At 36.4% G+C, this 144,179-nt stretch overlaps 1 protein-coding gene across 1 annotated transcript; it reads right to left on the reverse strand.

The window, feature by feature from the left end:
* Positions 1–50,501: 50,501 nt before the first annotated feature.
* LOC149214003 (transcription factor MYB86-like) lies at positions 50,502–103,484 on the reverse strand. The gene is made up of 3 exons (XM_089390834.1): positions 103,413–103,484; positions 50,959–51,088; positions 50,502–50,691 (listed from the first exon to the last, which is right to left on the reverse strand). The coding sequence occupies exons 1-3, from the start codon at positions 103,423–103,425 to the stop codon at positions 50,511–50,513; spliced, it is 324 nt and encodes a 107-aa protein (XP_089246960.1). The 5' UTR covers positions 103,426–103,484; the 3' UTR covers positions 50,502–50,510.
* Between the last annotated feature and the right edge of the window lie 40,695 nt (positions 103,485–144,179).

The following is a 144,179-nucleotide window of genomic DNA, read 5'->3' on the forward strand; positions in this document are numbered from 1 at the left end:
GGAGACTAAATATTGACCTGTTGTGTGTTAGGCATTAGGTCGACATATTGATTCTATGGCTCTGTTTCCACCTTCGTATCATCAATCTCTATCAATTCTTCAATCTGTTGAGCAAGCTCTTGATCCTACATTTTTCTTCCCTCCTCCTATGTTGGTTGTTGGTTATGTTCTTACTCTTCAACTTGTTTCCGTGTTGTTGTTTATGCTATTGTGCTTTGCCTTTCTTCTTCTTCCTGCTTCTTATTATCTTCTTCTTCTTTCTTCTTCTTTTCTCCCTCCAATCTCCTCTGCTCTTCCCTCTTCCTCCTTTCTACTCTCTACATATTTTGTTTCCTCTTTTCCTCTATTGCTAAAGCCGCTTTCATAATAGTTGGATCCGCTTTCATCTTGCAGCTTTTTTCTCCCCCTCGACTATAAGCATACTTCCTCTTTCCCTTATCCTACGCGGGGTTTATCCCTTATGTTGGCACTACTTCTGTAGTAGCTTCCTTCTGTGGAGTCACCTATGAAGTTCTTGCAAAACTTACCGACATTAGAGGAAATTTCAACCTAAGAGTTCCCATGAATTTTTCATGTCATTTCCTCGTCATAATATGAAAAATCAAAATACTTTAAATTTAAAAAGAGGTACATGTAAATATTTTGGAGGGAAAAGAATATATATATTTGTATTTGTATTTTTGGCTTATCTCATTATAGGTTCACTGAAATTTCAAGTGTAGACACTCATTGGATGCGGAATTAAATTCCACATCCAACAACTACTCATTATGCATACTTTTGAGATTACCCACATTGATAAAAAAATGAAGATACATTAAAAAAATGTGTGGAAGATGATTTTTTAATGTATCTTCGATTTTTATCAATGTGGGTATTCTCAAAAGTATGCATAATGGATACTCATTGGATGTGGAATTTAGTTCCTCGGCCAACGAGTGTCTACACTTAAAATTTGAGTAAAACTATAAGGATATAAGCCAAAAATACAATTAAAAAAAGTAGTTTTTTTATTTTCCTTCCAAAATTCATAACTCTTATTTTATTGTTTTAACTATTATTTTATTAATTTTCCTTAGGAGGCCACTTTTAGGGTGAAATTTCCTCTAATGTTCGCGGGTCTTGGAGGCATTATAGAAATTCTTCCATGGATCCTCCTCTTGCCAATGAAATTTCATGCTGAGCCACTAAACGTGAATTCTCGCACAATGGTATTTGCAAATACCATGGAGATCGTATGGATTAAAGTTTTGAGTACCGAATGAAAACTTCTCTATCTCCTTTCCTTCGATATTCATAACTTTCAAGTGCTTGATATCGTAAAACCAATTTTCATAGGAAGAGTTGGACAAGGTGCTTTCTTCTTCTTGTGCAAAGCTACTAAAAACCCTATGGTGAGATGATATGAAACTTCTTACATGACAATATTGTCAGTGGAATACCTTGGCAAAATATGCGGCTACTTCTCTCTGTCGAAAACTCTAAGGAAGGTGTCATCTGGTGAGGTGAACCAATCTATGATCTCTGATATTGCCTCCATTTCCCCAAGTGACATGCAAGGTGGTTCTTCCTCAAAGATCATATTATACGGAGGAATGAGGAAGTGGTCAGTTACATTTTCCATAACTCCTCGATGGCTACAATTCGAGAGAATCTTGTAGTGGATGTACACGGCAGGGTTTCTAGGTGTCCAAGCCCAGTTCACGTCAGGGAATGCATTATGTGCATAGATTGCATCTAATAAATATGCAGACATATAAAATATTGCTTTCCCACCCTTGGGAGGATTCTAGGCATTCTCTACATGGATACTTAACTATCGAGCCAACAAGTCTAATCAGTTGAATGGCTTCCCTTTGTTCACAACTTGGTTCAATAATATTTCCCACCCTTCCGAAAAGTTATATGTGCTCTGTTGACCATAGATTCTGCAAGCTAAGATGATCAACAATTGATAGGCCTTCCTGAGAGACCTTGTCTTATATGTGTTGGTGAGTGTCTATTGAAACTTTGATGACTCCTTCACCCAGCTCTTAACAACATATTTCGTGCCCAAATAGTTGTTGGTGGCATAGAAGAGTGAATCCATGAGTGTTTCTAGCTCAAGAAAATGGTACATACGTCGGTAATCTACTGCGAGAAAAGTAGCAAGCCTCCATCCACTGGTACTGCTCAAATTCATGGTCTTCACATCAATATGTGAGATAGTCCAGCTAATGACATCTGCACATGGGAAGGTTGGATATCTACATGCAACCCTGTGTAGCCCTGATCTCTAGACATTAATGTATACATGTCGGTCCTCTAGAACTGCTGCAAATTCCTTTGCTAAAAAATCTTCGTTCACTTTCTTCCATGTAAGATTTGACTCCTTTTCCACATACAATTGAGTGTATGAATATACTGGAAAGTTTATTGGCATTTTCTCAACTGCTTCCCCGATACTTCTTTTAGTGGTATCTTTTGAAACAACTCTCTTAGGTTCCATCATCATAGTGACTGCTGGAGAGAAGCACTCAATAACTGTGGTACATGTGGGATAGAAAAGGCACTCATGGCAAGCAAACATTAGCTTTTTCAAATGTACCTTCAAAGCAAGATCAGGAAGAAAACTAGAAAACTAGTGAGAGATATTGCACAATTTTCATGAGTAAGTGAGGGAGACTAGCTATGGGAATTGCATATTGCATAGTCCCATCCACCAAGGGTGAAACCAGAGGCTTGAGACTACGCAATGCATAGTTTATCCTCGAGAGTGACTGGGAGAGACTGTGCATTGTGCAGTCTCAGTGGCCAAAGTGGGAGACTGAGCCCTCAAACTATGCAATACGCAGTTGGTCCAGCCTGTACTATGCATTGCACAGTCTCAAAGGCCAAGCCTCAGCTTGAGCTTCTAAATTGTGCAATGCCCAACTAGGCAAGGTGAAAACTGGTTAAGGGAAAGTGCAGATTTGCCCAATGAAAGTGTTGGAGACAAGAAGATCTAAAAGATAATGCAAGTTAAAACGTGGATATGACTAAGTATGGATAGATTAATGTGAATTAAGTGCAGAAACTAAACGAATGGAAGCAAAAACGAATATGTGAGGAGAGTCACCGAAATAGCGATCACTAGTGTGCAAAAAACAAGAAAATTGATGTGACACTTATGAAAGGTGAACAAAAAACTGAAACAGCCCTTCTACAATCTAAAACAAGTTAAAATTCCAACAACCATGAAGAGAAACGAGAAAAACAATGTTGACGGAAGAGAAATGATAAAAAGCGACAGAAAAAGTGGCAAAAGATAACAAAAGCAAAAATCACCTAGAAAAGTGACGCGAACTCCACCAAAAGCTCCTTCATCTCCTTGGGAATGCTATATCTCCAATATTGAATGTACAAAGGAGCTCTAGAGGCATCTATTAAATATATTTTGGTGGATTGGGGTTTATGATTCTCATGCCTAAAATCAAGGAAAAAGTGACACTTGTCATAAATTTCTAAAAATAGGGATTGTGCCTCCTTCGGGAAACTAATGATGAATCCCTATCTCTAGGGATTGATTTTTCACTTTATTTATTTATTTATTTTTTCTTTTTCGGGAAACTTTCCATGCACACTGCCAAGGAAGATTGCGTGGTTCTGGGGATCTGGGCAACTTCTCGATTCATTGCATTTCGCAGTTTCTGGGCTCAAGGAGTGGATTGTGCATTTTCTAAGCTTAGTGTTGGGCTGCCATCCATGACTGCACACTTCTCAAGCTCAAGGCTAAGCTACTTGTTAGGATTGTGCAATTTCCATCATCAAGGCTAACTTTCCCTCATGGATTGCACAATTTCTAGAGGCAAGCCCATAACTTCTACAAGATCAAGTCAGAAGGTTGCTTATGACTCAAAAAGATCAGTTAAGTATGAAAACAAGCAAACAAAAGCACAACATAAAACTATAAGTCTTGACCAAATCATAAATACTTGATGACAGTCAAAGGTATACTCATGTAATCATAAAGAAAGGCTCCAAACTAAAATCATAGGCAAAATTTTGGATGGTGGTTATAGCCTCTACAATAGAACCAAAGGTAAATATTTCATAATTTTGGCCACTTCCTTGTTGTGTTCCTTCATATACCATAGTGACATCCCTAAGGCACATACTTGTTATGGAAAAATTTATCATGAGATGCATATTACAATCTTGGTTCATAGCATACTACACAAGTGTACCAATATAATCATGATCTCCCTACCATATTTAATATCACATACATATATTAGGGTTTATGATGTAGGTCTCAATCTCAAAACCATAAGAAGGCCTTAGTTCCCATTCATGTTGTTTAACACGTTGTAATTATGTCCATATTGCAATTTTGGGAAAAACATTATACACATATATTACACTTTTGTAAGAAATATTCCATTTATAAGGCATTCTTTCCAATTCTAGACCTTATGCATGGTCCATTGAACAAAAAATCTTAGATCTTAATATGAAAACCACAAGAAGAGCTTGATACATATTTCTATTCTACAAAAAATTATAATGACATTTATATTACACCGCATTGGCTCTAGCATGCTACACACATATCCAAAAAAAGGGTTACAGGTATATGAAAAGAACCATAATAATTAGGTAGAAAGGTGCTTCAAGGTTATATTCTCATGTGCATTTTTAGAATTTTTGGCTTGGACATTGATTTTGTCAATTTGTCATAATAATTGTATGAATCCACTTCAATAAACATTGAATGACATTGCAAATTTTGAGTTATAGGCTTTACATTTATAACTAAAACTTTATCCTCATGTTATTAAATCTTGGGATAATTTGAGCCATCCTCTATTGTCTTATTTTCTATCCATAGTAACACATTAACAAATGTTGGGTTCATTTGAAAAAATTGTATAGCAAGAGCCATGATAGCTTAGTTATCCATGTCTTCTAAAACAAAAATCATTGTATCCCTAATCATCTTCATATCATGTTATTCTATATGGTTTAAATTCTTAGTAAGATGCAATGAAATTTTTGCATTAAAGGTTTAATTTTTGAAAACTATGGATAGTAAGGGTGTGGAAATATGCTCATGTAACCTTTTTTCTAAAAATATTACACCATTGAATTATATGCCCTAGATAGAAATTCATCATGTGTCCCTGAATGTCTTTAGGAAGAAAATTGCAACTCTCCATAAAATGATAAGTGGGATTTGGATAGATGAATTATCGATTCTATTGGACTCATGACATTTAGTTATAGCTAGGGATCTTCCTCTCCCATATTTCCATGGCCTAGAGCTTGTTTTATTCTATGACTTCTGAAATTAGGGTTCCGTTGAGTTAACGTTTTAAATATCTAGATAATGGGGATGTGGACATTGCGCTTATGTCAACCTTTACTAAATACAATTTTAGGATTTGAGGCCACCCAATTGTGTTGTTTGAATTGGATTTTATGCCCCCAACATATATTCATCATGTGTTCCTAGATGGCTTCTAGAAGTGAATTGCAACTTGCCATAAAATGATAACTAGGACTTATACCAACAAATTGTGTATTCCATTGGACTTATGGAATTATGTTATAGCTATGGGAAGCCCTCTCCCATAAGTCCATGGCTCAAATTTTGTTTTTGATGATTTTTGGAATTCCGATTTTCCTTAAGAACATGCAATGCGATTTTTATTTTAAAGGCTAAACTATTGAAAAACAAGACAACTTTTCCAAAACACGTTTACATAAACTTATACTACTAGATTTAAATATTATATTTGTTTTTTATGGCCTTAAGACAACCTCACCATGTCCCTAAATGGATTTAGGAGCTACTTAGCACCACGAATTGATCTATAGGCCTTGATAATGTTCATGGAATGAAAGCAAGTGACTTAGTACCTAAATGAAGCTTCTTTGGCTCAAAAACCATGAGCACAACCTCAAATAATCACACATGACATATGTAGCAAGTATTTGAACCTCCACATAAACTACATGAGCACCACTAGGAGGTATTGAAAACTGTAGATAGTTATTGATGCCTTCATATTGAAAGATGTTTTAAATCACTACACATGATCTCTACAAAGGAATTTTTGCCTCATTAACAATACGAGTGCCATTGAAATAAATCACCCACCATATACAAATTTTGGGGCCTTGAAATTGGTTGGGAATGAAATCAAGGGAACCCAAAATAATGCTCCTCGAGCTCAAGGGCAATTGATGATTCCTTAAACCACCACACATTACCTTTGTGGGGTCCTTTTAGCTCCCATTAATAATATAAGCCTCATTATGGGTGATTACACACCCTTTACTTTCCTTAGAACCTTAATAATGGCCATGAAACAAGTGATTTAGGACCTTGTAACCATGAAAAAGGCCTCAAACCAATACAAAGGACATTTCTATAGGATATTTGACCTTTGATAAAAATACATGAGCACTATTAGGAGGTATTGCACACCATGGATAGATATCAAGGACTTCATAATATTAGGGGATGAAATTAAAGTCCTTAATTCATGAATGATATATATAGTTCAATATCCATGGAAGAGACCTCAAACCACCACACATAAACAATGTAGTGGATATATGGAATTTAACTAAAAATGTGAGTGTTGTTAAAAGGTATTTACCACCACAAACTAATACTAGGGACTTCACATTGTTAAGGACTTAAATCTAGGGCATTGAGCCCTTAACATTGAGGACTTGTGAGTATAAATCACACAAGGGCAATGTGGGGCAAGGACGGATTTAAGGTTATTTAAGTGTTCCAAATAACAACACATTCTTTGTCATTTTGATTTATTTTCTTAGGTTTGACTCGCAATAAATTATAAGTCCTAATATCTTCCTTATGCATATTGAGGTGTCTATAGAGATCACATCCTTTTTACTAAAGTAGTAGTTGAATATATTTTAAAATGAGTAATTTAAATAGTTTGAATATACTGGCAAGTTTCTTGTAGATGGATGTCTCTATGATACAAAGGAAAATCACACCACACAAATTACATTGTAGAAATTCAATTGGGGATGACTGTGATAATTTGTTTGATGGTTTTCATGTGATGGTGGGAAAGGAAGCTAGAGACATCCATAATTCTTTATCGATTGTCTCTTTGTAGGAACACCACCATCCCTCCAATTCCCTTTGTGGATATAAGTTACACATTTAATGGCTTACCCCATCCATCGTCTATCTTGTATGCAAGAAATTTAGGAGAACATATTAATTCAACATAGTAGAAACATAATAAATTTGGAAGATGATCTTTACCACTGCCAAGCAGAGATTTAAGCCACTCTATGTTATTACTTATGTTTCCCCTTGTAGTGAAGAGTTGATGGAATCTTGTATTAGAATAGTAGCAAAGTAGATATCATCATTAGGGGATTTTCGAGGCTAAAATGGGCCTCAAAATGAAATATGTACTAACAAAATCAATTTTAAAAGACTCAATAGGATTTAAGGTGATGACATCATCCCTGGGGGTAAATATTTTTGGAGGGAAAAGAGAAAAACTATATTTTTAATCATAGTTTTAACTTATCTATTAATTCAACATAGTAGAAGCATAATAAATTGGGAAGATAACCTTTACCATTTCCAAGCATAGATTCAAGCCACACTATTCTATTACTTATGTTTTCCTCTATAATACATGAGTTGATGAAATCTTGTAGTAGAATAGTAGCGAATTAGATATAATCATTAGGGGATTTTTGAGGCTAAAACTAACCTCAAAATGAAATATGTATTGACAAAATCAATTTTAAAAGAACCAGTAGGATTCAAGATGTGATGTCATCCCCAAGGGTAAATATTTTTGGATGGAAAAAAAAAAAACTATATTTTTAATCATAGTTTTGACTTATCTTCTTATAGGTTTGTAACTCTAATTTGATGTGTCAGAACTTGTTGGATGCAGAATTAGATTATGCATACAACGCGTACCTGGTCTGGAACTTTTGAGCAGAATACCCCACAAAAAATAAAAATACATGAAAAAACATGTTTCTTGAAGTATGCAAAGATTCTATGTCCAATGAGTGCCCACACATGAAATTTGACTAAACCTATAAGGAGATAAGTCAAAAATACAATAAAAAAATACTTTTCTTTTGAATTTTCCCTTTTAAAATTCATAAATCTTATTTTATTATTTTTATTATTTTCCTTAAGAGGCCCACTTTAGACCTTAAAATTTCCCTTAATGACTCTAATAGTTTTTTTTTGCTGAAGTAAGTGTCAGACCTTCTATTCAAAATAATAAAAAACCATATTACAAAATTTACAAATAAGAAGTGGGCCACGTAAAGCCTAGGAAACCGAGCCTATGTCCCACTATCCGGGCCCCAGGCCCACAAAACCATGACGTCGGAACCAAAAGGATACTCGAGCGCCCAGACCATTCGATCTATTATCAGAGATCTAACAGTCAAGAACAATATCGGACCCGTAACAAGCATACCCTTTATCTCTTAAATTGGACCCGATAAGCCTTTAGAGACCGCTCTATAAAAATTTCGGGTCCGTTTTGGCTGATAACCCTCTCGCATGTAGTCCGCCCAAAATCCACTAGATGCCAGCGATTCACCTCTGTCTGAATGACTTGCTCGATGTTTAACCCTGCTTTCGAACCCGAAGCCTAATAAAGCTATTTTTAAAGTTGATTTTGGGTCCGTTTGTCTTGGTAACCACCTTGCTATTTGCCACGCAGAATTGATAACATTGCTGCTATTTCTCCTATCTGCTCGCCCTTTAACCAAGCTTCCTGCAAAGCCAGTGAAAGGTTGATCTGTAGTATATTTCAAATTCATATAACTATTTGAGATGTCAATTGAAACCCACCCGAGAACCTTGGGTTTTTAGATTTCTGGGCCCATATTCCGGCCTAAGGGTCATCCCTTCTTTACGTATATATCCCTAAAGTGTTGCTTCATGTGGATTAAAATCAACTATTTCCAGAAGTCTCCAACCTGCTAGTGTCCCCTGCTCTAATAGAGCTCCCTGTCCACGTTCGCCTGTCTGAGACACTCTTCCCTCAATCTCCCTTGGGGAATCTCTATCCACTTATATTTATTGTTGCTTTTAGCACAGAGTACTCCTTCATTAGCTAAGATGTCCGCTAATTTGTTGGTTGTTCGGTGCACATGAGTGAAACTCAGGGTTCTCATATTCTGCAGGTGGGATTGAATCCTTTGATAGACTTGCAGAAGCCTCCAATGTCTCGAAACTTTTTCCGGAGCTGAGCCATAGAAAATTTTCTTGACCAAATTGATAATCAATTCGGAATCAGCTTCAATTATAATGTTATGAAGATTTGAGTCCCTCAGGATTTCTAAGCATTGCTCAAGGGCCATGAGCTCTGCCATATTGTTTGTGGCTTTCCCCAAATTACTATGAAAGATGATTTCTATACAACCCTTTTCATCCCTTATCACTCCTCCATAACCAGCCATGCCCGGGTTTCCTTTTGAGGCCCCATCTATATTGCATTTCATAAAACCTTGAGGGGGAGGTTGCCAGAAATCCTTATCAGCCATTATGTGATTTGCACTTTTGTTTTTTCCCTTTGGGATAAGCCCCTGCAGACCCAACTATATTAGTATTTGCACATCAGTATCTTTAGGTTGGTTCTCAGGGGGGTTTTTAATGAGGGTTCCTATCGTCTCATTGAGTTGTCTTAAAATCTTTTCCTTGATGCTTTGGGAGGAACTCTTCCTGTTTTTGAATATTCTGTTGTTACGTTCTTTCCAAACATCCCAGATTAGAAAGCTTGGAGCTAAAGCCCAAGCTTTGTTGACTGATTCATTATCAGAGAGATGTTTCCTCCACCTCTTCAAGGTGTTGGTAATGGTACCCATGTCCATGTCTGTTTGTCTGAATATTGAAGCAATCCAATCCCACAATGTGGATGTGAATGGGCAGAGGTTGAGAAGATGCTCCACAGTTTCTTCTTGTAATTCACATAGCTGGCATTTAGATGGACCAACTACCCCTCTTTTCCTAAGGTTTTCCTAGGTTAGCTAACCACATGAACAGTTTGAACTTCATCCAGCTTTGGTTCTGCCATAGGTCCTTCCATACCCAATGAGGGTTTGGAAAGTCAAGCCCAAGGGCTATGTGCTTGGCCTCTTTGAGGTTAAAGGTTCCTTCATTGTTATTGCCCCATCTCAATTGGTCTAAATTTTTTGATACCAGAATCTTCCTCTGTTCCAGGATGGCTATTAGAGCTTTTTCCTGTGCCTTCAATGGTGAGTCATCACTGTATCCCAGGTGTTTCCATATCTTCCATTTTCCCTCACTTTTTCCTAATCCTAGAAGTCATTTACTCTGAGCAACCTTTTGTTTTCAGTGTCGTTCTTAAGATTTTCAAATTCTTCTCTTACCAATTTAGGTTCCTGTTGCCACATATCCTCCCAAAACCAAGCAAGGTTTCCAGCTATAATTTCCCACAAGCTGTGTTTCTGAACAATGGTTCTATTCTCCCAAGATTTGTTCCAAATGTGGGAGCCTTTGATGGTCCCAGACATTCTAATGTGATCCCTGTCTTGCCAATTATTTGCATATTTCTGTTTCCAAATTTGGGCCCAAGGGGAAGCTAAAGCTTTTAGCCATCTCCACCATAGTTTTGCCCCCAAAACTTTGTTAAGCACTTTAGGATCATCCAGTCCCAAACCTCCATGTGTCTTAGGTTTACAATTTTTTTCCCAGGCTACCAATGCCCATTTCTTTTTCTCTTCCCCTTTGCCCCAAAGAAAATATCTTTGGATATTTCTGAATAGTTGCATAACTCCTTTAGGAGCTGGAAGTGCTGAAAACATAAAGATGGGGACAGTTTGTAGGACAACTTTTGTGAGCACTAGTCGTCCTGCTAAGTTCAAAGACCTACTTGTCCATTTCCGTATTTTGTCTTGTAGCTTATTAATCACAGGCTCCCAAACTGTCTTGCTCAGAGGTTTGTCTGTTAGCAGTACTCCCAAATATTTGGAGGGTATCATATCCCTTTGGAAGCATAGAAGTCTAGATATATTTCTCTGAATAACAGTGTTAGTATTAAAGAAGAAAATCTTTGATTTGGTAAGGCTTACCTCTGTGCCCGCAGCCATTGCAAAATCTTTCAAAATTTGTTTGTAGGTTAGAGCTTCCCTAACCATAGGTATGCCCTGTAGCATAGTATCATCCAAAAATTGTTGATGAGTCAAAGCAACTCCGTTCATGGTGAGTTTGAGACCCTATATTTTTCCTTCTGCTTTGCCAAATTTGATATCTTTGCCTAGCCCTTCCATCATGAGAATAAAGAGGAAGGGTGAGAGGGGATTTCCTTGTTTGAGACCTCTCATAGGATTAAAGGGCTTGGATGGTGAACCATTTAACAGGATTGAAAAACTAGAGGTTGTTACAAGGGCCATTACCCATCTTACCCAATTATGGTCAAATCCATATGTTATATGAACTCCCCTTATGTAAGCCCAACTTAGCTTATCATAAGCCTTTTCTATGCCAAGTTGCATAATCATTCCCGCCTTCCTATTGCTTATAAGTGAGTGAACCACCTCATGTGCTTGATTGATATTGTCGAGAATTTGTCTACGTTCCAAATACCCTGTTTGTTCCTCAGATACGAGAGTTGGAAGAAGGGGCTTAAGCCTATTGGAAATTATTTTGGAAATTATCTTATACACCACATTGCATAATGCTATTGGTATAAATCTGTCTAGTGTCATAGCATTATCATGTTTTGGAATTAAGGATATGAAAGAGGTATTGAGTGCCTTCAAAACAGTTCTATTTTTCCTAGAGTCCTCCACCACATCGAGGATATCCTGCTTGATAATCCCCAACATGCCTTAAAGAAGTCAACATTAAAACCATCCGGTCCTGGTGCCTTCCCATTTTGCATTTCTTTGATGACTTCGCTAACCTCCTCTTCATTCACAGGCCTATTAAGATTATAATTGTCTTCTCTTGTCACAAGCTTAGGAATATGCTTTGTAAAGTCCTTGATGAATTGTGATCTGTCTAAGAGAGGTTCCTCTGCTATGCCTTGGAAATGTTGAACCAATGCAACTTCTATTTCTTTGTGGGTATTGAGTTGATTTCCTTGAGCATCTTTGATTTTTGAGATCCTGTTGTGAGACCTATGATCCATGGTAGATTTGTGAAAAAACCTTGTGTTCCTTTCTCCTTCTTTTAACCATTGTACCCTTGATTTCTATTTCCAGAATATTTCCTCTTTTTTGCATAATTCTTCCCATTCCTGTTGATGGTGGTCAGCTTATTCCTTTCTTCCACTACTGAAGCCATCTATAATGAGTATCTGGTTAATGTCATGTAGCTTCCAATCAACCACTTTTTTTTCTTCAAAAATGTTTCCAAACTCATTCTTATTCCAATATTTAAGCCTGATTTTAATATGTTTCAATATTCTATGTAGGAGGAACATTTTAGTGCCCTGAACATGCATATCCTTTGTCCACCATTTTTTAATATTGCTGATAAAGTCCGGATGGGTGAGCTAAATGTTTTCAAACCTGAAAGGTCTGTTTCTTAGAGTTCCTATAAAAGACACTTCAACTGGAATGGGCCGATGATCCGAGCCACCAAAAGGAGTATCATCGCTAACAAGTCAAGGCCTATTAGTATAAGGTCCTCCGAGATAATAAATCTGTCTAGTTTTGAGGCCACCTGAGACTCTCCTCCCCTTTTGTTATTCCAAGTAAAGATGCCATTACTTGTCTCTGTGTCTACTAGCCTCATATTGTTTATAAAATTCTGAAATGCTATGGAGTCTCTGCCTAGTGATCTGGTTCCACCTTTTTTCTCTGACAGGGATCTGATCATATTAAAGTCCCCTCCCAAAATCTAGGGGATGCTTGAATGTCTGTCTCTTAGATCCTCCAGTGAAGTAAGAAGCCTTAGTTTGTCTTCAGGCTTCTGTGGACCATAAACATTTGTGATTAAATAAACTTCCTTGTCCCCCAAAGGTTGAATAACCACTGATAAGTAGTTCCTAGATGCTTCCGCATCTAGGATTCCTAGTTTCTGAGGGTTCCAAAGTGTGAGAATCCCTCCTGTTGTTTTATCTGCTTTAACTTCTAGATATTCATATTTAGTCAGCCATTTTCTATGTATTTCTCTTGTTTTTTCTACTGAACATTTTGTTTCCTAGATGAAAATCATATTATGTTTTTCTTCTTTCATTCTATTGCTAAGATTCCTTTGTTTCCTTTTACTCCCTAGACCCCTAATATTCCATGTTGTGAGCTTCATTAAGAAAGATTTGTAAATGAGTAACTGGTTAGGTCTTTCATCTTACCTAAATCAATCATGAGTTTTCCACACTCTATCAGCAGCTCGTTCTATTTTTTCCTACCTCTTTTTCGGCCTGGGTTTCTAGGTGCTAGTCCTGATGTTTCCTTCATTGTTTTCACCCCTTCGTTGTCCTGACTATCATGGTTTCTTTTAACTCCCAAACCTTTTGTCTGAGTTCTCCATAGGAATAGCTATTGCACTCTAGTGAACTCCTCTTGTGGTAGCGAATCCATTCCTTTAGTGGTTCCCTGCTCCATGAACTTTTCCAAATCTAGATGCTCCCTATCAAGAATTTCCTGCAGTTCATGATCCTTTGTTTCGACCTCACTCAGGGTCATCTCTTGGTCCCTATCAAGTTCCATAGTGATCAGCAGATCCTCTTTTTGTTGGTTGTTGTCATGTGTGTCCTCTATACTCTCCTCCTTTTCCTTCTCCACAGGGCTATCCTCCAGAGTCTGATTTACTTTATCGTGCTCCTCTTCATCTTCCAGTACCTTGTACCTATTCTGACTTGGCTGCTTTTCCTCATTGATTTTATTTTGGTGCTTTCTCCCTCCTTTACCTCTATTTCCCACTTTGTTAAAGCTTTCAGTTTCTTTCCCTGAGGTAGCTTTAGTTCTGCTTTCCATTTTGTTTAAGGGGCAATCCCTGAATAGATTCCCATGTTCATGGCATTTGCGGCATCTGAAAGGAACATGCTCATAGTCCACTGCTTGTACCCATTCTTCATCAAAAACTTCCAGAATTACTTCATTCGGTAGAGCTCTAGAGAGGTCCATCTCTACGCATATACAGGCAAAGGAGGTATACTTTCCCTGCCTACTGGCCTCATATATTTTTACAAAATGCCCTAGTTTATTTCGTATTGCTTTTAATGATTCTGGTTGCCAATAATCTAGTGGTAAGGAGTAGAGACTTGCCCAAACCAGGACCGAAGTGAATGTCTCGCGCTCTGGGACAAAATTCATTACCCAAGGCCGCATATAGAGGCCTGCAGCGACGTAGAAGTAGGGCCCTCCTTCAAACACCCTGTCTTTATCCTCACTGTTAGTAAAAACTACAGTGAAGAAACCCTTTGATCCTAGGTGCAGATCTATATCCCCCTTAGGTTTGCAATGATACTTTATCCATACCTATAAAGCCTTCTCCGTTGGCCATAACCCTATGAATTTACAAATCACTGCGTAAGTCACTATATGTTCCCAATGTGCTTGTAGCGCTGGATCACTTAACACCACTCTGGGTGTGATGGTCGCCCTAGGCTTACACGGTCCAGTTCGATTTTGTTGTTCGCATTCTGATTTTCTCCTTCTGTTCGTGTTTCTCTCCTGATTTCTTCCTACGTATTTTCCTACCCCTGTGAACCTCTGTTGTTCTGTTTCCTCCTCCTAAAATTCCTATTTCAGCCTCTAGAGGTTTCTTGAATTGATTGGAAACTGCCTGACTATAGGAGGGAGTGGAACTCCCCCCCTCTCGCCTCTCCATGGTACCCAATGCTTAACTTCTTCTGAAAACCCTAGCTCTCTCAGAGTACTCAAGGGACACATTGCTTCTTCATCTGGCTCTTGTATTCCATTTTTTTCTTGTGAAGTCTCGCAATAAATGCTCTCAACTTCTCGACAATTCCCTCACTGAATAGATTATCCCAAGAGCTAGTTGCCATAATATCTACATAACTTTCCCTGTTGTCTTTCCCTTAATGACTCTAATAGTTGCTTAGTTGTAGTCTGGGAAATACCGATACAAAATTAATTCCCAAAATAAGTTGAAAGTAAGAACTATTTTACTCAATTGTTTTTTTCAACAAACATAATAAAATCAATGAGCTCTTTTATGGGGATCTATTAAGCTTTCATCATGCATCTTCATAAATGTGAAGCTAATACACAAATGAACATATTTCCATGGCGCATTCCTTTAAATTTCAGATCATTTATTTGTTAAAATGAAAAGTAAAAATTTCTATTTCATTGTTAAATGCCACATTTTCCTTCTCAATCTTCATCATTGCATCTATCAAAATGTACAAAAATGAACCATCGCATCTCATGAAAACTTGAAAAACATGTACTTCACCTATAACCCAATTTGTAACTACTTCTACCCCTTAAAAATATATATGGTTACAATCCTTTTTTAAGCTTCATCCATGCATCCATCAGAGTGTACAAAAGTAAACCATCTCATCAAGAAAACTTGAAAAACATGTGCTTCACCTTCAACCCAATTTGTAACTACTTCTACACCCTTGAAAGATATACTATTGCCATCCTTTTTTGAGCTTGAATATTGGTCTCATGTGTTTCAATATCTCTAAAATACCAAACCCTAGCCTACTATATTCCCTAACACTTCATAGAAAAAACCTAGAAGAAAATCTCGTCTTTAATGATTTGCTGAATGTCAATTTTGATACATATAGATGTAATGGAAAAATTCAAATACTTCTTCATGCGTGTAAATTATAATTTTATTCACAATAGTAATAAAGTAGATTTCATTTATTCCAATTTTATTATTTTAAATTTAATAATTTGAATAATTTAAAAAAAAATGGTCGGATGGTGTATTAATGTTAAGGTTTATATTTGAATTTTTTTCCTCACGGTGATCCATTTTAAGGTTTGTAGTTTGAGCTTCTTCGTGTCTCGCGATGGATGGATTAATGTTTATAACAATCACACGAAACAAATTAAAATTAAAGGTAACCTTCAGCAAAATATATATATATATATATATAGACATTAAAATACATTTGTATGGGTGATATGAATTAATATCTATATAATATGAATATTTAATATATTTTTTCCTTATATAATTATTTTTAATAATCTTGGAATTTTTTTGGTTTATTTTGTTATTTTATAGATATAAATTCTATAATGTGAATGTATTAATATAAAATAAATTTATCAATATTGTTTATTTGGAATAGGTCAAACATGGTTTATTATTATATTTATCAATATTATTTATTTGGAATAGGCTAAATATGGTTTATTATTATATTTATCAATATTACTTATTTGGAATAGGTGAAACATGGTTTATTATTATTTAACATCATTATATTGTATTGAATTGACATAGAAAATCGTTTTACAATATTTTGTGAAGTTAGAAGATCATAAAATAATGAATATTTGTAAAAAAAAATTGCCTATCAATTTGGCATGAAACATTTTAGCAATGTTGTTGACTAAGTTATGGATGATTTGGTTGAATAATGAGTAACAGTAAGTAATCTAAGTTTTTGTTTGTAGATACAAAGCAAAAATATGTGTTTAAAGAAATTTAAAGACTCTTTCAATGACATAAGTTGAAGCTTTACATTAAAATGTAATGTCCTTGGCACATATATGTGATAATGTAGTCAGGCTTTAAGCTTCACCTATGTAGTTGACCTCAATTGGAGCTTTAGATTATAATGTAATTTCCTTAGCACATATGTGTGATAATGCACTTAGGATTTAAGCTTTACTCGAGTGATTGGAATTAAATCATGATCAATACAGCGTAATTTTCTATAAGGGAATCTAAACAATATTGACATTATTATTTACTAACAACAATAAAAACTAACTGCATAACAACTTATACTTGGTTTCTATGAAAATATTCTCCTATACAACTATGAACATACAAGAAATTCCACAAAAGGTACCTCCTATGACAAGTTCTTGTAAATTCTAGGTTGTCTCAAACCTTTGTTAGAGGACACATGACTTGTAAGATTAATCAACTCTGCAAGGTCAATGAACTCGATGTATGGAATTTCACTTATGGTAAGGTAAGGAAGCAATGTGCTACATGCAATTCGTGTCATTGAATAAAAGAAATGGGTTTTCATAAGTAAAGCTTAACATTATGCAGATAATGAGTGTCACTTAGAATAATTTTTTAACAACTTCACTTCCCTAAAAACAAAAATAGATTTATGTTAGAGTAATTTTGAAAGGAAAGATAGATATTTTCATACTTGTATTAATAAAATGTTGAAAATATGTAGCCATGATCGATTTTCCCTCAAAAAAAATAAAAGAAAGAAATTGTAAAATCTATAATTTGAATTTTCCCTACAAAATTTACAAGTCGGCCTCATGGTTTTTCAAGTTGGTTGACCTCCAATAAAACACCCATTTCAAGTCTATAAATAGGAGACATCTTGTCCTCATTTGATTACATCCATCTATCTATATTTGAGCTCTGATCCAACGAAATTGGGAGCAGAAGGAGGAGGATGAAATTTGAAGGAAGGACGCCTTGGTACTTTCTTGGGATCTCTCTTATTCTTGGGTATTGGTTTGGTTATTTTCTTGATGATGTCTCTGATATACTGATGAGTCTTGAACTCTTTCTCTCTCTCATAAGGAATAATTTTTTGTTTTTCCCCTTGTGGGTTTTTCCCTTGCCTCGTGCCTAATTTATGTGTCTCTTGTCTCATGGTTTATTGGTTATTTCTTTCGTTTCTATTGTGGTTTACTATTGCACTTTCATGCTTATGAATGAATTTTCTTATAACTAATTAATGATGTGAAATTTTGATGTTAATAATAATTGTTTAAATTTTTTTATATGTGTAAAGAAATTTTCTCTAACATTACCCTAGTAAATCAACATAAAAAATATATATGCTAATATTTTTATTTTTTTTTTATATTTTTTTTTAAATATAGAATATATAAAAAATAAATAAAAATTGAGAAACTATTGTTATAACATTGTCTTTGTAGGATAGTGAAAATAAATACTTTTATTGTAAATAATTATTTCATGATTCTTTAAACAATTATATATAAATTATTTCTGTGTTTAAAAACATTATTGCAACCTAGAATGGGGAAATTATATAATTCTTTTTTGTCTTCAATATAGGGCTCACATGTGGTATTTAAAAGTTCCTTATTTTTTCAATGCATATTGTTTATGTTTTATAATGAAGATGTGTAATTCTTTTGCTACTTAACAAGAACTTGATACATAGAAAATTTTAATAATAATAAAAATATTTTAATAATGACTAAAAATTAAAATGCACACAAAAAACACACTTTCACATGTGGTAATTTAAAACCTATTTATTTATTTATTTTTGTTTATTATTAGGTTGGGCCTAGGTCAAGGCTAGCCCCAACCCCAATATTGGATGGAAGAATGATCTTCTCAACATTGGGATATATATACATATATAGCCACATCATCAACATTCACCCATCCATCTAAAGTTAAAACATAGTTTGTTGTGGCATCATTGCATGTGTGTATTGTGTTGCATTGTCCTTCCCATTATGTGAGTTATTCTTGTGCCAACGTTCAACCATATTTCCATTGTTGATGTCTTTGGGTTGAAGGGGATGGTTATTATAAGGATAGAGCCACTCCCTACTACGAATGATCAAAATTGATCTATTCATGGGTTCCAAACCTATTCTAGAAGGGTAATTCAAAAAACACCATTAACAAAGAATGTAAAATTTTGAAATCATTTGTAATTTATGAAGGAAAAGAAATACCATAAAATGTCAAAAATGTTAGATTTTCGATAATCCATCAATGTCCTCACGATTAATGCATGCAAAATATTAGGGGATGGATCTAATCTATTCTATAATATGGTGTACCCTTCCACAATATTAAATCCATCATATTATCTTTGCCTTTGACACTTGCATTAGGGAAATTTTGTATTAAAAATGGCCTCAAAACAAAAATGTACAATTGAAATCAGTGAACCAATAGGACTCAAGATGAAGATATCAATTGTAAGGGTAAATATTTATGGAGGAAAAGGAACATATATATATTCCTGGTAGGTTTATTCAAATTTCAAGTGTAGGCACACATTAGATGTGGAACTAAATTTTGCATCTAATAACTACCCACTTTACATAATTTTGATATACTTATAGTGAGATAATCTCAGAATACATGAACAAAACATGTTTCTTTTCTTTCACTTTGAAAAATCATAATTGTTATTTTATTATTTTAGCTATTGTTTTATATTTTCCTTAGCATACCCATTTTAGACCTCAAATTTCACCTAGTGACTTTCTAAAAAACTAAAACAATTAGTAATGACATGGGGAACTTATTAATAAGATTGATTATAATGAGTTGTTGAATGTCAATTTGAAAAGCACAAAATAGATATTGAGTCAGCCCAAGCAAATAAAGTCAACTCTCGCTTTTCATGTTTAAATATTCAACTAATTGATAATATCAAAATTTATAGTTATTTATTGCATTCATAATGCTATGAGTTTGGTTGTTAAAATTCTTGACATGGTTATAGCTTTGGGGACTAAGATGATTATTATTTTAGCACATTAGCACCATATCTCAACCATTTAGTATGTAATTCATGGAATCACCCATAATATAATAGATAATGGGAACAAAACACATAAGTTATAATGTTCCAAATTGAAATTTACAGAAGATAATAGATGCATGAACTAAGCTATGGCAATCAATTTTTTCCACATAGGCATCAATCAATAAAACACAGGAAATAGGGTGAATAATTGAGCCATTTTATTGATGTGGAGACTGAGTACATCAAATAATAAGAAAGATAGAACTCGGGTTTGCAACAAGCAAGGAAAGATCCCGGGTGAATATGATGGTACCCAAATGTTGGAAATGGCTCTGCTACCAAATATGCGTCCACCCAAAAAGCTATTGCTGCCGCTCTAGAGAGAATGTTGATTTAGCCATCCAAATTGTTCCAAAATTTCTGAGAAATTAGCCATGGACTCTACTCCACTCGCTCAACAAAAACCCAGAAATATCTCACAACCCCAAGTGGTAGAAATGGTCTCAAACTTCACTGTGTCTTCCTCCAACCATTTCTATTGTTGAATTTCGAATGGAACTAGAAATTCTTCCCTCATTAGTGCTCAATTTCTTTTTTCAAAATTAATCATAGCCTCCTCTCATAAAAACCACAAAAACCTAGAAAGGGTTTAGGTTGAATCCAACATGCCCCAGTGACCCAAATTTGTGTGTGGATCTCTAACTAACTAGAAAAATTGGATGTAGATTAAATCCGCTACAAAATGCTCCAAATCTCTCCTAGAAAATCTCCTTTCCATTAGGTTTCTTCCTCCCAGATTTTCCCTTATTATTCCGTAGCCACACTATAGATTCTCCTTACCCAAGTGATTGTTCAACAAAGTCAAGTGAGACCCTATGCAGACCAAGAATTGGGGTAGCTCAACTCTCCCAAACGTCTCACCAACAGACCTGCAATTTAACAAGAAATTCCAACCCTCTTGTGGAATAATTCTATGCTAATTAAATGGTTCAAATTCCCATTTCTGCTGGTCCTTCCAAGAACCTCAATTTTCTCTCCTGCTCCCAAGGGAAACTCGCTCCAACTGCAGGAAATGTATGTAAATATGCCCAATGGAAACTCTGAATTTAGCTCCCCAAATTTCCACAATATAGAGACACTCGTAGTCCTCTGAAATGAGGTGGAATTCCCACTCAGAAAATCCTTTTGCTAAATAGAATGGGTTGTCTTAGGTTAGCATCTCAAGAGAACTATTGATTAGAGTTAAAATCATCCAATATGTCCAAATGAGAGCCTTCATGCTCTATTTATAATTATTGGCCTTCTCCTCCTTGGTGACCCACAATCTCCACTAGTTTTCCCATTTTTTCTCTCTCTCCTCTAGGAAGTGTGAATTGCTCCATTGGGTCGAATTTACTTGTCGTATGGCCCCCACATTCTACTAGAGTTTTATTTTTATATTTCTCCTAACTCACATATGCCAAAAATGTCTTCAATGCCCATATTACAAAATTGTGCTATGCTTAGCACCACCCCAAGGATCTTGCTGACTTCCTCAAGTGAAAAATCAAAATTGGGGACATTACAGTCCTCCCCGCCAAAAATTGCTTGTCCTCAAGCAATGCATTAATTAGTGCCCCGACTATTTGTTGGCCCAAATGATCACTACAAATAATATTGAGGTCCCATATGTGCCCCTAAGTCATCCTCGATGTCTACAATATCCTGTAATGAATGAATCTCTCGATCCCAGGATCCCAAGCCACCCTGATCAATGTGAAGCACCCCTTTCTCCACTCACTGTCTTATCAGGTATAGGTACTAGAATCCCATTACATATTATCCATAAGTATAGCATCATTATAATGTAGGATTCTTTCCAACTCCCCATGAAGTTTCCCTACCGAGTAGTCCATCTCATGCAATCCAAGAGTAAACTCCTGAAAATACAACCTAATCCATGTGGGGATGAAGTCTCTCTCGCATGAGCTTCCCCAAATATCATCTTGCTGACCAACCTGCCATGCTAATGAAGTCCCCCATGCCATCAGTGACTCACTAAATCCCAATGGAATATCTGAATGATATTGCCCTGCAGTAGCCATCTCATCCCTAAAGGTCATTGATTTGTGAAGTATTGTGATGCCCAAGTCCCCTTCTAGTTTCAGAAGGGTGCCACCTTGTTGACATTGTGCCACTCCGACTATGACAAACTACCCATTGTGCGCATATTGTATCCTCTTCTCCTGGAACCTGGTGGAAAAAACTATGTGAAGGCCAAGCTCATCTTGCCCAGGCATCTCCATGATGCCAATATCTACCCATCCACTGTCAATCTCAATCCTAAGAAACAACAAGATAAATCTACCTCGCCATACAATGGAGGTCTTGGTGATCCCCCATGTATTAAAACCAAGGTGAACTAGATCACCCTCTGCCATGCTCCTTCTCATCATGGAATGGAGTGTCCTTTCATCCAACTGAATCCTTAGATCCCATAGCCAGATCTATTGTGGTTGAGTTATAACTGCTGATGGAATCCATTTGTGCCTCATCTTTGGTCCCTGCATGTAACCAATACATAGACTCGACATGTCATGAACCAGTCTGATGCATGAAAAACTTCCCTGTGCCTGCCATACCAACCCATGAAATCTGTTATCCTATCTCTTGAGGGCGCACCCTGACACTGTCTGGAGTCTAAATATTTTCCTATGAGAAAGGTCCTCCACCCGCTCCTGGGACACCCCAAAATGTCTCGTCTGAAACGTTAATACATCTCCCTAAGTGTGCGCTCAAGGGTGGTGCAAATGTTACCTCTGTAGAAGCTCAGACTACCCCTAAGCTTTCATCCACCAACTCACACCCTCACCATATGCCACAGCTGAAAAGCCTCTCCCCCGATACACCATGTCCCATCCAAATGTTTGATATGAATCTCCTAGGTCATGTTTCTCGTGATGAGATCATCAAGAAATGATATCCAAGTCCCCTATGTCAGTGTGCAATGATGGAGAGTGATAAATGGAAGCTCACGATCGGCCCTGTGATCAACTCACTCTCCAAATTTGAGTGTGACAAACCCAATGGTGTGTTTGATGCCCTCGTCTGGAGATCTCTCTGGCGTCAACACTCCAACAACCTATTGTGCATCATCATTCTCTAATACTACACACAAATACGTACCCCTACACTCCCTTGCATAACACTGAACTCCATGCACCATTGGATACCAACGCTCAGTGCCATGCCACCATGTACTATAGGGAATCCCATATGTGCCCATGCATCCACCACTCTACTAGTACACCCACCACAATGTGATATACACCTCCTCATATTCCTAGGTACACCTGAGTGGTCAAACTCCTCACATGCAATCAGGAATAATGCTATTGTATCAAACCTCAATAGCTCTGGTGCGCAATACATCAATGAGAGAGTACCCTCTCCATATAATTCCATGTCTGGTCACCTTCTAATGCCACCTCCTCCTACCAACCCCTTCTAGAGTAAGATAATCACCCTGTGATTCCATGCTCGATTAATATGATAATATAACTCATGAAATCTACCTACTCTCTTATCAAACCATCATGTCACTAGTGTTGACGTAGATCTAAAAAAGTGTGTGTACCCAATCATCGAATCCATCACACAACTACTACTCTCAGCTACTAGCTCTATGATGTGATGGGAAACCCCACCCAGATCCCAACAACAGTCTAGCCCTCGAGCCCCTCGGAAGCCTAGTAATATTACTGGGCACCATGGAAGCCTAGTAAGATGACATGGATGCCACGTAAGGAGTCCATGAGGATGTTGTTTAGATGATGTAGCTAAACTGCTGATGTGACACTATATAATTGGTGAAATTTGAAAGGGGGATAACTCTCAATCTGGATATAAGGTTGGGTTAGCATTTATATCACCAAAAATCTCTAGACAAGTTTAATGCGATGGTGTTTTCCAAAGCTAATTCCACAAGTTTTGGAGAAGAATGATTTTTGTAACCCTGTTGGGTGTAGTATATGGTATATTAATGGACCAATAATTAGTGTCAATTTGGTGTCTGTGGAATTCGAGATGAAGAATTGGAAATGCTAGAGAAAAACTTTAGCAACCAACAAAACAAAACCCTTGTTTGTCTAGAAACTGCTCACACCTTGAGTTCCTGCACTAGTTAATCCTTGTTCTAATCATGCACTCAAAACCAATATTTAGAAATGAAACCATAAACACTAATCCTATAAATAACCAGCAATTTGTAAGAAAACCATAATTATTAGTAATTAAGGAACAAACCATAACTATTGAGAATAAAAGAGAAAAACCCTAACTACTAATTAATTGTAGAAAATGATCATTAAATTCCTGACTTACTGAGCTATTCATAAAAATAAAGTCAATTATCTAAATCACACAAGCATATGAAACCATTATTCAATCCAAATACTTCCAATGCCAACATGATACTCAAACCAGAAAGGAAGACTCTCTCAATGTTCTTTCACTGAGTTTACTCAATCCAATATGTAGTCTAAAGATTGAAATACACTCCACTATATGTATGCAATCAAAATTTAAAGGTGTGGATTTAATTCATCTCTAGTGTATTAATCAAGTGAATATAATCAAATGTTGCAAGAATCTAAATATTCAAACTATGTCTTATCACTCCTTTAAACTTGGAAAGACACTCAAACAATATATTTGAAAAACTCTACTTTTAATGCAAGAAACATACAGGAAAGAAGAAGTTCTAAGAATGTCAAATAGCGCTTAGTAAACAATAATATAAGAAAATTTTCACGTGGAACAAACTTCTCTCCAACAAGCCTTCCTACACTCAGCAACTTCTAACATCACAAGTACTTACTCTTCACATATACAAATTACTTGTCCAAATATATAAACTTTGGGAATCAAATCAAGAAATGAGCAAGATTCTGATTTAGATTAATCAACAATGCTCAACACTAGATATACTCGCTCTGAATGATATCAATACAGATCCACAATACTCCAGTACTTATATTATGCAAAAAGAGGTTCCAATATAATTTTACAGCTCAACAAGAAAACAAAGGTTATTTCCATAAACGCACTTCAGATCTAACCAATAAAGTTCAAGATCCAACTTTTGTAAATCGATGAGATTAAAAACTTTTCATTTACACGTTGAAGTTGTCATACAAAAGATGCATAACATAGTTTATTAGTGAAGCAATCTAAGGTTTTGGTATCCACGGGCCTGATGTGTTCACATAGAGACATAGGATCTTAAAGAAAGATCAATGTACCTTCAAACCTTGAGTTTATAATGACTCGAGAGCTTTAGATTTAGATCCTATTTGTAAATAATAAATAACCATTGTATCATCTAAAACATATTAGATTTATGGTCTACCAACACCCAAAAGAGAGTCTCACATTAAGTCCCAATAACCTTTGATTATATACAAGATAAAGTTTTACCAAAGATCTAATTTATGCAACACATGTTAGATGAAAACAGCCAAATATATTACATGTAATTATGATGATGCTCCTTCAGATTTAAGTGTTAAATAACCACAAGCCAAGATGTGAGATAAATATTTTAAAAAGACAGAGCAGAAAATAAAGTTTCATAAAGGATTCCAAGCACATATGAATAAGACACACAATTCATATGAATATAGTGCAAAGAAACCAACACTAGTTTTGAAATAGACAAACCACACAATACTAGTGCAATGGAGGTGTGTCGAGCTAGGTTGGTTGGGCCCTAACCAACTAGCTCACACCTTCTTAAAACAAAACTAAATCACAGAATGAAATAAATCATTAAAATAAAGCAAAAAATTTGAGAAAGAACCTAACATTTAGATTATATTAATAAAGTTATGTTCTTCAATACATTTTGAGCTCATTAATTCAGATCCAGTTTATCAGCGGAAGGGGGAAAAACCCCCTAGAATTTAATCCAACACCATGAGGACATGGACTAGCTTTCTTTTCCTTGTTTCCATAACTTTGTTTTTATAACTTTTACTTTACAAAGTTGGCTTTAGACAAGTCAATCCTTTTCAGTTAATATGAAAACTAAGATTCCAATGGTTTTCCATTAATGGATACCTAGTATAACCATAATATAATCAAGGAAATTCAAATCTGATACTTAATTTTACATTTTTTGCAAATCTCGGCATAATTTTATATTTCTGGAAAATTTATGTTTTTACAAATTTTCCTTAGAGAACCCTTTGGATCCCCCAAACCACGGAGAATTTTGGAAAATTTCTTGTGTTTTACTCATTTTCCAATATTGGGATAAAAACCCATGCCCCAAAATTTTGATATTTTCTTCATCTACACGAAAATTGAGGAGTCAATTGGTAGTTTGAAAATTGTGTCAATTTCAGGGCTGATTTGTCAATTTTCTTCCATAAATCACACATGTGACCTCGGTTCATTCTAACTCATGTGGAGGTGTTATAGCATCATTTTGCAAATAACCATCTTCGATTTTCCTCAAATAGTTGACAATGTATCAAAGCCCCAAATTGGTGCAGGAATGCTAGTGTAAGATTGTTGGTGCAAGAACTAAAATGAGTGCAAGAACAAACCAAAATAATTTGTTACACATGGGAGTTGGTTTCCCTAAGAACATTGACATATGAAATATTTACAAAGTGTTGAAGACAACATGTTGGGTGTGGAGCATGATTATTTAGAGGTCTTTGTTTCAGCCGAATGTATACCCCAGGAAGTTTGTACACCGCTCCATGCGGGGGGGACTTTTCCCCCCCATAGGGATTTGGGAGGGCCGATCCCCTCCGGCTGGGGGGTCCGGGGGCCAACGGTCCCCCGGCGGGGGTTTCGGGGGTAGTGCCCCCAAAGCTAAAAACAGATGTAAAATTGCCTTGTAAAAGTATAGTAGTTTCTGGTCAATCTGGGCCGTTCATTAGGCAGATGATCTGACGGTAGAACTTATGTTTAGTTTAGGGTTTTCTGTCCTAGAAGGAAACCCCTCTCTTTGTATGAGGGCATTGTATTGAGGCTGTGTAATAGATGTGTATTCTTTGAGCAAGAAATAGAGAGGCGAGACTGTGAGAGAAAACAGAGGATATTACAGTGGATCTGTTGTAGGTTGTGTCTCTTCATTTTGCTAGATAATAAAATGGAAGGACTGGCTGTTCGGGGTGGACGTAGCCCAAACCGGGTGAACCACGTATATCTGTGTCTCTCTGGTTTTATGTGCTTTTTGTGTTTATATTTCTGCAATATTCTATGTGTTCCATTGCTCTGTAATATATAATTTTCTAACACAACATGCTCAATATTTCCTTAGTTCGGGAATCCTCAAGAGTGCAGGATGATGGTACAAAATTATGGTTGAAAGATCATGTTGCATAGAAAAGAAGAAAACATCCATAATTAGTGATGATATTATATAAATACTCTTAAAATAATGAAAAAAAAGGAAATTTATTAATTTACCTCTTCATGCTTATGTTTAAGAAAATTAGCCCCAAAATGTGCAAAATGACGATAATAACTATGAGAACTAAGTAAAAACATGTGGGAAAAATATGTATTAAATATGAAAAAATGGAGGCCTGAAATCCCCCAATTCTGATCATCTTGCATGTCCTCATGTAACAAAAATGTCTTACATAGACCAATGTTAATCAAAACTGAAGGGTTGTGTTTTCTCTATTATAATCACGCTGCATAGACCAAAATATTCTTAAATTATATGGGTAATTGAGCGAGAGCATGTAAGTAAGTGTCATCTGATGTGAACTTCCTTTGCATCAATAAGATAGGAAAGAGTTGTGACCAGGAATTCAGCAAATTCAAGATTGGCCTTCATTGTTTTCTAACTAATTCTATAATTTCCATAGGAATGCTAACAATGTTGTTACTGCAAGAATAGTATTATCATTAATTAAAATAGCCAGACATCAAAATTTCCATATGCATCTCAGGAGTAACCATAGTCAATAGTTCTTCACCTCAATATCCTCATTACAAATAAAAGTGACATAATTTGAAAGCCATGGCGTTAAATATGGATGGAAATAGGGAAAAATAAATATGACAAAATGATGTCTCCCGAGGATGACCATCTTACCATTACCCTAGCATATAGTTGAATCTCCTCTTGTTCGAGAAAATTGAATCACCTTCACTAAGGGTCCCACATCCATGAAAACCTTCATATTTCTAAAAGATATAACTCCAAAGAACATTACTGAAAGGATCTTAAAGCCATTCTCAGAGAGATATGATAATGAGTTCAGGAAAGACAAAAATTACCAAGTAAATCATAGTGTAAAATTAACTTTAATACCACAGGAATGGACCTGCTGCCAGAAGGCATCTATAGCCTTGACATGGATTCCTTTTAACTTAATGAAATTATTGTGTCCCATATATTAGATATAGATTTAGAAATGAAACCATAAACATTAATTCTTGTCAATTAAGGAACAAAAACTAACTATTGAGAATAAAAGAGAAAACCCTAACTACTGATCAACTAGAAAAAATGATCATTAAATTCTTGTCTCGTTGAGAAATTCAAAAAAATAATTATTCTTTTTATTATCTCAAGCACAAAAGCATAGAAAACCAATTTTCAATCCAAATACTTCCAATGCCAACAGGATACTCAAACCATAAAGGAAGACTCTCTCAAAGTTCCTGCATTGAGTTTACTCAATCCAATGTGTAGTCTAAAGATTGAAATCCACTCCACTCTGTGTATGCAATATAAAATTAAAGGTGTGGCTTCAATTCATCTCTAGTGTCTTAATCAAGTAAATATAATCAATTGTTGCAAGCATCTAAAAATTCACACTATGTCTTATCACTCCTTTAAACTTGGAAAGACACTCAAATAATAAATCTAAAAAAATCTTCTTTTAACGCAAGAAATATATAGGAAAGAAGGAGTTATAAGAATGTCAAATAGTGCTTGCTAAACAATAATATAAGAAAAGTTTCAGGTGGAACACACTTCTCTCTAACAAGCCATCGTACACTCAACAACTTCCAACATCACAAGTACTTCCTCTTCACATATACAAATTACTTGTCCAAATATACAAACTTTGGGAATCAAATCAAGCAATGAGCAACCTTATGATTTAGATCAATCAACAATTTTCAACACTAGATATACTCACTCTAAATTATATCAATATAAATCTACAATACTCTAGTACTTATATTATGCAAACAGAGGTTCCAATATACTTTTACAACTCAACAAGAAAACAAGGGTTATTTCCATAAACGTACTTAAAATCTAACCAAGGAAGTTCAAGATCCAACTATTGCAAGTCAATGAGATAAAAAACTTTTCATTTACACGTTGAAGTTGTTATACAAAAGCGACATAACCCAGTTTATTTGTGAAGCAATCTAAGGTTTTGGTACCCACAGACCTGATACATTCATATAGAGACAAAGGATCATAAATAAAAATCAATGTACCTTCAACCCTTGAGTCTATAATGACTTGAGAGCTTTATATTCAGATCCTATTTGGAAATAATAAAGAACCATTGTATCATCTAAAACATCTTAGATCTGTGGTCTACCAACACCCAAAAGAGAGTCTCACATAATATAATTTTACCAGAGATCTAATTTATGCAACACATGTTAGATGAAAGAAGCCAAATATATTGCATGTGCTTATGATGATGCTCCTTTAGATTTAAGCATTGAATAACCACAAGACAATATGTGAGATAAATATTTTAAAAAGACTAAGTAGAAAATAAAGTTTCATAAAGGATTCAAAGCACATAATATGAATAAGGTACACATTTGATATAAATATACTGCAAAGAAACCAACACTAGTTTTGAAATAAATAAACCACACAATACTAATACCGGTGGTGTGTCAACCTGGGTTTTTTGGGCCCTAGCCAACCAACTCCCACCCTCTTAAAACAAAACTAAATCACAGAATGAAATAAATCATTAAAATAAAGCAACAAATTTGAGAAAGAACATAACATTCAAATTATATTAATAAAGTTCAGTCCTTCAGTACATCTTGAGCTCAGTAATTCAAATCCAGTTTATCATAGGAAGGTGGCAGAACCCCCTAGAATTCAATCCAACAACATGAGGACAAGGAATGACTTTCTTTTCCTTGCTTCCATAACTTTGTTTTTATAACTTTTACATTACAAATTTGGCTTTAGACAAGCCAATCCTTTGCAATCAAGATGGAAACTTAGATCCCAATGGTTTTCCATCAATGGATACCCAGTAAAACCATAATCTGATAAAGGAAATTTAGGTCTGATACATAATTTTACATTTTTTGCAAATATGGGCATAATTTTATAATTCTTGAAAAGTTGTGTTTTTGCACAAATCTGCCTCAGAGAACCCTTCGAATCTCCCAAATTGTGGCAAATTTTATAAATTCACTTGCAATTTACTCACTTCCTATACTGGGATAAAAACCCATGTCTCGAATTTTGATATTTTCCTTCATATGCATGCAAATTGAGGAGGCAGTTGGCAGTTTGAAAATTGTGCGAATTTTGGGGCTAATTTGTCGATTTTCTTCTAGAAACTCACACGTGTGACCTGGGTGCATTCTAACTCATGTGGAGGTGTTAAAAAATCATTTTGGATAAAAACCATCTTCAATTTTCCTTGAAAGGTTTCCAATGTATCAAAGCCCCAAATTGGTGCAGGAATGTTTGTGTAGGAATGTTGGTGTAAGAACTAAACTGAGTGCAGAAACAAGCTAGAAATTTGTTACACATAGGATTTGGTTGACCTAAAAACTTGACATATGAAATATGTGAAAAGTGTTGAAGAAAACATGCACAATATTTCCTTAGTGCGGGAATCCTCAAGAGTGTAGGATCATGGTACAAAATTATGGTTGAAAGATCATGTTGCATAGAGAAGAAGAAAACATAAATAATTAGTGATGATATTATATAAATACTCTTAAATTACTAGAAAAAAGGAAATTTATTAATTTACCTCTTCATGCTTATGTTTAAGAGAATTAGCCCCAAAATGTCCAAAATGACGACAATAACTATGAGAACTAAGTAAAAACATGAGGGGAAAATATGTACTAAATATGAAAAAATGGAGGCCTTACAAACTCCATCTTCATAGTGAGACCATGGAGGTTGGGTTAGTTAAAAATAACACCACCTATAACTTGGAAGGACCAAGTGGGAGGGAGGGAGCATTACAACAGGAGGCGAACATGGTTTGGTGGGTGGCTCTCGAGCCCATTTTCGAGTCGAATCCTTGGATCGCAATTATCAAGCTCAAACTCTAGCTGAAGTATAAGTTGAAATTCTTGAAGCCCAAAAGAAAGACATGTAAGAGTGTCAACAAATTCTGGATTCAAAGGATTTAAAGGGTGTAGTTGCATGGATTCTTGATACTAACAATGCAAGGGCATGACACAATCATTATCTATACATTGTTGACCTTTATTAGCACATTAAACTTCTCATGGGAAAGGTTATTTCTAATTGAAGATAGGTACAAGATAACCTCCTACATAGATTATAGGAACTAAATTTTCTTATGATGGACGTGGAAGGCTGCCTAGCATGCCTGAGGATTTCCTCTAAGATCTTCAGTGCCATCTCACAGCAAGGGAGGGGATTAGCCCATCAATTTGGATACCTCCCTATCATCCCAACGCTCAAGTTTTCATTCATGGTTATATTATTATTGTATTTTATCCTTTACATGCTAGCTTTTTCAAGGATAGTAGCTCTAGTACATGGATGATCTAGTTTTACTTTTGGTTTTTTTTATTATCTCGGATCGACTTGCTCCCTTAAAAGTCTAATTTTCATTATGGTTTTGGTTGTTGGTTCCCCTTTGGTTGGGTAGCACTTCTTCTCAATTTCTATGTATATCAAATTTGATCATGTGAAATTTTAAATTTTTTTGCAGTTAATTGGTTATTATTCACCTATCAATTTAGATTATTTTCCTTCTACAAAATTCTTGTAGAAAATACTAAATAAAACACTATTGCAGCATCACTAAAAAATAATTAACCATGGGAACTGATAAAATAATGCAAACACAATTAATGAACACCAGTATTTTTGGACAAATTTCCTTAGAATAACCCCAAACGGAAAACAAGTTTGCAGATGAGGGTTTTAATTATTAATTCTTCAACAAAAATATTACAATTGGTTGGACCGTAAGATGGAAAACCTTCATAAAATTATTTGGTCACTTCTCCAAGCCTCCCTATCCTCCTAGAAGTTATTTGACCCACTAGAACAAATTCGACCTCCCTCTGAAGTTGGTTCTAGCTCACAAGTGTGGCCTGGAAGAACAACTCGGCCCTCCTGGCAACCCTCACTAGCTGGGAAAATTAACTCGACCTCCACTGGAAAATCTCGACTTCAATTGGAAAATTTATCCTCTTGTGCATATCTCTTAAAATTTTTCCTTCCTCTAGAATTTCTCCCTCTCTGAGCAATTCACATTACCTGCTAGGGTAATTTGCACCCCCTACTAGAGCAACTCACACCACTAGAAAATTGGCTTCTTTTTGCAGAAAAAATAATCTCCAATTCTCCTTGGAAATCGTTGTGAATAATCTCTCTAGTAATCTCTGCTAAAATCCTTGTTTTTGATGTCCTTGTGCTGCCTCTGCACCCTTGTTATCATTGCAACCATGTATCTCAATGTGTTCTCCAAATGCCCTTCGATTTCCTCTTATAATCTATTTTTGATTAATCAACGGTCATGATCTAATAACAATCGATGGCTAAGATCATATTGAAACCATCAAGTGACTTTTCTGGAAGTATTTAAAGGAAAATCAATTTACTCCAATTAATATTGATTAATTAAGCTTATTTCCCTAAGTTAGACTTAGGAAAATTAATTAATGGCTTAATTAAATCTAATCAAGGCCTTTTCTCACGAAACCTTTTCTTGATATTGGAGAAAATATGTTCCCTAGCCCCATAGACACAAATTGAGATTAGAACACCTATCTAAGCTACACCAACTAACACTCCCTCTTAGCGAGGAAAGTGTTCTACATAACACCCAACTTGTCTTTGAAGAAGATGAACCTTGCCTTCCCCAAAGCCTTCATCAAAATATATGCTATATGTTCATCCGTGGGTATATACTATAGCTGGAAAATCTTGCGCTACACACAATCCCTGATGAAGTGGTATCTAATTTTTATATGCTTGGACCTATCATGAAACACCAAATTCTCTGACACCCTGATGCAACTTGGATTATCATGATGTATCACAGTCACCTCTATCCTCTTACCAAACAAGGTTACCAACAGCTTCCAAAGGCATATGGCCTTGCACATATCCATGCTCGATGTTATGTAATCTACCTCTACAAAACTTGGCACCATATAATTTTACTTCCTACTTTACCAAGAAACAACTCTTGATCCCATGCTAAAGCAGCACCCTAAATTTATTTTTTGATCCACTATGTTTCTTTCCCAGTGTACATTAGTATATCCCACCAAACTAACACCATTACCTCAAGCATATATGACCCAATACTCGATTGTGCCATGTAAAAACCTCAACACATGTTTTACCACTATCCAATGTACTCCCCTTTGTTCCACCATCAACTAAATGAGAGAGTTTACTGCATAGTATATGTCTAGCCTAGTGTTGGTCAGATACATGATGGAGCCTATCAACTGTCTGTACAAAGTGGGATCAACCTTTATTTTCTTTGATGCATCTATCTTCCTCCAATTTGTGATCATGGGAGTAGACATGGCTCTGCAATTCTCCATTCCAAATCTCCTTAGGATCTCTATACAACATTTCCCTTAACCAAGGAAAACCTATCCATCTATCTACCACACCTCCATGCATAAAAAATAGTGCACGAGTCCCAAATCCTTCATCTCGAACTCTGATTCAAGGCCCCTCTTGCACTCCTCGATGAGCGCTAATGAACCTGCGAAGAAAAACTCATCCATATATAGGGAAAGAATGAGTACATCAACCCCAACCACCAAGTAGTACAAGTTCACATCTTCCTCACTCTTCACAAATCCCATTCCTTACAAGTATTTGTCGCTGAACTCATACCATGCTCTGGGAGATTTCTTTAGCCTGTACAAATCTCTCTTCAACCTGATCACGTCTCTTTCTATGTTATATGCCAAAAATCCCTCTAGGTGTTCTATATGCACCTCCTCCAATTCACCATTTTAGAAACATTTCCTTGACATCCATCTGATGGATTTTTCATCCAATTTATGTTTCTAATACGATCATGACTCATATAGAAGTGTACCTAACCATAGGAGAAAATGTCTCCTCATAATCTATTCCCTCCTTCTAAAAGAACCCCTTGGCCACCAACCTAGCTTTACATTTTCCAATGACGCTATCTACTCCATGTTTGATCATATAGATCCAACATGATCCAACCACAACCCTATTTTTCAGTTTCAGTTCAACCTCTCATGCATCGTTATGCATGATCAAGGAGTACTCCTTAACTATCGCATCTCGCCACACCTTCTCCTATGCAGCTTCCTCATAGCTGGAAGGCTCGCTATCTACCAACTAACTAACTAGTTCCATGTCACCAGTGTACCTCTATATTTCCCTCTTCTCTCTCGTGCATGTCATAGACATCCCCACAAACTCTTGAGCATATTTGAGTGTAGCTTGAACCTCACAGTTCTTCCTGCCAACAGTGGAGTTAGGAATATCCACCTCCATGTCCTATTGATGCATCTCCCTGATCTGCTGCTCCATACTCTGTGAAGCCTCAGTAGCACTCACACCTAAGCTCATGCTTGTAATGGTCACTGTACTCGTGCTCTATTGTTGCCCCTGATTATGCTTCTTTACTCTAGGAGCTTCTGTTGGTTGCTCACTCTGATCTTGAGTTGTTGATAACTCTTTAGACCTTTTGAATGCCTTATCCTCCATGAACTTGACATCCCACCTAACTATAATCCTCATGGCTCCTAAGATGAAGATCTTGTATGCCTTTGATGTTTCGTTGTAGCCAACAAAGTAACCTTGCTCTGCAGTCTAATCTAGCTTAGAATGTGTCTCCCTTGGAATGTGACAGTATGTTAGGCAACCAAATATTCTGAAGTGACTTACATCTATCTTTTTCCTGGTGAATACCACCTCGAGAGTCATCTTTCCAAGCGCTCTATGTGGGACCCTATTCTGAATATAAATTTTTTTAATGCATGCATCGTACCACAAATAGTGTGGGAGATCCTAGTTATACAACATCGTTCTCACTGCCTCTGAAATAGACTAGTTCTTTCTCTCAAAAACCCTATTATGTTGTGGGTTGTAAGGAACTTTCCACTCTCTCTTTATTCCTACTCTGGTATAGAATTCATGGAAGTCCTTGTTGGTGTACTCACCTCCATTATTTGCCCAAAGAGTTTGGAACTTTCTACTTTATGCATTCTACGGCACTAGAGACTTAAACTCCTGAAACAGACTAAACACCTCATCCTTGGTCTTCAAGAAATATATTCATGTCTTACTGGAGAAATCATTGATAAGAGTACAAAAGTACTCATACCCCCAAAAGATTTCATCAACATGGACCCACATATGTTTGAATGTATAAGGTCAAGTATCCCCTATGATCTACTGGCACTCTTTGGAATAATATTTTTAGAAAACTTCCCCAACGCACATCCTCAAAACACATCTTCATGATTTGTGCTCACCTCAAGAACACTTGTCACAGACTCATAAAAAAATCTAAGTGCTACATGATAAATATGGCCCATCCTCCTATGCTATTTCTCCCCTTTCTCTCTGAGACTATTGCTGCTAACTAGTGCCTTGGGCGTGTCCATCTGCAACCGGTCTAATTGGCTTCTCCTCACCTCAAAAGTTATAGATGACTTCAAATCCTTGTGTTGTAACAACATTATGTCCCCTCTAAATATGCCATCGTAACATTTGTCCCGAGGGATTGATACAGAGATAAAATCCATCCCCAATATTGGCACATGTAACACATCATGGATATGTATATGCTTTTCATTTTCCCTCTGAAATGGAACAAACCCTTTGACAACTGGGTTGTACTTGGACGTGTTCCCCATTTTAATTTGGAACCTGATATCCTCCTCCTTGTATTGGGCGAAGTACTCTCTAACTCCTGTCATATGAAATGATGCTCCATTGTTTATGTAACATATGCCCTCTAAAGTCGAGCTAGACAGATAAGCTATTAAAGTGGACTCTTGATCCAGCCTAGTAGACAGCTCATCTACATTTGTTGATGTTGCAACTAGATTCTTTCCATTCTTCTTCCTCTATGGGAAATCATTGACATAGTGGCCAAATCCATGACAGCCATAGTACTTTACCTTTGATAGGTCCTTCTTCATATTCTCTCCCATTGAGTTTGGTCCCTTATTGGAACCATTATTCGATTTCTCTCTTCATGCTAGGACAACTTATTCCAACTCCTTCTCAACCATCAGTGTCTTTCTGCTATTGCTAATCCTACTAACCAAGCTGATCCTAAGCTCTTCTTGAGTGAATTTGATCCAAAGGCATTCCCAATCTAGAAGTTTATCTCACCCACTGATCACTTGGACAAAATCAATCCACTCCTTAGAAAATCCATTTGGTGTTATTCACACCTCCTTCTCATCATTAGGCTTATCACCTCCCTCAGTTAGCTCATCTCTAGAAATTCGAAGTCTAGTGAGGTAGAAAATAACGTCTTCTCCCATATTCTGCTTGATGGCCCTGAGCCTCTCTCTAAGGATCAAATTTCTATTTTTTGTAAGATCCTGGCACAATTTTATGATGAAATCCCACATTTCCTTTATTATCCCTGTCTCTGGGATATGTGGAACAATATGATCCTTGACTCCATCAAGAATCATTATATTTGCTTTGGCATTCTCCTTCTTATAGGTAGTCAGTTATTGTGGATATGTCGGTATTGAAAACAATGTTCTCCTCAAACTCCTTCAGACCATACTTGTCCAATAAGAACGACATTCTGGCCTTCCAAACACCAAAGTTAGAGACTCTATCCAACCTATCCTGATCTCTCAATCTTGTTGCAACCATCTCTGGAAAATTTGGAAATTCAACAAACTCAAATAAACTTGAGAATAATTGAAGAACTTCGAACTGTGTTAAAACCTTCAGCTTTATTTTTCTGTGTTTTGTACAGATCCTCCTTCTACCCTAAGATCCTCTCTGATGCCATGTGAAATTTTAAATTTTTTTGTAGTTGACTACTTATTATTCACCTATCAATTTAGATTATTTGTCTTCTGCGAAATTCTGGTGACAAATATTGAATAACACACTACTACAACTTCACTGAAACATAATTAACCAGAGGAACTGAGGAAATAATGCAGACACAAATAATGAACACCATTATTTTCAGACAAATTTCCTTGGAGAAATCCCGGAAAGAAAACTAGTCTACATATGAGGGTTTTAATGATTAAATTCTTCAGCAAAAATATTACAATTGGTTTCCATAAGATGGAAAACCTTTAGAAAATTATTATGATCACTTCTAGAAGTCTCCTTAGCCTCCTGGAATCCATTCAACCTACTAGAAAAAATTTGGCCTCCCGCTGAAGTTGATTTTGGCTCACACGTGCAACCCGGAAGAAAAACTCGTCCCTCCTGCCAACTCGCACTGGCTGGGAAAATTAACTCAGCCTCCACTAGAAAATCTCGAGTTCAATTGGCAAATCGATCCTCTTGTGCAGATATATCTCTCTTTCAAAGTTACCTTGCTATGAAATTTCTCCCTCTTAGATTAATTCGCACTGCCTGCTAGGGTAACTCGCACCCCTTACTAGAGCAACTTACACCACTATAAAATCAACCTCTTTCTGCAGAAAAATCAATCTCCAATTCTCCCTAGAAATCACTGGGAAGAATATCTATGGTAATCTCTTCTACCTATTGTTGATGTCCATTTGTTAACTCTATGCCCTTGCTATCTCTACAACTATGTGTTTTGATGTGTTTTCCAAATGTCGTTTGATTTCCTCTTATAATCTCTCGTTGACGAATCAACATCCATGATCAAATCATAATTGATGGCTAAGATCATCTTAACCCCATCAAGTGACTTTTCCTGATGTCTTTAGAGGAAAATTGATTTACCCCAATTATTGTTGTGTAATTAAGCTTATTTCCCTAAGTTAGTCTTAGGAAAATTATTAACTGCTTAATTAAATCTAATCAAGGCCTTTTCTCATGAAATCCTTTTTGGGTATCCGAGAAAGTGTGTTCCCTCACATCATAGACACATTTGAGAATAGAACACTTGTGAGAGCTACATCAACTCATAGGTCAAACATAGTTATTTTTTAGAAAAATAGCTTACAATATATGTTGTCTCTTGTTTGGTTTCCCTTATGGAAAGCTGAAAACAACTAACATCTTTAGAATGATGTAAATCTCCATGTTATCAATGGAATTTCCAAATTTACTAAAAAGGAATGTTAAAATAAAATGTATAGCTCTTGTAAATTAATAAAAGAAACTTTATGAATTAAAAAGTATTGTATATAGTTGTCTTTTTTTAAACAAAATTATTAATAAAAAATATCTTATTTGAAGAAAAATAAAATTATTAATAAAAATGTTATAGTTTTTATTTAAAGAAAATATTAAATTATAAATAAAAAAAATATTATTGTAGTTTTAGTTTAAAGAAAAAATATGTTTTCATGATGTGTTGGACACTTCTTCATCCATAGATATCAACCCTTCAATAAGAGTTCCCATCCATCAGATATCAACCCTTCAATAAGAGTTCCCAAACACACATGGGCCTTTTAATACCTTATTGTTATGACTGTCAACACCACTATATCTACCTTGACACTATAGGTATTACCATATTGCATTCCCTTTGCATGCTCGTGCTATTTAAAATGTCACATCACACTCTCTCCAACAACAACAATCAACTTTCCTTTACTTTGGTTTACTCTCAAGGAAACTTTTGGCTACTAATGCCCACCTAATGCGACCCACATTATGATGTTAAACATGATGTGGGAAGTCGAGGTAATTAATAAGTCTATCTCTTGTACAAGGTGATGTTATTGATGTCTAGGATGGAAAATGTCCCTGATTTTGCTTGCATTAAGCCATTATAACTTTGTAGACCCAACTTATTCATTCCTCCATTCGAACAAGCTCACTTCATCCCCCACCTCCCTCCTACTTTACACTAGAAGAATTGTCCATGCATGCATTTGAACTTTTGCTCCACTTTGAAAATGTCCAAAAGATTTTGCTTAGTGTTTCTTTGCTCTAGTTGTTTCATCCATTTTTCTTAACTAATATCCATTATCGTATAAAAAGTCTGAGGATAAGGCCTACTCCACTCTATTATCATGTAAAAGTTCACAGGCTCCACTTTATTATTATTTAAATGGAAAAGGTTAATGCAAGTTTCATTTTGGTATTGTTTAAAATATTGAACATTAAGAGAGCTTTGCTTTGTTAGCGTTAGCATGTACAAGATCAAGAATAAGCAGGATTCACTCTGCTATGCTATGCTCCCCATTTGACATTCCACACATAATTGCTAGTCTCCCTCACACTCCACACATTTACCCATGCTCCAATATATTTAGAAGTTTTGGACCCTACTTAACTATTCCAAAATTTGTTTTGAACCAATTTTCTTATAACATTATTTAATTTATACTTATCTTCAATAAAATTGTTAAAAAAAAAAATTAAAAATAAGTTGAGATATTAGTTTTTTAAACAAAATGTTGATATATATATATATATATATATATATATATATATATATATATATATATATAATAATTTTTTTAATAACATTATTACATTGTATCTTTGTTTCACCAAATTATTATTATAACTTTTCATTTTGTTTTTTTTTAAATCATAAATGGCTTAATGATAATGTCATAGAAATATGACACACAGTAAAACGGTACTCTCAAATGACAAACGACCACTATATGTGGTATATAAGCTTGTGTTGAGATCCCTTCACCAATGCATGATTTAGTCTTACAATGGAACCTATCACCCAAACAACTAATCAAACTGCGTGATGTAACTTTTGAAAGTACACAAAATTACCGCTACCCAACTAACATGGTGAGGGGAAAGGAGTCCTAATAATTCAACTAGGTTCGAAAGAATTTTGGAGGACCCTATTATCCTACAATTTTGGAAAACCCTAGATTAATCTACAATTCAGCAGAAGTTTCAGGTGCAGTTTCTAGAATTCATTGACAAATGGGCAAGCTTCCTGGAGAAGCCACCGCCCCATCAAATTCCATAAATTTCTCTGTCATATATAAATACCTGTTCAATCATCGAATGAAGGCAAGTGTTCAAAGTTCTGTGTTTATGTGATCAGCTGTGTGCTCTCTGATTTGGTATCGGAGCCATGTTCCACTAAGCCCGGTGGATTAAAGGACTGGAGGGCTCCCTACTGTAGAGGTTGCAGTCCTGATAAGTGTGAAGAGTGAGGTTGTGTGAAGCCTGAGTGAGACCTGCTTGGTTGCTTTTGTGAAAGGTTCGTCGAATAATGTGTGGTGAAGGTCTGTGATAGAGCATGTGAAAGAAGCCTTCAGTGTTCAGTTGCTGGAGTTGTGAGCCTGTGGTGAAGGGATAGAGTGATTTTTTTTTTAGCAGCGTTGTGGGGCTGCGAATATTGGAGCACTGTTGTTGCCTATGTGTTTAACATTGTGAGCAAGTGTTGTTGAGTTTGCAGTGTCAGTTTTGTTGTGCTTTGAAGTAACGTGGAACTGAACTCTGTAGAAATATTGTTGACCTTGCTGGTACAGAGAAGCCATAGAGAGTCAGGATATACGCTGACTGACTGGTGTGGCGTTAGAGCCTGTAGCTAGGTTTTGCTACCTGAATCGGCTGACGCTGGAGAGCCATTGCCGATCTGCCACTAGAGCTGATCTATGAATTACTGTGTAAAGATCGATTATTGTTGGGGTCGTTGCGTGACAAAATTTGTTGAGGAGGAGGCATAGTTCTCATGTCTATGATTGTGGTAGTGAAGTTGTTGAATGTTGCTGCATTTATTGTCTTTTGACTGCTGCGTGGTGTGGCTGCTCGTGAATCCCTGTAAAGGTGTGGCTGAGTTGAGGATCTTTGGAGCCTGTGAGAGTGAGTTATGATTTGAATGCTTTATTGAAAATATAATTTCAACTAAGCAACAGTTGAGCCATGCAGCAGCATGAAGTATATCGGCATATCGGCAAAGTCAAAGTGAAGGAATCATAAAGAAGCTTTTGTGCTTCCGACAAGCGATCGCCGATATCGCATCGGCAAAATGAAGTGAAGGCATTATAAAGGAGCCTTTGTGTTTGCGATAAGCGAACGCCGATATCGCATCGGCAAAGTTGAAGTGAAGGAATTATAAAGTAGCTTTTGTGTCTCCGATAAGCGATCGCCGATATCGCATCGGCACATCGCTATCGGCAATGTCATAGAGTTGGGGTCTTTGACATGAGAAAAGTTGCGATGCGATGAAGCGGACCCGATGGCTTCCCAAAACCCAATTGTGTTGCGGCCAAATGCAATTTCTGCGATGCAAACAAAGTCAATGGTTAAAGTACAAGTCTGCAGCAAATAAATTTGACGTGAAGTAAAAGTTCCTTTACCGCCAGTAAATGTCAGTAAAACAGTAAATGCAATTTACTGTGGGTTGGTAAGTTTTGGTGAAGTTTTTAATTTTTCTTTTACGGAAGTATGGGAAAAATTAAAGAATGGTATGGGCAGGTCATCGCCCTATCTTTAATGTTCCTGGTATATGTTTCTAGTGTGTGCTCATTTTTTGTAGACGAGTGCAGATGAGTGAATTGCACATGTAATTAGAAATGTGAATGATAACACACAGCAGTGTGTAAAAAGAAAGAACCAGGTGATGTAATTTTTGGTGTAAGGAAAAACCTTGTGTGGTTTTGCACAGCAGTGCATAAAGGAAATGGTGGAGCATTGTAAAATGAAGGTGCAGTAAAAGCGAAAAACCATGTGTGGTTTTGCACAGTAGTGCATGAAGAAAAGAAACGAAGTGGAGCGCATGTGTTTTGAGTAAGTTTTTTTTATAGGTTGGATTTGCATTGAAATGCAAATGAAAAGAGCGCTCAGGTATTTTTTTGAGATTGTGAATGTAATGTAAAGATTACTGTATGTGTAAAATATTTTTACAGCAGTATGTGTAAAAATAGTTTTACACCAGCAAATGTAAAAATGGGTTTTACTGCAGTAAACCCAGCACAGTAATTTCTCAGGTGAAAACAGAGTTTTGATGGGTGAAAGTAATTTTGGTGAATCCCTCTCAGCAAAGAGGATGAATGTTGTTTCAGGCTTTATATTTTAATCAATATAAATATTTTTATGGCTGTGTAATACTCTGTTATGAGTAGATTTGTTTTAAAAGCTTCCCTGTGCACAAAGATCCTGGAACAGTGGAAACAGAGCATTGGCTCTGTGGTGTTAGAATGTCTGGTTTTGGTATTTCCCATTTAAAAATACCAAACAGTGGTATCAGAGCTAGTCCAGGCTCTTTGATGGTGACAGAGCAGGTTCATGCTCTTTGAAGACTCAAAGAAGCTGAAGGAAGGTGTGGTTGCAGCAGAGAAAGCTTCTCCAGCAGTGTGAAGTTTCAGCCAAAGGGATTCAGGTATTTTCCAAGTTTCTGAGTTATTATTAAAGACAGTCAGTTGTTTTAAAAAAAAACATAGTCAAGTATTTGAAGCCCAGATAAGAATGGCAAAGTCAAAGAAGAAAGCCTCCAAGCCTGCTAAAAATGTGTCTCCCTCCTCTACTAAACTAGAAGGCAATCCATTAGAATACATTCTATTTGAAGCCCCAAAGCTTGATGGAAACTTTGATGTATGGGAAATAAAGATGAGGGCTTTCCTAGTGTTTGAGGGGATTGAAGTTTGGGAGTCAGTGATTGATGACAGCAAGATGGATAAAGAATCCATGGAGTATGATGCACAAGCAGTAAAACTAATTTTGGATGGACTCCCTGATTCTGTGAAGAAGAATATAGGAAAATATACATCAGCAAAGGTTATATGGGACAGACTGCATGACCTTCATGCAAAGGGAGCACTGACCATGAAAATGAGTCAAGAAGAACCCATCATAGAAGCTAAGACTGAAAAGCTTGACCTCATCAAGCTTCAAGTAAAGGAAAGGGATGAAGAGCTTGCCAAGCTCAAGAAGGAGCTTGACCAATGCAAGAAGAAACATCATGAAGAAGTCATATCCATGACAAATCAGCTTAATAGTGCAAAGAAGCAGGCAGATGCCTTGACAAGTCAACTTGAACAAAGGCACATGAGGGTGAACAAACTTGTAGAGGAGATTGGACAGTACAAGGTAGAGGTCTCCTCCCTTAAGTCTGATCTACAAGAAGCCAGGAAGCAGGCAAAAGGAGCTGAAAAGAAAATGAAGAGCAGTCAAGCAAAAGATGAAGAAATCTCCAAAATGAAGACAGATATTATCTCCTTCAAAATAGTAGCAGCTGAAGCTACTCGTAGCAAGGAAGAAACTGAGGAACAGCTTGCAAAGAAGAATAATGAGTGTGAAAAGTTAGAAGAAGAGATTGTCCTCCTCAGGAAGAAGGTTGAAGGGATGAACAAGATCATGAAGAGCTCTCAAGCTCTGGATGACATACTCAGCTATCATAGATCTCCATCTGATAAATCAGGACTTGGGTATGTAGCTGAACCCTCAAACAAGGATGAGGATGCTTTAAGCAAAGGAGATGTGAAGAAGCCAGAAAGAGATGGTGATGCTCCTAGTTCCAGCAAAGGAAAGGAGAAAAATGAAGGCTGCAATAGAAGGAATCCCGCTCCAAGTAGAAAATCAGCTCCAAGAGGAAATGTAGCTGATGGCAAAGAGGCAAGAGGCAATGGTGATCATCAAAGGATCTCAAGGCAGCAAGGCTTCAGAAGTACATCAAGGAAACCTCCATCTCCCAGGTACCAAAGTTCATTTTATGGTTATTGTTATGCTTTCTCAAACTTTCGTCATATGGCAAAAGACTGTAGAGCATTTAATGGAGATAGATGTTGTGGTCCCCGACAATCTCCAAGAAATAATTTCACAAGAAGAAATCATGAATCTTTATTCATGAAGAATGTTGAATGCTTCAAGTGTCATAACATTGGGCATATGGCACGTGACTGTAACTTGACATGGGCTCCTATGCAAGCTAGACCCATGCAAAAGAAGAAAGTTACACAAGTATGGAGAAGAAAAGAAATACAGTGTGAAAGCCCCTTAAGCAACGCAACTGATCTAAATTTGTTTTGAGAAGAGTCTGCCAAAAGAAGACAAGCACACATTAAAGGGGAGCTTGTAATTTTTGTTGTTGGACTGTATTAACAGTCATTTGTTGATGGAGGATGTATTGCAGCGCAGCAGTTGCAAATGAAATCGTTGTTAATCCCTCTAAAAGGTAATATGCATCAGTGATGAAATCAACAATGTTTTTGCTTTGTGTTTATGCAATATGCACAGAAATGCATAAAGAAGAAAAGATGGCAGCGCCGAAGTGTAAAGAGCAGCAGCGAGATAATAGAAAAATGCAAAGTATAGAGACCCTCACAGCAGTGGGAAGATAGAACACAAAACATCAGTTTGAATTTTTTTTGTGGTGCACATGCATTGAAATGCATAGCATGAGTGTAATGCACAGCAGATGAAATGTTTTGTATTGGGAATGAAAATGCAAAGCAGTGATAAGAAAATAAGGAGAAGGAAAAACGCAGCAGAGCGTAAATGCCCAGTGGCTGAGAATGCAATGAAATTTCTCACACAGCAAAAAAAATGTAATGTTTTTTCTTCATATGCAATGCAGCATGCAAAGAAATGCGTAAAGAAAAACACGGACAACAGATTTTTAATGCACACTGGATGTATAAGAATGTGTGTGGCAGCAGAAAGCCAAAGGAATTGCACAGTAGTGCATTGTGTAAAAAAATGAAGACTAAGATTGTGTGAAGCAAGGGTGCATGAGAAAAGGCAGCATCCTGTGTTATTTTTTTGTGGAGAATGAAGTGCCAAGAGTATGGGCACAGCAGTATGATGAAACAAAAGGCAGCGACAGTGTAAATTGCAGAGGCAACGCAGCAGCAAATAAAAAACCCAGGGATGACAGTCTATGGTTATGGGTATGAACAGCAGTGAATATGAAAAATGCAGCAGCAAGAAGTTATGGACAGCAGCACATGCAAAAGAAATTTTCCTTACAGCAGTAAAGGTAAATGTAATGAATTTGTTGTTCATTGAATTGAAATGCAATATATGCAACAGCAGTGAGTGTAAGAAATGTTTACACACAGCAGTGTAAATTTGTAAGGTGGGACATAGTAATTGTTCCAGAAAAGACAGAGTATTTTGTCTTTGAAAAATGCACAAGAAGTGCAAGTGTAGGCACAACAGTGTGGGATAGACACAGTAAAGAAGATGGCACAACAGTGCAGCACAGAGTATGCAGCAACATAAAAGAACATTGTAATGAGTTTGCACACACAACAGTGCAATGGTTGTTTGTTTTGGAACTGCATTTGAAGCAGTCATTTGGTGAAACCCTCTATTGAAGAGGAAGGTGCTTTTCAGCACATTGACATTAGTGAATCCCTCAGTTGAGAGGAAGATTCTTTTTAGCATACGCATGGTAAACCCCTCTATCAAGAGGATGATGCTTTTCAGCATAGTCATTCGTGAATCCCTCTGATCAGAAGAAGATGCTCCCTAGCATAGTTTGGTAGATCCCTCTGTCATGAGGAAGGTGCTCTTAAGCACAGTTTCAGGTTAATCCCTCTGTTAAGAGGAAGACAACTTTATTGTTTGTGGAACTGATTCAGAAGCAGTTGGTGAATCCCTCTATGTGAGGAAGTGTTTGGGTATGATTGAATGCCTGACAGTTGAAATTAAAGGGGAGTATTGAAAATATAATTTCAACTAAGCAACAGTTGAGCCATGCAGCAGCATGAAGTATATCGGCATATCGGCAAAGTCAAAGTGAAGGAATCATAAAGAAGCTTTTGTGCTTCCGACAAGCGATCGCCGATATCGCATCGGCAAAATGAAGTGAAGACATTATAAAGGAGCCTTTGTGTTTGCGATAAGAAAACGCCGATATCGCATCGGCAAAGTTGAAGTGAAGGAATTATAAAGGAGATTTTGTGTCTCCGATAAGCGATCGCCGATATCGCATCGACACATCGCTATCGGCAATGTCATAGAGTTGGGGTCTTTGACATGAGAAAAGTTGCGATGCGATGAAGCGGACCCGATGGCTTCCCAAAACCCAATTGTGTTGCGGCCAAATGCAATTTCTGCGATGCAAACAAAGTCAATGGTTAAAGTACAAGTCTGCAGCAAATAAATTTGACGTGAAGTAAAAGTTCCTTTACCGCCAGTAAATGTCAGTAAAACAGTAAATGCAATTTACTGTGGGTTGGTAAGTTTTGGTGAAGTTTTTAATTTTTCTTTTACGGAAGTATGGGCAAAATTAAAGAATGGTATGGGCAGGTCATCGCCCTATCTTTAATGTTCCTGGTATATGTTTCTAGTGTGTGCTCATTTTTTGTAGACGAGTGCAGATGAGTGAATTGCACATGTAATTAGAAATGTGAATGATAACACACAACAGTGTGTAAAAAGAAAAAGAACCAGGTGATGTAATTTGTGGTGTAAGGAAAAACCTTGTCTGGTTTTGCACAGCAGTGCATAAAGGAAATGGTGGAGCATTGTAAAACGAGGGTGCAGTAAAAGCGAAAAACCATGTGTGGTTTTGCACAGTAGTGCATGAAGAAAAGAAACGAAGTGGAGCGCATGTGTTTTGAGTAAGTTTTTTTATAGGTTGGATTTGCATTGAAATGCAAATGAAAAGAGCGCTCAGGTATTTTTTTGAGATTGTGAATGTAATGTAAATATTACTGTATGTGTAAAATATTTTTACAGCAGTATGTGTAAAAATAGTTTTACACCAGCAAATGTAAAAATGGGTTTTACTGCAGTAAACCCAGCACAGTAATTTCTCAGGTGAAAACAGAGTTTTGATGGGTGAAAGTAATTTTGGTGAATCCCTCTCAGCAAAGAGGATGAATGTTGTTTCAGGCTTTATATTTTAATCAATAGAAATATTTTTATGGCTGTGTAATACTCTGTTATGAGTAGATTTGTTTTAAAAGCTTCCCTGTGCACAAAGATCCTGGAACAGTGGAAACAGAGCATTGGCTCTGTGGTGTTAGAATGTCTGGTTTTGGTATTTCCCATTTAAAAATACCAAACATGCTTGAGAAGCAGTAGAGTTCGACGCATGTGTAATTATCTGTGTGTGGTGGAGCATTGTGGTGCCCACCGTGGGGCAAGTTTGCTTGTTGTTAGTGCTGTTTAGAGCGATGCTCGGGTGAACCCGAGCATAGGAGCTCAGAGCTCAGAGCTCGATGCTCTTTATGCGTGGGAGTCGAGGACTCAGAGAAAGCCGGTGTGAGTGTGTGTTGACTGTATGAAATCCAAAGTTGTGGGTTTCGAATCTATTTGCCTCCAGTTCTGGTTTGGTTCCTATGTAAGTGGTGCGGTCTGTTCACAAGAGATCTTGGTCGGAGGAGATAGTGACCTGAGCTGCGAGTGATATTGTTGCTTGCCAAAGTTGGTGTGACTGAGTGCTAAGTAGGCGATGTTATGCTGTCAGTCGAAAGGGCCAGCCAGGGGCATTGGATTGTGAAGTGCGGTGAGCCTTGTGTTGTTTGATGTTAATTCTGGAGATTTTGTTATTTATGCCGAGTGGTGTGAAAAGCCTTTGAAAAGTTAGTCCTCTGTTTTTGAGTTTGTTGTGTATTTGGAGATGCTGTGAAGGTGGGGTTCAGGCCGAGGAGTGGAGACACCTGTGAAGGTCTCAGGAAACGATATGTTTGTGGACCCCTAGTGTGCTGTCTATATCGAGCATGCGGTAGCTGTGTTCTTGGGTGAAAGAGCAAGAGCATGAAATTGTTGTCAAGTGGAGTCATTGGAAGAGGCATAGAAGAGAAAAGGAGTTGTCAGCTAGCATAGAGTGTGAGAAGTAGAGCCTTGTTGGAGTCTTGTGTTGAATGCGTGAGTGTGTTAGCCTAGGTTTGAGAGCTTGAGAGCCGATTGAGAAGCTTCACAAGGCGTCGTTAGTGAATCGCTGTGTGAAGAGCTTGTTGTGCAATAGAGCGCTGCAAGTAGGGCCGATTTGCCAAGTTGAATGGTGCAAGTGGGTCTTGTTCAAGGTGAATCTTTGCTTGGTTCATGTCAATATTTATGTATGCTTAGTTTGTGAAGTGTCACTGAGTGTGGAAGGCAAATTTAATGCACTATTCAATCCACAGAGAGTGTTGTTAGTGAGCACTATGTGTGGAGAGCCCTTTTAGAAGGTCACTGGTCTAATTGGAGGGAGTACAATGAGTGGGATAATATTGGATGCTGATCTTTTTGATGATGTTTTGGAAAGCCTATTTGGAAGTATTGTTGGGCCTGATAATATATTTTATTCCGGTAGTATTTTTGAGTCACAAGAACTATTAGATCAACACAATGATTTTATTGATGACCATAAATATTCAGAGGTGGAGTCCATTCCACAGGAGAGCAAAACTTGTTTGTCCTTAAACCCAATTGCTAGTAATGTGATTGGCTCTGTTTCTAAGATTTCTGCAACAGTGGAGGATACTACCATGGATGTTGTTCGAAGGCCACTCATGTTGGAAGATGAGTTCATTTTGGTGGGTCCTCGTGGAAAGTGGGGAGAACTTGAATTAAATTACCTTGTTCGGGGTCTTGCATTGCATCCCAATCTGGAAAATGTTGCTAATGTTAAGTAGAGCAGAAGAATTTTTTTAGGAAAGCCAGAAAGGTGAAGATGAAACTGCACCACCAAATGAACAAGCATGGACCCTTTCGCAAGAAGGCAAAAATGAAATGTTTAATTGTAAGCCTAGTTGAGACTTAGACCAACAGGCATGTCAATTAAGAGTATGTTTACAGTGTGTTATATATTTGTTATATGGTTGGAATTAAGGGGGAGTGTTGGAAGTTATTAATTCCAACTACCCACCATTATTACAACGGCTAGATTAATCTAGAATTTAGTAGATATTTCAAGTGCAGTTTTTAGAAATCATTGACAAATGGGCAAGCTTCATGGAGAAGCCACCGCCCCAGCAAACTCCAGAAACTTCTCTGTCATGTATAAATACCTGTTCAATCATCGAATGAAGTCAAGTGTTCAAAATTCTATGTTTATGTGATCAAGTGTGTGCTCTTTGATTAGATGTTCCTTAAACACCAAAAGCAAGTTTATATGTTGCTTTAAAATTATTGTGTTCTTTTAGTTTCTTGTTACCCTATCCAGTTGAGAGTTTAGCCCAGAAATTTACAAAGAAAGTTGAGAAGCGAAAAAAAAACAATAAAAAGCATTCATCGATAATAGATGATGTCGATAAGATGAAGAACATCTCAAGGTTTTGAGATTTTATATTTTTAATTTTATTTTGATTTTATTTTACATTTTTCAAAGATTTTCAATAAATTAGGACAGAAATTTAATATATTAAGCAAATCGCTCGCAAAAATTGAATTTAAGTATTCATTCGCAGATTTTTGAATTTAAATTGGATTTAAAGGTTTTAGATAAGGTATAATTTCAATATTTTTTAATTTTTTGGTAAATTTTAAAAGATATTTTAGAGTTTTGTATCAAAAAGGGTTTTTTTAAGTGTAATTTTGAAGAGATGTTATAATGTTGGTTATATAAATATATTGATTCTATTAAAAAAAAACTTATCAAATTAGATATAAAAAAATATAGTAATTAAAATAAAATTGTAAATTTAGAGTTGTCCATTTTTGTGCTCTAGGTTTAATCACCAATATTTTTGTCATTGGTATTTTTATTTAACCATTTATAACATCGACCTAAGTGTCCTGTCAAAAATTCTTATTAAATATGTGTACCTCAAGACATTTTCCTCACACTTCTAAATACTTTACCTAAATCTAAAACAAACAAATGTAAAAAACTCTCTCCTAAGAGATAACAGGATAACATGTCCTAACGATGAATGCTCACAGACTATTCATACAGAACCTTCAAATTGGTCGATATCTCACCGATTCTATTTAGAAACGAGAACTAGAACAGTTGCAAATGCTTCGGCTTCTTGTTCTGCAAACAAAGAGGAGTTAAATTTATAAAAATCGAACAATGATCCATTGAACTGATCGCATAGAAAAGCACTTCAGACAAAACGGTGGAAGCAATGGTTTTTGGGGCATCTTTAAGTTGATGGTAGAAATATCTGGAGAATCAGATGGATATGAGCGTTGTCAATTTTTTGACCTTGCCTATGTCCGTCAGATCTGTGATCGACTTAAACTTAGGATGGTTTTTGTGGCCTATATACCAGGGGCGATCATAAATTTGACCACCGCAAAAAGATACAGAATCATAGCATGATATCAACAAGTTAATATTATTCTTCGATCATTGCAAATTTAGCCTAGGTTTTCCTTGGCTTTGAACAAGTAATGATACAGTGCAAAGAATCTGCAGAAAAATACATCTTTCAAAAGCCTTCATGGGCTTCTGCGCATATTTTTGCCTAGAGAATTCATCAGATGGAATGTCCGCCAATTTAGCACTGATTGCAGGTACTTTGATAGTTATTTTCCTAATCCACTCTGTATAGGCAGCCCGAAAAGACGAAACAATATGACACGATCAGTGAGACTATTATATTTATTTACATGACAATCATGATATATTGATATGCCGGGACTCGGAATTACCTCAAAGAACCCTGCGCAACAAATCATACAAATCAATTTGCAGGTGCTGATCCATGTCGACCGTCATCAGTGGCGATCTGATCAAGAGTCATGGTAGGAGCTTCGGAGTGTCGCTGATTGGCTACGACTACCCTTTTCTTCAGGCAGCTGTGCCAGTGATTCTCAATTTGAGCATCCGTCCCTCCTGGCAAGTATGCTGCTATTTGTGACCACCTGAAAAATAGAATAGAATAATTAATTGATAAACAGTAATCACGGTCACACTATCTATGGTTTAGGTTTTTGGTTTTTGTTTTCAGAAGTGGTGATTTATCTATGGTGTATGGTTGTTTTTTGTTTGTGAGATGGTGACATCCTGAATGATTTAACAGTACACTATTACAATCTATTATAAACTTAGTAAATTACACTTAAAAAAAATATGTCTCGCTATCTATGAGTTAGGTGAAAAGAAAATAATAATATAATTTTGGATGTAACCTGTGACCGAGTATGGCATGAAGTTGGATGATGAGATTCTCTTCTGCGGTGGAAATGTCCCCAATGTTAATATCAAGCCTTAAGTAGTTTATCCACCTCAACCTGCAACTCTTGACAGACCGCTGCAGTCCTGCAAAAGCAATACCTAACACGAATCAATTTCAGCGCCTGTTTAACAACCTGTCAATGGAGATTGAATACTAATGAGTTTACATGTACGAGTATTGGTGAATATGCCAATCTCAGATTAAGGTGTTGATTGATAACCAGTATCTCTTTGAGTTTACTCGGCAGAGGAGGGATCAAGGATGGTAGGACCTTAACCTATTTCAGTAGCATAAGTGACTGTGCCAACCAATAAGATGTGTGAAGGTAGCAAAGGCAAAGGTAAGAATTGAACCGGTTGACTGAGATTAAGAATCAATTAAAGTTGAACAACGTTCGAGCTATTTGTTTAGTGGCTATCTTTATGAGTTGTTTTCAGTGGGACTTTTTTATCTTTATGTTTTTGGTGTCTATGTGGTGCATTCCCCTGCAAACAGTGATTCCTTTGCTTTTGCTTTTCTAGGCATAACTTGTTGACACAGATTCGATTTTTATGGTATGTATTTTATATATTTTTCTTTGTGTGTTATAAGATTTATATAAATTTATTTTGTAATTTTGTTTATATTGTAAAAATTAAAAAAATGTATTTTTAAATATTTTTTTTTAGGGATTTGATAGATGATAATTAAGATATATATATATATATATATATATATATATATATATATATATATAAAATTGTATTTTTGAATGCATAAATAGATTTAATTTTTCAAAAAAAATTTAAATACATGGAATAAAATAAGTTAAACATACAATTTTACAAAATATTTGCTCCATTCAAAATTAACTCTTAATAAAAAGTCAAAATGTAATATAATATACTTAAAATATTATAACAATAAAAATTAAATGTTCAATTACTTGTATATAATATATAGTTTTCTTGTTATTATTATTTTAAACCATATAGTTGACAATGAAATAATTTAGTTAACATAAGCATTGAGAGATTTTATTTATACATTACAATGTCCACATTAATTTTATATATATATATATATATATAAAATACATTTCAATATTATTTAATTGTATATATTAAAATATTTTATTATGATGCAATTAAGTTTTTTAATTACTATTTAGTTTTTTTATTTACTATTAATATTTTTAAATGTCACATTAAATCTATTTTAAGAATATAATTAATTACATTCTACAAAATATTTGCTCCATTCAAAATTAACTCTTAATAAAAAGTTAAAATGTAATATAATATACTTAAAATGTTATAACAATAAAAATTAATTTTTTATTACTTGTATATAATATATTGGTTTATTATTATTATTATTATTATTTTAAACCATACACTTGACAATAAAATAATTTAGTTAACATAAACATTGAGAGATTTTATTTATGCATTTCATTGTCCACATTAAAGTTTTTTTCTATTAATATATATCTTTAATACATTTCAATATTACTTAATTGTATATATTGAAATGTTTTATTATGATGCAATTAAATTTTTTAATTACTAACTAATATTTTTAAATGTTACATATTAATTTTATGTTAAGAATATAATTACTTACTCATCTCTTTTATTACTCTTATAAAAAATGTAATATTTTTATTTTCAATTACATCTTCTCTTTACATTAAAATATTTTATTATGATTCGTGTGTTTATACCATTTATAAAATTAATATTAAATTAAATAATATAGTCCTCTGTAACTTTTTTAATTCTAGAAATGGTCTCTTTTGAAAATAGCATCTATTAGTGAACTTTCAAGGTGAGGCTAAAGAGATAAGAGGTGTGAAGTATTGTGACTTTGCTTTCTAATCGGACTACCTGAGGCTTATTTAGCACTTGATTGGAAATTATAGGATTTAATTCGTTTTATAGAAATTATAGGATTTAATTCGTTTTAGGATATTTAGAGGAGCAACCACAGAGATAGGAGGTGTGGAGCACTGTGACTTTGCTATTTAATCATACTATGTGAGCCTTATTTAGGACTTGATTGGAAATTATAAGATTTAGCTAATTTTTTTAGGAGCAACGACGGTTTGAATTTTAGATGCCAGTTATATAAAGTTTTTAGGAACGCTTAAGAGGAACTAAATTGGAGGTTGGGGATGAAATTGAATGAAGCAATTTGACCAAGATTCATCGCTGCTTTCTCCTGGGCTCGACCCAACTAACATGGAAAGAAATGGGTTTAACTAATTAGAAAATTGCTTCTCTTAAAAGTTTAATGTGTTTTCATTTCTTAAATTTAATTAAAATAAAGAACATATGCTATTCATTTCTTAAATTTGATTAAAATAAAGAACATATGCTATTCTCTGGTATTAGAGAAACCAAACATATTGTAAAACTAAATATTTTTCATTATCTAAAAGTTATCAATGCCTATAAAAGTCAAAATTACAATAAGAAGGTTCTAAAGCTTATGGCAGGTTATAAAAGTCAAAATTACAATAAGAAGGTTCTAAAGCTTACGGCATGTTGATGCAATTAAGAACTAAAAGACCAACACAAAAAGTATGCAAAAGGATAGTAAATAAAAGTTGTCATGTAGTTTTCGAGGAGTTTGATTCTTCAATAGCTATTCGTTCTTTGTTGCTTCTTAGTGAGCAGTTGATGTCCAGAGGGAGGCACAAATGAGATTTAATGTGTTGCAATCGTTTGTCCATGCCTCATGCCAAGAGTTGAATTTCATATGGCATCAAGAGGATCTCCTCCTTAGCTTCATTGCAATGCAACAAAAACTCTTTCCAACAACATATTGAGGTGTCAATATATGTCTATTGTGTACATGTATTAGATAAATTGGCCATGAGTATGTCCAACATTAGGAACCCTTCTTGCTCCGTGATTTCACCTGCTGTATCCATATTGGACAAATATCCTTGCTCACCAACTATGTTCCTTTCAATTTCAGCTATTTCAGCTTGGACTTGTTGGGGTGTGTTGGCTCTAAAGATCTTATCCAAAGACCTTTCCTATTGTTGTACTGTAGAGTTACCCATGTCCTTGTAGTATGTTGCGCTATGCTAACTCTTGGCTCTTTGGTGTGGCATAGTCTTTAGCCAGTGAAGAATATGGAAATAAATAAGAAGAGAGGTCTAGGTTCTTGGAAGGAGAGTAGAGAAAATCGGGGCAAGACCACGGTGGAGGTCGATGAGGAGAGTTGAGGGACAACAAAGGAGTGAATCCTTAGGAGACTTAAAGTGTGGTGACATGGGAAAGAACCATGAAATCAAAACAAAGCAAGAGGAAGTCCACCAAAAATGAACCAAGGAAGAGCATAAAGATACATATCCAGAGAGAAAAAGAATGAACAAATGTGAATCCCAATTGAAAACTTGAGAGAAAAACTCAAAGCCAAAAGGAAACAACTAGACAAAGCCAATACACATAATGATGATTGTAATTTAACCTCTTTGACAAGCCTTGTCTGTAGTAAACACATAGTGTGGGAGTCAAGGGCCATGAGTGATTGTGAATCCTTGTAATTTTGAAACCTATACTATAATTTAACCTTATTCACATGTAAGATTACCCCTATGCACCAATTAATCCTTCGCCTCAAAGAATTAATGAAATGCATGGGAAGAAGGAGGAGAGACAAGCCCAAAAGTGATGCTTGCATACCTCCTTTAACCATTATAGTCATTGTACTAATAACCATGACAAGATGCATTAAACTTAACCTGCCACCACAACCTTCATTCATGATTTCTCTATGTGTCAACATTAGGCAATATTGTTAGGTAAAAATTTGACGCGATGAAAGAGTCAAAGTAGCTTGGTCAAATAGTGGTGGTTTTGGGAGCATGGTTTTGGTTTCCCATAGTTTTTTGCATGTGGATTTCATGTAATAAATCTTTTAAAAGGCTTGGGGATACTTCATTGTAATGTGCTAGAGATGTGAAAGGTTCATTTGGCCAAATTTGGCCAAGGGACACTAATAGAATATTTTGCTAGTTTTTTTTCCTCCAATTGGGGTTTTCTAGGATAAAGAAAATGTTTATGTAAGTTTTTTTTGTTGCTGGTTGATGCTAATATTCTCTCAATAAATTTATATTTCTCTCCACTAAATTTAAAATGGTATCAAAGCTAGGTCAACCTCGACTCTCTAAGGAGAGTGGTTTAATATAGGGAGATAGGAAGAGTTTGTTGGATGTGAGGATAGTCATCAAGAGTTGTTTCTGTGCTAGGAAATTTCATAAAGAGGAGACATCCCTACATAATGAGTGTATCGAGAATCTATGATTCTTAAAGTTGTGAGGAGAATAGTTGTGTGAATTTGTGAGAGTAGTGGTTAATAAAAGATTTTTTAAAATGTCGTGGAGTGGAGGTTCTACCCTCCCTAATGGATGATGCCATGGTCATTGCCTAAGAAGGCAACACCAAAGGAATAATATGACAAGGTTATTTTCCCCATGGATGTAGAAAAAGTGTTTGACGAAATGCTTCAATGAGAATATTTATCGTCGATTCATATAATGTGGTTGTATGTGGGTGAGGAGAGAATTAGGTGTGATGAGATGAGAATATGGTGGCATACGTGTCGAAATAGAAACAACAATTAAAAAAAAGTTATGATGGAGTCAAAAGCTTTTTCAATTGCATGTAAATGGGCATACAGTTGTAAGATCTGGTATGGAATGCACACCCTTAGGAAATTATTGGTGAAGTATGGAGTTAGACCTAGTTGAAAATGGGCATGCTAAGTTATGGTATGCCCTGGATATAAAATTTAAGGTGAGTAGGCCTAGAGGTGAGTGGTGTTGAATCACTTGGTTGGTTTAAGGGAAATCCCTATTCAAGGTTTAAGGGTGGATTGTTAGCTAAAAATTGAGTTGTTGAAAGAATCAAATTTGATCTATAAAATAGTGGTGGTTTTGGTTTTTCATGATTTTATTCCCATAGATTACATCCAATGAAGTCTTTAAAAGGCTTGGAAATAATTCATTGTAATGTTTCAGGGATGTGAATGGTGAAGTCTCACGTTGCTAAGTTTGGTGAGGGGACACTAATATGATATTTCGCCACTCGATTTTTCACTAGATTAGGATTTTTTGGGATAAACATTGTGTTTATGTGCATTTTTTTGTTGTTGATAAATTTCTCTCTTATTTAATTTCTCATGGTAATTTTAACAAAGATGTGATGGAAGAGTAATAACTAGCGGGGGGGTGTTGCACCACATCCTCCTCCACTAAGGCTTGTTGGGACAATGGCCATGCCCCACTCCCCCACCCCACACTTGGTTCCTCAACAGTACCCCATTCGAGGAAGAGAAGTTTCTTTAAACAAGGGCTAGGCATGCTTATTTTAGGTCAAAAGGAGGAAACAAATAGATGGCCCTTAATATTGCAACAAAAACGTTGTAACTCCTAAGGGCTTCAACTTTAATTGTGAAATCAGGGTTCATATAAACTTAAAAGGGGCTGACACTATATGTGCAGTAGGCACTATCTCTTCCTTTATTGACTTTTATGTAGGTGTAAATACTAAAATCAAATATAGATGTAAAGAGAGAAAACTGACTAATTTATGCTACAAGAAAACTAAAATTGCAAGAAATAACTTACTGCAAGAAACATGGCACACAAACCTATACTATTTGAAATAAAGGAAGGCACACTACACTATCTACAATGAAATTAAAGCACAATTATTATATCTTGCAAGGAAAGGAAACACACTGCTAAAATGAAAGCTTGCAAATAGAAAACCCTAATTTTATAAGAAAAGAAATTTCTATAACAAACCAAATAAGAACATATAAAAGTTCTCTCTACCTCCAAGTTCCATTCTCAGGGTTCTAAGAGTGTTTTAATATATTAAGGAAAACAAATCAAGAGTTTATTGAAAATATGAGCGAGTTTAGAAGGAAGGTTACAAACTGCTATAGGGGTCCTTGTTTTGCTACATGAGATAGTCCAACAAGTAGGTGACCATGCTAAATGTAAGTTTGGAGGGAAAGGAAGCTAAGGAGAAGTTGGACGATGATAAAATACACTTTTTCAAAGCATCACAATAAATTTTGATAATGTTAACCTAGAAAAATGCAAGTCTGTGGGGTTTCTTGTAGCTGCAAAATAAGTTATAGTGCAGGGGACAATAAACAAGGAACAATAAATAAAAAATGAATTAATAGCAAAGGGAATAAGTCAAACGCAAAGTTAAAGTTTCATTTAACGATTGTAACTACTGCAACTATTATAACTCTGTGCTACAATAACCTGCAAGAAAAGAATTTATAAAACTATCTAATTATCCGTGCATGAATGCTATAAACATGAGTACCTATCAGAAATATTCTGCAGAAATATAAAAATGCACAAACAAAAATAGTACAAGAGGGATCTTTAGCACTTGGGGTTGGCCCTAAACCAAGGAATCTCAAAACCCTTAGAAGAAAGCCATACCAGAAGCTAAAATAGGATATTAATTCCATTAACTAAAAAGTTGTTTGTAAATGACAGAGTTACAAAACTTGCTTGAGAACACTAATCTATACTTCTCCTATTTTTCACATACTTCTCTATATCTTTATTCCTCTCTACTAGGCTACTCGGGCCTCTTATTTATACAAATGAGTAGGGGGCAGCCTCCTTGAGGGGAGGGTTGTTTTTCCCTCAAAAAATCCCTAAAAAAATGTATCTTTCTCTCTATGCTACCTTGCAGCAATAGGAAGAGGAATCAAATGCCTTAGCTAGAAAAGTTGAATCTCTCTTACAACAAGGAACAAGTCTCATAGATATCTCTAGTTGGATCTCCTCAAAATTTGTGCAAAATCTCTTCAAAATCCTGCACAAGAAGCATCTTAGGTACATAAAATATGAAAAACCTCATTGACTCTTTTAAAAACTCATTAAGCTAGGAAAGTTTGTTATTAAGTGCAAAGGGTAGGTCTAACATAACTTATATGTGCCTGGGAGTGGTCAGATGGGCCTTATGTTTTATCTATTTGGGAGACCCATCATACCACCCTACTAGAATTGTTTCTCACCCTTTTAGTGACTTACTCTTCTTCCCCCGTCTACTCTTTCTCATTAATATCTCTGACAACTTGTTCGACATCCCATGCTCAGCTAGAGGTGGTTGCATTTCCTAGGTGGAAAACTACATTTTCTTCCATGGAACTACCATTCCATAGATTCCTCTTCCTGAATTTGATGTTCATGGATCCCCAGCAGTAAGGGTGAATTGAATGTAAGCCCAATCCATTGGATTCCAACCCTTTAAATAATCCTTCTTTACAGTGGATTCTTGGCTATTGTTGCATATAACCTATTAGGAGAGTGATATTCTTTGATTTTTATGCTATGTGGTAATGCTTTCTGTATTCTTTAGCAAGATTGTGATCTTCCCGCCCATAATAATCTAAAAGCGTCTTCCAAGTGGAGGATGGCCTCCACTTATCTCTACTTGTAATCTTCCACTACCTAGGGGTCTTCTATAAGAATGGCATGAGTTGAGGTGATGATGAATGAGTTTGGGTACTCAGGCTTGATCCACAGTGGCTCTCTTAAATCCCAATCCATTATTTTAATTACCTCTTCAGCCCTAACTTCCTCATGCCTTAATCAGAATGTTAGGGCTAACAATTTTGCATCACCCATTTGTGGGTTTGGATCCCATATGGTCAAATATATAAGCACAAGGTTGTGGAGGTAGAATTCAACAACCTTGGTCTTGTCCTCCATAATACATTGTAAGAAAAAATTAATGAACTCCTTAGTTTCTTATAGATGGATGGTCCCTCTTTGTGCAATCTAGTTGATCTAAAATTTGCACCATTGTTCTTTCAAAAACAATGAGTAAACCTTTGAAGGTTGTTTATAGCTAATTACCTCTAAGGAGAGGAGTGCCATAGTTCCTAGAGTTGCTTCCAAGGATGCAATCCGAGTGTCCTTTTCTTGTAGCAACCCTTGTCCTTGTTGTAATCAGATTCTTAGTTGTGCTTTCTCTTTTTCAAGTTGTCCCCTCCTATTTTCTTCATCTAGCCTTAATAATTCCATTTCTTCTCTCATTTTGTTCATTTCATCATCTATTTTAACAACATCAACTACTTGTTTTCCTTGAGATATTCTCCTCCACTTGTGATTTTCTACCTTTACTTTATCCACCTCGAGTAGTAAGTGGGGTAGAAAATGTTCAAGGAGTATTTTTCCTAATGTTTTTATAGGAACGGTATCATCCTTCAATGAACAAGAGAAAAAGGAGGGGCTTCCTTCACTACTTGGCTGCATTTTCAGTTTTTTGTGATTCTAAAAACTGTTCTTGTAGAAGGACAACCTATTCTTATAGATGGGTAGCTTACCCCTATGATTGTACTTGCTAATTTGTTACTTCAGGGGGTGATTTCATTTCTTCTAACTATTACTCTAGTTCTTGTAACTCTTTCTCCTTCACATATTATAGCCTTTACTTTTCTAGACTACGATTTTCCTCAATAGTAATAAGGCTAGAAGAAAGGTGTTTTAGCTTGCCATTGAACATTATCCTCGTGATTTTCCTTATGGTGTACATAATTTTTTGAACATGCCTACTTGCTTTTGGTTTGGTGTGAGTGGTAAGGCCTTCCAGAGTGGTTGCAATCTCCTTATCCTCCTCCTCTAGGGTTTCTTCCTTTTTCTATTATTGTAGTGGCTACAACCACCCTCCAAAACTTTACCTTAGCTTAGTTTTGGAGCATTCCTACCAGCCATCCTAGCAGCATGTCTTACACTGTCAAGTACATGCGCTTCATTGGTTTTTCAGCAGCTTGTCAACGTGTGCATGATTCTTTGCTTCACTCCCCACAGGCTGTCATCCCGGACTTGGTCCAGTTGCTAGGTGAGCAACTCCCTCAAAAAAAATTTATTCTGGAGGGGAATCATCCTTCCCTCCAAAAATTTCGCAAAGTTGACTGGCAACCTGCCGAGCCCAGAAACTGTGCAATCCTGTCAAACAACCTTCCTCTAGAAAAATGCGCAATCTGGACCAGCATTGCATCTCAGCCCAGAAATTGCGCAATTCCAGGCAGCAGTCAGTTGCCCCTCCCAGAAATTGCGCAATCCCTTTAGACAACCAGCCCAACTTCCTCCTAGAAATTGAGCAAAAATACCTCTCAGTCAAGCATGTTGTTGCATGTGCCTTCAGGATGACCAGTTCCACCTAGGACCGAGAAAACTTGACTTGCATGCATGGGTTGATTTTTCCTGAAATAGAAAAAAACAACATGCAAAAAGCATCCCTAGATTTTAGGGAGCTATTTTTAGCAGCTGGAGGTTACATGCAAAGATCATTTTAAAAACTTTCCTCCAAGTGTCGCTTTTTCCTAGATTTGTGGCATGTGTGTCATGAGTCTCGAACTATTTATTCAATGCTTCAGAGCTCATTTTCACATCGATCTTGGAGCTCTGACATCCCACAACACATCCAGAAGTCTTCGGCACATCGAGCTCAACTATTTCCGGGTAAGTCCGCTTAACTTTTCTTTTGCAACATTTCTATCGCTTTTTGGGTTTTGGCTAGTATGAGTGTTGTCTGCTTGATTTCTATGAACGCTTACTTTCGTTTGCATGCATGTTATCCTGTACAAGCACCGTTTCAATTTTCGTTTGCATTTCACTACTATCACATGCATGTCAGTTTTTTGCAGGAAGAGTCCCCAATTCGGCGACTCATTTCACACAAATGCATGTTGTTCCATTTTCTTAATCTTGCATTCATTGTTTGCATGCATGATCATTCACTCCTGCTTACACTCAGTATCACCATGCATTCACATCTTCATTTGCTTTCAATTTCCCATTGGCGGGTTTGAGCAACCTTGGCCTAGACTCTGCCTTCCCAGACAACATTGCACAATTTTGAGAGGGAAGGCTTTGCCTTCCTCCCAGGAAATACGAAATCTAGCCAATCAATGCCCTCCAGTCTTTCCTTGTGCAATTCTAAGAGGAAATGACTATTGGCAAAGAAAATTGCGCAATGCAGTCCCTGGGTCAGCATCACTTGCCAGTGGAAATTATGCATTGCGCAATCTCAGCACCCAACAGGCCAGTTTGGATTGGGCATTACACAATAAAACCAGCAGCCAACCAGCCTCCCAATAGTATAGACTTCCTTTTGTGTAGTTTCGATAGTCAGTCTCCCAGCATCCATTGAAAATTGCGCAATCCTTGCCAGCATTTCCCCGGGTATGTTGCATGTCATCCCTCAAGTTTTCTTTGTTTCTAATTGGCATATTTCTTGCCATGCATGTCGCCATGCCTCCAGATATAGTAGGTGTTCGTTCGTCTCTCGGTAGTTCAGGATCAATGGCCTCCAAGAGAGTAGCATCAAAGGACACCGACGGTAGCACAACTGGAGTAGAAGTTGAGTGAGTGTCTATGAGTTTGCTGATTTACAAAGACACCCAGATGATCGTATACAAAGACATCAAGCTGAAATGGCAAGAGGTCAATGATGCATCCTCAGGCACATTGGAGGAATATCTCAAAGACTTCCAAATCTATGTGAACATTCACAAGTCTAGCTTATACCAGATTGCATGCAGATACCCCACGTTCCCATGCGCAGACATGATACATTGGATCGTCTCACACACTGATCCCGAGATGATGACATTGAGAAGTGTCAGCGAGACAGATATTGCTACCTTCAGGGCACATGATTATCAACAGATGTACCACTTGCTGAAGCCAGTGATCACCATGGAGACACCCTTTAGCATACCTAACAGCAATGCCAACTCCAGGGATGTCTTGAAGAACTAGGTGAAGGAGCCAGCCAAATTCAGGATGACACCCAACCAGATTTACAGGACGAAGATACTGCAAAAGGCGTATCAATACTTGGTCATCTTTGCATGTCGCTTGTATGGCCAAAAGATCACTGAGACCTTCACGCAGAGTTAGGTGATCACATTGTACCAACTGACTAGTGAAGGAAAAGTAGGGAACTGATCCGACATGTTGGCTCATAGGCTGAAGGAACAGGTAATAGGAGCTTGGCAGCCACCCAAAGGTCAACAAGCATAAATCTACATGTCCGCCTAGATCATGGATGCAATATGTGCTCATCATAAGTTTCCGAGAATGAAGTAAGCATGGACATTCTAGGTTTTAACCGCGTACAGAAATTACCTACATACAAATTTTAAAACACAGAAAATAAACAATACGAGAGCATAACACATAAAACACATATACATAGAGATTTCCCCCTGAATCCCAAAACCAAGACTACCAGCTTGATTTTTCATTATGTTCCCTTCAATGTTACAATAAATATTTATACATGTCGAAGCATCCAATACCATGGACCAAAAACCATCGCGTCGAAAACCATGTGCGAAAACCATGCACAAAACCATAGGTAGGTTCGCCCAACCTAATATAGGATCCAAAAAAAATTTCCTCGGGGTGCTGCCCCAAACCCCGTAGAGTGGGGCTAACCGCCCCCATCAAACCCCTCGTACAATGGGGGCTGTCGCCCCCCCCTCTAACCCCCCAGTTAACTATGGGAGCTAGTCATGGAAAGAATATAACACAACCCAACATGCTCCCACTTGTTGTTTTCTTTCTACAGGGGGCCACAAGAGAGCTTAGTCATTTGTCCAGCCTTGAAATGCCCATTGTTTCTCTACACCAAGGGAACTTATCAGAGCTCACAGATTTTTTCAATGCATCTGTAGTATTCTTCAAAGTTTCTATCTTTACCAGAAACATCTTTTTGTCTTCTATCATATCCCTCACCAAGTGATACTGAACATCAATTTTCTTTGCCTTTGAATGATAAGCAGGGTTATTTTCCAAGAAAATTTCACTTCGGCTGTCATAGTCTATCATTGTAGCTCCCTGTACTAATCCCATACTTGAACACAATCTATGCAACCAAATGGCTTCCTTGCATGCATGAGTGGTTGCCATGTATTCTGCCTCTATAGTTGATAGTGCCGCTAGAAATTGTTTCTTACTCATCCAACTGACTGCACCTCCAAATAGGTTAAACACATACCCACTTGTAGATCTTCTCTAATCCAAATCTATGATCCAGTCTGCATCAACAAAGCCATGAATATCCAACACTCTGTCCAATCCCGGTCTTCCCTGGTAGCACAAACCATAATCACTAGTGCCACGCAAATACCTGAAAACCCGCTTCACTGTTGTCCAGTTCTCCTTCCTTAGTTTTGACATAAACCTGCTCAATACTCCCACTACATGTGCAATGTCTAGTCTAGTATAAACCATTGCATAAATCAAGCTACTGACTGCACTTGCATATGGAACACGGGACATGTCCTCTTCCTCTTCTTATGTCTTGGGACACTGTTCAGCAGATAACTTCACACCTACAGGAATAGGAACCTTCACCGGTTTACTATCATGCATATTAAACCTCTACAGTATTGTCTCGACATACTTCCTCTGGTTTAACCAGAGCTTCCTATTTTCCCGATCTCTTTTAATTTCCATGCCCAAAATATAGTTTGTAGCACCAAGATCTTTCATGTCGAATTTGGAGGACAATTGGGTCTTCAAATCCTGGATAATTTCTTTGTCATTTCCAACCAGCAACATATCAACCACATACAAGACCAAATAAATAATACGGTCACCAATTAATTTAAAATACACACAGTGATCTATTTTTCTTTTGGTGAAGCCAAGTCCCCGTATAAATGTATCAAATTTCTGATACCACATCCTTGGTGATTTTTTCAACCCATACAGAGACTTCTTTAACTTGCATACCAGTTCTTTGTTACCCTTCACCACAAAGCTTTCAGGTTGCTTCATGTAGGTCTCTTCTTCCAAATCCCCGTGAAGAAATGGTGTCTTCACATCCATCTGTTCTACCTCAAAATCAAAAGCAGCAACAACAGATAAAAGTAATCTAATAGAAGCTACCTTGGCAACAAGAGAAAAAATATCACCAAAATCAATTCCCGACACCTGGGAATAACCTTTTTCTACCAACCGAGCTTTGTATTTATCCACATTTCCTTCTGCATTTGTCTTCTTCTTGAACTCCCATTTGCTTCCAATGAGTTTCCTTCAAGCCGAAAACTCCACCAGATCCCAAGCCTCATTTTTGTGCAAAGACGCCATTTCATCAACCATGGCCTCTTTCCAGAGTTTTCCATCCTCCGAATCTACTGCTTCCTTCACAGTTTTGGGATCATCATCAATAATAGGTAAAACAAAATTTGAACAGAAAGCATATGTACTATACCTTTCTCGCTACCTTCTTTCTTGAACTGATCTTCTCACAATCGGAGTTTGTGGCTCTTCATCTTTTGATTCCTCTTCTGTTGTAGAGTCTGATTCTTCCTCCTTTAGCTCAAACTCTATCTTCTCAGGTTCCTTTGATGAGACTTCATGTTTAATAACATCTTTCACCTCTCTGAACACCACATCTCAGCTGTACACAACCTTCCTTGTTACTGGGTTCCAAATCTTATAACCCCTTAAACCATCCTTATACCCAATAAAGATGCACTTTTCAAATTTACTATCCAACTTGGTTCTTTTCTCCTTTGGAACATGTACATATGCATCACATCCAAATACCCTTAGATGTGAAAGAGAGGGTTTCTTACCAGTCCATACCTCTTGTGAAGTCTTATCCTCCAACGCTGATGAAGGTGATCTCTTGACCAGGTAACATGTTGTCTCCACCGCCTCTACCCATAATTCTTGTCCTAACCCGACACCACTGAGCATGCTTCTTGCCCTTTCCATCAACGTCTTGTTCACTCTTTATGCAACTCCATTTTCCTCAGGTTTATATGGAGTAGTCTTCTGCCGTGCTATACCACACTTCTTACAGAATTGTTCAAATTCCTTACTGCAAAACTCTCCACTGTTATCTGTCCTCGACACCTTTATCTTCTTCTCTGTCTGGTTTTCCACCAAAGCCTTAAATTCTTTAAACCTGTCAAAGACTTCAGATTTTTTCTTAAACAAAATATATCCATGTATTCCTTGAGAAGTCATCTATAAATTATACATAGTACATAGACTTACCCAGTGATAGAACCTTCACAGGTCAAAACACATCACTGTGCACAAGCTCTAATATTTGTTTCGCCCTCTTACCACCAGAGAGGAAACTCACCCGATTCTCTTCCCATATTCACATAAATCAAAATCCAGAGAGCTATTACTTATACCTTTTACCATACCTTTACCATGAAGTATTCGAAGGCCCTTCTCTCCAATATGTCCAAGCCTTTGATGCCACAACATGGTCTTATCTCTAGGGACCACTAGATTTTCTGCTCCACTTTGAAGAACCACAGAACGGTTGCACCCATCAACAATAGTGCTACCTTGCAACTTGTACAGAGTTCTAATTCGAACTCCCCGCATCAATACCAGTGCTCCTCGAACCATCTTGCGGGTATCCTTCTCGAACACTGTTTTTACACATGTATCATCGAGCTTGCTTACAGAAATCAAATTTCTGGCCAATGCAAGAATATGCAGAACACCCGGAAGTGTTCTAACCCTTCCACCTTGCAACTTCAACTTTATTTTTCTGCGATCAACGATTCTAGCCTTCCTATCATCCCCTAAGCAGACATCACCACCATCATATTTCTCATACTTGTATAACCACTCTCTACGGGGAGTGAAGTGAAAGGATGCACCTGAGTCAATCAACCATGCATCATGATCTACATGTGTACTTGAAGAAGCCAAGTACACATCCTCACCTTCATCTGAGGTGGTTTTCGCCTCTATAGAAGGAGCATCATCAAATCCCTTTCCTTTGTGAGGAGATTTATATTTAGAGTCTCAATTGTAGTGTCCTTCCTTTCCACATTTCCAGCAAACCACCTTTACAGGATTTCCTAGAGATTTAGATCTCCCTCTAGATTTAGACCCACTCGATGACTTATTTTTGTTTCTGTTTTGGGACTGTCCTCGTATAGACAAGGCTCTCCGTATTTTTCCATCTCATCTCCTCCATCGGCAAGGATGATAATATTTCATCAAATTGCAAAGTGGTTGCATTGCTACCTATTGCAATAACTAGACTATCCCACGAATCTGGTAGAGAACACAACAAATTGATGCACTTATCTTCATCTGAAATTTTAATATCAAGAGATAATAAATGACTTACCATAGTATTAAATGCATTCAGATTCTCTATCATGAAGTCTCCATCTTTCATCCTCAGGTTATACAACTTTTTCCATAGGAATAGTTTATTCACCGGAGACTTAAATTGCTACAAAGTCCCTAACTTGTCCCACAAAGCCTTAGCCATAGCTTCCCCTGATACTTTTAGAAATACTGAATCTGAGACACACAATCACATTGTTCTCTTTGTCTTCCGATCCAACTTCTTCCATTCTTCATCAGACACTCCTGTTGGTTTAGTACCCAGATCATAGAAAATTTTAGGGGCGAATGTTCGCCCTTTGGCGAAATAAAGGGGTTTTAAAATTTTAGTGGGTGAATATTTTGCATCGTAGTACATTTTTACAAATCACCTAAAATAGCCCACCTTATTTTAAGGGAGAGGGTAAAAAAGGTAAATTTAGCCCTTGAAATTAGGAGTCACAACCTTCCATTCACCCATTTTCAAGAATAGGTTTTATTTAAGTGAATCCATTCGCCCATTTTCAAGAATAGGTTTTATTTAAGTGAATCCTATGGGACAAAGGCCCAAATACCATATTTATAATAGAGGTATGGTAAATTAATAAAAATATAAATAAATAAGAGGTATGGTAAATAAATAAATAAAAATTTATATTTACTCCATAAGTCACCTTATATACATGCAAGGGCGTAAACAAATAAAAATATAAGTAAAGTGGAGGTATGGTAAATGAATAAAACATATTTTTATACTTACTCAAACGAAATGGTAAATAAATAAAAAAATAAAATAAACTAGACGCATGGTAAATAAATAAAACCTCTTTTTATATTTAGTCCATAACCCTCGTTCTATTTATGAAGGCTCAAGAAAGAGGTTTTATTTAAGTGAATCCTATGGGCCACATACCATATTTGTAAAAGAGGTATGGTAAATTAATAAAAATACAAATAAATGAGAGGTATGGTAAACAAATAAAACATTTTTTATATTTACTCCATAAGTCACCTTATATTTACAAACACTCAAAAAATGCGTTATATTTAGGTGAAACCTATGGGCAAAATACTATGGGACAAATACCATGGACTAGATTGTTATTAATACCATGAAAAAAACATTATTAACCCTAATATTAGTATTAATAAAAATAAAAATGGCACATGGTATTGACCCATGGTATTCACCTGGAATGTAGCCTATTTAAATGGGGGAATTAAACCAGCATAGATCCATCTTTACTCTTGATCTACTAGCCCCCGAGAGGTATCAAATATCGTGATATGCAAACTAGCATAGAGTGAAAAAATATTTGATCCGATCAAGAGTAAAAATGGATGTTGTAATTTAATGTAGGTTAAACATTTTAGCTTGGTTAAAATAAAAAATAAAATAAAAATCAACTATTAATTTTATTAATTTTTGTAAATTACTAATAGTAATTTTTAAGCTCCAGGTTTATGATAACCCATGGTAATAGCATGGTATTCATGTGAGCATAGACTATTTAAAGGGGAAATTCTATCAACTTAGATCCATCTTAATTCTGGGTCTACCAAGTGCTCATAGGGATAAATAGATTTCATCCCCGTAAGAGTGGTAAATGTGGAGTTAAGATGGATATAGGTTGGTTTTTTTGATAATGAAGATATTAAATAGACTTAGGAAATTATATTGTAAAAACTTCTTAAGGTGAATGGTTAAAGCATAGACATTGGACAAGTATATTGTATACTTCTGTTTTAAACTAAAACAAATCCATGGCTAAAAGGAATGGATTGATTGCACTAGTCATCCTTCTATAACTTTCCAACATATGTTGGAGTAAACAGATTGTAATTTGGGTAATTTTTCTAATTGCAAACATGAACATACTTGTGTATTGGCAGGGTGGTTACGAGGTCCCTAGAAGTGATGAATTTTATTTTTTCTTGCTTTTAAATATAGTATTAGGTTTTTTCTCATGCTTTGTGTGAATGGCACGGGTGAATTTTATCCTACACCCACTAGGTTATCCATATGTAATTTCGTTAATTTTGATTTCAAAAGATTTTTTAAAGAAATGCAATGATTTCATTTGTGTATTCGATAACCACAAGATTTTATAATTGAGTAAAATATTCGCCATGCTTGGTGAGAGATTCGCCAAAAAATTATATATACATATCATATTCTTGATAAAATCGCCTTCCATTTTTCCTATATACCATGGAGATTTGCCCATTTCTTATACATGTAAATTTAGGCGGGGTTCTTAAAATTTTCCCTGACCCAGATCTACCGCGGTCCACTGATCTTTATCCACCAACAAATCCTCCATCTTGAGTTTCCACAACTCAAAACTCTGACCATTAAATTTCCCGATCTCTAACTTTCCACTGCTCGCCATCTTCTTTCGCCACCAGAATCGATCCCGCAGATCTCTCACTAAATAGGGTCTACCACAAGCTCGAGAGAAACCCCTCAACAATAAAGGCGTCCCCTTGAAGCCAAAATAGCTCTGATACCAAATGTAGGTTTTAACCCCGTACATAAATTACTTGCATATGAATTCTAAAACACAGAAAATAAACAATGCGAGAGCATAACACATAAAACACATATACATAGAGATTTTCCCCTGGATCCCAAAACGGGGACTACTAGCTTGATTTTTCATTATGTTCCTTTGAATGTTACAATACATATTTATACATGCCGAAGCATCCAATACCATGGACAGAGGATGGAGGAAACAGTGAAGGAGTTGCATGAGTTGAAGGAGCAACTCAGGAAGGAATAAGAGTTGTGCAGACAGGAGAAGGAAGCGCAACAAGAAAAGGTACAGTAGGGGGCACAAAATTTATAGACCGATGAAATTGCACTCCTACAGGTAGTAGACTAATCCAAACAGCTGGCACAAAGTAGACAGGGTAAGCAGTCATAGGAGCAAGACTTCACTCAAGAGATTGAACGAGTACTTGAGCAGATGGATATGGAGATGGAGTAGCAAGAGTTAGAGTAAGACATCGACCTCATGCCTTACCATTAAGAGGTTGACCCACCAGCTTCACCAGATCAGGAATCAAAGCAAGTCCGAAGCGACCAAGTAGATACTGAGATCCTTGGAGACAATCCGGAAGAAGATATGCACAACATATCATTCGACGAGTCACAACATAGATTTGTGCAATCATGCAAAGTGTCTACCCTGGATGAAAGCACATCTCCTACATAGTTTGAAGAACGATTGATCATGTCTGACATGCGCAAGCATCCATCAGCATTGGCTGATGCTACCAGAGCATATGCCGAAGCCACTAGCTCGAGTGTTCACTTCTTGATAGCAGAGAACGAGCGAATGGCTAAGGCGTTACAAACGGCCAAGCAAGGAGAAGAACTGGTTAGAACATCCACTCGAGTCGAGTTGAAGAAGGTGATGTTAGATGAATTATCATCCCTTGAGATAGTCATGCGGGCGTTTTATTCTAAGTTTGGTACCGTGCATAAGACAGTTTTCCATCTCAAGGGTTAGCAGCAGCGATGTGCTAGGAGAGCATGTATCTGGTCAAACTTGCACACTCTTGTTGACTACATGTAAACATAGACAATGAGATACAAGGGAGCGTCGCTACACTTTCCCAAGATGATGAAGCCTAGAGCAGTTGAGCTAAAGACATGCATCCGTAGTCAAATCTGGAACTATAAAGAACTCCTGTAGCTCATCACTAGTTTGCAGGCTTCCCATGCAAGGGTATTCAGAAGCTTGGATGTTATTGTGTGTGCACATGAAATCCCATCTATTGGGACACTCAACGAGGTAAAGACAAAGGCACAAGTCTGACTGGAGCTTGATTCGTACTTTGACGAGTTGATGCGCATAACCACCAGTGCAGAGTTAGAAATCAATGCAGACACCATGCATCAGTATGTCGTCGATCCGACCGCACTCAAGACAATGATGCACATGTTATTAGACGAGTTGGACAGAGGAGCCAAAGCAGTGTACCCAGATGTTATAGAGGAAAGAGTTCGTTTCCAGAAAGATGTCACCACAGAGTACACGAACACCATCGCGGACTACCAAGCTTGGCATCAGTTTGCCACCGTCAACCATCATGAGGATGTCGAAGAGTTGGTCTTCCCATAGTTGTCTGAGTCATAGTGATGTCTTGCATGGCTTGCTCAAGCCTATTTTGTCCCACATGGATGCATGTGTAGATTGTATGTAACATCTTGTCAAGTGGAAGTTCAAGTGTCGATAGTGGAATGTATCAATCATAGAGTAGTTAAAAAGTCATGAGGGTAGATGAACAGTCACAAAGGGGAATTTCAAGGGTCATCCCACCCTTTTATATATAGTCCCTCATAACTCATTATATAGGCTTTTGGTCAACCAAGCTTCTAATAGGAGTATGTTAGAGAAAGCTTGGAGGGTATTGTAACGAGCCTTGGCTTCTCCACTATGTAGAGCTAGTACATCTCTTTGGAGGAGCAGGTAGTAGTGACTATAACGTTTTGCTATTGGGACTAGTGGTTGGTCATGGTTGTACTGTATGATTGGAACTTTCACTTCTTAATATAATAGAGCAAGAACGTTTTGTGCATATGTTGTTTTTATATTTCAACTAACTTGTTTACTCTAATGATGTATGTATTTGTTTTCTTATGCATGCATGTATGGACTTTTTATGTATAAGTATGTATGAATCTTACTTAAATGTGTTGTTGGTTTAACCATCACTTTGGATTGTTAGTTTACTTGCTTTCCAATTTGTGATGCATCTTTGCTCGTGTGTCCCCTTCTTAGCAACGTTCTTTCACAAGTTTCCAAGGGGCGCACTCACATCACCCTCTGTGTGTTAGAAACATTCATGCACCTTCCTTGACTTGTTGCATATGTCACACCCTTGCTACCAACAAGGATATATTACTTTCCTCTGTGCGCAACAGCGGTAAAGGTGATATCGTACAACCCACTACTGGGACTCCTACACCAAACGATCTGAGCTCTAGTTGGGACTTCTTACCGGGGAGATCCCCTAACATTTTGGCAGGTCCAACACCGTCAACATCTATTTTGTAGGGCTAGCCACTACCTTCTCTTTCCTTTTCTTGGTTGAAATATTCTAAGGTTTGTTAAACTCTACCTAGGCCTCTAGGAAGGTTTGTCTATCCATGTCCACAAAATCCATCACGGGGATGGGGAATTGAATTTTTTTAATGCATCTAACTATCAACTTAATTAAATCGTGATGGGCTTAATAATTAAGTTTTCCTTATTTAACCTTAGTGCTCATTTATTTGAGAGATAGAAGAAGGAATTAGGGGATGCTCAACAACACATGGGTTGGAAGGTGAGATTGAAATATTAGTTGATAGAGCAATCTGAATTGGTAGGAATGCACTATGTTCAACCTATCCTCTTACGAAATGTATTTGAGAATATGGTAGGCTACCTCAACCCAAGTTTAAGGAAGACTCTCCCTTCTAATTATGTTCCTATCCTCATCATGTTGTTCATTGGAGAGGAAGAATCCACTCTTGGAATTAATATCCTCTTGTATCTTTTCTTTATTCCAATGTATCCCCTTAGGGAGAGTGGTGACTCTATTAATTGAATCTTCAATAACATAGATTACTAGTCCATTAACTACAATGATCAATCCTTTGCCTTCAGGTTTTTGTAAGTTCATTGAAAATTCCAAAGCAACCTCATCATTGAACCCTGCAAGATTTTCAAAGAAGCCTAATCATATATAGTTTTCCAAGATAACAACAACCTAAAGATTCTGATGAATTTTAGTTGTATCACTTGGCTCCCTTGTGTTAAATCCACCCCCATGTTGTATGAGAAAGTATCCAAAGGTATGGGGCTTGATTAAACAAGTTTTTAGGCAAGAAAGAACAGTGCTCCTGTGTTGTTATAGGATACAAAGTTTTTGTGGCAACACGGGGATCTTTTATTTTTGGAGCCATAAAAATACAAAATATCAACTAGAATTGAAAAATTAACATAACTTATCATTATCTCTCCATAACCACACCAAGAAATATGTATAAAAATTGAAAAATACTTAATGGACTCCCTCCCTTCCCTTAATTCATCATTCTTGAACAAAAATTATGAAGAATTCACTGACAATTTTCAACAATTATCCGACAAGTTGATGTCAAACAAGAGTTTAATTGCTTCTTTTTAGAGAAACAGCCTCTTTCAACCTACTCAGGGCTATCTATGAGTGATTTTAGTGGCACTTTGCATTCCTATAGCAAAACCTTTGTCTTTTAAAGCATCCTGCAATTTTTCTCATGTAGCTCTATAGGTTGATCCTTGTAACCTGTAGTTTCTTACTGTAGTGATGACATTGTTTTCATGTTCTTATTAACACTGGTTTGCATGCACAACATTAAATGGAGATAGGTGGTGAGATTGAGCCAACTTTTTGTTTAAGTGGAGATGATTTCGAGGGGTGGAGAAGGAGGGCTCAGCGTGCAACACTGAGTTGGCCCACCTACCCTCATAAAATTTCGTGTAACCCATAAATCCATCTCATCCAATCATTAGTAGGTGACAAAAACAACCTTTTTGAAAGATATCTATTTTGTCTCATTCACATTTCCCACACATGGGAACAACTTTAGATAAAGTGAAGTTTGACTGCTAAATTGGCCAAGGTTGTTGCTAATCTAGCTAGCTATTTAGATTATTCCCTTTTGCACAAACAACATTTTCTCCTATGCTCGAATGAATTCATAAGGTAAGTGTCAGATATTTTCATATATTGTGCTTACCTTTCATGTTTCTTGAGGGTGATGTCCACTTATAGGTGTCTTCATTGCACTATGTGGTGTATGAGGCGGTCTTGTAGTAACCTACAAGAGATCTTGTAGTTGCTTAGGTCTATTTATCAAAGATGGAGTGAGTTTTTTTTTCATGTTGTTGATATGGATTTGTTGATCTTTGTTGGATGATAAGGTCTTCTTCATGATTGCTTATGTTGTTATGGAATCTGAGCTAGTAAGGTTTATGCAGGTTGTTATAAGACTATTTAGTCTCCTATAGCAGTCATAGAGGTTCCTCATGATCACTAAAATATCCTTCTGAAGTGGTAGGGCGGCTTGGTAATTCATGAAAAAATAAAATGATGTTTATGGATTGGGCTTATGTTGTGGTTGTGGTGAAAAAAGTGAAAAACTGAGTTGTGGCAGGGTAAAATATGGCCAATAGTAGGGAACAAAGTAGGTGATGAAGCATTAGGATGAAAGGGTTAAGTACTAGGATGCTTCTCGTGTCTTTCTCCAACTCAAATGCCAAAACTTTCCTCAACCTCTAATTTTTTTTCAAAACTAGGTCTTCTTATGGCATTATATGAGTTTCAATTTAGGGAAGCTGAAAAAAACATATGGAAAAGAGTAGGTGATGGAGATTTGATGTGGTGGATTCCGAAAGAAGGTGAAAAATGGTGTACGGATTCCATCTCGGCACTCTTGGAATGCTTGAATCGATGTCTTGGACCGATGATGCAAGTTGAACTATTCAACATGTCTTGTTGTTTTTTCCTGTGATACGTGCACATGAATCAAAGTGAGACAAAGGTACTTTTTTCTCTTTTTGAGGCCTATTGGCTACCTCATGGATGTTTTCAGCCAATCAACCTACCCTAGGTGCCTTAGAGTTCGTTTTTTGGTCAATAACTAAATGGGTTGGGAGATATGGTTCTCTCAATTTTATTTAGTTCCTTATTTTTTTAATTGGTAAACTCAATCTTCGAGAGGGGATTCTTGTATATTTTCAATCAGTATCCATTTACTATAAGTAGAACTTGTTCCTCATCTATAGTCCTGATTTTGATTGAGCCATTATCATAGCACTTTTCAACCATGTAAGGCCCCAACCATTTGGTCATGATTTTTCCTTTTAAATCCTTAAACCTAGAGTCATACAACAGGGTGCAATCTCCACCTTGGAAGTCTCTATTTTTAATTTTATTGTCATGCCAAACTTTCTCTACATATAGACTACTTCAGTGTGTAATAAGGCCTACATTCTAAACTCATCTAGTGCATTCAATTATCATACACTGTTAGCCTATTCTTTAGTCAAATCAATATCAAATTGGGTTTTCATCCTCAAGGTGTTATACTCAAATTCAATGGACAATAAGCCTTCTTACCGTAGAATCACTCATAGGGGGTGAAACTACTGGTGGTTTTCTAGGTGGTGTTGTAGACCCAAGTGGCGTCAACGAGTCTTTCTAATTGATCATTTTTGTTGTTATTGTTCACTTTGTTAAGAGTTCTCTCCAATGCTTGTTGGTGACTTACACTTTCCCTTTTTCTTAGAGCTAATATGGAGTGTACTCCTAATGTTGAATGTGGTGTTGCTTCATTATCCATTTAATCATATTGGAGGTAAAATGGGAACCTTAGTTTGTGTTAAAATTGGAAACTAGGGCCAAACTCCATGTGGGTCATCTTATTCATGGCTGATAATATTTTTCCTAGATTCCTCTTGTCGAGAGGTGTAGGATTGATCTAAAGATCATCCGATTCTGATAATTATTGACGGAGATATGAATTTATTTTGATTATGGACTAATTGTCTAAGTCAGCTAGCAACTTATGTAGGCTCAGAAGCCCAACAGACGCATCTATTCATCATCAACATTTTCATATAAATACATGAGGTCTCCTCTTGATTTGGACACACACAGATCATCACATCTCTCTCTCTCCTGCGCAGAAAAGGAGTCTCTTCTCTCGCCTGCGGAGAAAAGGCTTCATCACTCACACGTGTGGAAAAGGGATGCAAAATTTAGGGCTGCAACTGCAGAAAGGAACTTTGACCAGTGTTGACCATCAAGACTCTCTCTCAAAACTGCGTTGTAGGTGAAACTGACTCTCTTCAGAAGCCTGCATTTTTTGGCACAAGAATCATGGTGATCTGACCATCGGTTTGAAAGATATTGATTGCCCTAGTTTAGGGCTAATCTAGGGTTTTCTGCTATTGATACAAATCAGATTTTCATACTATTTATCTCTGCTGAATTGTTGAAGATAAAGGAAGATTTTATCAAAGGGTTTCCCCATATTGGGGTTTGTCCCTGGCTAGCCACCACATCTTGTGTCTCTTGTCTTGGATTGTTTTCTATTGATCATTTAATGTTCTATCTTCACTTTACTTAATGTACATGTGATTGCTAATCTGTGGATAATAATAAGAAAAATAAGTAAATTTTTCTAAGCATAGAACATACCATAACTTAACAGTTTGTCACCAATTCTATTGGAAAAACGAACTTGTAGAATATATTCTCCCTTAAAAATTCAACCACTTTCTGTTCTATTTCTTCTTTCACTACCTTCACCTCAACCCACTTGGTCAAGTAGTTTGTGCATACAATGGTGTAATTCTTCCGCCCTGATGGGGGATAAATAGGACAAATGAATTCCATTCCCCTCTTCTCAAACGGCTCGAAAACCACTTCAAGTTAGAGGGGCATCTTGTTGGGAAATCCATAGAGATGGCAGTCAAATGATTTCCCTTATTATGACATTAACTTGTGATGTTTTCATTATTAGTATTAGATTTCTTAATTATCTTTTCTTATCATCAAGATTAATGCCAAACAAAAAAAGAAGAGAACAAAATATATAGGAACACTTCTAGGGAAAAACCCCCCTCAAGGGGGAAACCCGGTTACAAATTATTCCTTTGTTAGATTCAAGATAAAATGACCATGACATTTACAAAAATAGTCTAGACTCCCTCCATCAAGTCATCCTCCTTTCATTGAGATTGCATTGAATACTTGTCATTGTATTTGCACCGAGGCATCATCCTTATCGCTATCATGACACCGAGATATCCTCATTGTGATTCCACCAAAACCTCATCATTGTCATGACACTGAGATATTATCTATGTGAATACACCAAAACCTTTTCTGTGATGGCACCGAACATTTCTCCTGAGAAAGCACTGAAACCTTCTTCCTGATATTTCACCAAGATCTCATCCTTGAGATAACACTGGGACCTTGACTATGAGATAGCACTGAGATCTATGAGACAGTGATACTAATATCTTTCCTCCGAAATATTCTTTGTTGTGATCATCTTTGTGATCTATCTGAACTCTTATATTGTCGTAGTACTTAAATACTATCTCTGAAATCTTATCAATTTTTCTTGACTTTCTTTATGTGAAGTCCATACTCCTTTATATAGTTGTTTCTCCTCGAAATCAGGCCGACATGACTATATGAAGGGATGCATCCTTATATTAGGCTGACATGAATATATAGAGGGAAGCCTACTTGAAGACTTTGATGAAGAGGCTGAGTGATGACCTTTTACTAAAGAGAATGACTTGATGGATGAGTCTTTGACCAAAAAATAAATTACCTTAATAATAACTTACAGCCTACAATGGATGCTTGACCTATAATTGACCCAAGCATGAAACCCGTGCTTTAATAAGTCAGTCCAATTTAATAATAAAATTTATTTTCACTATCTTTTGACAAGTAAATTACATTTTGACTCAAGTACAACAATGAAGACCGAACCTAGTTACGTTTTCCAACATTACCTCTTAACTAGGGAGGTATCAATATTTACATATAATCACAGAGGTACATGGAAGATCTCAACACAACATTTATGAATAATTTTAGGCACCACAATGCCATGGACTAGATTCCTGACCAGGGCAATCTATCCATTGGTCCCTCAACAATTTAGGCACCGCAATGCCATGGACTAGATTCCTGACTATGGAAATCTATCTAGGTGGGAATAATATGCACTCGAGATTTCAACCTCTCTAGGTACCATCAGGCTTACTTTTAACCATCAACCCAAGGATCCAGGAGTGTGTTAGAGCTCAACGACCAATGCCACCCTTCCAACTTCGGGATCTCGACATCAACACAAAGTGTCGGCCAAACGTCCTCCTGGGAAATGCGTCACTCACAAAGACTCAACATGCCTTGATCAAGGAAATCAAGGACCACAAATCTCTCCTGATCAAACTGATCGGTAACCAACATTCTATCAAAACCTTTGAGAGATTTACCTATACAAACACAACCCCAATCAATAATATACTTTCACATATTCATAAACAAACAAAAACCTTCGGGGTCTTTTAGACAATAGATGTTGCTTCACAACATAGTAGGACTATCAACTGAATCTCTGATATAAGGTTCCTTAATCATACTCTTTCCTTTCTTACTTCAACATATCCTTCATTCTCCAATCAAAACTATGCTCTTCCTCTCAACCAGGGAGATTTCCTTTATCTAGGCTCCCTGTTAACTCAGGGACATTTCTTCTATCCAAGCTCTCTCTTAACTCAAGGAGATTATCTTCTTCTTTATGGCATCAGAGAATATTTCATGGCTTCCATCCTTCTTATCAGATTCATTCATATATCATGCTTATCACATCAGCTTTACTTACGATCATGTTCACCAACTTGAAGATTATGTACCTGCACAAATTAGATAGCAAGTACAACAAAAATTATAGAATCATAAAGTTATCCATATCAAAATTTTATAATAGTAGAAGAGTTAGCATAATCAACAATAGGCTATATTTCAACTTCTTGCCCAGGTTTAGTTACAAACCCTAAATCACATTCATAGCTCATCAAGATTTCAAACTCATTATTCTAGGGTTCCAATATTATTTTAATGACAAGATCCTTCATATAGAAAACCCTAGAAACAAATCAAATCAATGAATCTAACAAATTTTAGAATTCATGTGTTAGATTCCTCAGTAATATTTCATACATGAGCTTCAACAATAAAATTCAATCATAGCTTAACTGACATCATGACGAGCATCTACTAGAGTTTGATGTAAACCCTAGATTTCCATTTACAAATTCTAAATCACTATATAAATTCATATGTTTTGGATTTTCATATCACGCATACGAGACAATTTAATTACTACTAGGGTTTAGCTAAAAAACCCTAGATTTTCCAAACATCATTATCCTAGAGCATCAAACACTAGGGCTTGTTTCCAAACACTAGGACTCATGATTTAAGTCAACACCTATATCTAGGAATTCATCAACATATCATAAGAACATATGTTAGGCAATGCTAGACATATATCATCCTAGACCAAGCTAGGGTTTCAACCAATGGACACATACGTAGGGTTTCATTCCTAGGATTCTAAATACATAACAAGTGTTTTAGACCCATCTAGACCATAAATATCTAGGGTTTTATAACATAGCAAAGCAATCCCTACAATAGCATAACTTTCAATGGTTTGGGATCTTAGACAAACATCATTCAACCCTAACAATTTAGATTTTCATGATCATACCGAAATCCCAAACATGACGTCATCAACAAAATCTTCAAATAGCATTTCACAATAACCTTAAGCAGTTTTAGGGTTTCAAACATTAACATTATCATACCCTTAGATTAGGGATTTCCAGAGAACCTATCTAGGGTTCTATAAAATCAATTAAGAGTATAAGGGTGGGGTAGATTTATCGAGAGATGAATCACCCTAAACAAGAATTTTTATGAATCAATATAGCTAGGCATAATGATGTTAGTAATACTAAGATATGAATAAACATTTATTATAAGGAAATCAATGTTTTGTAATTCAAACCATACCTTTGTTTCTTGAAAAACCTTGTAGGGACTCCTTGAAGTGCCATTATATTTTGTAACTATAACAAATACTTCTAAATAGAATATGAGATGCCTAGTATATGATATTAGCTCTCAATTTATAATGGAGAATGGAATCCTTTATATGAAAATCAAGTTCATATTTCCTTCGAATTAATACTAAGATTTTACTTGACATCCAAGATTTCTTTATAAATCCTAGAAGGTAAGGTTTAAGTTTCTTTTATCTAGGCTAGAATTATATGGACCATTTAAGACATAATGAAAGATTATTAATATTTGTACCTTGAGTTTTCATAACTTGAACTTCTTTAATTGAAATATCCATGATTTATAGGACTTGATGCTCTCCTTGGAAACTGTCAACACATTGTTAGAAGACTAAAGCACAAAGATCACAATACTTACTTGTGTTAGAAGTTGTTCTCAATATTGTTGAATGTTGTAGAGAAGGCTTGGAAGAAAATAGATTATCATTATGAATTTAATCCAAACTAGATCACTGTGACACTTGAGTTGATGTGATATATTTCGTACTAAGGTTACTTAAGTGACACCAAACTAAAATGGCACTCAAACTGTGAGATGCAGTGGCACTGATTCACGTATCACCAAATTTGTGGAGGCAGCAAAATGTAGTATCATCGAGCCTATAACAGTACCGAAGTATGGGAGGCATAATACTAAATTGTGTATATATAATATTGAACATGGATATATTATATGAGTTCCTTGTAATGACACTGAACCCTCTCTCTTCTCCAAACTTCTAATATTTGTTATCTTTCTTCACGAGATCATATTATTTCAATGGTAGCAGGTCCGATTTCTTTGCTACTATGGAGGCATTGACCTCTGGAGTTACTCTCAAAATAAATGTTCACATCGAAGTTTATCTTTTAGCATCATACCACTGTAATAGCACTAGCATCAAGATACTGGAGAATCAAGTCTTTATTGATGTGATAACAACGATCCATTCTTTGTATTGAGCTCATATAGTAGTAACGAAACATATCATTGGGCTTTTATGCATGTTTACTTATGTGTCATATCATTGAAACTCTCTCTGGAAATCCTTATTTGAAATTCTGTGATTGTAATGTGAAGTCATCATCCTTGCAATGGCACCAAACTTGTATTAGTGTGCGTTTCAGGATGTTTTGAATTCCTTTGGACTTGATCTTTAGTACAAATGCACCCAAGTGATTTTCAAACTGCCCTTGACCATAGCTCTGATCCCATGTTGGGAAACCCATAGAGATGGTAGTCAATTGATTTCCCTTATTATGACATTAGCTTGTGATGTTTTCATTATTAGAATTATATTTCTTTATTATATTTTCTTATCACCAAGATTAATGCCAAACAAAAAAAGAAGAGAACACAAGATATAGATACGCTGCCAGGGCAAAACCCCCCTCGAGGGGAAAACCTAGTCACAAATTCTTCCTTCATTAGATTCAACATAAGAAGACCACGACCTTTACAAAACCAGTCTAGACTCCCTCCATCAAATCATCCTCATTTCACTGTGATTGCGTTGAATACTTTCCATTTTATTTGCACAGAGACATCACCCTTATCACTGTCATGAAACTAATATCTCCTCGTTGTGATTCCACCAAAACCTCATCATTGTCATGACACCAAGATCTTATCTATGTGAATACACTGAAACCTTTTTTGTGATGGAACTGAAATGTTCTCCTGAGAAGGAACCAAAACCTTCTTCCCGATATTTCACTGAGACCTTGACTGTGAGATAACACCGAGATCTATGAGACAGTGATACTGAGACCCTTCCTCTTTCTTTGACGTGATCATCTTTGTGATCTATCTGAACTTATATCCTATAGTAGTACCGAAATATTATCTTTGAAATCTTCTTGAACTTGATTAACTTTTCTTTATGTGAAGTCCATACTCATTTATATAGTTGTTTATCCTTGAAATTAGGTCAACATGACTATATGAAGGGATGCGTCCTTATATTAAGCTGACATGAATATAGAGAGGGAAGCAGACTTTAATACTTTGATGAAGAGGTCGAGTGGTGACCTTTTGTTGAAGAGGATGACTTGATGGAGGAGTCTTTGACCACACAATAAATGAATTTGACAATAACCTAAAGCCTACAATGGAGGCTTGACCTATAATTGACCCAAGCATGAAACCATGCTTTAATAAGTCAATTCAATTTAATAATAAAAATTATTTTCACTTTCTTTTCACAAATAAATTACTTTTTGACTCAAGTACAATAATGAATACCGAGCCTAGTTACATTTTCCAACACATCCCATCCTTTCGACTAATTCTTCCCATCCTTTGGCACTCATTAGACTGTGAAGTATATCTCTAGGAATTAGTTTGAAGGGTTGGCCAAAAGTATCATGCTTGCATGATTTGGTAAGCCGCAATCTTTGCATCAAAATGGCCCACACAGTATACATCATGGCAAGCTAAGAGGATTTCATAAATTACATCCTCCCTCACACATCTTCTCATAGTCTAATTAGCCCCCAACTTAAAGAGGTTTCTCCCAGTCCAAGTGTAGGAAACACTTCTTTTAACAATCTTACTTTCTCCTTTGAAGATAGGTGAGGAGGGAATCGACTAGTAGCTAGGAAATTTGCAATGTTGACTAACCATGGAGATAGAAATGGTATGGAAAATAGATGCTCATAAGGGAGCTGGTCATCTATCACTTCATCTGTAGACAAGGTTAGTCTTGATAGAGAATCTGCAATAACATTATCCTTTCCATGTTTGTTAACAATAGTCAATCAAATTGTTACAACAATAATAACCACTTACCTACATGAGCATTCGCATCTGATTTATTCATTAAGTACTTGATTGCTACACTGAAAGAGTGCACAAAGACTTGATAACCAATGATGTAATGTCTAAATTTATTTAAAGAATGTACAATTGCAAGGAACTCTTTTTTAGTTACTGTATAGTTTAATTCATCCTTGGATAGATTTTTGCTAATGAAATAAATTGCATAGTGGAGTTTACCTTCAAATTGTCCCATAACTACCCCAATTACCCTATCTTATGCATCTATATAAATATGAAAGGGAAGAGTCCAATTCTGGACTTTGAGGATATGTGTTATCATTAGTTTTTCTTTGATATCCTCAAATTCTTCTTGACATAAATCTGTCCAATAAAACTTGACATCTTTGGTCAGTAATGAATATAGAGGAGAAAAAATTTTAGTAAAATATTTTATGAATCTTTGATAATATTCAGTAAGGCATAAAAGGCTTCTAACATATTTTTTCTTTTGAGGAATAGGAACTTTTTTTATGTTGGATATTTTATTAGGGTCCACTTGGATTCCTTTTTAAGAGAGGAAATTCCCTAAGACAATTCCCTCATTCATTAGAAATTTTCACTTCTCATGGTTCAGGGAGAGGTTCATCTCCTCACACCTTTGTAATACCTTGGTTAGGTTTGAGAGAGCCTCCTAGAAATCATCCCCATAGGGTGTGAAGTCATCCATGTAGATTTCCAACAAATCATGCACAAAATCAGAGAATATACTAAGCACAACCCTTTGGACAATGGTAGTGGCATTGCACAATCCAAATGGGATGAATTTGTAAGAAAACATATCGCAAGGGAATGTGAAGGTGGCATTATGCTAATTCTTTGGATTGATCTTGATTTGGCTATACCCACTGAATCTATCCAAAAAGGAGAAGAACTTTTTCCCTGCAAGCACATCAAGAATTCGGTCAATGAAAGGAAAAGGGAAATGATCCTTCCTCGTGGCTTTTTTGAGTTCTCTATAGTCAACATGGATTCTCAATTTTCCATTTTTCTTTAAGGTAATGACCAGGGGAGACACCCATTCACTATACGAGATCAAATAGATGAATCTTGCATCTAACAATTTCTCCAATTCTTCTTTCACAATATCTTTCAATGCAGGGTTCATTTTCCTTTTTGGTTGGCAAACAAGTTTGTAATCCTCCTTGTATATATATATGGTGAGTGCACACAGAAGATGTACTAATTTCATCCCCTTGTAGTCCCATGAAAATGCCTCAATATATTGTTTTAAGATAGTGAGTAGTTGGTTTTTTATCAGCTAAGAGAAAGGGGTTGATTTTCAGTGTTTTAGAGGGGTTGATTTCTACTCTTTTTACATTACTTTTCTCAGAACCAATAGTCAAAAAATATTCCCATGGATTGTCTTATGAACAACTAGGTTTCCCTATGGAATATTGTTCTTTTAATCCATCAATACTCATGGCAGCATGATATTGGTTTTGTGGAAATTTATTAATCGAATTATCTTCACCAGTTTGCCTACTACTAATGGTGCTTTCTAATGTAAATACAGTGTAGGATGATGAGAGACAAGTATCATCTTCTTCTTCTTCTTCCTCTACCCAGGTAGGAAAATCATTCTCAACCAGAGGTTGAACTAGTTGGTATAATACAAGTTGTTTTCTTGATTGTCCATTGATAATGGTCATGTTCTCAGCGCCACAATCGACGTATGCATCAAAAGTGCCTAACTAGGGTCATCCTAAGATGAGTGGATAGCCATTAAACTTGGTATTGGGCTAAAGGACAAGGAATATGGTGGGATACTCCTAGGAATCAATAGAGACCAATACATCTTCTCGTTGGACACAGTGTTGGAGATTGTTAAACACAATGTTGTCATTGATTGGCACCTATGATTGACCTTGGACGTTGATGTTGTATATGCATTGATGTCATGGGAAGCATCAATTTCGCTATTTATGTCATTGGTAGAGAACCATCACAGTAGAATAATAATTGAATAATCCTTAAAAGCTCTACGACTATAGTTGGTGGATGTATGCTTCAACAACATGTTGGTTGAAGGCTCTTTGTCCACAGAAGACAAGCCTGGATGCTCTTGCAAACTCCATGGTTGGATGGCACTCAAAAAGTCATTTCCAATGATATATGATAGTTCAAAAAACCCCTAAGTGTTGTGGAGTTATGACCAATTGAAGGTTCGTAGGGTTCTAGGGTTGTTCAACACTATCTAGTGTTTTTTAATAGATTCCAGATGGCCAATGATGTTTCTTACTTAAAAAACTTAATGAGTCGACGCTTTGGAGAGACCAATCCACCTTCAGCTACATAGAGCCCCAAGACTCCGGAAGGTGAGACTTCTCTAGAGCATGAGTTCCTGAGACATGAGAAGCAAAAAATACCACAAGTTCACTTCAAATGAACCCAATATTACGCTCAATCTTCTAGAAGGAACCATCTTAAAATCAAAAATGAATTACTTAAGTATGATGGTAAGAACTTTAAAGGCGTTGTCATATGGGTAAATAAGATGGATGCAACTTTTCTAGCAAACCCTCCGCTCAGCGAACAAGAAAGAGTCATGAATACATCCAATTACTTAGAAGCAAAAGCATACGATCGGTTTTTGTGGTGGTTGTCTAAATGCACGGGTTTCTCGTTCAATTGGAAAAACTTTAAAAATGCTTTGTTAAAAAGGTTTCATGATGAGGAGGATGATGTCTATGAGAGATTTGTTCACCTGAAGCAAAAAGGATGAGTGAGTGAATACGCTCACGAATGGGAAGTATTAGCAGCAAGGCAGAGAGCGTTTTCAGATGAGGAGATGCTAAAAATGTATTGTTGTGGCCTCAAAAATTACATTCGTGGAGAGTTAAAATTGCATAAACCCAAAACCAATGAAGAGGACGAAACACGCCGCCCTAATTATCGAGCAGAAATATAAACTCCACAAAGCACCATATGTCAGTAACGATAAGACTAACAACTATTCCAAGGGGAAGTTAGGTAAACCCTCGTCAGAGAATACTAGAAAGTATGTGCCACCAGCGTTGTGAAATGAAGGGAAACAACAATCTAATGTCGAAAGGAAAAAGGATGGCAAATGCTGGAAGTGCAGAGACAAGTATTGCGTAGGAAACAAGTGTGCAACACAAAAATTGTACCATTGTGAAGGAACAAGAAGAGGAATCTTAAACAGACAGCTCTGACAAAGAGGACAATGAAGAAAATGGAAACCCTAGTCCAAAATTAGAAGACGATAAGCTAGGAATTTCCATAGTAACCATCATAGGGATAGCTCAGCCATAAACACTGAAGCTTAAAGGTGACATCAAGAAGCAAAGTGTTTTTGTTCTAGTGGACTCAGGAAGTACACACAACTTTGTAGATATCAATGTTGCAAAAAGATTGAACATATTTGCTTACCGGTATCAAACTTAAAAGTTATGGTAGCAGATGGAAAACGTATAGTTGGAGTGGGAAAGTGCCATGATGTTAAATTGCAATTAAGCGACTATGAAATGGTGTCCAGTTTTTATACGGTTCCCTTAGGAGGAGTAGATGTTGTTTTGGGTGTATAGTGGTTAAGAACACTAGGCACATATTTAGCGAATCACATTTAAAACAGTTCATTAGATTCAAATGGGATGGAAGGAAATATCAATTGTTCAAGCTTCAGGCACCACCAACACAAGTCATCTCTGCTCAACAGATGAAGAAGCTTATTCGCAAGGGGGCACCAACATTTGTTGCACAATGTCAGCACTGGAATTATTATCAATAGAAGGGACTCATCAACCATCAGAGATTTCATCCTTGATCCAGAAATACGATAAGGTTTTCCAAGATCTACCAATGCAGTTAGCCCTAGAAAGGCAAATTGAACACATTATCAAAGTCAAACCAGACTCAACACCAGTAAATGTTAAGCCATATCGGTATCCCCATCACCACAAGATAGAAATAGAACACTTAATACAAGACCTATTGAAGCATGGAATTATTACGAAGAGTATAAGTCCGTATACTGCACAGATAATATTGGTCATAAAGAAGGACAAATCCTTCTGATTATGTATAGATTATATCTGAGGCTTAAACAAAATCACTATTAAACATAAGTTTATGATTCCGTTCATTGATGAAATGCTAGATGAGTTACATGGTGCAAAATATTTTTCCAAGTTAGATCTAAGATCAGGCTACTACCAAATACGAGTGAGGTTAGAAGACATCGAAAAGACAACGTTCAGGAATCATGAAGGGTATTACGAGTTCAAGGTCATGCCTTTTGGATTAACTAATGCATCGGCCACCTTCCAAGAAACCATGGATGAGCTCTTTCACCCTTATATATAGAAGTTTGTATTAGTTTTCTTCGATGATATTTTAGTCTACAGTAAGACGTGGAAATAACATCTCAAACATCTAGAAGAAGTGTTCTCTGTTTTGGAAAAGAACCATTTTTACGCCAAGCTATCAAAATGTACATTTGGGCAGAAGGAATTTGAATACCTAGGACATATTATATCAAGGGAAGGAATCCAAGTGGATCCCAACAAAATCAAAGAAATCAAAGAATGGCCCAAACCCAAGAACATATCTAAGATGAGGGGATTTTTAGGTTTAACGGGGTATTGCAAAAGATTTATAAAAAATTATGCACATCTAACCACACCCCTCACCAAATTGTTAAATAAGAATGCTTTTCGGTGGAATGGAAAAGCAAACAAGTGTTTTGAGAAATTAAAGGAAGTGATGTCAACCACACCAGTACTAGCAACTCCTGACTTCTCCAAACCATTCGTGGTCGAATGTGATGCTTCTGGGTTCGGAATTGGAGCTGTATTAATGCAGGACAACCACCCTATAGCATTTGAGAGCACTAAACTTAATAAACGAGAAGGCTTAAAATCAACATACCAAAAGGAGATGCTCACCATCATACACGCTTTGACAAAATGGCTCCAGTATTTGCTCAGAAGTAAATTTTCGATCCGAACAGACTGCAACAGTCTTCAGATTTTACTTTAGCAAAAGACATTATCAACAGAACAATAGAAGTGGATGGAGAAGTTGTTAGCCTTCTACTTAGAAATATTACAAAAGAAAGGAAAGGAGAATGTTGTTGTTGATGCACTCTCACGTAAGGATGATGACCACACAACATGTGTTACCATGATAGTTGTTCCAGAATGGTTGGACGAAATACAAGCCGAATATGCCAAGGATGAAGATTTTGATTCCATGATTAAGGATATCAGTCAGTATACCAACTTCGAGTGGAAGAATGACATCTTATGGTACAAAGGTAGAATTTACCTAACTCCTACATCCAAATTTAAGGTGAAAATACTAAAAGAGTCTCACAATTCGCTAGCGGTCGAACATGTCGGATTCTACAAGACTTACTACAACATCCAACAATAATTCTATTGGAAGGGTATGAGCAAGGAGATTCAGAAATATGTTGCAGAATGTGATATCTATCAAAGAAACAAGAGTGAAAATGTTCCAACTCCAGAATTGCTACACCCATTACACATTCCAAATCAAAAGTGGGAGGAGATTTCGATGGATTTTACTGAAGGACTACCTGCATCTAATTTAAAGGATAAAATGTTTGTAGTAGTCGACAGGCTCACTAAATATGCCCACTTTAGGGATATTAAAAAGACTGACACATCTAAACAAATCGTTGATGTGTTTTGTAAAATTGTTTACAAACTACACGGGTTTCCTACGGTCATCGTCAGCGATAGAGATGTAAGGTTTAAGGGAAAATTTTGGAAGGAATTATGCCATCAAGCAGGAATATCTCTCAGCATGAGTTTGGCCTATCACCCCCAAACAGATGGGCAAACCAAAATTGTTAATAAATTCTTGGAAACATATCTTCGTTGTTTCATTACAGATAAACAAAACAGATGGACATAGTGGCTACACCTGGTAGAATGGTGGTATACTACCACGTACCCCATGTCAGCTAATAGGACACCCTTCGAAGCCTTATATGGTTACCAGCCACCCAGGTGGAAGGACTTTCCACTCCTTGATTCTAGGGTACCAACAGTTAAAGACCACCTAGGAGAAAGTCAAAGGATCATCAACTTACTAAAAGAAAATCTAACCATGGCTCATAATAGAATGAAACAACAAGCCGACCAACACCGCTCTGAAAGAGAGTTCGAGGATGGAGATTGGGTCTTTGTTAGAATCCAACCTTATAAGCAACTTTCAGTAAAACAACAAGGGAAGAATAAATTTTCACCTAAATATTATGGACCGTATCGGATAATCAAAAAGATAAGTAGTGTATCTTATGGGTTAAAGTTAACGAACAACTTGTCGAATCCATAATACCTTTCATGTATCAAGTCTCAAAAGAGTATTAGGGAAAAATCAAATAGCACAAACAAAAATACAAAAGACCGATGAAGAAGGAAGAATAGTCCTTGAACCATAAGGTATACTCGCTACGTGAGAAAAGGTTTTACGATCCAAGACAATAAAGGAATACCTCGTTAAATGGAAGAGGTTACTAGAGGAAGATTCATATTAGGAATCATAACGTTCCTTGCATCAAAACCCAGGCCTACCTATGCTTTGAGGACAAATCATCTTAAGGGGAAGGCAATCTTATGAACTTAAAATTCATAACAATTAATTGAAATATTAAAATATTAAAATATCATTTCAATAAATACATTATGAATTATAATCAATTAATTAACAGATAATTAGCTAAATGAAGAGACATTTGCCCCCAAAGGACGTGTCTCTCTGATTAGGCATGGCCAGTCAACTCCTATTTAAGGAGCACTGCCTCAACCTTGTAATTATCATTCAAATTTAATCAATTAATATTTATATATTACATTCAGCATTTATCCTGTGTAATTATCAGTCAACAACAATTTAGAATTAATTTTAACAGGAGCATGCAGAGCCTGTGACACCTTCGTTTCAAGTCGAGTGAGCACATAAACCAAAACATTGTCTTAAAAAATTATATCCATGAAGACTTCTCCAGTGCATCATTTTTTTGCCATCACACAAATTAATATTTGGTAAAATTGAATATCAATGGTATTATTTATTTAGGTTAGGTTACTTTAGGTAAACTTGATTCAGTCAAGTTACTGATAGTTTTTAGAATTTTTATGAGAACTTGTTGTTTTTCCCATGGTATTCATCTCTAGTGTAGCGTATTAAAGGAAAAAATACTCTTGGTAAATTAGTCCTTGTGGCCATTGGAATCCCATACACCACCACTTCTCTTGGTTTAGCCATCCTAACAATTGTTATCAAATCTATGGTCAAAATTGTTTTGTGTGGATCAGACCCAGTGAATATCAAAGCTAGATTTGAACATGGTTGAACTGGTAAAATATTCATGCATACCAATTATAATTATGTTCATATTTATTTTGTGTGTTTATCATATCCACAGTAAAGAGTAGCATAAGTAACCAGAAGGGGAAGAGTAGTGGAAAGAAGCTTATGGAGCAACTAGCTCAGCGATTGATTATCGATTTGTTAAAACCCTATTCCCAATAGTCATTTAGTGTTGAGTCCTGAAAATTCGTCTTTGCTCTATCTATAGTAGGGAGATGGGAGAAAAAAAGCAATATGCTTCATTTTAAGTGCCTTACACAAATGTCTGTGTATGAAAAAATGACTACACAAAGAAAAACGTTAGGAAAGTCCTCAACACAGCCAAATTATGCCGGTTCGTAAGGTTCACAACCCTGCTATGAAAAATGTCACCTATCGAAATCCATACAAATTTATATATATAAATTGCAGTGTAGAAGAAATCCACATGCTCCAAAAATTGAATGAGATGGGTTGTTACTTTGGAAATTGCACTCAAGTGTCCTACAAGAAATATAAACATAAACCGTGTGAGGATGAATTTGCGGAAGGTCACTACAAGATTAATGGTAACCTTAGTGGTGGGCTCGGATCTTGCAACGTAAGTAGTGGTGGTGAGTTATGGCTACATCCGAAATAAAAAAAAAAATAACATCGTGCCCAAGTTAGGCCATAGGAGACTCTCATGAGATTCAGCTGCAGGGTTTTTCACATTTCTTTAGTGCATGTGCTTCAATGCTCAGTTGTAATTGATGGAGATCACAATGGTGCTACGAAAGCTCAAGAAGTCACAACAGAGGTCCTCGTGGATAGCACTATTATTCCACCAATGCATGAAATTTTTGTAAAAGATGTTGTGGATAAAACTATTAGTGCACCAGTGCCCAAAAATGATGTAGTGGAAGAAGAGGTGGTAGCAATGGTTTGACGGAATGTAGAGATCATGGGACAATGTGTAATAAATGGTTGTCCCTGGTTCATATCAGAGAAGGTTTTGCCAACATATTTTTAAGTGTTGTGTAAATCTAGGGAAATGAAAATGGCAAGAAAAAAAAGATTTATTATAGCATGACATGGTCAAGAAGGTTGTGGATTTTGGTGTATGGCATTGATTGCTGCTAGAAAATAATGAGACCGTTACATCACCGCTAGATCTATTTAACGTCAAATTCGAGAATTGTGTCTAGGCTAGTGCAAATAGCGTTGAAAGTCCAGGTCAAGATCTGGATCTAACAATATTTAGCAAGAGAGAGGGGTTGCATGGACAAGAGAAAGAATGAAATGGAGTCAATGGTGTTCACGTTTGGAGAAGGAGCCAACTTTTGATGAGAGTCAAAGTGGTGTGTGAACATCCTAAGGGTGTTAGGTCCAAGTTATGAAATCCTACAATAGGCAAGTGTATTCCCAAAGAAGTTGTAAAGATTGTTGTTCAAACATACATGTGTTGGAGCATGTGATGACTCAAGTTGTGGAATGAACCACTTCGATAGATACAAGAGTGGCAGGTGTACTCATATCCTTGCTTGAGGTCGTTGGAATTGTAGCAAGAAAAAGCTTCATTTGACTTATACCATAGTCAAATGGAGAAATTTGATTTTCCACATCAACAAGATGACTTGGATTGCAGTTAGCTAGAGTGACATGGCTTTGTCTCCTAGTTAAATCACTAAATTCAAGTTATATTCTAGAAGTATAGTTGTGCATGGATTGAATACTATAATTTAGAAATGTAGTGGAGTTATTATTAGTTGAACTCAATTAACTGAGCTCTAGTCTTTAGTGGAGTCAGTGGGAGTTCAAGTGAATAGTTATAACATTTTTTAACTCACTGATATCTCAGTTAACTAATCAATTTACTAAAAATAGACCGAGTCATGCATGGAATTTGAATTGCCTAGTTGAGTGGATGAAAAAGACATCAATGTATTTATTATTGTATACTAGAGAGTGTATACAGTTTGTATGCAACAAGTGAGCAGGAGATCAGAATTGTAGTGCACGGTGTGCTTCAGGATTGAAGCAAGAAATTGTTATTGATCCATAATCTCATATGAATTAATGCAAAGCAACAGACGGGTTTTCCCCAATTGGGTTCCCCTGTAAAATAATTTTGTTCCTTGTGTTTTGATGGTTGCATGTTATTGCATATGTTTTTGTTGTGTGGTTTCCTTTCTGCATAATAGTAGAAGAAATTTTTGTCTCTTTATTTCAACTTGATTTCATTAGCAGTAGTAAATTTCTTGCAATTTATGCATGTTATCAAAGCATAAGAAGACTACATAGAAACCTCGTTCCAGATCTTCTATCAGAGAAATTTCAATTTGCATAGTTTTTGGGGTAGATTCTCTCCAATGAATGAAGAATGCCTTTTAGCAGATTGAGGCTTGAGTATGCATCGGAGGGTACTTCAACTTTTTTTGCTTGGAAATACAAGATGGAAGTTGTCCTAGATAACAATGGAGTATGGGAATATACACAAAATGATATTCTAAAAGCAAAAACATGAGATGCACAAGCACTTGCTCAGTGGAAGAAAGACACAAAAAAGGCCAGTAGGATTATTCTGGAGGGTGTCAGAGATCATGCAATTTCGAACTTGCATGGAAAGGAGACTCCTTTTGCAATGTGGAAAACTCTCGCAGATCTATTCCAGAGCAGCAGTGATGCCAAGAAATTAGCACTGAGAGATAAGCTCAAGAGCATTTGAATACAGAAAAATGAAACCATTCCTCAATACCTATCCAGATTCACTCAGGTTCAAGATGAACTTGGAGGAGTAGGATAAAATGTGCCATCATCTAAACTTGTGAGCTTAGCACTCCTTGGCCTTTCAAAATCCTGGCACAACTATCAAGATTTAGTTAATGGAAGAGACAAGCTACCAGATTGGGAGAGACTTTGGTTTGATTTGGTGTAGGAGGATATAAGAAGAAACACTAGAGATGGTGTTACATCCATTGCAGATGAGGAAGAAGATTGTGCTCTAGTTGGAAAAGGAAAGAAGGTTAAAGGCATGAAGGATCAAGGTGAGGCAAAATCCAACGAGAACCATGGAAAGAATAAAGACCTCAGCAAATTAAATGCTTTCAATGTCATGAGTATGGACACCTTGTAACCAAGTGTCCACATACGAAATCTAGTAAGGAGCCTCCAACAACAACGACAATAGGAGGAGATGTTGTTGCATCACAATTCAAGTTGGATTTCACCCTCATTTCTTGCATGGAAAGCACAGTAAGAGGGAGTGAGTGGTACCTAGATTTTGGTGCCTCATATCATATGACAAGAAGTAAGGAGTTCTTCAGCAACCTAGAGGAGAAGGACTTACAATTACACATAGATCTTGGAGATGATGGAAGGTATAGTACCAAAGGGATTAGCACTATCACCTTTAAGAGGGATTTGGGCTCCCATATTCATTTGAAGGATGTAATGTATGTGTCTAGTTTGAATAAAAAATTAGTTTATGTAGTTGTACTTGAAGATCGTGGATATGATGTGGTGTTCAGTAAGGAGAAATCTTATTTGAAGCATGCTGCTGCTAGACAAGTAAAACAAATTGGTTTTCGAGTTAAAAATCTATGCAAGCTAAAGGTAGATTTCACCATGCATGCAACTATACCTCGAGGAGTGATGTCGGGCTATGTAAAGTCTTAGTCCCATAGTTGCAAAGATTTGGGCAGGATCCATAGGAGAGCAGTAGCAGTTGCAATATACTCTTCTCATGGATCATTACCCTTTTGCTACAAGGGTCCACAGTATTCAATAGCACAAAGATCAATGTTAGTTGATGTAGTGAGATCTTGCTAATAGCAGTGAGAGACTCAGGAGACAGTTGTAACTCAGAGACATAATTGGTTCAATATTTTGAATGTTTCTTGATCGGAATCTGGATTAGGGGCAAAAATTTTCTCAAACATCAAAGTGCTCAAAATCACTCAAAAAATGAACAAATGTGTCCATCTTGGCGATACGAACCCAACGCAACTTGTTTCACTCAAAACAGAGCTTGTATGAGAAAGATAGAGACTTTTGTCTGCTTTGTCAAATAGGCAAAATTTTGGGTACATGCTAATTGGGATGTTGACTAAGCATCCATACAGCACAATCAACAAAAATAATATTCCAAAGAATATAAAATATTCTGACAAGTGGCTCAACCACATTGTGACAAGTGTCGGCATGTTATTGGCCAACAACATTTAAGGTGGACCAATGAGAGGTTGACACGTGGCAAGCCCGGAGGCATCCATGTGCCCTCTTAAAGGTCGGGTAAAATGTTATTTGGGAGGCCGGAGGAGTTGAACCTGCGACCTCACCCACAAAAACCCAAAGCCTTACCAATATGTCACGCCAACATTTCTTAACATTCAATGGGTGCGCTTTGTATTCCATGTGTTAACACGTGGTGGTTGGGGAAAGAGAGGGCCAGCCCCCTCTGCATGTGACCAACTTCAAAGCCAAGAGCCAGTGCTTAATGCTAACTGCACTTCTAATGCACTAAGTGGGATTTAATGCTAATTAAACCATGTTTATCCCATTACTTAAGGGAGGATTAAATTGGCGATAGTTTGGCAAGTCTGACAAATCCAACATTGCTCCATTTTTGGCGGAGTTAACTGGAGTTTTTCCAAATTTGGTGGAGTTTTCCTAGGGAAAACTGAAGAGACCATTACTTCTTCATTATTCGACCAATTTTGGCTCAAAAAGAGTCATTCCTAGATGATTTGGGTGCTCTTAACATAGTGGAACAGGTTGCAAAGGCAGAAAGGCACTTTTGTATATGATTTTGCTACGTTGAAGTTTAAGGAAGCTTAGGGCCACCAGGAGAGGAGGTCAAGCCTAGATCAATTGAAGTCCAATTATAGAGCTTGGATAATCATTTTTGGGGTTTTTGCATCTTCTGAATCCAATAGAGTAAGTTGCAAAGCCATTGGAGCAAGGTAGGTGTATGTAATCAGAGAATTGACCATTAATCCAAAGAGGGTCTAGCCATTGAAGCAGATCCAAGGAGATGTAGCCCAGGAGGGGTGAACTCCTTTATTAGCTTTGTGTTATGAGTTATTGTGTTTTACTTATCTACTATTTACTTGTTGTATATGTGTTTTAAATAGCTAATTAACCTCATAAATTTCTCATAAAAGACACTCAATACTTGACACATAATTCCTCACATTTTGGTTAACTTGAGATGATCCTAAACATAGTTTTTTAATACTCATGAGGGAGCTTGCATAGCTTTAACAAGTTTTCCCAACATTCAGATCAATTCTCAATTGTAGTTATTGCAACAGCAAGAACAATAGTGAGAGGGAGTTTTGTTACAATACATTCCTATGGCAGCATGATGGTGGTTGTACATAACCCATTTCTTGCTAAGAGGGAGTGTTGAAATTGTAGCAAGAAAATACTTCATTTGACTTGTGTCTTAGTTAAATGGAGAAATTTGATTTTCCATATCAGTGGGATGACTTGGATTGTAGTTAGCTGGAGTGACATGGCTTTGTCTCCTAGTTAAATCAATAAATTCAACTTATAGGCTAGAACTAGAGTTGTGCATGGTTTGATTGCTAAAATTTAGCAATCTCGTGGAGTTATTGTTAGTTAAACTTAGTTAATTGAGCTCTTGCCTTTAGTGGAGTCAATAAGAGTTCAGTTGAGTAGTTATAATAGTTGTTAACTCACTAATATCTCACTTAATTGATCAATTTACTAAAAACAGACCCATTCATGCATGGAATTCGAATTGCCTAGTTGAGTGGAGGAAAAAGGCATCAATGTATATAATATTGTATACTAAAGAGTGTATATAGTTTGTATGCAGCAAGTGAGCATGAGATCTTAATTGCAGTGCAAGGTGTGATTCAGGATTGAAGCAATACATTGTAATTGATCAATATTCTCATATCAATTAATGTAAAGCAGCAGAGGGGTTTTTCCCAGTTGGATTCCCCTGTAAAATCATTATGTTCCTTGTGTTTTGATGGTTGCATATTATTGCATGTGTTTCTATCGTGTGTTTTCCTTTTTGCGAAATAGTAGAAGAATTTTTTTATCTCTTTATTTCAGCTCGATTTCATTAATTTAGCAGTAGTAAATTTATTGCAATTTCTACAGAGGTTGGTTTTTGTAAGGCCTTAAGACTTTGATCAAGCATACATGTAGTGCAGTGGCGCATGGAGTTATCAAGTTGTGGAATGGACCACTTTGATAGGTACTATGGTGGCATGTGTATTGATATTCTAGGTTGAGGGGGGGAATGTGAGAATGTGAAATGGTTGATGAAGCATGTACTCAGATAGATGGTAACTGTTTTATGGAATTTGATAGAGCGATTGGAATTAGGTTAATATACCAGACTCAAGTTTAAGGGAGGGATTGTTATGGTTTTGGGCTTCAGGTTTATGAGAACCCTTGGTTTTTTCCATGGTATTCATCATATTTAAAAGTGGAAAGGTTCCAGATAAATTTGTCCTCGATCCCAAGCAACAATGTCTTTAGAAACCACCACTTCTGTAGGTTTTTCAATCCTAATAATTTACCAATATCAATAGGAACATTGCTAAGATCACTTGTACATGATGAATGCAATAAGCATTGATGAAAGGTCTTAGTGGCAACCTCATCCAATGTCAAAGGCCGCACAAAGACATGGGCCTAAAAGCACAATAGTAGCAGCGTCTCTTTCCTTCAAACCCACTCAATAGATCAACATCCATATGCGGATTCGCTTCCATTAAGCGAGATAGATTTTAAATTTTCTTTTCCATAAACATGGTGTGCACAACTCACTTTATTTCCAATTGCTTTTGTTGGAGATAGATTTCAAAATTGCATAGTAAACACAACTCTTCCAATGAGTTATTTGAAGAAAATGAAAGTGATCTAGGTGGATCTTCAGACACAGTGGCATGGGAAAAGCTCAAAAATAAAAGTGGTGGAAAGGCGATTAACTTGACATCAAATCGAAGTGCTCGTCGCCCTGATTCCAACGATGTGAACGAATTCCAACGATGTGAACGACACTCCAATCCGAGTCTGGATGAAGAAGATAGAGGCAGTCAAAGTTGGGTTGACTTTTGATGACTGGGCAATATTAATGAAGGGGAAATTTGGCATTTTCCAGCAGACAGAATATGGCCAACTCCGGTCAGATTCCGAGCGAAATCGTTGCTTGTTTAAAAAATGCCTTCAGCTTAAAAACATAGTTTTTTAAAAATGGCCATTCTTGTTATTATAACAACAAAAAATTTAAAAAAAAGGGTGGTGGGACACCAACCCCGTCATCCCTTAACTGCACCACACACCATTAAAATATAATATGTTAGGTGGAGGGGCCGGCCACAACCCCCGGTCCCTCCCATGGAATCGGAGCAACAAACGGGGTGGGCGGCCATGATCCAGCCACCCCACAACCCACACTACAAAGCATGTAACGGATGCGGCCATTAAGGTGGTGGTCTGGCCTTGGCGCGCGAACCCAACCACTTAAAAAAGGATGTGGTGGAGATGGGTACGGTGGGCGGGTCGCCCAAGGCCGGCCCGACCCAACCAAAAACTCTATTTAAAACAAAAAATTTGTTTGTAAAATGCTATAACCAGGATTTTGTTATGCAAAAAGGAGGAGGCGAGGTTTGACCTCCCAACCTCCTCCCTATTAACTAGATCTTCAACCAATGCGCCACAACAGAAACTTGGGAAAATCCGCCACCCATTTGTTATTTAAACACAATTTTTTAGTGCAGTCAGGGAGACGAGGTAGTGCATGCAGTTCGAGGCAGAATTTTGCAGGAGGGCCAAATTTTTATTTTCTCAAAATTTGACAAATTTTATATGGTTTCAGCACTTATCGATGCCACAAACACAATAGCGTTGTCCATTTCTCCATTAGAGTTCAGCATTTTTCGGCCATTTTCCAGTATGGAGGTATAAAACTCCTTTTTGTAACTGATGCTTGTACTCTTCTTTTTCATGCCACTTAATGAATGAAGGCCTCCCCATTGATCGAGCAGGGCTCGGAGACATAGTCCAAGACAGACGAACTCCGTTATCAAGTCTTTTTGTCTTCTTTCATACTTTATGTGTTTCTCCTCTTGTCTCATGTGCACATTAAGTTTTCGTTGTTAAGCTACAAATTATGCATGTAATTCTTTAACACATCTATGAGAAAAAGATTTTGGATCAAGTGGTATCAGAGCATGTCTTTTTAGACGTGAATTGCATTTTTGTATGCTAACAAGAAATAGGCTCCGAAGAGGCGAAGGGAAACTAAAGTCTTTCAATCCCGAAGCGGGGCGTGCACATCGAAGGAGAAACATGGCAGATGAAGAGGCTCGTCATGAAGAGGAGCGCAATTTCCGCAAAACCTTCTATACAATGGCAAAGAATTTCAGTCAGTTTCTTTCAAGGCTGGAGACAGCAGAACAGAGAAATCCAGAAGAACAAGGTTCAGTGCATGGAAATGGTGGAGAAGAACCCCCTCCTTCTCCTTCCACGAGTGAAATTTATTCTTCCTCTCATCACCATAATCGTAGAAATTCAAGGGATACATCTAAGAAACCTTTGTTTAAATTAGATGTCAAATTTGATCTTCCCATGTTTAACAGTGAAAGTAATGAAGAAAAGATTAACAACTGGATTAGGCAGATTGAAATCTATTGCAGGATTCAGCAGATTGATGAGGACGAGGCAAAGATTCAAATGGCCTCTCTTTGGCTGAGTAACACCGCTCTCCAACAGCCATTCGAGATCGAGACAGATGCAAGCCATATGCCATGGGAGCTGTACTGATGCAGCAAAATAAGCCGATATGTTACCATTCAGAGAAGTTCTCTCAAGCTGTGATAAACTATCCCACTTATGACAAGGAATTATATTCCTTGGTCCAAGGTGTGAAAAAGTAGAAACACTACCTAATCGGCAAGGAGACCATCATCCATACAGATCATCATCCCTTGCAGTATCTTCAGTCACAGACCAAGTTGCAGCAATCTCGTCATTTCAGGTGGATGGGTTTTCTGCAATAATTTCATCTAGTAATCATGTATAAGAAGGGCACTAGCAACAAAGTGGCCGATATGCTATCTCGCCCTCCTATTTTTGCTTCTGTTATTTTGCATAATGCTTCGTTATATTTTGAAAGTTATGCTGAACAATATGTTAACGATGATGACTTTAAGGAGATTTATGCAAAACTAACCCATGGTTCACAGGTGGAAAACTATCACTTGCAGGGGAAACTGTTGTATCACCTTGGAAAATTGTGCATACCCACAGGAGAAAGGGTACATGTAATCTGGGAGGCCCACACCTCCCTTGTGTCTGGTCATTTTGGTGTTGAAAAAACTTTGTTTCATGTACAAAGATTTTGTTTTTGGCCTCATATGAAGAACATTGTGACTCGCTATGTAAAGGGTTAGTGATGTGTTCTGTTTCAAAGCCCTCTAATAGAAAACTTGGGCTCTACACACCACTCCCTATTCCGAGTCGTCCATGGGAAAGTGTGTCGATGGATTTTGTAGGAGGTTTGCCTTTGTCTAGAAAAAGTCACGACTATTTGTATGTCGTTGTTGACTGTTTTAGTAATATGTCTATTTTAATGCCTTGTAAAAAGTAGATCACTGCAGAGCAGACTGCTCATCTTTTCTTTGAGCATGTTTGGGTCCATTTTGGTTTTCCCACATCAATTGTGTCAGATCGGGACTCTTGTTTTCTCGGAGAGTTTTCGACCAGCTTGTGGAAGATGATGGAAACCAAGTTGAAAAGAAGCACATCATTCCATCCACAGAATGATGGATAGACAGAGGTTGTCAATCGCACCGTGGTACACTTGTTGCAAGGCTATTGTGGAAAAAATCCTAAGTTGTGGGATGAGCATCTTCCATATGTGTAGCATTCCTACAACCGAGCAGTGCACTCATCTACGCATCGTCCACCATTTGAGATATGTTTTGGCTACCTGCCAAAAGACTCTTTTGATATGGTCTTTGGAAGGGAAGATGACTCCAGTGGATGTGATGATAAGGACAAAGCGCAGCAGTTCATTCAGCAGATCCAGTGGATTCACCAAGCAGTACAGGGGCAGTTGGAGAAAAGTCAAGCCTGATACAAGGCTTGACATGACAAACATCGAGTTGACCATCAATTTCAAGTGGGCGACAAAGTGTGGTTCCATATCAGCAAGGACACGATGAATGGAGAAGGGAAGAAGTTGCGACCAATCCGGTATGGTCCATGCACCATCTTGGAGAAGATTGGAAACAATGCCTTTCGTCTCGATTTGCCGAGATATATGCAGATGTACTTCATAGTGAATGTGGAAAACTTAAACTTGTATGAGCCACGGTTGATTATGGACACCGAAGAGGTGGGCACAGTTCCTACAGTTGATGATTTTGCACCAGAGTATCTCGATGAGTTACATGAAGACATCATCCTTGACAGAAGAACCAGGACTTCACGATGGGGAGATGTGGAATACCTTCAAGTTGGTTTCAAGGGGATGCACCCTAGCAAGGCAAAATGGCTGGAAAAAGAAAGAGTGAGGGAACAATTCCCTCACTTGCCAATTGACTGATAAAGCTTTTGGCAATCCAAAAGCTCCTCAATGGGGAGGATTGATCCAGGTGGATCTTCAGACACAGTGGCATGGGAAAAGCTCAAAATTCAAAGTGGTGGAAAGGTGATTAACTTGACATTAGATCGAAGTGCTCGTCGCCCTGATTCCAACAGTGCAAACGACACTCCAATCCGAGTCTGGATGAAGAAGATAGAAGCAGTCAAAGTTGGGTTGACTTTTGATGACAGGGAAAGATTAATGAAGGCACAATTTGGCATTTTCCAGCAGACGAAATCTGGCCAACTCCAGCCAGATTCCAGGTGAAATCGTTCCCTGTTTAAAAAAACTCCTTCGGCTTAAAAACACAGTTTTTGTAAAATGGTCATTCTTATTATAACAACAACAAAAAATAAAACATAAAAAGGGTGGTCGGCCACCAACCCCGCCACCCCTTAACCACACCACACACCATAATATGTTAGGTGGAGGGGCAAGCCACGACCCCCGACCCCTCCCACGGATCCGCAGCAACAAATGGGGTGGGCGGCCATGACCTCGTCACCCCACAACCCACACTACGGAGCATGTAACAGATGCAGCCATTAAGGTGGTGGGCCGGCCTTGGAGCACAGACCCAACCACTTAAAAAGGGATGCGGTGGAGATAGGTATGGTGGGCGAGCTACCCAAGGCGGGCCCGACCCAACCAAAAACTGTAATTAAAACAAAAAATTTGTTTGTAAAATGTTATAACCAGGATTTTGTTATGTAAAAAGGAGGAGGTGGGGTTGGACCTCCGACCTCCTCCCTATTAATCGGATCTTCAACCAAAGAGCCACAATCGAAACTTGGGAAAATTTGCCACCCATTTATTATTTAAACGCAATTTTTCAATGTGCTTAGGCAAAGGAGGCAATGCACACAGTTCGAGGCATAATTTTGCAGGAGGGTCGAATTTTCATTTTGTCAGAATTTGACAAGTTTTATATGGTTTCAGCACTACTCGATGCCACGAACACAATGGCGCTATCCATTTCTCCATCAGAATTTTGCATTTTTTGGCCATTTTTCAATATGGAGGTATAAAACTCATTTTTGCAACTGATGCTTGTACTCTTCTTTTTCATGCCACCTAATGAATGAAGGCCTCCCCATTGATCGAGCAGGGCCCGAAGACATAGTCCAAGACAGAAAAACTCCATTATCAAGTATTGTTATCTTCTTTAATGTTTTATGTGTTTCTCTTCTTGTCTCATGTGCACATTAAGTTTTCTTTGTTAAGCTACAATTTATGCATGTAATTCTTTAACACATCTATAAGCAAAAGATTTTGGATCAGAAAGGGTGAGACCACCTCACCTCTGATCACAAATGATCTCGAAGTGCTTTCAAATGTCGAAAGCAGGGATATGTGACTCAATCTACAATCCCCCTTTACATCTATGTTATCAAAGGGGTGATTGAAATCCCTCTTCTAGTCGATGCCAAGAAGATCACGATCCTCAATCCTGATGCATCTTTTTAATGCGGTTTTTATTTAATATGTATTTTTGAATGTATAAATGAATTTGGTATTAAGGAAATTCCTCGAACACTCAAATTATAGATTTTAAAACTCAAATTTTTTATGTTAGCAAATCGCTACCAAAATGAAGATTAAAGAAAACATAAAAGATTTAAACTACCACATTTTATTGGTTTATACAATTAATTGACGTATACATAAGAAATTAATATATGTTGTTATGAGAGATTTTGAAGATTTTTAATATTTTAATTATTTGGATTTTTAAGATTTTCTTGACATTTTCTTTTTATTTTATTGATAATTATCACCAAAATCCTATAAATAAAATCTCAATTTTATATCTATGTCATCAAAAAAAACTTTGGAATATTTTAATTATGTAATCCAAACAATTGAAATCTACAATTCTATACTTTTAATTTGAGTGGTTAAAACTTACAATTTCAAAATTTCACAAAAACTTATTAAAATCATTTAACATTTAAATTACACTTTTTCTAATTATATAATAAGACAGTTAGTTATTATATAATAGGAGAGTTGTTTTATCAAAGTTAAAAGCGGAACTCCTTAAAAAAAATATTAAATTTTGAAGTGTCAAAAATAATTTTTAAATTTTCTATATATATTATATAATTTTTTTAAATCTAAAAAAATTGACTTTAACATTATAATAAAATAATATAATACAATATTTAATAATATAATATAATATTTAAAAAATAATTGATTTGGAGATCACTAATTATAAAATATAAAACTCAAAATTTAAATCTCATAACCACCACCACCATCATTATCATCCAATAACGATTATAAAATTTATTTATAAATTTAATAATCCTTCATGTAGAATCATTAATATGTAAAATAATTTTTTCAAAATCAAATCATCTATCAAACTTTAGGATTATAACAACTTTCTTATAATTGTTTCCATAATTACACCTACAAAAATGGTTAAAATTTTATCATTGCTAAATTTATAGTTATTTCTCTTTCTAATTCTCATTCGATAAAGATTACACCACTCAAAGTATACATTTAATAAATACTATTATTTGTAAATAAATTTATTTTACACTAGTTTTTTTAAATTACTTATATAATATTTTATATTTATTTTTATAACGTTAATAAAATTAACAATGTATTTTACAAGCCAATTAAATTTGGAAAATCACAAACTAAAAAATTCTACTTTTTTTCTATATCTCAATTCTTCTTACACCAATTTGTTAAACACTAAATCTGGCACACATGCAAATAGTTACAACATATTAGAAATGGAGAAGTACTTTACAAAAATAGTTATTTAAATTGAAAGCATCATTCAAGAATCAATGCTCAAGTACTAAATAAAAATTATAATATTTTTTAATAATAACTATTATATTATTATTTAATAAATATTATTTAAATATTTATATTAATTATTATTATTATTTTTAAAAAATATTATTTATATATTTATGTTTTTAAAACTATAGATAAAAAATAATATCGATAATATTTCGATTATAAATAAAATTTTAAAAAGCAATTTGATTGGAGCGAACAGTCAAAATTTATAATTTTTTTAATCTAGTGCACATAGTTAATGTAATTAAAAAATTACGTGGTATTTGGGGATTAGAACTTGTTACATGGTAATTTTGATATTTGGGGATAAGGATTCGTTACATGGGATTTTTTTTCAACTTTTTATTTATTTAGGTTGAGGATAGCTCCTATTTTTCAGCGTTAAACTTGAAACTAGATGAAGACTCAACCTGGTTGGTTACAACGCCTGGATCTAGTTCCTCATCTTGTCGTGAAGATGAACCACACTGGTTGGTTACAACGCCTGGATCTGGTTCCTCATCTTGTAGTGAAGATGAACCACACTGGTTGGTTACAACGCCTGGATCTGGTTCCTCATCTTGTCGTGAAGATGAACCACACTAGTTGGTTACAATGCCTGGTTCCTCATTTTGTCGTGAAGATGAACCACACTGGTTGGTTACAACTCCTGGATTTGGTTCCTCATCTTGTCGTGAAGATGAACCACACAGGTTGGTTACAATGCCTGGATCTGGTTCCTCATCTTGTCGTGAAAATGAACCACACTGGTTGGTTCTAAACGCGTCGATGAGAATATCTCTTATGTGATTTTTACTGAAAGATGCTGTTAAAATTATTATGGATCACAGAAGTCTAAATTTTGAAGACTCAACCTCATAAAATCTACGCTTCTAGTGTTTAGGAATTTTCAAATTACCAATAAATTTAATAAGATTAAAAATTATCGATTGAAAAAATTTTTTTTAGTAAATACCTGCTAAATTCATCGGATGCCACAGCCGGACTTCTAACACAGCCCATCGCGACCGAACCTATATCAGAAGTGTTTAAATATCCACCATCTGCTCCACATCACCTCCTGGCCCACTCTCTTCATCGTTATCATGATCTCATTTCCAAAACAAACAGGCCTGTTAAACAGATTTTTCCAGTGTTTTGGTGGAAACTTGGTTGCTCCCTCAAAGTGATCATTTTCTCTTGGTTAGTCTTTCACAACAAGAATTTATCTTGGGAAACCTTGAGAAAGCGTTCTTGGCACGGACCCAGCAGATGTGTGTTATGCAAAATGGAGGAGGAATCAAACTATCATTTGTTCTTCAAGTGCATGGTCTCCCAACAAATCTGGGATGATTTAGCTTCATATTTTTCTTTTCCGCACCTTAACTTCATCTCTGTTGATGCAGCTTTTGCCTCGTGGGGAAGACAAGAAGCTTTCAAGCACCCAATCCTTCCCATCACTATATGGTGCCTTTGGAAGTGGAGAAACTTAAAAATCTTTGAGGATTCAAATATCTCCTCCATATATGTTTTGTCTTCTGTCTCAGCTCTCTATCCTCCTATCCGATGACTGCAGTATGTGTGGAGACTAATTTTGGTTTTGCGCCCTTGATTGGTTTCTGAGGGCTTTCATCAGGGTGCACTGGATTTCTTTTTGTCATATGCCCATTACTGTATTGTGTCTTTAAGTTTATATCTTGCTCCTATGTGATGCTTCAGGTCTTCTTTTTCTAGGTTGATAACATGCTGAATACTCCTTTATACAGTTTCTCGGATGCGGTCTTCTTATGAGATCCATCAGAACATATTGTATATATTGCCTCAATATAATATAGTGCTTTTTCTTTCTGAAAAAAGCTGAAAGTTTTCATCGCAAATTTCCGACCAAGCAGTACCAGTGTAATTGTATTTTATTCAAATATGTTTTATTGATTGATTACTTAGCCTTCTGAGGATAACGAGAATATGTTTTTATCAGACCACTCAGTCATTAGAAAATGTCAGAGAGATTGACGGAAAGCCGTAGTCTAATTTGCTTAGAATTTGTTGTCGACCTCTTATAAGTTTTTTTATACATGGTTTAGAATTTGTTGTCCACTGCTTATAAGTTTTTTTATATAGCCGTAGTCTAATTTGCTTAGAATTTGTTGTCGACCTCTTATAAGTTTTTTTATACATGGTTTAGAATTTGTTGTCCACTGCTTATAAGTTTTTTTATATGTGGTTTGGTTTAATTTGTCTACTATTTAGTAGGAAATATAAATTTAAATTGTGAATTCTCAACGATTTAAAGAGCATTCTAAAAAAACTATATTTTAATTATCACTATTATTGAAACTACTTTGCCGGAATTCCAAATATAAATATCAATTTAAATTATGAATTCTTCACTATTTAAATCGAATTCTCGAAAAAAAAATTATATTTTAATTACCTCTTTTATTGAAAATACTTTGCTGGAATTGCAGAAAATTCTCATGGTTATGCATTTTAACACATGCAAAGATGACACCGAAAGCATACCGACAAAGCTTTTCTGTACTTTATTCGGAATTGCACAAAATTTTTATTGTTTAGCTTTTTAACTTTTGGCTAAAAAGCAAAGAAGAAAGAAAGAAAGAAATTATTTTCTTTTGCAGAAAGAAAAAGCATCATTGTATTATATTGAGACTATATAACAAGTTCAGATAGAATAGAATTCCGCTTTTAGAAGCAGGAGGATCTTGATTTTGAAAACAAAAAACTGTAGGTAGAGTTCCTTTGTGTTGAAAGAAAACACCTGAGCTGTTCCAAAAACCAAAACATGATAAACATATACCCGACATATGTGCATCAAATGCATGAACATTGGTGGAATAAGACCTGGATTTCGGGATTGCTGGACATCCATATAACATGTCATATACAAGTATTAAAACAAAAAGATGAAAAAGAGAAAACCTGGCAATAACCAAAGGATAATTAAGCTCTAGGGATAGAGAAGTCCTGGATAAAACATGAGTTTTCTCTATATATAACCTTCATGGACCAGGAACCTATTTCAAGAAGCAGACCCTCCTTTGACAGGTTGTCCGCTTGATGATTCAGAGCTCGGTAAATGTGTTGAATGGAGCATTCTCTCAAGAGACCCCAGAAAAACATAATCCTGTCCATCCAACCTGTGAGGTGAGGGCTCTTAATGTGGCAGGTTCCCTTGACATGATCGATCATTGTTTTGGAGTCACCAAAAATTGAAATAGCCTGTATATAAAAAAAAATGCAGAAAGCCAGAAGACCCGCTAGAGCCCTTGCCTCAGCCGAACTATTTGTACCCTTTCCTCCATTCCATGATATAAAATATTGAAGCTTCTCGTCCATTATAATGTGGCCCCCGCATCCACAAGTATTTTGCTGCTCAGCGCCATCAAAAAACGCTCTCGAGAATCCTGTGAAATTAAATTCTTTCTCTTTTCTATTGCCTCTTTTCATTTTGGGCTGCTTTTTTGGCACAGAGTCATATATGGAAATGATATGTTGCAAAATAGACTTGAGGAGGATCTTTGTTTCTTTGAAGATTTTGATATTCGTCCACCTCCATGCACACCAGCAAACAATAATAATAATTGATCTCCATGAATCTCTTTGCCCACTCCACCATTCGAAGGCTACATGAGTTGAATCAAAAACAACATGAGGGAAACCATATAGCATTGCCAATTCATGCCAGATTTGCACTGGAAGAACATGTGATAATTGGATTCCTCATCTGCTTCACACATTGTGCATCTACTCAACCCGTGCCAATTCCTTTTCCTTAGATTTTCCCATGTCAGGTTTCTATTGTGGTACACCATCCACGAGAAATATATTGATTTTGGAGAACATCCTGTCTTCTAGAAGAGCAGAGGATACTTTGTACTAGATTGTATGGCCTTTAATCCTATCAAGTCTGTATAAATATCTTTTACTCGGATCGGCATATTTGCTTTTGGCACCGACCATGTAAGATGGTCACCTAGCCTAGAGCGATGAAAGTCGCAACCTCTCAGCGCTTCCTTGACAGAATTCCAAAGCCTAGCCAGAGGCTCTGGCAAACCAAGATCAATGGCCTCTTTCCAGAGAGGGAGAGGGCCACGCCAAGCATCTATGAGCTTGTCCCACATAAAAATACTGTTTCTGTGGAAAAAGAAAAGAAGAATTTCAGGGATGGATATGCTCTCCCGTCTGCTCCATATGGGATCTAAGCCAATTAGGATTCTGCTGCCAGAATGTAAGCTCCATTTCAAATTCTTTAAAAAATATTGCTCAACTTTGCGGAAACTGCACCATATGGCTGACCCATATGTGGCTCCAATCCTTCCTATTATGTATCAGTAATCCAAGGCTTTTCCTTTCATATATTTCTTTTTGATAGTAATGCTCCACGGCCCTTCCCCGAAAATTCCTCTCCACAATGATTTGCATAGGAGTGCTTTACCAAATGTCCTCAGATCCAATAATCCCCATCCTCCTGAGCTCTTGGGCATAGATATCTTTTCCATTTTTGAAAGATGGTATTTTCTCTGATTTGATTTACCACCCCATAAAAAATTTGCAGTTATCTTGTTCATTTTCTGTATGATACTTGCAGGGAGGAAGAAAATGTGTGCCCAATATACAGCCAGTTGCATTAATACAACTTGAGTTAGAACAATTCTCCCTGCCAAAGATAGGCTCCTGTATTCCCAAGCCGAAATCTTTTTGTAGTATCTATCTATTAACCACTGTCAGTCCGCTTTAGCGTAACCCTTGGCTTTTAGCTGAAAGCCCAAGTATTTAAATCCGTCCTTGATCGATCTCGCCTCTATTCCAAGCAACTCCGAGATCCATTTCACCATATCCATATTGGTGTCATTGTGGAAGAGAATAGATTTTTCCTCGTTTATTTGTAACCCAGTAGCGCTTTGGAACCTATTCAGAATGTCATTGAGGCATATCCATGAGACCCTGCAGAGCATTGCAAAAATGAGCACATCGTCAACAAATAAGTTGTGCGAGAGGATGTTATTATTGCAAATATTGACATGCCTGCACTTTTTTTCAAAGACTGCCTTGTTTATATGAAGGCTTAGAGAGTTCATAGCCAGGATGAACAGAAGAGGAGAAAGGGGGCATCCTTGGCGAAGCCTTCTTTCTGCTGGAAAAAAAGGAGAAGGCATCCCATTAATGATGACAGCATAATTCACATTTTCTATGCATGTCGTGATCCAGCTGATGGAATTTGATTTCAGGCCAATCTTTGCTAATAAACATCTTATGAACCCCAGTCTAAACAGTCATAAGCTTTTTGTAAATCAATTTTCAGAATGGCATCATCTGATTTTTTTGAAAGCATAGTAAACAGGCTTTCTTGAGTATTTGCAACTGCATCCAAAATATTCCTTCCCTTTAAAAATGCATGCTGATCCTTTGTGATAAAACTGGCTAAAGTCGATTTTATCCTTTCGGCAATAATTTTTGTTATGATTTTGAAAGTTATATTGCTCAAGGATATTGGCATGAAGTCTTGAAATGAGTCTGCTTCCCCCTTTTTTGGGATAAGTGCTATTTGAGTGGAGGATGTGATCTGATGAATGCTACCCGAGATTCTTGATGCTTCAACCATCCTCAGAAAATCTTGCTTGATGATATCAAAGAAATGAACAAAAAATTCTATTGTCCAGCCATCCGGGCCGGGACATTTATCCTTTTTAAAGGACTTCATCACTCCTAGAAGTTATTCCTCTGTTATGGGTTGAAACAGGCTCTCATTTTTTTCATCGTCAAACATTTGTGGAACCAGGTCGATACCCCATAGAATGTCCTGGAACCCACATCCATCTCCTCTTATATATTGGCTTTTAAAATGTCTAACTGCTTCCTTTGAGATATCTTATTGAGAGAAAAGATAGCCCCCCTGACCATCACTTATTTTCCATGTGGTATTTCTCTCGCGCCTGGAATTTTCATACTTATGAAAAAACTTAGTGTTCCTGTCACCTTCTTTGAGCCATATTGCCCTACTTTTGAGTCTCCAAGAGACTTCTTCCTGCTTCAGAAGATTTTGTTTTTTCCTTTCAAGCTCCTTTATGCGACTTCTCATGCTAAAAGGGAAAGAGTTTGCATCCATAGCCTCGGGGATGCTGTCCAGTTCTCTCTGAGTTTCTTGAAGAGCATTTCTGTTCCTCTGTCTTTTTTTAAATTGCCATTCTTTGACTACCTTTCTCATAGCAGACAGCTTGTCTCTAAAAGTCATAAACGGGGGAATCATGTCTTTTGTAGAGAAATCTTTCCATGTTTTTGTTATGATTTCATTGAAAACTGGATCTTCCAACCATATTCTGTTGAATTTAAATGGGTACCCCTTTTTGAACCCTTTTTCCCTCCAACTGAGATAAATCGGCCTATGGTCAGAAATAAAAGCATTCCCAATGGACGAATATGGCATGCCCATTTTATCAATAATGTTGACATGTACTATGAATTGATCAATCCTTTTAGCGATATACGCCTTCTCCATTCTTCCATTGTCCCATGTGGGCATCATTTTTGATGGAGCTATGTCTACAAGATTTCTGAGCAGTAGTTCATGCTTTATGCAGTCTGCAAGCGGATCTCTCTTCCTGCAATTTCCCCATCGTTCTTCTGGGCTTAGTGTTATGTTTAGATCGCCTAGAATCATCAACGATTCAATATCAAAAATTTCTGAAGCAAATAATTTTTCCAAGAAAGGAATCATGTTCTTATATGGGGCGTAGATGTTTAAAATATTAATGGGACTCTCTTTTCCTCTGATAGATGCTGAGATAAGAATGCCTGCAAAGCATTTGTATGCTTTAGCTCTGATCCAAGCAGGGTCCCACAAGACCACCAGTCCCCCTGATAGACCCTTTACCTCCGAAGCTACCAGGTACCAAGAGGGAAACATTTTCCTAAAATAGGATATGGACACTTGTTTGTTGTGCATGGTTTCTTGAATTAAAATAATTTTTGGCTGAGCTGAGTAGAAAAGATCCTTTAACGCCAAAAATTTTAGGTCTGCTCCAAGACCTCTAATGTTCATAGATATAATAAAGGTCATTTGGACATTTCTCCAGCCACGCTTGCTCTAAGAGGCTATGTCTCTGACATGTCAAAGATGGGAACATCAACTAGGGACAGATTCCTCACACCACTGTCTGCAGCAATTGTCCTCCCCCTAAAATGTCTGCTACCACCATTGTGCTTTTTTCTCACTGTTATGTTCCTTGCAGAATTCAGACTTATGAAAGGAAGAGCAGGATTTCTTGGTTTATGGATGGTCAAAGGTTCCAGCTCAAGAGATTTTCTGCTGAGAAGAAAGTCTAAGTCGTTGTCATACAAGTTTGTTGGAGATGAAACAGGGGAGTTTAATGGGGTAACAGCCACCATTGGCTCTTTGCCTTTTGAATGAGGTAAAAAATTCTTTTTAGGCGTCGACGAGGATGAGGAGATTAGAATGGGATGGGAGCCCACCGTAAAATGGATGGGCGGCGGATGAGGCACTGCTTTGTCGACATTTGGTTCTGGGATGGGCACGCAAGGAGGAGATGGAGATCTATTTTCAGCGGAAAAGCCAAACTTAGCCGAGCTTTCAGGTCTGGAGTCGATGCTCTGAGGAGATTGGATAACTTTATTTTCCAATTTTTTAAACACTTGCCCCTCCACAAGTTCCGTCGAAGTTAAACTAGCTGAAGGAGATGGGTTCTCCTTTTCAGTGAGCACGGGGGAGTCTGTACGGAACTTTCGATGAAGCAGTCTGCTTTTTAGAACCTGATGCCGAGAGCAGTTTTTTATAAGGTGACCTGTCCTGTGGCATGCCGAGCATCTGAAGGGGATGCCCCAAAAATCCAATCTTTGTTTTATTTTCAAGTCTCTCCATGCAATCTCAATATGGTCAGGAAACCCCCCCCTATAGGCCTTTTCAATGAGAATCCACGCTATTCTTTTGTCTTTTTCGCCAAGACACCTTGGGTCAACGTAGACAAATCTTCCAATTGAGTTTCCAATCTCGGCTAAGAAAGAAATTATTTTTAACATCTACGACGTTAAAAATATATATGTGTTTCAAATTCTCGCAGTTCTTACCAAATCTTTGTGAGGGACACGACGAAGAAAGTTTTGTAGAAAAAGATTATTTTTAGCTAAATTACGGGGACACATTCACAATGCCTTTCTTCATCTTCGTGCCGGAGTTCATACTACATAGTGCAATTTTGGAGTGTCTTTCCATTTTCCCACTAACTTCCCTCTTCATGTTGTACTTCAGTCATGTATTGTACATGTGGGAGAATCGCTGTATATTTTAAGATTTTCGTGGGCTCTCTTCACATGTATATGGCATTTTCTAATGGTGGACGACTACCAAAATTTCTTGTTAAGGACCACAGACCAGCAAATTTTTTATTTATTTTTTATTTCTCCGTATTTTTTCCGGGTCGATGGAACAACTAGAATTTTAATTGCTCTATTAAGGATTGGATCACATCATTTAAGATGTAAAACTGGTAGATGGGCTGTCCTTAAAGAAGATTGGGAAGAACCAACTTGCATTTTTTGCAACAAAAAAGTGGTAGAAACATAATGACATTTTATCAAAGAGTGCAGGTATGAAGTGTTAGAAAAATAAATTTAGGGCACAGAGGAGCTCAAAAATCGGTTGCGATAAAGTACGCAATGTCAACTTCAGTTGCGGAAAGGTAAATCTTTGGTTGCGGCAACCACAAAGGGACTTTAATTACAACATAGAGTTCACTCACTCAAAACAGAATAAAATAAAAGAGGTTGCTTAAATTTACTTGTGTAAGATTAAAACCATAACGCAACTGACCACACTTTATATTGTGTGTCAAAGCATAAAGAAATTACATTCCCATGATGAATGAAGGCTGCAACTCCAAGTGAAAAACACAACAATCTTAATGTGATTTAAGCATTACTACGTTGCAGAGTAAACTTCTGTAAAACTCCGTAAAACTGGTTTTCACGTGCCCACCAAAATTACCTCCATGATTTTCTCCTAACTACCTCACTCGCACTCTAACTTGCCCAACATGCCCAACATTACAAATGACTTTTACTTGCATATTTATCCTAACATAGGAATTTGACATTAATTACATGACACAAAAAATATTTAATACCCAATATGAGCAAATATACATAGTAAATGATTTTCTGAACTTGTAGGCGTTGTGGAGTGTGGGCAACCCATATCTATTTAATAAACTTCATTAGATTCCTTAACTTCTTCCTTCTGTCTGCAAACAAAATCGCAACCATGCAGTGGTTTACTGGGCAAGCATGGTGTTTGTCAGTGTGTTAAGGGGGTGGTTGGGATTATTATTTCCAACATGAAGTTATCCCTCATTAGTTTATTAGCAAACTAAAGATGAATAGTCTTAGTAAGCTTTTTGAAGAGATAGACTTCACAAAGAAACAAATTTCTTACTCAAAATCCATAACAACATAATCAACATAAATAAAAATCCAAATATAAATTAAGCGATAGTGAATAGTCCTTAAACCTGGAGGTCTTGTAGACATCATTAAAACCATTTCATTTCCCCTGGTTTTCTTTTCTCAATCTTCAATTATTTCACCTTGACTTCTTCGTGAATTCTACATAGGCATAAGGAATTTATGCACAATTATTGTCTTGTGGATATCATTTCATTACATTTCTTTTTATTTTATTATACTAAAGTATTCAGTGTTTCATTGACTTGCTATTAGTTTTTCTTTGACTAAAAACATTTAAAATCTATCCAAAATTTAACATTATGAAATTAAATTTATTATTTTTAAATAAAATATATTTCTATTTATTTCAAATATGATTGGTTGAAATGTCTCCCCTCTTATTGTGTAATGATGCCAAGAATTGATTTTTGTGTACTCTATTATTAATTACTATATACTATATCACTAATTACTATGTACAATAAATATAAATAATTTGAAAAATAACATTATATATTAATTACCATGTACCATAAACATAAATGGTTTGTAATTAAATTCAAAAATACCATTTTCTCATTGATGTAAAGTATTGAATAGACAACTTTTATGGGTTTTATTTTTTAATTTACAAAAAAAAAATCTAAAAAATATATATTTGAAAAAAAAATATGTAAAAATAACTTGTGTACAATTTGTGCAACTCATTATATCAATCTATACTTTAATGACATGACATGTGTACTATAATATGACGGTTATATATTTAAAAAAATCACTATTCAATATTAAATAAATAATTATTAATTTGTTATCATTCTCTTCAATGTCAATTATATATATATAACTTTTATCTACCAAAAAAATGTTTACCATCCATCCATTACTTTAAAGCAACTTATCACCCTAATTGATTAATGATGACAATGTTAGGAAAAATTTTAATACTAAATTTTTTCTTCGATTAATTTATTTCATTCACTAGCCTAATCCAATTATTTCATTCACTAGCCTAATCCAATTGGAGATATAACTAATCACAATTCACATAGTTATGAGCATTATTATCTTTCTCATCCATATTTCCCTAGTGTGTAATATACATGGATAATAGTACATGACACTACTTCATGCAACGGTTTATTTTCCAATCATTTCAAATGAGCGGTGGATATGGCTAAGAACTTCAACTGCTGAATCAAGCGTTATATGTTAATCTTGAAGTTCGCCCATCACATCGGTCCCACCACTCCGAGAAGCGGACAATCCGTGTGGATCTCGACGGTGGAAGCTCTGTACACTGGGCCATTTTCAGATTGTGCATAATTCAGTCGGGGGTATTTTCTACTTGCAGCCGCTTGGGTGAGTAAGCAAGTATTAGTTGGGTGTATTATCATTGTGCATGATTTAGCTGGGTGCATTATCATTGTGCATGATTATGGGTGTATTTTTTTGTTGTTTATTTTCCCAGGTTTGAGTAAGTATTATTATTATTTAATTGTAACTTTTATTAATGTCATACTAATTATAATGATCTCTATATATTATTTTTAGATTAGATTATTAGAATTATTTTTTTTATTATTTTTAGATTATATCATTAGAATTAGTTATTTTTCATGTGTGGTCGATTTTTTGTATTATCTATTTTTTTTTAATGTTATGGAGAGCTTTTTATTGTGTTTTTAATTTCTCTATTATGTAGTTGTTTTGTGTTTTCATTTTTCTATATTCTAGCTTTATTTCGATTTTGCTATGTAAGCCACTTTGGCATTTCATTACAGTTTGATGATTTTTAAGGGTTAAAGATATTTTTTATTTTTTGCACTTCAGAATTTAATCATGGAAATTTCCCTCTGTTGTGGCAAAAGCATTTTCATTTAATTAACAAAACATATCCATTTCATTAAGGCACTATTTAAACCATGCATATAGTTTTTCCACCCCATTAATGCATACTCAATCTTTTAAAGTCTTGCAAATATATCTATTGCTAATTTTTGCACTACTAAATGCCGAAGTATACCTCTAGCTATTAAAATTGGATATCAAGCTTTTCATCATCCACTTATCCATCGTAAGCAAGAATACTAATATTTCATTCAGACTTGAATGGTGTGACAAAAGCTGTAGAAAATGAATTACCATTAATCAAGACTTAAAGCTTCGATCCTTGAATCTTCTTCTCCATTCTTAGATTCTATTATTAAGGATTCTTCCTTCTTCATCATCATCTTAATGAGATGGGTCATATGTATAAGCATGACAATGATTTACTACGACAAGGAACCAAGCTTCTAGTTTTCTTTTTGTTTCTCTCATTATTCAAACCCTTCTAGATGAATGTGAATATGTCACATAACCATTAAAGAACCTCAAAAATTTGGCATAACCCTTTATGAGCATCATTAGGTAGAATAATTGAACAGGAACATAGAAATGCCACATAAGTCAACCAACCACATGTATATCACAATACATCATAATGATTTAGGAACATTAGGATGAAACATAACCCTTGAGGAAGATACAAGGTGTGATAACCTCTAAGGAATGATGTAATGTCACAAAATCATGATAAACATAGAAATTTGACATAAGTCAAAGAATTTGAATGTCATGATGTGATATAGAATTAGTGATTATCACAATTAAACATAACCCTTGGCATACATCATAAAGTAACATAACCCTTGATCAATGTCACAATGTGACACAATGATTGAGGAATGTAGTAATTCAACATAAGTTAAATAAGATGAGTATAATTATAGTGACATAAACATAGTCAATCATGGTTATCCATGGTCTACCTATGTTAGGAAGATTCAACTAAAGTCAACCATGGTCAACCATAATAATAAAGAAGGTTAAAAATAATGAACCATGGACAACTAAAGGAACCATGGTTAACATAAGTCAACCATGATAAACATCATAATACTAAATAACCTAACCCAACCCTTGGAAACATTGCATTATGACATAGCCAATGAGGAATATAGCAATTCTACATAAATTAACCAATATAAAGGTCACTATGCTACATAACCATTCAGGAACATTAAAATCAATTATATCCTTTCATGAATAATGCAATGCAACAAAATCCATCAAAAACACTATAGTTTGGCATAAATCCAGGAAGGATAACTTTGCAATGTGACATAAGGAACATCCCAAATGTGGCATAGCCCTTGGTGAATGTTTCAATGCAACAAAACCATTGAGGAAGGTATACATTGCATATAAGATTACTAAGATGTATATCACAATGCATCATGACCATTGAGGAACATCACATACAAACATAACCCTTAAGGAATAACAAAAAATGACACAACCCTTAATGAACATTGCAATGTGACATAATCATTGAGGAACTTTGAAATTTGATATATGTCATTGAATATTTATATAAAATGCAACATAATATTCAAGGAACATCACAATCCAACATAACCCTTCAAGAATGTCACAATATAACATAACATTTTAAAGGACATTGCAATACAACACAACCATTGAGGAACATAGTGATTCAACATAAGTTAACTACGATGAAAATCATAATATAACACTACCATAGTAAGGGATGACTAAAATTATTCATCATGGTCAACCACAATCAATTGTGACTAACCATAATGTACATGGTCAACCATAGTTGACCAAAGCTAACCATAGTGAACCATCACCAATCAAAGACAATCATTGTTAACATAAGCCAACCATGATAAAAATCACAATATGAAATAGTCATAGAGGAAAATCACTATCTAGCCTAACCCTTGAGGAATATCACAATCCAACATATCCTTTCATGAACATTACAATGCAACAAAACCCTTCAAAAACACTGAAATTCGACATAATTCCACCAAGATCAACATCAGAATGTTACAAAGCCATTGAAAAATATCACAAATATGATATAGCCCATGATAAATGTTACAATGTAACACAACCATTAAGGAACATAAGAACTCCATATAAGCTAACTAATATGAATATTAGAATGCATCATGACCATTTATAAGCATCCCACTAAAACATAACACTTAATGAATGATGTAATATGACATAACCTTTGATGATGTCACATGACATAAGTGTTATGTTGCAATTTTACAAATTCATCGATGATGTACATCATAATGTGACTTAATCATGAGGCAACATCACAATCCAATATAACCCTCAGGGTATATTGTAATATTACATGACCCTCAAAGGACATAATATTGCATCATAGCTATTGGGGAATGTACCAATTCAACATGAGTCAACTAAGTTGAATGTCATAATGTAACATAACCATTAGAAAGAAACAATCAACCATAGATAACCATGATCAACCAAAGTCAACTTTATTTAAACATGGACAACCATAGTTATCCATAGCTAGCTATGGTTAACCAAATTCAACCATAACAGTCAACCATACTAAAACCAAAGTCAACTAAATAAGACCAAAGTAAAACATTGTTAACCATGATCATCCATAGTCAACCACAATCACCAGGGTTAGCCATAGTCAGCATGCTCAACCCTTTTCAATCATGGTCAACCGAAGCCAACTTAAGCCTGCCATAGTTAGACATGTTCAACCATTGAAAACCAAAGTTAATCATAATCAACTAATGACAAACACATTCTGCCATAATCAACTTTATCCAAAGATATTCAATTATAGTTTACCATAGTCAAACACATTCAACCAAAATTCACTATAGTAAACTATATTCAACTTTAATATGCCATAATAAAAAATGGTAAACCAACTTTAACCATGGTTAATTGTAGTCAATTATGGTAATCCTTGGTTAACTATGGCCATCCATATTCATACATGGTCAACCATAGCCAAATATGGTTAACCATGGAAAGGCATGGTTAAATAAGGCCAATCCATAAACACCCAATGTAACAACCACTTCCCCCAATTACCCCATTAGGGTGGTGTTACTTTCTAATCCAACTCCTCTTGTACAGTTAGAAGAATGGGATAATTTTTTTTTCTTTATCTATATATATATATATATATACATACCAATATAATTAAACCACACCACAGCACCATGGGGGTCCCCACCATCACATAAAAGACATGCATCTTCTAAGTCTTACTAGCTCTGCAAGCACTTAGACTTGCACCAACAATCATTCATGGAGGTGCAAGCAGATAGGAAAGGAGAGTCACATGACATGTTCCAGAGGTCCCACCACAGAGGTAGAAAGGGTAACAGGTGGGGAAAGCATCGGTATAAAGAATAAGGGTGACATGGTGGGCTGGTACCAAGGAGGAGGCCAAAGAATTGGGCCCTAGCTTGAAGTCATGTGCATGTTAGCAGAACCACAAGTGGTTTTGGAAAACCCAAAACGCCTCCTCTGACACCCCCTACAGTGGTTTCAGAAAGGGTGCGAGAGGGTGTCAAAGTATATATCAGTTGTTGATTTAGAGATCGGTGGGTTCCTCTTACCGCTTATTATGGCTCAGTCTTTCTAGCTCTACAAGCATGTAGACTTGCACCAATGATCGTTCATGTACAACACAATATACTAAATTCGTATAGGCATTTCTTCATTGGTGAATCTTCAGCTGCCCCTTGCTAAGAACTTGTGGACTCCTTAAGGGTGTCCAACTCTCCTGCCACTTGCCAAGGTGCCTCCCATGGTTTAAATGAACCCTGCAATCAACATTGCAGTGCTTATTAAGGGTTTTAGGGGAATTTGGCTATTAGGAGGGGTGCGCACATCATCCGTCGTGGATAAGATATCCTCATATCGAATGCCATGACTACTACCAGACATTTAGGCAATAAGCTACCCCATAAACTCAATGACGAGATGTTACACAGAAGATGGTTCTAGCCTAGGAGGGTTCAACAACTATGAAATGCATATAGATTCCTCACATGAGGGCATTCCCTACTCAAGGGTGCACACAGATCCTTTGGAGCCAACTCTGGTCAAGTGAACAATGTAGCCCAACACCAGGGAATTTATCACAGTAGGGTAAAGATGCCCCCTCATGTAAAATAATAGATTCTTTCATTTGTAAGGTTAACTCAGGATGGAATCCTCAACATGAACAATTAATGGCTTGTAACCAACACTCTAGAACATTTCTCACAGACATGTCAACACAAGTTGTATTCCATATAACCATTATACTTGTATTAAAATAAGCCTTATATTAACTACTATTATAATTTAGTCCAGGTTCTTGTAGAATTCCTTTAACATTGCACATGATTTTATTTGTTTGTGTGATATTATCAACATAGTCAATCACTTCATACAACACATCATTTCAATCTAGAAATGCACACACATTCATTATCATTTAAACAAATACACAAGAGCACTTATCTTGTTAACCTTAAGGGAAACTGAGTCTAGGACAAGGAATCACCACCCAACTATAGACACTTGCAGCTAGTCCTCACTTGCAACTATCACCCATGAGCTAGATTCCAAAGTCTAAAGGGTTATGCTTTGGATTTAAACATGACCATCAGATGAATTGGGAACCATAGGTTCTTCCATCTCTTTCCACAATTGAGTTTTAGTACAACAAGTTAACTAAGGAACTATGGTTCCACGTAGTTGCAGGGACTCTAGAACCAAAAATTGAGTGAATTAAACAATAGAGAATTTTCAAAAAATGTCCAAGAATTTCCTAGGAGTAATTCCTCCATCCGAGCCCTTAAGAAATTTTGAGAAATGTCATCTCCACCCTCTGTGTCATGGGGATTCGAGAGGCAATACCTCCTCTCCTAAATGTTTTTTTTCTTACCCTTGCTAACCAAAAAACTCGTCACCTCCTTCTTTACTCTCCTCCTTCTTCCTTGCTGAATGTTGATGATCATAAAAAATATCCCCTCCTTTCCTCTATCCCCTCTTTTCTCTCCCGCGCAGTGATTTTCTTCCACTGTCCTTACAACTAACACAGTCAAATATTCATAAACCTTTTCCTTTCTGCCTTACAAGAAATTTTTTTTTTTTTTCTAAAGCAACATGGCCTTTTATCTTCTCTTTCAATTCAATTTAATTCAAGAAATAGGTCATTTATGGCTCAACAAACATCATTTAATAGCTATAAAAAACATTTCATATTTCCTGCAACAAGGAAACCTTGAACATCCCAAGAAAGTAACCTCCTCAGCTATGGAATATGTGTCCCTTGACTTAACCCATTTTATTTTATTTTTTAAGTCAATTACATGGTGTAATTACATGGAAAAATCGAGTTAATGTCGAGATGGGTTGTTATTGACCCCTCCTCCTTGGGGGAACACCGTCCTCAGTGTTCTCTATCCATAGACACATAGAAACATGCTAAATAAAAAAATAGAAACATAATTTCCTTGAAGCTTTATATTCACAATTCTTTACAATGTTTACATTATTCCATGCATTTTCTTCAAGCAACAAACAAGATATGATAATCACCTAGTTAGAGTTCAACAGTCAAATAAAAGTATGACAGACATTAAGGCATAATTCATTCATTTTCCCAATGGCCCTTTGGAGTTTTTTGATGCATTAGAGATGTTAAATCCAACTTGGATTGTTCTCTTTGTTGCTTTCTTTACAAAAACTGTATCGGCTGGTAACCCATAAAGCATTCAGTAGTCATTTCTCCTCTTAGCCATGTACACACACTAGATTGGTTGCCAAGTTGGCAAGCACCCAGTTCCTTTTCTTCTCTTTGACCATGTACACACACTAGATCAGTTGTCAATCTAGAAAGCACCCAATGCCTTCTCTTCTCTTTGATCATTTACGCACACCAAATTAGTTTCCAATCTGGAAAGCATCGAGTGCCTTATCTTCTCTTTGACCACGTACACGCACTAGATTGATTTCAAATATGTAAAGCACATGATGCCCTCTCTTCTCTTTGACCACGTACAAACACGAGATCAATTTCCAAACTTGACAAGCACATAGTGGTGGATATACATACATGGGATATATGGATATATCTATGTATGATTAAGCCTCAACATTATTCAGTGAATATGAGGACTACCAATCCCGATAGTCTTTTTTAGACAAGAATATAGGTGCATTCCACGCCTTTATAGGCCCAAGCAGTCCCATATCTTCCTGTTCCACATACATTACACAACACAAGGGCCTAGACAGTCCCATACCTTCCTGTTTCATACACATTACACAGCACAAGGGCCCTAACAATCCCATACATGCCTTCCCCAAAAATTTACACAACACATGAACATATACACTAGGTACCACAACTCATACACATGCACATGATACACACAACAACTTCACATGTACAACACAACACATATGCGACACACATAGCACAACATGGCATGTACACGACAATATTAACAATCCATAGACCACACCATATCCATCCACAGGCACCATAAAACACTGCCTCTGGTGTCTTCCTCTGCAGGTCGTAGATCAACTGCTTTCATTTTGTTGTTATATATTTTAACATTTCCTATTCATAATATAACATGGGAAACATTTATAAATCATGTTCATATGATATTAAAATTATAGATCATTTAGGTTTACTTTCACCCACTTGATTCATTATTATTCGGGAACCTTTTTATGACATCCACATCTGCATTAAATAAGTTTAAGTAGTCCCTCTTCCACAAGAAGAGCCCCTTAAAAAACCCTATCATATAAAATGGAATTTGCATATTTTCATACAGAGATTGGCATGATCATGGACATCTCATAGATTCATATATATTGAGTTAAGGTTGGAGAACTTACATTGTGTCATTCCATGGATTTCGTGCCCATAACTTGCTTAGTTGGTCGCTATGCAGGGCCATTACATGGACCCTCTTCAACTCTCCTTTACCAAGCCTTGTGGCCTCCTTGCCACCTTCAATCGATTTGAATCAATCCCTAAGAAACGAGCATGTAAATCAAATTCCTATCATAATATCAACATGAAAAGCCAGAGGTAAAATGAGAGGTAACATTGCAAAAGAATAAGATATATGATTTCAATCATATAGGAAACCACACACATAACAACATGGTCATGTACAATTTTAAATTAAAATGATGTCAGTCATGAAAATGATAAATCAAAATCACTACTTATAGGCATTAACATAAAAATATCTTCAGAATTAAATTTTATCCCCTTGATTCCAACGTGCATGGCACTTCTATCCATCATACAAGTGCATATGTATACACGCACATATGCATAATCATATACCAAATCAGTTCAAGACTCATTCAAAAGGCTCATAGCAACCTTGAAGTCTTATTTTCCCCAAAAGTTCACATGGGAACTTTTCAACACACACACACACATATGTATGTCAAGGAGCTTGAGGGAATGCACCCTCCTTCTTAGCATCCTGCATCACTGATGCATGTCCCTGTGGCTTGTAGGGTCTATTTCCTTTATTCTAATGCTTTTGGGTCCCTCTTTCTCATTCTCAATGGACTTGGTCCATAACTTGCTGCGCTATGCCACGATACATGTTTATTTTCACTGCCACTGAGTCTTGTTATGTGCTGCCACACAAAATCAATTGTTAGTGTATTATTAAATGTAGACAAGTATACCCATTTCGTTTCCTTGTTGTACCTAGCACACTACCCTACAACTGCACACATGTCTCAATTCAAATATTAGTCACATGTCTCAAAATCTAGGACAAAAAACATTTCAACATAATTTTTTTTCTAAAACTAGAATTTTTACATGCACGCGCACACATGATCTCATTCATAACCACATTTTCAAACGATTATGGTTTCCTTATTAAGCCTAGTTATAATAACTGGAAACTAGATACCATGCCAAAATTAGCGCTATTCAATTCATTTAGTCTATATACCGAGACCCAAAACAATGGTTTAAATGAAACCTTTATACCAAGGTTCGTAATTAGTGTCTGCAATCTTAAGGAACTAATTAGAAACCCTTTAATGCATCTACAACATTTCATGCACAATCACATTTTTACTAGAATACATTTCAGAATTTTACACGAAATTATCAACATTTATTACTATCAGCCTCTCTACTGAAACCCCTATTATTACTTGATATAATCAACCTTCTGAATTTAAAAGGAACATCAGCTTTCATTAACTTTATTCAGTCTCTTTTCTGAGACTATCACCACTAGTTGAGAAGTCATCTTCCTCCACATGCAACCAAAGTAGCATGTATATTTAGTGTCTTTATGCAAGGCTAGCGATATAAATGCATCCCATAAAATTGAATGTCATAAACAACAATATGATCAACATCTTATATCCATGTCCTGTTACCCGAGCCACATTATTCAAGTGGACACTTCATCGATGTCTCATTATTTGAGCCACATTATTCAAGTGTCTTGTCCACTATACTAAAACAATACCTCATATGGACAAAATAAGCATTTATTGAGAAAGGATGATGAAACACTAGGGACTCCTCATAATTCAAGATAACTTTAATATTGCAGCCTCTTTCTCTAGCATAGCTACAAATATTTCATCTACAAGGTCTACACAAGACCTTTACTTTTGAACTCATCTTAGTTTAAGCATTGAACATGGATGTTCTATATCATAGCAAGATGACAACCTTTACCAGCTTAAACTAACCCTTTTCATATGTCATGCTCATCCCTTGAACAAAGAAGGCATTGATCACGAAGACAAGAATTCGTAAAGAAAACCTCAATCACCATAAAGAAAAAGTCAACCTCTACTGAGGTTCTTTTCCATGTAACAATCTAGTAATGGGACTTCCCCATCCAACCAATACATTTATGTACATATACTTTCATTTAAATAGAAACAAGCTACGTTATCCAAGCTACAACATCATACAATCACATACCTATCACTTTACAACTTGGACTTTTCTCGTTTGTGCAGTATATTATGCAATATATTATACATATACTGATAATTTCACAAACAATGGATATATATATATATATATATATATATATATATATATATATATATATATATATATATATATATATAGTCACCCAATCACGAGGGGATACCTAACACCTACACACACAAGCAAGCACTCACTAAGTTTTCTCCCTCCCCTTCCTTAAACAAGGAAGGCCTTACCCAAGGGGGACAAACATTATGAGGAACTATGTAACATCAACACATAGGAAACAATCAGCCTCAACTGAGGTTCTTAGCCTCCTACAAAATACTTACCATGGGATTCCACATCCCAACTAACATATATAATATATATGCCTATCATTCACTGAACCAAGTAAGGTTATATAAAATACACATCACACACGAATTATTCCTTACATCCCTCAAACCTCATGAACATAAATGTTCCAACCATACATGATCGCATCTCCCAACCACTAGTGTTGGTATGCTACAAATAACTCACTTCCATGTAAGTTGTTCAACAAAATTAAAGAGATATAAACTTCCAAGGCCACAACCATCAATTGTCCAACCTTCATGATGCCAAATAGCAAGTTCTTGCATTGCCAAGGCATCTATCATGATAACACACTAACTAACATTGCAGTTAGTGTACAATACTTATCAAATGCTATGAATAGGATACCATCAAGCTCGTATTTAGTTATTAACCTCATAATTGAGCTCCTCGCTACCCCTAGGGATTCATGCATTAGTACTATCTAGTCAATTTAACGTCGTAAATTGCTCTACATAAATTATCAATCTGGGTATCATAAACTGATGAAGTGTGGTGCACCATATGTGCTTAGTTAACCTTTCTCTTACTTCGTTGTTTTATAGTTTATGTTGTTTTTGGGGGTTTTGTTTCTCATGCTTAAGGAAATTAATCTAAGAAAAACTAATCTACTGTGAGCTCTAATGCTCCAAGCACCAATTGGAAAATAGAAGGACTACTTTCTTGGACTATTTTGTTAAGCATAGATTACACAGTTAGATATGCTAATTTGAAATGGAAAGCAAATACAAAACATGTAAAGGAAAACTAATCTATTGTGAGCTCTAATGCTCCAAGCACCAATTGGAAAATAGGAGGACTACTTTCTTGGACTATTTTGTTAAGCATAGATTACACAGTTAGATATGCTAATTTGAAATGGAAAGCAAATACAAAACATGTAAAGGAAAACTAATCTACTGTGAGCTCTAATGCTCCAAGCACCAATTGGAAAATAGGAGGACTACTTTCTTGGACTATTTTGTTAAGCATAGATTACACAGTTAGATATGCTAATTTGAAATGGAAAGCAAATACAAAACATGTAAAGTAAAACTAATCTACTGTGAGCTCTAATGCTCCAAGCACCAATTGGAAAATAGGAGGACTACTTTCTTGGACTATTTTGTTAAGCATAGATTACACAGTTAGATAAATCTACAATCAACCGGTTGAACACACTTGCATGAATTAAAATTGCATGAATGGAAAATCTAATCTATCAAACTTGAAAGCAATAAAATGACATAATGAAATCAAAGCAAAATTACAAAATAAAATCTACTCTACCTTACATTCTAATGTGCTCCATGACATCTACTTCATATCTCCTTCCATGTTGAGAACATCAAAGCTTTATTCAAATTCTTCAAAATTACAAAGTACAACAAAGCTCTCTAAAGCTCTCAAAAGCCATCAAGGAAGAACTACAAACTCCAAGCTAAGCTAAGACTCACAAGCTAACAAGCTTAAGAACTAACAAGCTAACAAATGAAGGAGAGAGATCTCCTATTTATACAAAAAGATGAGAATCCATCTCATTAATGAGAGTCCATGAATCTCTCTCTCTACCTCTAGAGTCCTAATCAAAATAGGAACTGATAAGAAACATGTCTTCTTAGAGTTTCAATACAATTAGGAGATGTGAGACATATCCTCATGATCCCATGATTCTTTCCACTCAAATTCAAATTTGGCCTTAGAGTGCCACATAAAGGTCTTTTAGAAGCCTCCTTTTGACCTACACATGCCAACAATCTCAACCCACTTGTTAGGTATAAGCATATGCACATTATTTTCTAATTTTTAACCACAAATTCACTTAAAAGGCTTAGAATTAATAAAGATTGGAAAAACATAAATGTGGCCCAATGATAATGAAAGTGGGATGAATGTGGTGACATAGTTGTGAAATGGAGGTGATATAATGAACATAATAGTGAAAGTGTAATGGAAATGAATGACATTTTCAAGACCCACTATACCCCCCAACTGAAGCTATTGCATGTCCTCATGCAATATATATTACATTAACTATTTTGATCCTTGAGCTTTGGCTTAACTTTGCATGACATCATTTGATAACTTCATATTTTTGCAAAGTGTTTTACTTGAATTGCAACATGGTTGGTTATTGTGTTACAACCATTTTTTTTTTTTTTTTGCATTCTATTTTGATCTTTGAACTTTGCATAATGATATTTTGATTATTGTTGCAAAGTATATCTTTATTGGATTGCATGATGGTTGGTTCTTGTGTGACAACTATGGTTTTGTTTGTATCCAATTTATCCTTTAAGCACTTTTTGAAAAGCCATCGTATGCTCATAATAACAATGTAATAGTTAATATATGTTGGAAGTATGTGGGCTCTTGAATATGATATGGACATGGAAAAACATGAATATGAATGCATTCCCCCCCAACTGATGGTATTGGCAATTTTATGAAATGAGGAAGAGAAATGTTTTTCCAACAATTATCATTCTAGCTTTTTATGGAATTCTATGGTCAAAAGTTAGAAAATGACATACCTTAACTTACCCTTTGGAATGGATGAGTTGTATGTGTGGTGGCTGCAAAATTCTGATCATATTCTTCTTCAAGTGGCTGAACAGGAGGAGTCGTGGATAAAGAGATAAGATGACTTTTTATTGCTTCTACTAAAACTTGCTGAATCTGCTTCAAAATGCTGAAAATAATAGTCTTCATGTCTTCAAAACTCATTGGCACAATTCCTACTATGTGAAAAAAAAATTCTGATGTTGAACATAGCAGGAAATTGTTGACTTAGTGGTCATTAATGGTTTCCACTAGTCAACACGAGAACTCTCACCATTGATGACAATGAGAGTCAAGATGCCCAAACACATCTTGCTAGGTACGAATGAATTTGTTGATGTTGAGTCACCTAGAAGATCTGACAAACAAGGGACATTAATGTATTCCCATTGTTTGTCAGCATGAGAACTTGCCATTAAGGCATGCAAGCCTCAAGGTGTCTTTACAAGGAACTTAGACTCAAAGGACTATGGACTCAATAATTTACATTGAAGCAGGGCTTATTTGCGGAAAGAAAATGACAAGAAATAGAAGATGAAAATGGAAGATGGCAATGGAGAGTAGAAATGGCAATGGGCAATAAGTGAATGAGCCTCTTGCTTTTATTTGTGGGTTATGAATGGACAAAAAGAGATGGAAAGTGGATGTAAATGTAAATGGAAAATATGAAGTGAAATGAGGTGAATGGTTTATTATGAGATATGGATGTGATAGAGACAATAGTATATGAAAGTTTTTCAAGCGTTTGGATCTGATTTTGCATCAACATATTTCGTTTTTGTTGTTGTTCATCCTCTTATGAAACAAATTGGTCTCTTATTCTCTTATAGTCATTTGTCCTTCCTCCTGGAACCTGCAAAAAAACTAATACTTCTTCTGCAATGGAATGTAGGATTATCAAAGGAGAGAGATGGTCAATCTCTCTAGTTATGATATTTACACAAAAACTAAGAATTTGTATTAATGAAACAAGTTCTCAAAGAAAAAATCAAAAGAATTTATACGTATTTTGGAATTAGCGCCTCAAGTTGATGTTGCTTATTTTTAGCAATTTATTTCATTATTGACCATTTCAAACTCTAATGATGGATTTCTCATTGTGTAGATCTTGTTGATATTTTTCCAACGATACTTGAATCATCAAAATCTGATTTTGTATGAGAAAGTTAGGCTGATTTGAACAATGAGGTTTTTCAGCTGCGGAATTGGAGAACAGCTGTGGAATTGGACTTTAGCTGCGGAATGTGCATGGTTTATGTAGCTAAAAATCTTGAATAAAAAGTTAGTCATTCATCTTTCATCATCAGTACAAAATTAATCAATACCTTCAAAAAAGTGAGAAAATAACTTATTTATTTCATTGATTCAAAACTATTATTTTTTTCTTGACATGCGGCGACTTAGTGTGGCGACTTAATGTGGCGACTTAGTGATAACACACACCTTGACTTTCATTTGACCGAGGTTTTTTTCATCGACTTGGATCAAATGAATAGGACACCATCTATGTACTGACATTTTCCCAGTTACCCATGTGGTTTGTTTCGTCTCTTGACACCTTTAACCTATAGAAGTATGAAAATGGCTGCGGAATAAGGTTGCATTCTATAGCTAAAAGACAGTCAACCATCATTTTTACACATATTTGGATACTTGTATCGTGCATAGCTTTTTATCTCTTCCGCACTTTCTTGTGGAGTTTCTGCAACCTTAAAAGTAAGTGATTCATCTTTAAAATGAAGATTTTCAGTTGAAACAAAACCAACCAAAAAGATATTGATCCCTTCTCTAACTAAAAATGCCATTGTTACTACACAATAAGCCAGGCTTCCCATACAGACAGCAGATAAAGTCTGATAAATAATCGAGGATACTAAGGTCATGCTAAATAATAACATAGTTGTCTGGCCTGAGCAGGGACTGGACTATTTGTGCAGCTTTATGCTGCAACAATATGTTGTTTTGAATCCAAGTATGTGTTTGCAACTCTCTGTAATTCTCCACCAGAAAGATTTACTACATTAATTTTTCAATTTGAAGTGGTTTCATGACATCAAATGTGAATTGAGTGTGCATATATGAAACACAGATTTTTTTTTTTTGGTGCAATAAATGCCTAACAGTTGACTTGAACTTCGGTTGATCTTTTGTGGTTTGTATGACACATTGGATTCAGGATTATCCACATCTGTATTGCCTACAAGATCTGGTTTCAACAAACTAGTTAGCATGCATATAAACGTTATCTTCCCTGTTCCATTTTCTCCCAACATTTAACCGGAATTAATGGAATAGGTACAGACGGTTGGCAGCGACTTCATGGGTTTTAATGACAGAGAATCGTGTTTCTTCAAACAACTACGACGTGCCATGTTCAAACTATTCCTTGTTCATTTAATAAAAATCTTTTTTTCCCTCACATATTCAGTGACACGGTGGATGACTTGGTAGCCAGGGAAATCAGATCTGAGCGGATTTTTTTAAAGAAATCGGAATATGGCCGCAACTGTTAAAAAAAAACCACTGTTTTTCCTCTCGCGGCCTGCAAAAATGGGCTTCACCAGGGTGTTTATCACAATAGGCTAAAGACTCCCCCTCATGTAAAAAAAAAATAAAAAAAATCACTTGTAAGGTTAAATAAGGATGAAATCCTTAGCATGAAAAATGAATGGCTTGTAACCAATACTATAGCACATTGCACACAGACCTCTCAACACAGGTTTTTTTCTATGTAACCATTATACTTGTAATAAAATAAGTCTTATGTTAAACATTGTTATTATTTAGTCCAGATTATTGCATGCCATTCGAATTCCTTTAACATTGCACATGGTGTTATTTGTTTGTGTGATATTATAAACACGATCAAGCACCTCATACAACACACCTTTTCAAACCAGAAATGCACACACGTTCATTATCATTTAAAGAAATATACAAGAGCACTTATCTTGTAAAAATTTAGGGTAATTGAGTTTAGGACAAAGAGTCTCCACCCAACCATAAACAATTGCAGCCATTCCTCACTTGTAGTTATCACCCCTGAGCCAGATTCCAAAGTCTGAGGGTTTCTTCTTGGGATTCAAACGTGACCAACAGATGAACATGGAACCAGAGGTTTTGGCATATATTAAGGAACTATGGTTCCACCCAGTTGCAGGGACTTCAGAACTAAAAGACGAGTGAGTTAAAAAATAGAGTCTTCAGAAAATGTCTAGGAACTTCCTAAGAGTAATTCCTCCACCCCATCCCTTAGGAAATTATGATAAAGGATATCTCCACCCTCTCGTTCATGGGGACTCGAGAGGCAATTCCTCCTATCCTGAATGTTTTCTTTCAGACCCTTGCTAACTAGAGAACTCATCAACTCCTTCTCTTCTCTCATCCTGCTTCCTTGTTGAATGCTAATGATCATAAAAAAATTCCCTCCTTTCCTCTATCCCCTCTTTTCTCTCCTGCACAGTGATTTTCTTCCACTGTCCTTGCTGCCAGCACAATTGAATCTTCATAAATATTTTCCTTTTTTCCTTGCAAGTTTTCTTTTTCCAAAATAGCATGTAATTTTTCCTTCTCTTTCAATTCAATTTAATTTAGGAACCAAGCCATTTAAGGCTCATCAACCGACCTTTAATGATTGTAAAAAATAATTCATATTTCCTTCAACAAGGAAATCTTGAATGTCCCAAACAAGTAACCTCCTCAACTCTGGAATCTGTGTCCCTTAACTGAGCCTATTTTTTTTAATTCAATTACATGTTGTAATGACATGGAAAAATCAATCCAATGTCGGGCTAGGTTGTTAGACCCATAGTCAAACATGGATAATGTAGAAAGGCATTGTTTTACATGATCTACCATAGTCAAACATCATTAACCATAATTAACATGATAAACCATCATCAACTAAAGTCAACCAATTTTAACTATGGTTAAATGCGACCACCCTTTGTTGAATATGTTGAACCAACGTTCAAAGATGGTTAAGCTTTATCAACCATAGTAAACCATTTTCAACCATACTCAAACATGGTCAAATATGGTCAATCACATTTAAAACACAACCAATCATGGTGAATGATGTTCAAACATGGTTAGACATGGTCAACCAAATGTCTAGTATAATAAACCATCATTAAGAAAAAGGTCAATTAGGGCTAATCAAATGGTCAATAATGATCAACCATGGTTAAACATAATGAAATGTGGTGAACTATAAATATCATATATATTTCAATAAATTATATTGAAATATAAACTCAAAAATCAACTAATCCTCCCATAATGTGTTTATCATCAACTAGAACTTTTTACATAATTTAAATTCCTTAATATAGGTTTATTGGAAACATTAGTTAAAAAGGGTGGAAACTAGTGTCAATCAACGTATATTAAGCACTTTTAATTATGTGATTGTGCTAGTATTATATCAATTTAAAGTAAATGTCATTTTTGGATCATATTCCACCAAATATATATTTTGTTGTACAAAGGAGTAAAAATATATAGCTCTGTGGCTTAACTAGGGTTTCTGAAGCATCTAGTGTTCTGCAAGGTGTCCCCTGGTCGTCTCTGGCCACCTGTCCATTATGTTGTAGTTTCATCAAAGCCCTAGTTGTTACCATTTGCTAGCGAAGTTTAGTGGTGGGCCTATGAGCAGCCCCTCACAAGGGAGGGGGGGATCTCCTCGTTCAGAGATGTGGTCAATTAGAACATCATTAGTCCCTCATAGCCAAGACACCTGGAAATGGTTTTCCACCTTCTCCGCTTGACGATTTCCTCATGATGGGAACTAAATGGCAAGCTCGTGGGAAGAGTCTTTTCCTTCCAAAAGCGGCTAAGAACACGAAGTTTTGTGTTTTGAATAATCAACTAGAAAAGTCTCACAAATATATGAAAGATAATTCACTAATATGCAAATTAATGGGGATCTAGCTGAGAGAACAAGAAATTATCCAATGTATCCACTCAAAATGAAACCCCAGAGGGCAGATCGAGCTAAGGTTGAGAGGTAAAGTCTTTTTACGGTAATATTTGCAAATCTGAAAGACTGAAAGCGTATCTTTGAAAATGGCCCATACTTTATGAACAGTGCCAGACTATTCATTAGGTTTTTGGAGGAATGGTATAATCCAAAAAAGGAGCAATTCAAGGAAACACCAGTTTGGGTCCTCCTTTTCTCCCATCGGGAAGAATTTTGGGAACCATATATCCTTCAAGGGATTGACAACGCAATTGGATAATTTGTCAAAGTATCTGAAATAAAAAAATGAAGATGTCACACATCATACGCTCGAATCTATGTCCACATGAATATTTATGAGCCACTCCCAGAATATATAGATCTAGAAACAATGACATTGTTTGGAATCAACCACTTTATTATGAGGACTTTCCCTTCAAATTTCACAGATGTCATGAGTAAACCCTCATCTCCAATGAATGAGAATCCCTTTGCAGCTCCAGAGAATTTGGAAGTCGAGGAACCAAAAGGAGAAAAAACCAACCAATTGGCTATCCAAGAAATGGAGGTATAAAAACAACTCCCTTTTCAACAAGACAAAGTAACCCCCTAAAGGAAATATCTATAAGATCTTGAGAAAGACAAAAGAATTAAGGAAATTATGATTAACACAAGCAATATCTTGGAAGTGGAGGAGAAAAATAATTGTTTGGGATCTGATGAACGCAAAATTCTTGACTTCTTTAGGGTATGGATCAAAGCAGACATCAAAGAAATTCCATCTAACTAGCTCATCCACTTCAAGAACTTGTTTGGATATTGGAGTGCCTGAATGGCGAAACTAGACGGGGAAGCAAAAGTCCAGAACACCAGTAAGGAGGGAGGGGTCTTGGCAATCACGTTCCCAGAACGAGCGATGGAGAAAGGTAAAAAGGGGATAAAGACGATGAAGGAAGTAATTTGTGAGGTGGGTGAATTTATGCTTAATTTTGGGCAGATGGGACCCCTGATAGACTATTTTCCCCACACTATATCCCCTTCCCAATGAAAATAGTCTCATGGAACATGTGGGGCTTAAATAGAAAAGGTAAGCTCCATTCACTGAAAAATCAAATTAATAAGGTGAAACTAGACATTGTTCTAGTGCAAGAAACAAAGGTTTTTGTAGGAAAACTCTAGGATGTAAGACAAAATTTGTTGGAGGGGAAGTGAAGTCATGACGATAAATGCGGATGGTGCTTCAGGATGAATCACGATACTTTGTAACCCTAACCAAGTAGTCTCCAAAGATTGGGTCAGAACACGAAATAATCTTACTCGAAGATTCAAAGGTATAGGTTCAGACTCTTGGATTTCCTTAACAACAGTATATGGCCCTTTGACCCCATATGCAAAAGAGAAATTTCTCCAAGAACTAGTGAATCTTCGATCTAGCCTCTCTGACTCTGCATGGATTATCGATGGTGATTTGAATATGATTCACAATCTAGATGAGAAAATGGGGGGTTCATAGACTAGATCCCATCTCTGTGGCTTTCAATGAAATAATTGTTGAACTCAAGCTCACAGATCTAGATACCAAAAATGGTTTACATACTTGGAACAATATAAGGGGTGGGTGGTTTTAGGTGGCTAGTCGTCTAGATAGATTCCTTCTCTCAGAGGAATTGCTCCTGGGGGACCCCTTGACATTTCAATTTTTTCCTCTTTGGGATCAGATCATTGGATGACTTGTCTTGACTTGACACTTCTCTCCCCTTCCAAAAATCGTCCATTTCGGTTTGAATTTTTTTGTCTCCGGCACCCGCGGTTTGTGGAAAAATTAAAGGAGTGGTGGGAATATCTATAGGTACCATAAAGATCTAAAATTAAAACCTTACAATGGCAGCTCAAGGCCCTTAAACTTAAAATCAAGATCTAGAATGGGGAAGCCTTTGCGGATATCTTTAAAGCAAAGTTTCAGCGAGAGGAAGTAATGGAATAGATCCAGATCCAGATCATTCAAGAAGGTCGATCATAATCAATAGAGAAAGAAAAAGGTGTTCACTCAATTAACTTGAAGAGAGACAAAAACAAGAGGAATCTTTGTGGCGTTAGAAATCTCTAATTGAATGGCTGAGAGAGGGTGAGCGAAATTCAAAGTTCTTCCATTGGTCCATGATCAATCACCATCAGCATAATCACATTACCTATCTATCCTCCGGGAATGGGGACCATCTTGAAAGTCACTAGGCCTTGGAGAAGGAATTAATATCCTTTTTCTCAAATTTACTCTCAGAGGATGTTCTCGACCACTCTGAAGATATAGAAAGGGTCACTCAGTGTATTCCTCAAATTGTGACTACAAACTAGAATGAGGATCTAATGTGCCCAATTTCAGCCGATGAGGTGGAAGTCATTGTCAAAGAGATGCTAGGAAATCCAACCCAGGGCACAGATGGCTTTACTTCATAATTCTTCAAGGTGTGTTGGTCCTTTTTAGGCTTTGACATAGTCGACCTGGTGGAGGAATCTTGTCAACATCGCTAGGTATGGTTTGGTTTGAATGCAACTTTTCTTACTCTCATTCCTAAGCCTAATGCTGCCAATGACCCTAGTGGTTTTTTCCCCATCGCCCTTTGTAATGTTATTTATAAGATCCTATATGTTTGTTTCCTTAAGCCCATGTTGAACCATATTATCAACCCAGATAAATCCAGTTTTGTGGAGGGGAGATAGATCTTAGATGGGATAGTATCCACTCATGAAGTTATCCATTCCCTTAGGAGAAGTAAGTGCCCTGACATGTTGATGAAGTTGGACCTCTCTAAAGCTTATGATCATATCAATTGGAAATTATTGCTTTCTGTCTTAAGGGATTTTGGGTTTGCAGAGGAATGGATCAGGTGGATATGTTCCCTAATTTCCACTGTTATGAAACCGACTCAAGAAAAGATAGAAAAGATAGATCAACGCCTTAGAATTCAGCCTCTTCGAGGGGGAACCTCCTTTAAATTACATAAATGAACAATTCTTGGATGATACAAATGAAAAGACCTCCTTTCTATATATAGGAGTCTAAGGGGTCATAACATAATCAGAGCCAACATAACAATAATAATGTAAGGGCACAATAATAACAATAGTGGGCTTCTATGGGGCACATTAGTAACAATATGGGCACTACATGGGTACATCAATATAATAAGTGGGTTGTACAAATAACAATAAGGGGTTACACTAATAGTATAGGGGCCTAACATGCCCCTCTCCTTCAAAAAGCGTTGTCCTCAACACTTGAGTAGTTCTTGATGCTTCTGTATAAAATTCTTGTCCTCCCATGTGGAATCTTCAGCGGGTAAGTTCTTCCACTTGATGAGATACTCTGAAATTGATCGATTTCGTAGCTGTCGAGCTCTTGTTTATGTGACTGCTCCAGGTTCTAATATGATTTTTCCTTCCTTTTCAATATCTGGCAATATTGTTTGAATTGGGATCTTTTGCAACTTTTGAATAAGTGGCCATAATTATTTGTCCTTCTTCGATTTATCCCTTGCTTTGTTTATCCAATCTGGTTGGATAATAGAAATAACACAAAACAATGCTTCCACATCCTCATCCTTGAAGAGTCTTCCCATTCGATAAGGTCGCCATTTTTTAAGTGCATTGTAGTATTGCCAACATTTCCTTCTCATAAATAGCTTGCTTTAGATGTAGTAGTAAAATACCCAATCGCCTACCTCAAAACATTTTTCACTATGATGTTGATCTACCTGTTGCTTCATTTGATTTTGCACCAAAGTGGCGTTGTCCTTTAAAAGTTGGAGAACTTGTTGTTGATGCTCGATGTGATCTTTCACTACTTGAACCTTTTTTTTCTTGATATGTCCTTCTATATTTAGAGTTTGAGGAGTGGTAATTTCTTCCAATCCTTTACAAGATATGGTTGGATTCATTTCTTGACGTTCAATGTGATCTTTCACTTCTTGAACATTTTTCTTCTTGATATGTCCTTCTGTCTCACTAGTTTGACGAGTGGTAATTCCGACCAGTGAATTACAAGATATGGTTGGATTCATTTCTTCTTTCTTGATGTGATCTTTCACTTCTTGCACCTTTTTCTTCTTGATATTTCCTTCTATCTTGAGAGTTTTAGGAGTGGTCATTCTTGCCAATAGTTTACAAGATATGTTCTGATTCATTTCTTCTTTCTCTGGGGTCGGGTCCTGGCATATATCCTCTTCTTTTGATGTTTCTTGATCCTTTTCTTCCTCCTCTTCATACTCTATGTAAAATAATTTCTTCTCAGCACACTTATGACCTTTAGTGCATTTGCTATCACAATTGTAACAAAGCCCTTTTTCTCTTTTTTCTTTCAATTGTTGTGGTGTAACCCTTGTAGGTTGTGGAAGGCTAGGAGGAACAACACGTCCATATTTATAGTTGTGAGGGGTAGACTTCCTTGTTGCCATAATTTTACTTTAAAATATGTCACAAAGCCCTTTTACTCTTTCCAATTGTTGTGGTGTTTCTCTAAAGAAGGTGTTGCTCTTTGTATCTTCATAATGTGCTATCATTTCCTCCGTGAGAATTGACCACGTAACAAGTTTTTTACGAGAACAAAGCCCTTTATACCATGAAAATTGATCCGGTTCTAAATATGAAGATGCAATACATACCTTTTGTAATAGTGTTACACCATGTAGATCAAAATATTGCTCCATTTGAAGTATCCAATTTACCGGATCCTTGCCATCAAACTTCCTCATCTTGCTTTTTCTTGATTTTAGGACCTCAAACTTGAAACGACTATAACTTTGTACTCGTAGATATTTAAGTTTTGAAATTTCTACTTGTAGTAGCCCTCTGTGTCCTCTTTCCAATCCCACCAATCTGACCCAAATTGGATTCTCCAAGGAAGCGTTATGTGAAATCTCCCACAGTGACTTGCTTTTAGACTAGTTCAGTAGAGCAAACTTGTACGACATGCCGCGAGTCACTGTTTCAACCTTTGAATCTGAAACACACAAAAAAAAAACTGCAGTCCGTCCTCTTTCTGTACCTTCTTACAAAATTTCAATGCGATCCCCAGAGAGAAAGTTATGACGATTTTCCCCAGGTCACCTGTTTTGAATGTAATTCAGGAGTCTGAAAAATGACCAACTTCCTCAGATCATATCTCCGCAAATATCGTGCGAAAAGTTCTGAAATTCAGACCCGAGCTTCAGCGCGATTTCTTCTCAAATGGGTTTTTTTTGCGACTTCTGAAACGTCACAGAAAAAACGTTATAGCGAAAATTCCATGATGACCTGTTTGGAGCAACGAAACCCTAGAATCCAAAGCTCTGATACCAAATGTTATGAAACCAGCTCTAGAAAAGATAGAAAAGATAGATCAATGCCTTAGAATTAAGCCTCTTCGAGGGGGCAACCTCATTTAAATTACATAAATGAAAAATTCTTGGATGATACAAATGAAAAGACCTCCTTTCTATATATAGGAGTCTAAGGGGTCATAACATAATCAGAGCTGACATAACAATAATAATGTAAGGGCACAATAATAACAATAGTGGGCTTCTATGGGGCACATTAGTAACAATATGGGCACTACATGGGTACATCAATATAATAAGTGGGTTGTACTAATAACAATAAGGGGTTACACTAATAGTATAGGGGCCTAACATCCACCCCTTTCTTTTCTATTCTCCTTAATGGCACTCCTACGACTACTTTTAGATCCTCTCGTGGGCTTCACCAGGGTGACCCTATTTCCCCCTTCTTGTTTATCATTGCTATGGAGGGCCTGGGTTGTTTAATTGGTAAAGAAGTGTGAGATAATGAGATAGTTGGCCTCCATATCCCAAGAACTAATATCTCTATGTCCCATCAACAGTTTATAGATGATAATGTTGGAAAATACTGAGAGGGGGGTTGAATCAGTATTCCTTAGCAATTAGCACTTTTAAATCTTTTCATAGCATTATTTAATCTTCAATTATTATTAATGTTTATGCAGTAATAACAATAAATAAAAGAACACAAGAGGCACAAAAATTTTAGGTGGAAAACCCCCTCCTGGTCAAAAACCACTGAACGCCCCAACGCCCTAGTTTCTTCAATAATCAACTAAATGGATTGCCCAACACCCTAGACCAACCTCCCACCCTGAAGTGTTCACAGTCTCCAACCTGTAGGCGACTTCATGCACCTTCCTAGCACCTCCCTGCCACCCTATAATGACTGAAATGAGACAAGAGTGTGGATTCCCGTACTAGGGACAATGATCCACGATACAATACAATTTACAATGATTTTAACCAAACACTCAATCATACTATGACCTGCAACCCAACCATGACATCATCCCAACAGAGAATCCTATACCTCCTAACAATGCCTTTTCAACTCTAGGCGGATTGATTCTTTTACAATAATGACTCTTCCAATGATGACACTTTTACAAATGACTCTTTTACAACTTTACAATGATGACTCTTGGCCTTGACACTTCTTCACAATATGAAGATAGTTGTCATGTCTTCAAAGGATGTCCCATTGACTCTTGGCCTTGATACTTCTTCACAATATGCAGATGGTTATCATGTCTTTAGAGGATGTCCCGCTACAATGCCTCCTTTGATTTGATACTTCATATCTTGAATTCTTGCTTGAAGTTTTACTTGAATCTTATTCTACCTGCATGAAAAATTTGTCCAGTGAAACCAATCCCAAAACAAAAAAAAATACCCTTCAGCTTAAATCTGCCTGCAAAACACATGTAATTGCATAATAATGAATAAATACAAATTAAAATTACAATGCGTACCTGAAGTGTGCTTGTCATTTTTGTTTTTGACTTGTTGCAGCAGTAGAAAAAGACTCTCATTCTTGATATAGGCCTGGACTCTATGCAAGACTATATCCAAAACTAGCCTAAAGATATATACAATAGAAACTGATGACATACCCTAGACTTGTGATAAACCAAGTTCCAAGTACAACAATAGAGACTATTCTATGAACTATGACAAGACAAGTAACATGAACTTACAACATCATATAGATTTAGCAGACTTGGTGTAGCATCTAATGTGTAGTATCAAGAATATGTAGCATAAAATGTGTAGTATCAAGAACAGGACATCCGAAAAACTAGTTGTGACATATAGAGACATAGAGATATAACCGAGACATTGTATATACTTACGTTTTCCTAGAAAAACATATGTCAGAGATGATAATTAAAATTAAAATGTAAACACTAATAATACATACCTTTCTGTAGGAGACACCCTTGACTGTTGATGTGTGGTCCTTACTGCAATGATCCTTGAATGCATGTTTTTTCTTGCCTTCTAGGAGATCGATATTGAATATGTTTTTATCTATGTAATTTTGGCTCTCAAGGGTCTAAAATTGCATCATGTGGTAGCCCTATGAGTCCTCTTTCCAACCCCACATATCTAATCAAGATTGGATTCTTCACGAAAGAGTTATGCCCAATCTCCCATGATGACCTGATTATAGATTGGTTTAGTAGAGCGAACTTGTACGAAGTGCCACGTGTCACTGTTGTGACCTTAGATCCTGAAAATTCTACTCAACAAACCAAAATCCTTCCTCTTTCTGTGAATATTTATGAAATTTGAATCCAATGTTCAGAGAGAAAGTTATGACGATTTTCCCAAATTTACCTGTTCCACATGGAATTCGGGAGCCTGCAAAAACTCTAACTTCCTCAGATCATATCTCCGAAAATATAGTGAACCAAGATCTGAAATTCGGTCATGAGGTTCATAAATATTTCAGCTCAAATTTATTTTAATCTTATCTTTTGAAGCTTCACATAAATTTTTTTATAGAGAAAATGCCACGATGACCTATTTTAAGCCACAAAAACCCTACAAGAGGAGGATATGAGGGTCATTATTTATATGAATGTCTTGAGTTGAGAGGGTCCTCAACAAGTGAACGTTGGAGGGATTTTGGGACAAAAAAAATTATTATTAATTATTGGTTATTCAATAACCACAACCAATTATGAGTTCCATGCCACAACCCCATAGGATTTTAGCCCACTAACTCGAGTTATCACTTCAAACGCAAATAACTCTCAAATCGTGAAGAACTGGGAGGCGTACCATAGATCAACGGAAACATCTCAATGAGTAGAATCCATCAAGAATATATTTGATGCAAAATAATATGAGTTGTCAAGTCAAAATTCCCTTGCAATATCGGGGTAGCCCCTGGTGCTACTTGGGTTGACATCAATGACAACCACTGATCAACAATCTCCCACTTTGGCATTGATGGAAACACAAGTACTCCCTCAGCAATCATGACACCTCTTCCTACTGTATTCTCTCCCCCTTTGTCATCAATGGAAAAGGGTAACTCCCCCTGAAAAACAACCATCCTGCAAATCTGTACACACCTCCACTCCCCCCTTCTACTCGAGTAGATAAGAGAAAGAGTCTAATAAAAACTTGGGAGAATCCCAAGCTTTTGGCGAAGATACTCAAATGCTTCACGAGGTAATGGTTTGGTAAAGATGTCAACAATTTGTTCCTTTGTACCATCATATTCAAGTTTGATATTATTTTCAGCGACCTTCTCTCTAATGAAATGAAATTTAATCGGATTGTGCTTCATTTTGGAATGCATCATAGGCTTCTTGGAGATATTGATGGTTCTGGTGTTATCACAAAAGATGGGGATAGGCTCATCGAACTTGACATGAAGATATTGCAAAGTTTTCTTCATCCAAATAACTTGAGTACAACAAGTTGCTGTCACGACATATTCTGCTTCTGCTGTGGATAACGAGATTAAAGACTACTTTTTACTTAACCATGAAACATGACAACCACCTAGGTAGAATGCGGCTCCACTGGTACTCTTACGATCATCAACACTTCCTGCCCAATCTGCATCTATATAAGCTTGGATAACAAAATCATTTCCTTTGGGATACCATAGACCATATTCCACTATGCCATTGATATATCGAAGAATTCTTTTGACGACAATAATATGAGATTCTTTTGGTGTTGCTTGGAATCTTGCTACTTGTCCAACTTCCTGCATCACATATGGCAGGGAGACTGTCACATATAGGAGACTACCAATCATGGATCTATACAACCTTTGGTCCACATCTGTTGATGAATCTTCTTGTAACCTGTTACCATGGGGGTAAGGATAGGCTTGCAATCTTCCATCTTGAATTTATTGAGAATTTCCTTGATGTACTTGATTTGATATATGAATATTCCTTTATCCTGCTAAGATATCTCAATAATTGTTAGATTTTTTTTATCCACTTTCACATAGAGATTGCTTATCAGCGCTTCCTTTCTTGAATCTATAATAAGTCAACTATTATTCTCCCCCTGAACATGTAATGAAACTGTCATATTGTTCAAACTACATGTATGTCAATCGTAGAATTGTGTCATATACTGTTTCATAAACTCCTCATCTTCGAATTTCTAGGAGTCGATAAGATGAATTGTTCAGAATAATGTGTCATTTAACAGATCATCTGGACTCGAGTCATTAACCGAGGAAGTTGTTGATTCCTTGCAATATGTTACGAATTGTTAAAGCATAATTGTTGGAACCTTATTGCCTTCTTTCTTTTCTTGGTCATCTTGTACTTGTTCATCCTGTACTTGTTTTCCTTTCCAAACCTTATTATTCCCGTCGTCAAGATTTTCATTCATGGTTGATTCCATCTTGTACCTATAGCTACGAGCTATGTGTCCATAGTTATGACATTTGTAACATTTGATGTTATTCATAGAAGATTTCGTTTGGTGTTTATCTCGAGATCCTGCAAATTTGCTTCTAGGGTTTTGCCGATAATAATTGTACATGTCTAGAACTTCACAATCCCTAGCCATATGTCCAAAATTGTTACATTTGTAAAATTCGACATCATCTCTCAAATGATAAAATTTGTGGATATTATGTTGAGTTCTGGAATATCCATTTCTGAGAGATCTCCTGGAATTGTATTCATTCCAAACATACATACGATATGCTGAAGCTCTATGTCCAAATCTTCCACATGAATAACAATGACCATAAAAGATAGGTTGATACCTTGGAGGAAATATTCTTCGAGGAATTGTCTTCCAAGGTTCTTCCTGCGAGTCTTGATCCCTCAATCTAGCTGGGATATCTACCTGCTTGGTATATTTTTCATATCCATCTTCTTTAGTTGTCATAGAAGGACTTGACTCCTTTTCGACTTTTTCTTTGTAACCAAGACCATTCTTGTCAATGCATGATCATTGGTTGCTGATGATTTCGTCCAAAGTCTTTGAGTTGCTGGCATAGTTTTGAAGAGTTTTTCAATTTTTTACTTCCTTTCGTAAAGAAACGATTTCAACTTCCAATGCTTCTCTTTCCTTGTTTCTTTCCTTTAATTCTTTCTTGAGTGATTCTTCAACCTTGATTTTAAGATTTAGGACCTATTCCCTTTTTGTCTTTAATTTGTCTTCAAGAGTGTTGATGTGCTTATTCTCGACCTTGAGCTCTTTGATAACCCTGATCACTTTGTTTTGAAATTCAACCTCAGTCATTTCTTCTTCTTCATCTCCTTCTTCGTCAGGTGCCTCTTGCTTATTGTGCTTGGCCATAAAAAATACTCTTCCATTGAATTCTTCTTCTTTATCATTGTCTTCTTCGAATGAGGAGCTATCTTCTCTGGAGAAGAAACTTTTCTTAAACCATTTCTTCTTGAAGCGTTTGAGTATCTTTGCCAAAAGTTTGGGATTCTCCCAAGTTTTCATTAGACACATTCTCTTATCTACTCGAGTAGAAAGGGGGAGTGGAGGTGTGTATAGGTACGCAGGATGGCTGTTTGTTAGGGGGAGTTACCCTTTGCCATTGATGACAAAGGGGGAGAGAAGACAGTAGGAAGAGGTGTCATGATCGTAGGGGGAGTACTTGTGTGGCCATCAATGCCAAAGTGGGAGATTTTTGATCAGTGGTTGTCATTTTTTCATGGTTAATTAAAAAGTAGTCTTCAATATCGTTATCCACAACAGAAGCGGAATATGTCACCACAACAACTTGTACTCAAGTTCTTTGGATGAAGAAAACTTTGCAAGATCTTCAAGTCAAGTTCGATGAGCCTATTCCCATCTTTTCCAATAACACCATCACCATAAATATATCCAAGAATCCTGTGATGCATTCCAAAACGAAGCACATTCTGATTAAATATCATTTTGTTAGAGAGAAGGTCGCTGAAAAGAATATTAAGCTTGAATATGTTGGCACAAAGGAACAAATTGCTGATATCTTTACCAAACCATTACCTCATGAAGCATTTGAGTATCTTCGCTAAAAGCATGGGATTCTCCCAAGTTTTCATTAGAATCTTTCTCTTATCTACTCGAGTAGAAAGGGGGAGTGGAGGTGTGTACAGGTCCGCAGGATGGCTATTTGTCAGGGGGAGTTACCCTTTGCCATTGATGACAAAGGGGGAGAGAAGACAATAAGTCTCCTACAAAAAGGTATGTATGATTAGAGTTTACATTTGAATTTTGAGTATCATCTCTGACATATATTTTTGCAGGACAACATAAGTATATACAATGTCTCGGTTATATCTCTATGTCTCTATATGTCACAATTAGTTTTTCGGATGTCCTATTCTTGATACTACACATTTTATGCTACATATTCTTGATACTACACAGTTGATGCTACACCAAGTCTGCTAAATATATATGATGTTGTAAGTTCATGTTACTTGTCTTTTCATAGTTGATAGAATGGTCTTTGTTGTTGTACTTAGAACTTGGTTCATCACAAGTCTAGGGTTTGTCATTAGTTTCTACTGTATATATCTTTAGGTCAGTTTTGGATATAGTCTTGCATAGAGTCCACGCCTATATCAAGAATGGGAGTCTTTTTCTACTGCTACAACAAGTCAACAAAAAAAGTGACAAGCACACTTCAGGTATGCATTGTAATTTTAATTTGTATTTATTCATTATTATGCACTTACATGTGTTTTGTGGGCAGAGGTAAGTTGAAGGGTATTTGGTTTTGTTTTGGGATTGGTTTCACTAGACAAATTTTGCATGGATGTAGAAGAAGATTCAAGTAAAACTTCAAGAAAGAATTCAAGAGCTGAAGTATCAAATCAAATGAGATATTGTAGTGGGACATCCTTTGAAGACATGACAACCATCTGCATATTGTGAAGAAGTATCAAGGCCAAGAGTCAACGGGACATCCTTTGAAGACATGACAACCATATGCATATTGTGAAGAAGTGTTAAGGCCAAGAATCATCATTGTAAAGTTGTAAAAGAGTCATTTATAAAAGTGTCATCATTGGAAGAGTAATTATTGTAAAAGAATCAATTTTCCTAGAGTTGAAAAGGCATTGTTAGGAGGCATAGGATTCTCTGTTGGGATGATGTCATGGTTGGGTTGCAGGTCATAGTTTGATTGGGTGTTTGGTCAAAATCATTATAAATCATATTGTATCGTAGATCATTGTCCCTGGTATGGAAATCAACACTCTTGTCTCACTTGGCCTGGACTCTATGCAAGACTATATCCAAAACTAGCCTAAAGATATATACAATAGAAACTGATGACAGACCCTAGACTTGTGATGAACCAAGTTCTAAGTACAACAACAGAGACCATTCTGTCAACTATGAAAAGACAAGTAACATGAACTTACAACATCATATAGATTTATAAGACTTGGTGTAGCATCAAATGTGTAGTATCAAGAATATGTAGCATAAAATATGTAGTATCAAGAATAGGACATCCAAAAAACTAATTGTTACATATAAAGACATAGAGATATAACCGAGACATTGTATATACTTATGTAATCCTGCAAAAACATATGTTAGAGATGATACTCAAAATTCAAATGTAAACACTAATCATACATACCCTTCTTTAGGAGACTTACCCTTGACTGTTGATGTGTGGTCCTTACTCTAGTGATCCTTGAATGCATGCTTTTTCTTTCCTTTTAGGAGATTGATATTGAATCTGTTGTATCTATGTAATTTTGGCTCTAAAAGGTCTTAAATAGTGTCCTGTGGTAGCCCTATGAGTCCTCTTTCCAACCCCGAAGATCTGATCAAGATTGGATTCTTCAAGAAAGAGTTATGATCAATCTCCCACGATGACCGGATTATAGATTGGTTCAATAGAGAGAACTTGTACAAAATGCCACGTGTCACTGTTGCAACCTTAGGTCCTAAAAAGGCTACTCAAAAGACTAAAATCCTTCCTCTTTCTTCTACTATTTACGAAATTTGAATCCAATGCTCAGAGATAAAGTTATGATGATTTTCCCAACGTCACCTGTTTGACATGGAATTCAGAGCCTGCAAAAACCCTAACTTCCTCAGATCATATCGCTGAAAATATAGCGAACCAAGATTTGAAATTTGGTCACGAGGTTCATAAAGAGTTTGGATCAATTGGATTTTAATTTTAGCTTCTGAAGCTTCGCAAAAAAAAAGTTATAGTGAAAATTCCACGAT

The sequence above is a fragment of the Pinus tabuliformis genome, chromosome 1_1, assembly GCF_031772625.1.
Source record: "Pinus tabuliformis cultivar Carrire ecotype Pingquan chromosome 1_1, CPIR1, whole genome shotgun sequence".
Classification (NCBI taxonomy): Eukaryota; Viridiplantae; Streptophyta; class Pinopsida; order Pinales; family Pinaceae; genus Pinus; species Pinus tabuliformis.

Excerpts from the sequence above, each read along its gene's own strand:
- LOC149214003 (XM_089390834.1), bottom strand. Across the intron at positions 50,692-50,958 it reads CATGCCATACTCGGTCACAG|GTGGTCACAAATAGCAGCAT; the intron begins GTTACATCCAAA and ends TCTATTTTTCAG.